Here is a 141,718-nt window from a genome sequence, read left to right on the forward strand (position 1 = left end):
GCTGTGCAGACAGAGTCCTTCCTGCTGGCCCCCTTGCCTAAAGAATTACTGAGCAGATGTGGAGAGTTTGGGATGTTGGGAAGAGACCTTCAGAAACATGGCCTTAGGACAGTGATGGAGTTGTCAGGGCTTACCTGAAGCAGTGGGGATGGGAGGTGATCTCAGTGTCTTTAGCAGCCCAAATTTATATTTGAGACTGAACCCTGAAGAACTTCAGAAAAATAAATAAATTGAAGACCAAGAGCAGCCAGAAATCAACCAGTTTGGCTCCAAAAAAATCTTCCCCATCATGCAGTGATTAAAAAAGGCCACTGAACACTTGTGACTCCAGCATTGGGCACCTTTCACAGAAGACTTAATCTCATATAGTAAAAACAAGATGAGTAAGGGAAAGGGTTGCTCTGCTACCCAATAAATAGCAAAAGCTATTGATAAATACTTTCAATAAAGTCAAAGTCCTTAGTACTTTTTTATTATCAGCCTACAGTGAATATATTGCTGCTGAATAGGCAGCCAAGAAAGGGAATGAGATGCAATCCTGAAAGAAAACAGTGGTTAGGTGTCGGAACTCAAAATGTCCCTCAGACATTTTTGGATGTTCCAGGTCCATGTCATAAGCATTTGAGACACGAGCAGGCAGCTGGAAACAGCTGTGATTTTGGATTTGAACCATGGAATGATTTACCAACCTTGCAGGAAGAACAAGAAGTCACAAAAGTTTAGATATTATAGTAAAAGTAGTCACCAGGTAAAGGGAAGAATTTTTGAGTGCTGTACAGGGGGGTTTAAGTCTTGTACAGGGGGTGTTTTTGTTTTGTACATGGGGGTCAGAAGTCTTAAGATGGAGGGATTTGGGCCTATCCTGTCCTCCCTCTTCTTCCTTACCTCCATATTCTTGGTGATGTTGGCACTCACAGATTGGTTTCGAGTAGAAAGGCACCATTTAATATAGGTAATAGGCATTGGGGAAAAACTATAAACATTTAACACGTAATGTACCATAGAAAAGATAGCACCAGCCCTGGGCAGGAGGAGAGAAGAAGACGATGGGAGTCAGAAAGGATGCCAGGGTGTGTGTGTGCCTTTACCTGAGCTGCTGAGCAAACTGCAGCAGCTCAAGAAGAAAATCTTTTTGATATCTTGCAATAATGCAATAAACTACCTTGAGACTGAACAACAGAAGACTTCTGAGCCTTTCTTTGAAAGCACGGGTTGGAGGAGAGATTTTTCTGCCACACGGAGCCATCCCCGACCTAAGGTGAGCTCTGGCAGTTAGGGAGCACACAGATGAGGTAAACATTTTTTATTTCATTGTGCAGGAGCAATTTCACCCAGCACTAACTGACAGTAGGGGTTAATTTGGGGAGTTAGTGATGGATATGCCAAGATCCCCCAAGTTTAAAGAGGCCAAAGGAGCTCCTATGAAAAGTCAAGACAAGAGAAGCCAAGGGAATCATAGACCAGTCAGCCTAGCTGTAACACTTTAGAACAAATAATTAATTTATTTGTAAACATCCATGAGATGACAAAGAGATGAGAAGGAGCCAACTTGTATTAGTCAAGACCAAGCCATACCACACCAAGCACCTTTCCTCTCAAAGCAGACTAACAGCAAAAGCTCCAGAGGTAAAGCATCTCAGCTTGGGACAGGCTGTGGCCCAGTCTCATGCAATGTCCTACTAAAACAGGCAGAAAAACACACTTGATAAAATTAGTGGAGGGCTAGTGGCAAAGCCCTGTGCTATTCTGGACTTTAAAGGTGATTTATTTTCCAAATGAAAGGGTGGACCAAGTGAGAGTGAGACAGGATCTGTCCTGGTCACAGCCCTGTACATGGTTTTCATGTAAATTACTTGCCTGAAAGATCAGGTTGATTAAACCTGAAGATGACCCAAAGCTGTGTTATGTTGCAAGTAACAAAGATAACTCTCCCTAAAAATAATATAAAAGAGGTGTTATAAAACAAAATAAGATATTAAAATTTCAGCTATGCTTACTAATAGCATCTTGGAAAGACTGAATATACATATAGATGAGATCAGTCAAAATCCTTAGCTACATATCACCCTAATTCAGGAAATTACTTTCTACCAGAGCACTATGCAGAGCTCACCCCCTTATTTGTGCTGTCTCTGCAAAAGGAGAACCAGAGCATCTTTTATTTTACATTTTAATTTTTTATTTTTTAGGCCCACAAATTGCCTCAGGCATGCTATAACTCACATTGGTGACAAAGAAATGTGAAAAGTCTTCCACCACATTACCAGCAAGCCTGGAGCCTCCATGAACTAGGAATTTAAATAGATTTTGACTCTTGTTTGGACTGGACATTGTGATATGAGAATATACTCAAAGTAGAGTCAATACTGAGAAAACTTTAATTGTCAAATTGTAATTAACGTAAGAGTGTTTTGTAGGTTTAGATAGAAGCCATGAGAGTAAGGGAAAAAAATTCCCCAAGTTAGCATCCCAATTCTTTTCCCTTAAGCAATTCACAATATTTTAACTGTAGGAGGAACTAGCATGAGGAAACTGCACCAAAGAGAAAGATGTGCTAAGAAGGACACCAGGTATTTTTCTGAGAGTTGGGAGATTTCCACTGGCAGCATGTGACAATCCCTCTACCTCTGTTGCAAGACAAACTTCCATTTTACTGGCGAGGCTTCCTCCTACACACCTGCATTTTGCATGACAGATATATGATCAAAACTGATCAGGCAAAATTAAAGGTCACTTGCTGGTGGGACTTCCTGGCACAGGTTATGAGGGTCCTGGATGACAGATACCGTCCAAAGCACCAGGGCTCACAAGTGGCCTAACAGCCCTACACTGTGAAGCCAAGGCTGATTTAAGTAGAAGTTATACCTGTAGAAATGATAATGATAAGAGAAACATGATTTTTTTTTTTTTTTTTTTTTTTTAAATCATCCACTGCCCAAAATAAAGACATGAACATGCTGCCTTGGTCTGGATAACGCACACAGAGGAAGATGAGCTAGACTTGAGGGAAGGCTTTCAGGGGGTTGGGCAGGCTCCAGGCTGTGTGCCCAGAGGAAGCCTTCAGTGCTGTGCTTGGAGTAATGAAGAAATATGGATGTGAATTAAATCCTCCAAGGAATGATGAAATGGAATAGTTTGGTTTTACCTTTCTTTTAATTAATCAATTCCATCTCTTCTTGGTTTTCTGTTGGTATGAATGGGTGACCAGGTGTGCTTGTGTGAAAAATACCCTTGGAGGAATATTAAAATGAAGTAGTAAATTAGTTAAGATGGCAGGGTTTAGAGCTGAAAACAAGATTATTCAGAAGTAGCCAGGCTCACTTAACCACCCCTTCTGCTTTGGCAGTGGAGAAAAACTGGGCCACTTGTGAAACAGGGTATATATAGACAATAAACATTAATACATTTTAAAGTAAAATTAATATTTAAGAAAGATGTGTTAAAGGAAAGTTACCATGGTGATGCCTGTTACATTACATCCCCAAACACAGAGAAAAGAAGATTACCATATGACCTGGGTCATACAGCTTGGCAAAAAAATCCAAAGAAGACTGGATATCCCCCTTCGAAGCAGGAGAGATAGCTCCTTCAATATCCTTATATCTTTCAAAGGCCTATGTTCTTCACTGCTGGAAAACTGACTGGTGTTTTAGCTGGAAAGACTCTGTCTCCTCCTTGAAATCTTCCTAGACAAGATTAATATCTAAGTATTTCCTTCAGTGGAATTCACAAGTCACTTTGATAGATACACAACCTGTTGACCAACCATTTGAATCTACTGATTTATTGATTTGATCTTAGTAATGATCTTGATGTGATCACTTAATTAATCTGCCTTAATACTTAATTAGTTTAGCAGAAATAATGAATTAATCTAGTGATATCCTTGCTCAGGTGTTCCTTCATGTGATCATCCTTTTTAATCACCTCTGCAGGGAATATATAAGGCAGGTTTACACTATTAAATAGTCACTGAGGTCACAGCCTGAGGGCAGGAGTAAATTTGGGTAGGGCATATGCTAGCAGCTCAGCTCTGCATCTCTTCAGCCAGCACCTCATACATCCTGTGAATAAATTCATCTCCAGGCACATTTGGTCTCCCAAAGATCTTGCTGCATTGCTGAATGAAGAGTAAGAAGGGCTTTGTCTCAGAAGCAGTCAAACATTTCAAGGATGTCTTTCTCCATGGTTCACAACCAAAGAGGAGCGGATGGGGCATCCTGGGGCCCACAGTGGATGATTTATCCTCCCTTAGTCTTTACTCAGGAGCACAGAAAGCTCTGACTCTTAAGGTCTTTAGGGAAAAAATTGTGACTGAATTAAACTGAAAGAGAAAATAAGATTCTGAACTGTAAGATTTTGAACAATGCAGAACTGAGGTGAAAAGCATCACATACTGTTCTTTATTTTTTGCATTGTCACAGTTCTTGGATACCAGGAGAGATGACACACTCCTGTGGGATAGGTAACACACAAAAAACAAGTCTCAATGGACTTTTATGTGAGGTGGATGGGTGGTAGAAGGAAATGAACAGCTGAAATCACACAAAATCACCTGGTATTTACACCTAGATGGTTAAAATTTGAGCAGAAGAGCTGAGACTTCATGTTTGTCACACAATGTGAGTGAAAAGAGAAAAAACTGGTGCCCATGGAGTAACCCACCATCAGAGCATGAGTTCCCTCTGCTCCCAGTCCCAGACAACTCTTTTCAGGCTTGACGCTTTCAAATTCAGGTCAAATGCATAGCCACAATTGAATGAGCAGAAGAAGAAGAAAAAATAAAAGCTCAAAAAGCTCATATTACCAACTCTGAGTGGGTAAGGGATGCAGCTTTGCTTACCATTCGGTTAGCTAATTTTGTTCTTTATGAATATTGCTGTTAGCTTTATGATAAAGTCAGGAGACATTATCTGAACTGGCTTAGAAATTATAAAGAAGAATTTAAATTTTTATTTAAACTGGAGAAGCTGCTAGAGGCCTGTTTTGAAGCCAGTTTAAGCCCATGGAAGGATTTAATCAGGCTTTGTTTGCAGGCGTGGCGGCAGCCTCTTTTAAAGTCATTGTTCTACTTATAATCAAGCCTTGCCCCCATCAGATTTTAACCACTTCTTCCTAGGTTAGGCACGGGGATGGGCTGGGGACGGTCCCTGCTGCAGTCGCATACCACTTGTGTGGTGCTGGCATTCGAAGCCAGGCTGCTTCACTGTTTCCACTGCCGACTGTTTGCAAACGCAGGAGAGGAGCTGGGAATGAACAGAGCAATGCGGAGTCGGAGAGGGAGGGGTTTGGTGGCTGGGCTGGAGTTAGTCACCGCAGACTTCCATTTCCAGATCGTGAGGAAGGACTCAAACCATTTTAGGCATTTTCTTGGACTTCCTTCTCAGCTTTTAATTGAAATACCCAGGAGGGATGGAGGAATCTACAGGCCTATTTTGCACTGATGTGGGATACTTCTGTGCAAGCACAGACGCGCTCCCCCTTCATATTGTAGAGTCAGACCACTGTTGTTAGTCCTTGGCTCAGTTCCTTTGCATGGCAACAGGGAATCTTCCACACGTCTCACCTTCTGGAAGTTGATGCACTCCACTTTGGAAGATGCTCACTGTGGTGAAAATAATTTTAAAATAATTTTTTGCAGGAGCTAACTATGCTGGAATTCCTTGAATATTCAAAACAAAACACTTTTAATTCTGATACCTCTGAGGTATATAAATATACATATACATTTATCCATATGTATCTGTAAGTGGCACAGATAGGAAGATATATGAACCAGCAAATTGCAAAATCACAAGAGGCTTTGAACACCCCTGTTCCTTCTCAGCAGGAACTCAGATGCCTACATCTAGCAGAGTAAACAAGAAAAAGCCCTGCATAGTTGCCAAGAAAACTCACACATCCAGCTGCCAGACTTTCCACTATACTTCTCACTCTGGTGTTGTAAGTTTTGCATCTCCTCTTGTCCAGCAGCACTGTCCTTTTTGCCAGAGCAGCTCCCTGGGACATCCCAGGATGTCCCAGGGGAGGCAGGCAGCAGGCATGCTAGGAGCACATCCAGAGTGGCCAGGCAAAGTCTCCTCTGTCCATTCTCAAACATGGAGCCCATGCTCACTGTGCAGGGCAGCAGCAGCAGCAGCAGCAGCAACAGCAGCAGCAAATGGGATTTTGTGTGTGGTTGATGTTACAATGCTTTTTTCTCCTGCTAAGACAAAAGAATTTTTCTCCATCCAGGGGAGCTCAGTGTCCTGGTCACCCAGAGAATCTTCTCCTGGACTTGGTGCTTGGCCTAGCAGCACCGTGCAGCAAGCCCATGGCCAAGCCCCTTCACACGGGGACCAAACATCTGCACAAAATACTTATTTATCCCATGATGAAAGAATCAATGTTTCTGGCCTTCTGTGATGCTGATTGTGCACCTCCAGCTTGGTGTTTTGCTTTATTGAAGCTGATTCTTAATTAGCAACAAAGTTGCAGTCACAGAAACACTGAGGACAGAGGAGTAACATCAACCTTGAAATTGTTACTTTCTGACCACTACAAAAGCTCTCTACCTTCCCCTGAAAGCTACTTAAATGTTTCTTCACTTCTAAAGAATGATAAACAAGTCCTTGCTGACAGAATATCACGACTACCTTGACCTTCCTTTCCCATTGGGACCTGTTGGTGTATGAAATGATGACCAGCCCAGCCATCTCAAAAGGTTTTAGTTTTAATCTCAGGTGGTTGCACCTTTATTATGGTGCCTGTGCTGCATTGGGTGACTGGCCTTTCCCTGACACCCCACTGGTATGGTTTGTGACCACCTCCGTGCACTGAATCTGGAGCATCCTGTGGTACCCTTCTCCCATGTATATACTGCAGTCAATGGGAAGGCATCTGAGATGGCAAAAGAGGTTGGAGCAAGTATCACAAATCAGCCCATAAACCTCTGCTCTGCTAAAATGATCTTTCCAGAGCTTGAGACAATGTAGGAGCACAAGGAGAAAAAGTGTGCTGCTGGGGTGCTGCCACACCTTCTGCATTCTGGTTGCTATCTTGGTGCCTTTTCACTGCAGTGCACCATCAGGGGTGATCCTCCCTTCTCTGAGGCTTCCAGGCCTCACATGAGGGACAGGCAGGGAATGAGAACTGAATGTCTGGTGTCGCCTGATGTCAGCATCCCTTGCTACAAGGGACCAAAATAAAAAAAACCTCATAGGTAATGAAATGTGAGGGTTCACAAGGAAACTTTTGGGAAGAGAAGTGATAAGTCTATATAAATTAGGAAGGTAAGGAACTGAGGATTACCCATATTGTTTTACACACAGTGGTTGCATTAGAATCAATTGTATTCTGGTGTTTGTAGTTAATAATTGACTTCTAGTTGCATGTAGAAGGAAAGAATTCATGTAAAAAAGCCAAGAATGTACAAGAGCTTTTTAGAGAAAAGCAGAAAAAGAAAAAAATAAGAAACAAACCCTCAACCAGACCTATATTTTCTGTGAATTTTTTTTCTTCCATGGCAGCTGCAAAACCAGCTCAGTTTGTGTTAAGTGTATTATCCTGTGAACAACAGGGTCCCATTAGCTCTGTCAGAAGGCAAATACTCTCTATACTAAAAATCTCTTGATTCAGTACATTTACCTGTCACAGAGTAAATTTCTGCTTGACTCCATTAAAGAAATAATTTTAAATCTTGAAACATAGAAACTACTACAGCAGGAAAAAAAAGTTACTTTTCCCCTCTCTTTGCATTAATTGCAGACATCAAACACTACATTGCAGTTCAGCATATAGAAGAATGTTGTATCAAATTAAAAAAAAAATACTCAGGGGAAAAAAAAAGAAAGGAAGGGATTATATGGCAGTAATAATTGTATTATTTTCTTTATAAACACATGTGTGGTGTAGATTTGAGTCTGTGGGACAATTCAGGAAACAAATGAAAAGATAAGTTTTGGGTTAAAACTCAGCAGATTTCAAAGTGCATTGTTTATACCCTCTGCAGTGCAATAAAGCTTATCAAGAACTTTTCTATTGGATACAAGAGTCAAAAGAAATAAGAGGAATGTGAACAGTATGCTTCCTTTGGGTTGCTACAATATCTGTAATTCTTTCAGCACAGATTTCCCATGTTAGTTTAAGCTCTGCCTCACAACAATCATTTTTTAGCAGATAATCGTAAATACTTTTCTGAGCTGAGTTGTTCACAAATTTGCCATCATTTCACTCTCCACAAGCTCAAAGCATGTGGCAAGTTCAAGGGCCCTTAATTAAAAATATAATACTTTCATTCTAGAAGCTCTTGCTTGCATCCTGGTAATACTCTGGGATAAATCAACTGCTGATGTAAATGCAATTAATTTCTGTGTAATTTCATTTAGAAGCTACAAGAGTACTACATTTTTATTTAATTATTTGAATGTGCTTTCTGTAAGGAGGAGTAGGATCACCTCCCCCTTACAGAGGGGAGAGCTGAGCCTGGGTAGTGAGAGGCAGAGATTTGACCAGCCCTTGGTAAAAGCTGGGAGAGCATGCAAGCCTCTCACTCTGATCCACATTTGTGCTTTCAGCATGAACCAGGACCTGGAAACGACACACAAAGTACCATACATTTCAAGCACAAGATTTGGCTCTAGATCACTAGACATTCAAGCTGCAATATTTCCTAGGCAGAATGTACTTCTGCCCCTCTCATAAATTGAGAGGTCAATTTTTGTCTTCTTTTCCTATTTTGCTCTTGTAAGGGAAGACAGCATGGCATGTTTGTTAGAACTATAATGTTGCATTTGCTAATTAAATAAAGTGGGGTTTTTGGGAGAACTTCTTTTAAGTAAAACCATGTGTTCCAGGGAGGAAACATTCTTCTGGTAAACAGCTGAGCCCTTAACATTTAGCAACATAACTGTGTTTTCAGCTATTGAAAACTGTGTGACCGAGGAAGCCTGTGTTTCTGAGACTGAGGACTGAAAGCATTTTGCTTGCTGTCAGAACGCCAACCCTTTCTTTTATGTATACGCTAAAAGCAAGAAAGAACCAACTATTGGATGGTTGCTTCTTATGGTTTTAATAAAATTTGTCTCATATCAAAATGCTGCTGGGTTTTAATGTTGACGCCGCACTGAGCAATGTTCTCTGCTTAGGCACAGCTAGCTCTTGCTTTCCAGAAATGTAGCTGCAGCCTGGCATTACTTGCAAAAATTGGAGCCTTAAATAATTTCCTCATTCCTCTCACCTGTGCCAGGAAGGACCCTCCATGCCTAGACCTCCTCGCTGGTAGAAAGAAGGGGGTCATTCCTCCTCCCTCCCCATCTGGTCTGTGAGCAGTGCTGCAGTGACATGAGGTAGCTAGGGAACAGAAGTTACCTGCCAGACATGAACAGCAGCCCTGGAAATCTCAGGGGAAAAAAAGATAATAGAGCTGGAAACTGCAAGCAAAAACAGGACTGAGAGAATAGGAGTGCCCTGTACCTGGCTCCTGCTTTCCATTCCAAGAGTCCACATCTTTCAGAGACACTCGAAGGGCCACAGGGTTGTGGGACAAATCCTGCTGAGGGGAAGCAGGGAAGTTTCATTTGTATAAATTATTTCCTGAGCAGTATTAGGGAGCAGGGGAGGCTGGCTGGGTGAGTTTGAGATGTTACACTGCTTCTCTATCCAGCAGCTGGAAGGGGAAGGCCACAGTCCCAGCTCCCTCTGGGCCGAAGGAGATTATTATTCCTCTGCCTGCTCATCCCACTGAAGCTGGACTGCTGAGCTCTGGGCATCACATTGACCTTTGCAGTACAAAGGGATCTTATCTTGTTCTTTGTAGCCCTCAAAGCAGCTGGGCATGCTTACAAATTTCAGTAACTACCAGCTAAGGCCAAACAAGATCCCACGATAAAACTTCAAGGCTCTGCATTCCTCTCTTATTGCTTTCCTGAGCAGATTCTCATTTTAACTGGACTTATGGTCCTTTCATCCAGTTATCTTAAAGTACATAATGACTACTGTAATTACTGACATTAATGAGCTAATCAATTCTTCTAGGCATTATTTTCAAGGGATAAATATTACTATCCTTGCTGTAAGAATGGGGAAACTGAAGCAAAGAGAAGTTTTTTGATGAATAGGTGTGTTTTACTTTTAATATTATAATATCCTCCTGGTTTTATTTTTATAGGTTTATGCATTTTCTTCTTAGTATGCTTTATGTTGTTATTGCTTTCCAGTAATGTTATCTGTCATGGGTTGTGTGCATGTACCAAGGTTCATTTAAGAAAACTGCAGTGATTTGAGAAAACTTAACAGATATTGAATAGTTTTTTGTCATTGTTTATATATATATATTTGATTTATCATAACCCTACTTTCCTGGCTTTTCCTTTACTTCCTCCTTCTTTTATTTTTGGTGCCTTTTTAAGGAAAATACCACAAATAACATTCTTTTCTATTTATTTTCCATATACTTCAGCTTGCATTTAAATCTCTAATCTGGAAAGCCATCTGAATATGACCTTTTAATGCCTAAAGAACTAAGATATTCTACTGGGTAGGAAGCTTGCAAAGCAGAACTATAGCTTTACTGAAGTATCAGTTAATCACTTATATATATATAATTAATATTCAGAAAACATATGTTGGTTTGGTAGCATTTATGTAAGAGTTTAAGTTTTCCACAGTTCAGGTATGCATCCCTGAACCCTTTTCAAGGATAGACAGACAGGTAGCCAGACCAGAGGGTAAACTGCAACAAAAACAAACAACCAAACAAACACCCAACAAACAAACAACTTTATTTTGTTTGCCAGCACAATTTCAGGTGAACTGAATGGTAGGATCTAGTCTCTAGATAGGAACAAGTGTCTCAAAACTCTTATTTGAAACATTTTATTTGCTCCCAACTTGTTGTTTAGTAAGGGCCTGACTTCTAAAAGCATTTAGGTGTTTATGTGCACTTCAGCATCTTTAAAAAGCCAGCACTAATTCCTTATTGAACTGTAGACTAAGGGTCTCCAGTCTGACAATTTTATATTGACTTATTTCAGTCAACTTCTAATTCTAATGAGACCAAAAAGTTAGTCTCAGCTGTGTTAAAAAATTGCTTCACAAACAAGAGAAACTGTCAATCTGAAAAAAAAGCAACAACAAAAAACCAACCAACCAAACAAAAACCCAAAAAACAAACCTGAGGTAACATAAAATCTCTATAACTGGCATATTTTGGGAAATTTAGAAACAATAAAAGGCAAAAAACCTGTGAAAACCACTAACATAGTTTCTAAGGTGTCACTGTTAAGTTTTAGGCTGTTAGTCCTGACAGCTTTAGTTTTGAGACTTTGAGACTTTTTGCACTACACATTATTTTCCCGAGGCTTATTTGTAGCGGCAAGGCTCTCTCCACCTCTCTTAACGTAGTGCCTATGCATTCAAGAATTTTCAGGAAGCCTAAATCCAATCTTTGGGCATTTTTGGAGTGGTTTGTGTTTTCCTTTTTGCGCTGGGGAAGACAAGAACAATCTTGTTTAAAATAAAACCCAAACAAGGGAAGCTGAAGAGTGGGAGTATGTGAGGGAGCTGGTGAATAACTTACAGGGCTGTGAATCTCCTCCTGCCTGTAGGCTCCTCTTGTAGGCTGCAGTATTGATTCTGTGTTTAGTCTAGGCTCTTCCCAAATACCTGCTGTGGCTCTTACGTGGATTGCAGAGAGCTCGTCCCTGAGGGTGAGCGGCAAGGGAAGTCCTCCTCGCAAATGTCCGGTTTTGGATCAACACCCCCTGATTCTCCATCCAAAACATGCACGTGCCTGCATTTCCCTTCCACTCCTATCTCGTAATGGTGTGCGGCCCGACGGAGTCCAAACGCACCGAAGGGAAATGCCGGGATCGGGCATTTCCTCACGGATGAGCCCTCAGAGATTTGAGGAAAACTCGTGGCCCGTAACCTGTGGGACGGCTCGGGGGCTGAGAGGGCTGGCGGAGGACCGCGCCAGTGTCACCTATGCCTGCGACAGCCCCTCTGATGGGCGGGAGCGCTGTCAGGACTCCGCGGTCCCTCGTACCGTGCCCTGCGCCATCCCCGCCACACGCTGGGGTCCGGCGGAGAGCGCGGGGCTTGTGGGCTTATTTATCCTTTGGCGTTTGGGGATTTTTGTCTGTCTTGTAACGCCGACGGGAGCCTGAGGCAGCTCTGGGCACCCCCGGGATGGGCAGTACAGAGCGCCGCCGGATTAGGAGGAATTTATTCACAGAAAGGGCAGTTAAACATTGGGAGCTGCCCGGGGAGGTGGTGGGGTTTCCGTCTCTAAGGGTGTTTAACGAAAGACTGGATGTGGCACTCAGTGCCATGGTCTGGCTAACATGGTGGTGTTCGGTCACGAGTTGGACTCGATGATTTCAGAGATTTTTTAATCTAATTGATTCTGCGATTGTGTGATTCGCACATCCACTCGCCACTTCGGGGGCCTCGGGGTGCGGCCCCGCTGCCCAGGCCCTTTGCTGGCTGGCCGGGTGCTGCCATGTCTGTGGCGCAGCACGGCCCGGGACCGGCGGCAGGAGGGCCCCGCCCGCCGGCGCCGCGGGGAACCGGCCGGGAGCCGGCGGGCGGGAGGGAAGGAAGGAGGGCAGCGAAAGAACCGCGCTCTTCCCGCCGGCGCCTCAGCCCACCGGGCCGGGCAGCAGGCACCGGGTGGTGCAGCAGCAGACCGGAGCGCCCACAAGGTCCGGCCAGGCTCCCCTGGGCCTACGCCGCGCACTTTTGGGCCGACAGATAAGGCCGTATGGGGCGGGGCAGGAAGAAGGAGCCTTTTTTTTTTTTTTTTTTTAAGGGAAAAACCCTTCGCCTTTAAGGGGCGAGGCCAGCGGAGTTTGCGGAAGAGCCCGGAGAGAGACGAGCGCTGAGTGGGTAAGCGCGGTCTCGTGACGGCGGCTGGGGCGGTGCCACGCCCCCCACCCCGCCGGCGCCCCGCGTTCCATTGTGTGCGCTAACGCCGCCGGGCCCCGCCCCGCCGTGTCCCCGCCCACGGGGCTGACCACGCCCCGGTGGCGGCCCCGCCCCCCGTGTTCTCTTGGCTCATTTCCGGCCGCCGCCGCCACCGCCGCTTCCCTCCGAGGGCTCGGGAGAGCGAAGGAACAACAGCCGCCATTTTGTTTGTGTGTGAGCGACGGAGGGAGGAGAAGGGAGCGAGAGGCCGAGCCGGACGGGGCGAGCCAGGGGGAGGGCAGCGCACAGAGACCCAGGGGCACGGACAGGGGACGGGGAGAGAAGCGAGGAATCCAGACTCCCCTCCCCCCCCCAACCCCAGCCTGCCCGTCCCCTCGCTATTCCTTCTCTTTCTGTTTCCTTTTCTCTCTTCTCCTTTTCCCGGAATTCTCTCTTCCCGCACTGCCCTCCGCCCCCGCTTTGCCCGCTCCGCACACACGCCCCCGGAGCGCCAGGCAGGGGCAGTAGGGAGCCTGCGCTCGGCCCCCGCGCTGCCGCCGTCCCGCCCCGGCCCCCCCCGCGGGGCAGCGCCGGGGACCCCCTCCCCCGCCCGGCCATTCCGGGGCGAATCCCCCGGCCTTCCCCGCCGTGATTTTTCTCCTGTTTTATTATTTTAATTTTACCTCTCGATCCTCTTCTCCGAGGGGTAGCTTGCGCGGCCTCCCCTCCCACCCCGACTTCCAACCTCTTCGCTCCCTTCCCCACCCTCGCAGAGGCGAAGGGGGAGTCCCCACCGCGCCCGAACAACAGCCGAGGGTCTCCTCCCTCGCTCATCGCGCCCTGCATCGCCCGTGGGTCCGGGGGAGCTGGGACGGGCAGCCCCCTCCCTGCCACCATCCTCGGCCGCCCGGGAAGGGGGAAGGTAGGCAGAGAGGGCGGGAGGGGCCGGCTTCTTCTTCCTCCTCCTCCTGCCGCTGCTGTGGGATCGGCCCCTCTGCCTGCGCCGGAGCGGGGGGGCAGCCTGCTACTGCGAACGAGAGAAAGAGGAAGGGGGAAGAAGAGAAAAAGAGGGGGCAGAAGGGGTGTTGAAACCCGCCCCCCACCTTCCCATCCCGCGATCGGTGCTGCCTCCATCAGGACAACAACCCCTCCTCTTTGCCTGCACAACAAGATGTGAAGCGGAGACTCCTGGGACTTATCCTCACCCTCCTCATCCTTACAGCTCCCCTTTCTGCAGCCATTAGCGACGGGCGAGGAAGAAGCGAGTGGAGCTGGGGACCCCGCGCACGCTGTGCCACTCCCCCCCGCCGCCTCCCCCCCAGCCCTGTCGCTGGCGGTGGGTATTTTTTCGCAGGGTGGTGTTGGAGGGGGAAGGAGCCGCTGCTAGAGGACGGTGATCTTTTTTTCTTTTTTCCTCCTCCTCTCCTCTCCTTCGCCCGCCTCCTTGTGGCGATGAGGAGGAGGAGGACGGCGCCGAGGAGGAAGAGGCTGATGGCGGCGGTGAGGAGGCAGCAGGAGGAGGAGACCCCCCGAAGGATGAAGATGATGATGGTGGCGGCGGCGAGGAAGCACCAGCACAACAGCCGGGATTAATTTTACTAAAAAAAAATTAAATATTCACCAGCCTCCATTTTTAATTTTTTTTTCCTTTTTTTTTTTTGGCGGGGGCTTTACCTGCTCTTCCCATCTTCGTTCAGCCCTTTCGCCTGGGGGAAGAGGCCTCACCCCCGCCCGCCCCAGCTCCCACCTCTCCCAGATTCTCTGCTGCCGCCCTCCCAGAGCCCGAGAAGCAGAAAAAGGGGAACTTGGCCCCCCTTCTCCGCCAGATCCTCCTCCTCGCTCTCGGCCTTATTGTTGTTCTTCAGCTGACTCCGGGCCCCAGAAGACCGTGAAGGTTTTGGGGTTCACCCCCCACCTTCTTTCTGCTCTGAGCGATTGTCTAAAAAATTAAAAATGGCCGAGAATGTGGTGGAGCCGGGCCCGCCTTCAGCCAAGCGGCCTAAACTCTCCTCACCGGCGCTCTCCGTGTCCGCCAGCGACGGCACAGGTCAGTCTCGGGGCCCCAGAGCCTCCCCGCTTCTTGGTGCCGCAATTACTGCCCCTTTCTCCCCTGTTTTGCTTAAATCTCCTCCTCCCTTTTGCTGCTGTTAGCTCGAGCCTGCTTTTCTCCTTCCCGTCTGTTTCGCCTGTTCTCGCTCCGTTTGAAGCTATTTGCGTTAATGGCATAGGGAGGGTGTTCGGATGTTTTTGCCCTTCTGGTTTTTTGGAAGTGATTGAGAGCAAAGCTATTCAGTTTATTGTGCTTTTGATCAGCTGCAGATAGGACTTAACAGTTCGTCATTTTCGTGTCTTTCACAATAATAGCTTAGCTCCTTGCTAAGCATAATGCCAGTTGCAGAAATACGAAGTGCTAAAGACGATGCTTTTGTACACTTTATTGTTGGATTACGTGTGTGCGCACAAGTTTCTTGGTTTTGTATTTTATTTTGCATATACGGGGTTCTTCTAGATCTTGTTTAAAAACGAGATTTATTTCTCTTGCTGTTTTTCTTTTTTCTTATATGCAGTCTGCATATATGATTTACTTCTTACAATCCTCCGTTCTTCCTGTAGAAGTGTATCAAAATACTGCTTTTCTGATTCAAATAGACCATCGGCTTTAGGAAAAACAGCTAAAACCAAAATTCAGATGCCATGCTTGTGGCATAAGGTTTATTGAGACTTATCTTCTTAGAGATGAAATTTTATTTCACCTTATTTGCCTTAAGAATCAATATGGAGTGTAGTTAATCTTGCATCTCCTGTTTCTTTGCTGCAAGACCAAAATGTCTGAAATTCCCCTGTAGACTTAAAAGCTGTGAAGAGAAAAGGGGCTTCTCTGCAGTCCTGCCAAGGTCTTTGGTGATGCTGGGAAGGCAAGCTAGGACATGGAAATTTTAGGTGACCCAGTCCCCAGCAAATATTAACTGGTTGTACTGGGAATGGGGAGGAAGTAACAAAGGGCTGTTTTTTAATATTTCTTGCGAAGCAGATGAGTATTTGGTGTCATTTTGCTATGAGAATACTCTGTTACCTGGAGTTTCTTTGAACTCTCATTAGTTCCCATTAGATCACATTAGAAACTATTAACCTATGGGATATGGAGGAGGCCTCCTCCTCCTGCCAGTCTGGTGAGTGGTGGCATTTCTGAAGGCACCCGTGCTCTTGTTCAATGCAGTTAACAACTGGCAAGAAAAGGGAAGAGTTGTTTTCTTGTTGTTGGTTTTTGGGGTCTTTGTTTTGTTTTTTCTGAAAAGAGATTTTAATAGCAGGTCTTTGAGCAGTGGATGTGGTTCTGCTTGGGATCATCTCCAAAATTTTGATTTTGCCTATTCTATTCTCGGTGAATGATGTATTAGTTTTGAAAAGTTTGTGTGTGACTTTTAGTGCATATTAAATACAGCCAATATTATGTTGTAATTGGAGGACATGACTATTCCTAACATTAACAGGTCTCTAGTAAGAGAGTAGAAGAGGGTTGGAGAAGCTACTCTTAAGCGAGAACTAGTTGTTGGCTGTTTTTTTGCTAGATTTGGAAAACAGTGATTAATTCAATAGTAACCGTTTTAAATTTGTCTTGATAGTGGTTATTTTGCTCTGTTTAGAGAGGTGAAATAAAAATATTTTGTGAGAAAAGTTCTGATAGTTTAAAAATATGCAAGCTAAAGGCATATTTTGATTCAAATGAACACACATCTAAGTTCAGACATTTGTGAGCAAATAAAGGTTGGATAATTCGTGTATGTATTGCAGTTTAACAGGTGTAGACTCTCACAGAATACTTAGTCTTCAGTTGTTAATTTACTGGACAGCTTTTTATAGTATATAAATGAACTTTTAATCTTTTTTGTGAAACACTAGTGATTGGACAGTTTCAGTATGTTTCAGACTAAATTTTTCCCAAAGTTTTTGGGACTGTTATCACCTGATAGCTATGCTAAGGTTTATAGTGGTGCAAACACTTCAGTGTGCTATATAAAATCTATTAAAGATTTCTTAATCCTGTGGCTTTTTTTTTTTTTTTAATTGCCAAGCAATTATGGGAAGTTTTACTTTCTGTGGTTTTTTTGACATGACATATAATATCTATTTCTGTGAATAAAATCCAACCTATGAACCAGTGAATGTATTTTGAGGGTTATATGGTTGTATTTTTCTCATTTGCTGCTTGAGACTGCAGTTTTTGTCCTGCTTCTGTTGTGGGAAACTACTTTGAAATTTACAATTTTTTAACCTCTCTGCTGGTTAAATTTGCTTTGAAATAGTGTAAGCAGCTGTCATGAAGTAAATTCCACTTATAGAATCTTGTATTGTCCCCACTCCTCGGTTAATTATAGGAAATAAGTAACATGGTAGTTATGTACTTACTCAAGCACTCTTTTTAAAACTGTTCAATTCTTAGCACTATCAGAAGGAAGGAGAAAGGCAAGACACTTGCACTGTTGATGAAACTTACTGCAGCAGCTGTGCATAGTGCTGTTTTTGCAGTTAAATTTTTGATTAGTTTCTTTCTAAAATGTTCTAAACAGTTTTAGTTTGTTAGATATGTAAAAATGATGACTGACTCCTATTACATTATTCCCAAAGTTGCAGATGTTACGTATATTTATATTGAAGACCAAGAGGAATCTCTAACTCATGTTTTCACTGTAGACCTGGATGATACTCATATTCTGAGCCTGGACTGTACTAAACTCTAATGTTGGTGGCTTTCTTCTAAAAAGAAATAAGCAGAGATTGTCCTAGTATGTTTGATTTATTGGCAGCAGCCAAATACAGCTGCTTTTCTCACTTTTGTTGCAGTGCTGCATCATCTTCTGTCTTAAAAGTTACAGATGGTTCATGTGTTCCCTGCTCAGAATTTGCCGTGGAACATAGTGTGTTAGTGTGCTTTTAAGTTGCTTTATTAATTCCAGTTCAACCTTAAGGAGGCAAATTGAAATGTTTGTAGCACATCTTGTAATAAACATTCTGAAGTAGTTTAGACAGTCTTGGTACTTTCAGCGTCTTCTAATATATTAGAATTTTTGAATGGTCTCACTTTTTCTTTAATGTTGTGTAGCTCCAGAATAATTTCAGAGGCATGAGTGTGTGGGATTCCCTTGAACTACACAGGTTTTTCTACAATGTTTTTTCTCCCCTTTCTCTATTTAATTGTTAAATTTGTTGCAAAGAAGAATGGTAATGATCTCTGTATCTTGTAAGGCCTTAAGTTTTCCGAGGGCCATGACAACTCTACAGTGTGGTAATCTTTTAGTGACAGCAGTGACTTTGTTACACTTCAGTTCCAGCACGGTTACATTGACAGAAGAGGATACTGAATACATTGCCAATGTAGCACATTTGCTTGCCTTTCTTAACTGGTAGCAACATTTTTTATATGTTGCACCTACTCTAGCAAGACTTCCTTAAACACTATGTTAGCAAACTGGTTGATATTAGTTCCCTCCACTATAACAGAATAACTGGAGGAATTACCTCTTGGAGTAAAATGAATGAAAGTTGTTCATAAAGATAGATTTATGCTTTAAACCACTTGTTTTGGAATTTGGGGGTGTGGTCAGGGGGATTGAGAGGTATCTTTTTATTTGTGGATCCCTCAACTTTACCTGCAGTAATGCAGGTGTGCTGAAGTTGTACAGATTTCTATGTGATTCACTCGGGGCAGGAGAGTTTTATCATATTTTACACCCCTCCCCATCCCCCCCACACATGCACTCCTCCTCCTGTTTAGAAATAAGCTGTTTTCTGTGAACTGGGAAAATTTTGGGCTCTGGGTTCAAAACCACTGTGTTTCTTCATGGAATAAAAATGGAGTACACCTCCTGCTGCAGAGTGTGTTTGTATGGTATCATGTATTTAGGCTGCTAGATCTGAAAATAAGATTTTAAGTACTTAGTGTTTCAGGTTTGCTGGGACACTGGAAGTCAGTTTTCTACAATTAGTTGGCATGTGTGTTATATCAGAGATCAGGGAATGTATTTTGTAGTATGTGCCTTAACATCCTTCAGTTTACTATATCCAAAAGTCATGTTTTTCTGTGCGACAGCACATCTTCAATCTCCCTTGAAGTACCCATCTTTTGTAAAGTCTGGATGTTCCTTTTTGTCAGGAACTGTTTCTGACCTTTTAAATTTTACTCTCCCTCGCATCAAAGGTCTAAGACCTGTAATGAAACTTCTCTTCTGGACTACTGCAGTTTTGACTGATACTCGTCTTTCATTTGTTCTGAATGGATCAAGATGTTTCTTTTCTTGAAATTAGTTGTATTAATCTTACCACACTGCTCTTTTCAATTTCCTGAGAGCTGTGTGGCTTTTGCTAGTGTTTGTATATACTACATTTAAAATCAACAACTTTTCATCACTCTGTTTGCTAGCTAATGTTAAAGACCAAATGATTAGCTACATTTTAACTTACAGCCAAATGTTTTCATTCTTTCTTGTTAAGAGCCATATTTCATACTGGTTTTGCCTTATAATGTAATTTGATGGATGGAATATACTGTAAGTCAAGTATTCCAGTGGTGGATGCTTGTGTGGCAAAAATGAGTGTCATTGCTGTGTAGCCAAATGGGCTCTCAAAGTAACTGTATTAGGAATACATATTAAGAAAATATAAGTCTGTGAGACTTCTTTAAAAAGTAAACTAATCATTCATATAGTGCTTAGTGATTTTTTTAAAGAAAATCATGCAGACTTTTGAACCTTGTAGGTTCCCAAATTGCTGTATCTATTCTTTGTGTCTTTTACCATGTAGACGCTATCTCTGACATAGGTACTTTTTCTGAGCAGTGTTAGAAAACTACCTAATTAAAAAAAAAATAGTCCAACAGGAGTACCATACATACCACAGTGTAAAACTGAGGGTTGGTTGAGCACTTACAGACTGGAAAACCGGTTTACAATTGCAACTTAAAACTAAATTCACAAGTTTAATAATATTGCAGGGAAAAACCTTTGTTTGGGAAAAGATTTGGGAATTTAAATCCTAGATTAAAAAAAAATACTAATTTTTCCATCTTGTTCCTCACAGTCCTAGAGCAGGGCTTGCCTTAAGTTCAGATTATTGGTCACTTGGGCATTTGTAGAAGACCAATTATCTGGGAGGGGTCTATCAGACTCTAGGTTTCAGTATATGTTTTTTGGGGGTGTGGTTCTAATAAGGTAGTGGGGCTAAATGCTGAACTTCTGCTGTAGGAGTTCTGTATTTTTGTATATTTATAACTTGGAGCAAACCACTTTATTATTAAATTTCAATTTTGTGTGACTTAGTGTATATTTCTTGCATCTTCTCTGTAGGCTATTTGATCATCTCCAGTGTGTCACTTCAGTGTCTTGCTTAGCTGCTTAGCAGGAGCAGCCTTTTAGTGATTGTTCCAACTGTGTAATGTTACTACTTCACCCTTTCTCATCACTTGATTTTGTGGTCCTTTGGAGAGTGTTTGTCCAAAAATCACTTAGATTTATTATTTGTCAAATGGAGTAATTTTCCTGTGTAGATTTCACTGACAACTAAACAATGCACACCTGTCTCCACAGATTTTGGTTTTTTTTTGTCTACTTAAACTGTAGCAGCAGGTTGAAGTAAAATACATCTGTCTCTGCATATGGTGGTGTGCCTGATAAAAAAACTTTTGTGGCTGCCTTGAATTTGTAGAACTTTAATTAGAACTCCAACTAGGGAAAAGATCCTCCCTGTGAACAGTATCTGACAACCTATCATTCTCTTCCTAAATAGCAAAAAGTTTTCTTTAAATGGGCTAGCATATGAATGCATTTAAAGTTCTCTTAAAATTTTGATGTTCAATGTTCTCCTTCAAGCATTTATTTTTTCCAAATCTTTTTGAAGAAAATTAGAAGGAGGAGTGTTGAATTCTTAGGGGCTCAAACCGCAGTAACTTCTTTGCTTGATGCTGTTCCTGTCAACACACCTGACATCAAGCATGTCAAATTGGAGACCAGTCTAAGATTTTCATTAAGAAGTGCAAGTTAGGTTCAGAACCTTGAAAAACAGGTAATTTTCTATTAGTGGTCATTGTGAGATGGGGTAGATAAAGATTTAATTCTTTCCCATTTGATGGTGTGAAACACCTCTGTACTGCATCTTTAGTTGTATTCCTGCAAGAGATCTAAGGATAGGTGTTTCGAATGTTCTCTGCTTGCAGAATCAGGATTTGCTATTTCCTTTTTTGTAGGACTTCCAAATACCACTGAACAGACAATTTCTCTTGTTTTGAGTGAGACTGTAACATACTCCTACTGTTTTTAATGGATGAAAAGATGTGAATGTTCAGGGTTTTTTCATTTTTGGAATCCTAATAAAAAGTCCAGAAAAATGCTGATATATGGCTTGCTCAGTTCAAATTTTGCTGAAACTAAACTGCTTTTTACATGGTATTGATTGTAATTCCAGGAAATCTGGAGTATTACTGGTTTAAGATAATGAAGTCTGGTCTGCTGACTTATGTTATTTTGTTCACTTGTATATCTTTTGTGCATAAATTCAGCATTGCTTTTTACTTTTACTCTGGAGTAATGCTGAACTCAAAGTGCCTTGACTTTTTGGTAATTGTATATGCAGATTGCATCATTTCATAGTCGTTGTTAACTTGACAATGAAATGAACTTTAATCTTTTCTTGAAACTGATTTGTAATTGCTTCTAAAATGAATCAGTGTGTTCTGTGCACATAAAGGTGTTCCCATCCTATCTGCATGTACCCAGTTTTTGTCTACCAGCTTCTCTAACTTTCTAGACCTGTGTGCATACACAGATGCCATTTGGAATAGTAATACTAATTTAGAGACTTTTGACTCAAGTTAAAGGTAGCCCAGTGAACTTATGCAAATAGCAGCATGTATACAAGGAAATTAATAATGGTGTGACTTAAGCATTTTGGGATTAAAATGTCAAAGCTTCATCTTATGTGGGTTAACAGTGATGGCAAGACTAGTGCCTTTGTATAAAAGCATAAATAAACAGGTATATAAATAAAAATGTCTCTGAAATTCCTCCTTAAATAATATTAAATCTTTAAACATACCCTATTCCTGATTTTTGACCTCAGTCTTTTCCATATGATTACTCAACTTCTGTTTCCCTACAACATTTACAGTTCTATATTCCAGACTCATAACCATTGCATTTTCACTATGGTTTTCTGTGGTTAACTCCTACTATCATCTGTATCTCTAAATACTATTTTTTGGAAGAACTTTCAATATGAAACTGGAAAGTTTGTTATAAATACAATTTTTTTCTGAAGCTGCAAAAACCGTGCATCAATTAGAGTCTACTAAAATAGACATTTTGGTTGATATTAGTTTGGGAAAAGTATGACTTAAATTTGCAGATTATTGAGACTTCACAAAACTGAGACTATTTTCTGTAAGCCAAAGTTGATGTGTTTGACACCAGTGTTTGAATAGGGATTAGGATAGCTTAAAAAATGGAGAGAGTGAGGTCCTAATTTTAGGACTTCAGTAGATGTTGAATGATAGGCTGTTGCTGATTTAGAACAATTTTTTTTTGTTGTTGTTCATACTTGTAAAATATTTACACTTAGCCTGGTTGTTACAACTAATAGCTCAATCATGTGCATTCTACATAGTGAATTGGACTTTGATCAATAAGTGTTTCATTTTTAAAAAAAATATCTGTGCCAGAAATTGTGTGCTACCATAGTGTGCTAAGATGTTTTGAACCTTTGTGTTTGTTGTCTTCCAGTTGTTTTGAATAAAGTTTTAAAATATGTTTTCTGTTTGTATTATTTACAGTCTTACCTCAAATTACAGAGTTTCTTGATGTAGTGAAGTAATTCAAGACTTTTCTGGATTGGCAGGGAAGGAAAGTGGCAGTGCTTTCCCAGTTTCTTACTGGGAACAGAACTAATATCAAGGTCTAACACTGAAGACAGTTACTCAAATAGCATAATATAGAACACAAGTTCTCAGTTGCTGCTGAGCAAGCAATCACCCTCCATTAGGATTATACTGGGAGTGCTGTCCAAGGATTTTGGAAGCAGTAGCTGCAATGATTACTCTAGACCTTAGTATTTTAGGCTGATGTGGATGTTTTGCCCCTTCATTTCAAATCAATTTAGTAGATGAATTTAAATTAATTCTACTGTTTAAGTTAGAACATTTTGGCAGAACTTGAGTTACCATTGGGCAATTGTGGCTTCATAGAGTATCTACATGAAAAGCCCCCTCTTTTAATGGACTTGATGGTTTGATATCCAAAGTGCAGTACAGCAAAATTCCTACCAGGTTGGTGTGTGCCTTTGTCCTTAGGCATGTGGGTTTTTGTTTGGGTTTTTTCTTTCTTCCCTGATAAAACTGCCTGGACTTATGTAATTTAATTTTCTGTCACTGTAGAGGCCTTGGGAATTGATAAGTATTAGCACTTTGTTTCAAGACTGTGCTTCACCTTTGCTTCTGCATTTTCATGGATAGTTGAGAATTATCCTATGAGATTGTTTCTCCTTTTCTTGTCCTGCCTTTTTTGGTTTTATATTTTGATTTCTGCTTGTTTTGGTAATTTTTTTTTTTTTTTTAATGTAATTTCAGACAGTGTGTTTTAGGGTCTGTAATGCTGGTGGCTTGACTGCAAGCCTCTGGCTTTTTTCTCTGGAATACTGGTGGGATCTTCTGGGTACTTGGTCTGTTACATGTAGGCCCTCTTCAGTTGTAGGTAGCTTTTGTATCCCCATGCAGGGAAGATACTGACCTCATCACCTTATTATTATTCTTTGTCTGAAAGCACAACAAAGGTGTTGTGTTTTCCATATGGTCCAACATGATCTGTGGTTCCTGTCAACCCTGTCACATGCATGCTTTGTATTCAGTGTCCTGTATTAAGCATTGTCTGTTTCGTTTTGAACCCAATGACTGTGATATAAGTTGACCCACTAAGAGGTTGCTGGGCTTCAGAAACATTTGTGTAAAAAGGTGACTGTTCAGCAGGTTTTGAAGTTGGTGTGTCTGTGTTCAGAATATAGTAAATGGGAAACAGGGACAGGAACTGTTGAGTTTCTTACCTCTTTGCTGCTCTGACAGAGATGGGTCAGACATCTACTGACTCCTGAGCCTATCTGCCATTCAGGGTTCTTGAGGCACTGTTGATCACATGTGCTTTTTCTTCAGCGTGTACCAATTCTTCTCAATACTGAATGCTCCTATGTCTTGATGCTGAGGGTTAGTACCTGGGAGAATAAAGTATTGCTATTTTGTAGCACATGGGCATGTTCCTAAAAAACAGTATTGTTCACTGTAGCGTATTTGCTAGGACCAGATAGTTTCCGTATAAACAGAAATTCCTATTTTATTCTGAAAGGTGAATAAATGTCAGAACTAATCCCCATATGGGCCACCAATTGTTGGTGTCAGTGCTTGGCACCAACCGAGGTGGATGGGAGCTGACTGTCATCGTTAGTTTATCTTACTGATCTTGTTGTAGGAATGTCATACCTTCTCTCTGTGAGTTCTCGTGAGCAGCTCCTCCCAACACTGACTCATTTTCTCTTTCTTCCACAAAGCCATCTGACTTCTTCCTGTCCCTAACATGAACATCTGACCCTTCCTGTCCTTAGCAGCACATGCTAACCCTTACTGTCCCTAGCACGACTGCCTGACCATCACTCTCACAGCAGCATGCAGACTGACTCCAACTCTCTCTCAACTACCTAACCCACTCTTTTATAACACCCATCCTTATTGGACACAGCTGTGACCTATTAAAAGCTAGGCTGTTCCTACTCTTTGGTAATTAGTACAGCTGCAACTCCTCAGGGGTAAGATTGCCTTCAGCACTATCTCTATTCTCCTACAATCCATCCTCCCATAAGTAAAGGTTTGTTGTCTTAATCAAGAAATGAGAAAATAATGGGATCCTGACTGTTGGCTAGAAAGCATGTAAAAGAAGCTCGTATGTCCCACCAGAACACATGCTGATTTCCTTGCTAAGTAGTTAGTATTGATATATTTTCCCTGTTTTATAAACACTGTCATAAATTGGTGCTTTGCCTGCTTTGAGAGCTGATGTGTCACTTGTGCTACCAAGTGCTCTTGCAGTAAAACTAGCTTGAAATAAATACTTTGTAGCTAATTTGAAAATTGATCCCTTGATAAGACGTTGAAGTCTATTGATTTAAGGATTTTGATTGCACACTCTGCATGTGTATTAGTTTAAAGTCCATTTTGGTGCCAGGTGGTTTTTCACCCCAGGCTGGCAGTTTCCTTGCATCTTGCAGATTAGACATTGTCAAAGGCAGACTTTTAGAAGTAGAATACAAAATCAAGAAGACAGTCCATAGTATGCAATGCAGGCTAGTACACTGATTTTTGAAGTTACCTTCTCTTAGTTTAGGGCACAGTTCATACTACTAAATCCAGTCTAACTGAACTGCTACTGATCAAAATGGACCTGCTCCTACTATCTGTTCTGATTTTCTCACTACAGATTTAATGTAGCCAGGTTAAGTTGTTGGGATTTTGTTTTCTTCCTCTAAAGACTTTCTAAGTTTTCAGTAGTGGTACAGTTCCTAAAAGGAATTTATGATATGCCTTTGCATGTTAAGATGATCACAGATTAAGACTAAGGCTAAGATCGACTACTTAGATGTTGTTTTGAGATTTTTTTTTTTCTTTGCATCTTGTGTGGCAGCAGCAATCTATTCTATATGTTCTTGTTGCCTGTAGAAAGAAATCCACTAATAATACCGTAAATAGCATGATGGGGATTCACTGTGCTGCTGTACTGAGATCAGGATGAGGTCAGGATTCAGGTCCACCACTGCCACTTCCTACCAGTGTATTACTGGAAGGTTTTGGGCTTTAGGCTAGATACTGTCAGTTCTGTTACATCTCAGTTTTTCTGTGTTGGGATCTCTAGAGATGATGAATCAGGTGGACAAACCTTTGCAGGACTAATTTTCCTTCTCTGCCTTCCCACCAGCTTGATTTTGTTAGTGAGAAATCTTTGTGCATATCCTTAATGAAACAGATTGCAAGAGTAGCAGTGAGCTCAGTGTACTGGAAAGGCAATCAGCTCTCTGGATGCTTCTCATCATTGTCTTAAGCTATGCCTTTGTCTCTTGTGTGAGTATATATGATCTTGTTTTCACATGGTTTGTGAGCTGCCTGGCCCAGCTTTGACAGTTTTTGGCTTGGTCATAGATAGAACTCTCTACAGTGGCCTTTAGGGCACCAGTTCTATGTAGAAGACTGAAATGGATTGCAACTGTTATATATACACAAGGTCCTATTCATCTTTATAGTAATTTGAGATTCTGTTTCAGTCCTGTATTAGAAAAGTTTTGCCTCCCAGCAGTTGACTAAAAATGTAATTTTCATAGCTGACCAGACCAGACCAGTTTTTATATATTATGTACCTGCTAAAGAAGACTTCTAAAAAGAGCAAGCTCATACCAGAATATTGCATTCTTAGTAGTTACTACTTACAATTCTGGCTAATAGTTGACAATATTATTTTACAATTAATTGTCATTAGTATATTCTCTAGGATTAAAAATCCTAGCAAATTAGTTTTATACGGAAGTTTTATATTGAATATTTTAGATGTTTTGATATAAAGAATGAATCTAACTAGGATTATTTCACAGCCATTCAGGTTGGGGATGGGTTTTGTTAATGTAGCTAGTGCTGTGTTGTGTTTTAAGGTATTAATAAAAACAATTAATTCCACTTACAGTTTTTATGACATTTTCTTCTTGTTCACTGATGTCACAGAACAATCAGGCCAAGGAGCTCAGATAGCTTGTACCTGGATGCTCCAGTTAGTAATGGGTAGTAAACCTTAAAGCTGGAATTATCTCCTCATTTATGAGGAGGGAGAATTTAAGCAAGTGAGGTCTTCGGAGAAGCAGATTAATATTTTCTTGTGAGTCAAGATGATCAAATCTTTGTCTCTCAAAACAAGAATTGCACTGCCCCTTTGGGGTGTTACATCTGAAATCATCTGTATGGGTCTTCCTGAGAAAATACTATGTGGTGGTTTGAAAAACAAATCAGTTTTTCATAGTCAAATATTTACTGGTCACTTTCCAATTGGTTTTGTGAAGGGCTTTATATACAATGGTCTGAACACAAGAAAGGTGAAACGAGGATTTTTGGTGTGCGACTTGCTCTGTACTGGGAGTTATGTTTGTTGAAGAGCAGAAATTCTTTGCCCAACTAGAAACAGTCAAAAACATGTCCTTTGGACTGTGTGGATGCTGATGGGAGATGTCTGGGCTGCCATGACGGTTATGTTGTAGGTACAGGCTTTGTGCTGGGTCATGTTTTATCAAGTCACTTAATTTTGTTTTCACTTTTTTTTTATTTCATTGTTGAGGACAACAGCTGAACTTGTGACTTCCTGATTGTATCTTTTACTCCTTCCTCACTTGTGGGTTCTTTGTCAGGTTATTAGTAGGGTGTTTTCAGGATGTAATGTTTCAACAGTTAACTGTTAAACATGTCCTAGCAGGCTTCTGAATGTGCCAATGGAAGCTGATTGAAGCTATCATCATTTTTTTAAATGGCCTTTTCCATTTCCTTGATCTCTAATTTTAGGGTCTCTTCCACTAGCTCTTCCCATGTTCATTGAAATGTAATTCTTAAGCTAAATGCTGAGCATTGTAAGTTGGTTTTTGTTTCAGTTTTTTGTTTTGGGTTTTTTGTGGGGATGGGGGTGTGTGTGGTGTCTTTTTAGATGAATCTACTGACACACAACATTAAGTTCATAATTTTAGATGAAAGAGAAGTTGGACAAAGATTTATTCTTCTGATTGTTCCTTTACTTTTGAATCTTCAAAAATACCAGTCATGCAAATGGATGATCAGTCATTAATGTGTCTTGCAAAGCATAACTTCTAGCACAAGATATATGATAATGAAGAATGGGCTACCTTATTTTAATAGTTTTAAAGTTCCTTAATGGGAATTTTCTGTCTCTGGTGGTTTGTACCAATGTAGAGTTTATAAAAGGAGTGTTAAAATCCCTGTTGTGATGTACCTGTATTCTTGCCAATCTCATACGATATTTTCAGAATTCTAAAGTCATAATCTTATTTGTGATATCACTTGTGAAGTTGTAGAAACTCTGTAATTCCAGGTGTTTGGCAATTTGGGTATAGTATCATGTGAAACATTTAAAAAAGATTGATAATACTGATGAACTTCTCTGACTTACTTGCTGTTTGACTGTCGTCTTTTCCCACTAATTTTTGGACTATTTGCATCTTGAGCGCCACCTTTTTTGATCACTGCAGCCAAGGTTGCATTTGAGCTTTGCATTCCTCACCAGACACTCATGGTTGGTGAGAACAACACACCAGCTCCTCTCTCACTTGGAGAGAGAAGTTGTCATTAATGCATGTCAGAAACCATAAACTTAACAAGTTATTTTTGGTTTAACTACCACGGGTTATATAGACCAAGGTATGCATACTAATGCAGGCGTAAGAACTTGTTCTCTTGATCAAATTGGTTTTGGGTACTATGTAATATTCTTGTATCTGTATCTTCCGAGTAGCAATCTTTTGCCACTTAGTTACCTTGGGGATTGCTTTGCATGGACTCTTGAGATGGGAATTTGTTTTTTCATCCTAGTGTTTTTCACAGCTTAGTGGCAAGCACCCTGCAGGGTTACTTTGTTTTCTCACAGTATTTGTTGTGGGAAGATACTGTCTGTCCAATGAAGTTCAATGAAACTTGGCAATTCAATGTTAATAATGACTGCATGTGGAAGAATAAAAAAACCAAACAGCTGCCCAAAAAAGAAACCAAAACAACCAACCAAACCAAATGCCAGAAAACCCAATTCAATGTAAAACCCTATAACTAAACCTCTTTTCATTATTTAATAAGTAATAAACATTTCTCATTTGTATTGCTGTATTAATTATGTTCCAAAAGCAATAGTTTAGCAAAAGTTTTAAAGACAGTGTTTTCCCATCAACCTGCTAATTCTTTTTTGCAATTGCTCTTTAATTCCATTGGCTAACTCTGAGAGATTTCAGTATGTATTTTTCACTTCTCCTTTGTCAAAATTCTCAAGTTGAGAGATCATAGGCTGAGATACCCAATGATCTTTCAACACAAATTGTAGAAAGCTAAAGTAGAATGGTTTTCTCTAGTTTAGACCCCATAGAGTTTAGAAATACTTTTATCCTGACAAATTAGATAGCTTTCAATAACAACTGATAAAAGAAATTTGCTTGAATGCAAAAAGTCAAGTTTTGCTGGAAATTAAGAATTAGAAACTTCAAGATGTTATTAATTGCTCTGAGCTCATACACAATCTGTTTTGTTTTTCAGATTTTGGATCACTCTTTGATCTGGAACATGACTTGCCAGATGAACTGATCAGCTCCACAGAACTTGGACTCACTAATGGTGGTGATATTAATCAGCTGCAGACCAGCCTTGGCCTGGCACAAGATGCTGCCTCTAAACACAAGCAGCTGTCTGAACTTCTGCGGGCTGGTAGCTCCCCAAATCTCAATATGGGGGTTGGTGGCCCTGGCCAAGGCATGACCAGTCAAACCCAACAAAATAGTCCTGGAATGGGAATGTTAAATAGCATGGTGAAAAGCCCCATGACACAGGCTGGGTTGACTTCTCCCAGTATGGCGATGGGTGCAAGTGGACCAAACCAGGGTCCTTCTGCTCAATCCACAGCAGCAATGATGCCAACAGTGAACAGCCCAGTTAACCAGCCTGGCATGGGAATGAACACAGGGATGAATGCTGGCATGAATCCTGGGATGTTGGCAGCAGGCAATGGACAGGGGATGATGCAGGGGCAAGTCATGAACGGTTCAATTGGAGCAGGCAGAGGGCGACCCAATATGCCGTACCCAAACCCAGGAATGGGCACTGGGAACTTGTTGGCTGAGACACTGCAACAAGGCACTCCACAGATGGGAGGGCAGGCTGGACTAAGAGGGCCACAGCCTGGAGCCATGAACAAGGTAAGACAAGCTAAACTTCATTACTTTTCCTCATTGTTGACTTTGTTTTACAAAATTAATCCTCTGCACTGTGGATTCTATAGGATTTTTTCTTTAAGAATCCTGTATGATGGAATAAATAGTTTATATGCTGCTAAAGTTGAATTTGTGATGGTCGTAGGAAGCAAAAATTGAATCTTGCACAACAGGCAAGACTATGACTAGATTAAAAAGCCTATTTTAGAAATCTTTTGACAGTACAGATTATCCATTACAGTGAAAAGTAACTTGATTGTATTTTATTCTGTTTTATGCTTTCTCTGCAACTGTATTTTTCTGTCTAATGTGATGCTGGTATTGTGAGTGTGATGGGAATACATCAGGACTTTTTAGGTGCTTTGGTGATTTTTTCTGTATTACATTTAAGGCAAGTATTTGGTATCTGAGATCAGCCGAGTGTTTGTGCTGTAGCAGATACTGAGAGCTACACCCAGGTTTGAATTGACTGCTCTACTCACTGTGTGTGCTGGGTATTGGAGTTAATGGTGGTGAATGAGGTCTTGTGTAGATGCCTGAAGACAATGTTGGATTCTTAAGACTGTTAGTGTGATTCAGTTCTAGTTTTAAAATTTGTAGTGGCTTTGTCTATTGGAGAGTAAACCAGAAAGCTAAAAAAAATATATTTTGAATACTGAGTGGGAAATAGATGTGCTTTTGTAATCCAGGAGGTTGGAAGAAAGTTGTCATAAGACACTGAAAAGATGAGAGAAGACCTACTGGTTTTACTAAGGACAAAAGGATGTCTTCAATTTAATTTTTGTCATGCACAATTAGCCAGCTTAGAGTAGGAGCCACTTGAGTATTCTCCATTTTTTTAATGTTTTGATCAAAAACCTAGAAAATACTTCAGTGTTTTAGTTCACTTTAAGTGGGTATTTTTTGTTTGGCTACTGAGGGGAGAGGCTTCTTTAAGGTGCGTTGCAATACCTAAATCTATCTCTGAATGCCTAAAATCAATCCACTTGGAGGACTTGGAATGATAAATAACAGTCTATAAATGTATTTGAAGCATACATAAAAGTTATGCTGTGTATTAATGTTTTTATCATGCTTTAATATATTAACTGAAATTACTTTTGTGTGTTGTGAACATTAATTATGAAATTCTTTGGTCTTAGTTGTTTGCTTAAGCTCAGTGTGCTAACTTGCTAACTTTTGGGAAGGTGTGTGTGGGTGTATGTGTAGATACATATATATATATATATATATATATATATATATATATATATATATGTAGTATATATATATATTTGTTAAGTAATGGGTTGATTCTGTGGTCTGGTCATTTCAGATATTTTTGCCTGATAGGAAAATTGATGCCGAGTTTGATTACTACAGTAGAAAACTTACATGCAGCTTACAGTGGTAAGAAATATGTAGCTGCTTGAAGTGTTCTTGCATTGGAATTATATAACCCGTCATTCATTATTCCTTGGCTGTAAAAAAAAAAAAAAAACAAAAACCAAATAAAACCCGATCTTCAGAAAGCTGTTTTCAGAGGTCAAAAATTGATGGTATTGAGTGTTTGGATGAAATGCAACTTCATCCTTACTTATCAGAGCTAGAGTTATGCACTATAATAAACTAATTTATCTACAAGTAGAGAAAGGACATAAAATCAAGCTTTTGACCAATTTAGTCTAAAATTAAATTGCCTCCTTTCCTTACTTAAATTCCAAAAGTTCCATACATGTAAATTAAGAACACTTTATGCTTTTGAGACTATTCAGACCAAATACGCAATAACTTCTGTTTCTTATTTAATAGTCCCAGGATGGTTAAAAATACTTAGGGTTCTTTAATTGCTGATAAAACAATCTTGAGACATTTTGTGTTAAGTATAGTGGTTATATTCCTCATAAAGGAGTTGAAACTGTTGGATGAGAGAGAACAGTCTGAAATGGAGGCTGAAATTCCGGAATGTCTTCAATTGGTTTGGTTGTTGGCAGGGAGCCTGTGTTTCACTTCATACAGTAGAGTTAGCAAAGTCTGACAACAGTAGTGTCTGACCGTTTTATCTCCCCACCCATCTGCTTTTGGGTTTTCCCACCTACAAATCTTCAAAAAGTAGATGAAACAGAAGACCTTAAGCAGTTGTTTTTAAAAGCCATTTTTAAAGTGGATAAATTTAGTAGCATGTTGCTGTTAAAGTGGGAGTTGGTGTACTAACTTCTGTAGGTTTCCTTCATTGCTGCAAAAAATGCACATTATCCAAAACCTCTCCTTCAGTAGGAGGAAAAAATCAGACAAGATGCGTTGGTTATGATTGGTCAGCTTCATCATGTCAGCTTGCCAAAGGCAGGCCCTTTAGGTGTTGGGAGAGTTGCTTCAGAGAGTTCTCAGTGAGATGGACCTGTTTTGTGCAATGGTTTGTAGATTACCTATGATGTTAAGTAATTGGGAGGGAGGATTTTATGCTCTTCTAACAGGAAAGACGAGCTCCAAGGAGCTAGTCAATTTGGAAAGTGAAATGGGTTATGTTTTCGCTTTGTTCTGTTATCCTGTCGAGTTACTGAAGTTTTCTTCCTCTCTTCCCAAAATATTGACTAGCAATAGAGCAGAACACTTGCTCTGCTCGTTATCTACGTACTTCTGACCTTCTCTAGTTGTTCATGTTACTTTTAGGACTTGAAATCCCAAATGTCTCTGTAAATTATTTCTGTTCATAAAATCATTCTGTCACAATCTCATACTTCCATCCTGTAGTTTTCTGTCCTGATGTTAGCAGTCACCAAGTTGTGAAGAAGCAGTTCTGTCTGGATGCTGTCTCTGTGCCAGTTGCATGATAGGCTGTGTGGAGAAACTAAACCTGACTGAAACTGAAACTCAGGTGGTCATTAAAAAAATAATTAATTTGAATTGTTTTTCAGGTCCAGTTTATACTCATCATTTGGAAAGCTAGTATCCCCATATTAGGGAGAGGATTTTTTTTTTTAAAGGAGTTGATCTTGCCTGTCAAAGGAGGGTGTGAATCCTACTTTTACAGTACAGATGTAAAAATGCCTGTGAAAGTCTATCCTGAAAGGAAGTGTTAGTCTGGAGGGGAAGGAATTGTAAGGAGTTTTGTGTTCTTGAATAGTTTTTTGTTTTCTGTGTGCTTGGTTTTGTGCAAGTTAAGAGGATAACAGACATGCCTTTTACTCTTGAAATAGTGTTTTGGAAATTGTTTGTAATGCTTGGGTTCTGTCATCATTGAAGTATTTTTCATGCATTTTGTTTCACTAGGTAATTTTACACCTTTGATTTAAATGTGAACAAGTAACTTATTACAAAGATGGAATTGCTAAAAGCTGATTCATATTTCTGATTTTGAGCTGTTCTTCATTTGAAATTGTATCTAGTTAAAACCTCTGTTTTGTTCTTCTACTGAGTTCTGTTGAGAGTGCCCCGTTAGGGTCTTACCTGTCCAGCCTCATTTGAGGGGAAGAGGGTATTTTGTGACTGAGTTGCCCTATGCATTTCTGTCATAGCGGTGCTCTACCACAGAGTGATAGACCTGACCTTCAGGTCACTTACGTTTCCTGTCTGATTCAAGAAATGTTCCCTTACTCCACTAATGAAGTGGATGTGTAGGCAGTTCAGATTAGTAAGGGCATTACTACTACCTCTGCTATGTGAATATTTCACTTGAAACATTTAGTTCCAGTAGTAATTCTTTGTGACTTGGTTTACTCTTTCAGAAAGTACGAAGCTCTGTTACTATTGGCTTTATCACTTTAACCTCTGTTAAGAAAATTCAATGGCAATATTTTATGAAGACAAACATAATTTGTCAGAATCTCTTTAACTTCCTGAGTAGAACAATAAGAAATTTCCTAATAATAAATTTCTGTTCAAAATTGAAGAGTTTGAAATTGTCACCCTCAAATTGTGAAATTAGAATAAGAAAATAAAAGCATAATGTATTGCTTAGTGTTAACATATTCAGTCTCTCATTTTAGATAGGTGGTCAGTGTTCTTGGTTGCCTTTCTGTTTTTCAGTAGCTATTTGATTGAACAGGTAAATGTATCCATACTGTTCAGTCTGTGACTAAGCATACCATATGATCAAGTACATGAATCCATTCAAAGGGTAGTGTGAGTTCCAGTTCTTGCCTTTGTCTTCTTTGGTAAACTAAAGTGGACAAAAAAAGAATAATTGTTCACTTCATACTAGAGTAAGAGAGGAATGTTTGTTTATGAGGGAAAAATGAAGCAGTGAGTCTAAGTTTCTGGAGTGGCATGGGGAGTTTACTGCAGAGATAGCAGCAACATAATGCTGGTGTCTTGAAATAGGCTTCTTAAAACACTATGCAGTTAGTGCAAACTAAAATAATCAATAACAGTCCTTGGAAAGAAAGCAGCAGACACCACTGGCAAAATGTAGTTTGGGTATTCTTTAGATCAGTAGTGCTCTACCAGTCCTTAGAGTGGCACTAGGAAGTGTTGTACAGAAAATTCTTGTTTTTAAAGACCCATCTGGCATTTACTTAAACTCAATTTCCTGTGGGGAAAGTTAATTAACTTTCACTTGTGAACTTGTGGATATGGAAAGATACTAGATATCATCAGTGTAGTCTTAAACTAGACCATGCATTGCAGTTTCCCTGGTAGAAATATACATAGTTGATACTGTGAATTCTGGATTAACATTCTTTGAAAGAATGTTTTTAAAGCTTAATTCTGTTTGTTTACTTCTCCATGCTTATAGTTATCTTTGCAAACCTAAAAGCTGATCACAGTTCAATACTAATGCTGATATTTAGTTGTCTTTCAAATATTAGAATGTTAATGATGCAGTTGTTCTTACAGAGAAATGGTAGAATATTTGCAATCTCTGTGTCCATACTTGTGGCAGGTATTCCTTTCAATTTGTGCTCTATGGTATTAACAGTAAAACTAGAAGCAGAGTTAGTCACTTGACCTTCTGAACTGAAGATGCATGTGTTTCATGGCATTAGAATAAAACCTTGGGGAATTTCCTCTGCTTTTTGTAGTTGCTCCTCTTAGATGGGGGAGAGTACCCTGTCTGATGCTACTTGTAAACTAGGATGTTTCCTGAACTCATGTCATCCATGGTGAGAGATACACACCTTTCACCAGGTATTGACAGCCCCTGCTTCCCCTTGATGCAGGAAAGTCAAGTTGTTTTCTCTTGTGTATGTAAATTGAAGAATAATTTGAGATTACCTTTGCTTTCTATTATAATAATTTTATGATCTTCCTTGTTTTCTTCTTCTTTACTGTGAATGGGTCACGTCTGTCTTTGCTTGTGTGCAAGTTCTTGCATATGTGATGAAATTAAATGGAAGCTGTGAGGTGAGGAGAGGAAGAAAAGCTTTGGATGAATATGAAGAGAAGTAGGAAAAGCAGTGAAAGATGTGGTAGTCAGGAAGAGTAAGTAGAGGTTGTACTTGCTGACTTGTAGCTATGATGAAGCCATGTATGTTTTTGCATTGTATTGCAGATGAAGCCGTGTACTTCTCTTATACAGTGGTACTTACACCACCTTTCCTTTGGCTGGTTCTTCTGCACTTGTTTATCCCTTCCCAAAGAACGTTAATGTGCTGATGAACTGTGTGTCAGTCTTTCTGGTTGTTGCTTACTGATACAATTATATGGGATTTTGATCCTCCTTCTGTAGTCATGAGGCCCTACATTTCTTCCTGTTACGTGTTTCCTTTTATTCGTGTTTCTCAACATGTCATAGCAAATAGCATGAGCATGCTGCTGCTTCTTGTGCAGGATCACAAGGCCAACTTGTGCCAGGTGGAGAATCTCCCAAATGATGTTTCTCTTGACTCAGTCTAGAGTTGCATGCAGGTGGTTGGTGTCGGGTTCGTCTGTGATGGCAGAACTGGGGACCTGTGCTGTGAGGTTCAGCCAAGGATCTGGCAGGTATCAGTCTCATCAGAATCAAGTTTTGGCTGCTGATTTGTTCAGGGAGACCTTGAGGAATTTGGTTTTTAATGTCTTAGGTGTCGCTCAAGTGTCTGGCTTTGAGTCAATTTGGTGGGCTTGCCTGCCAACCTGGCCTGAGCTTCTCTAGTCTTTGCCTCTCCTGTGACCTGCAATGTGAAAGTATTACCCTCCAAGGAGCAGCTTGGCTGAGCTGGGCGTGTGGCGTTCTGCTGCAAGTCCCTTGGCAGAGCAGGGTGGAGGGGGAGGGGATCCCTGTGTTTCGTGGAGAGAGCCTTGTTAGAGGGAGCTTGTCCTGCACCCCAAACAGTGCCAGTGGCTGATGCTTGAGAAAGCATCAGAAGTCCTTGTCCTGAGCCAGCTTGATGAGTAATTTGAAAAAGTCAGATGCTTCACATAAAACTTGTGTTCAGCTTTGTTGCAAATATAAATGGTGAAACTCATCTGTTTCATGAGTTTCATTAGAAAGTTGTTTTGGGTGATGTAGCAAAAGTATCCTTTTTAAGTTTAGGTTTGAGTTTCTTACCCTGTAGTCAAGACAGAGCTGGCTCACAAGGCCACAGTTATTCTGAACCCTTTGATATCAGTGTGTAAAGTCTCCAATTGTCTGAGTTGGGTGTCTTGATTTCTCCCTGTGACACCAAGTTGTGAAAATGTGCTTTCAGCCTTTAATTCTGAATGTTTGGTTTGGTTTCTGTTTTCTAAGGCTGATAGCAGCATAAGTTACAGAAGTCAAATGGGACTGGTGATAGTAATAGCCAGCTTGTCTGTGCTTTGGTGTACTCTCAGATGTCAACTGACTATGAGCTGTGATTGTTAATGAACTTGAAAGCTTTGCTCAGAAATCTATGGTTTTAGGGATGTCCTTGCTTTCAAAACTCTCTCTGGAGTTTTGAGATTGCCTCAAAGGGATAAGGCTGTCTTACAGGAAAACATATCTTGTTTTCTTAAGGGACTAATTCTCAATGTCAGGCCTTCACTGAGCCTTGAAAACGTGCTCATCAATTTGAGGTGGCAGTGACAGTCGGGAATATTTCTGAAAGTGTATTTGCTGTCTCCTTATGCTTTTCTTCTCTTTTTGCCTTTGGCTTAACTTGCATATAAGATCTTACTAGTGTTCTGAGGGAGAGGAAGGAAGGCTTTGGGTCTTAACCTGTCCTGGTTTTGGCAGCAACAGCTTCATTGATCACCATAGGTGTATTCATTGTGTTTGAGACATGGCAATGGGAAGGAAGGTTTTTATTTCTGCTTGATCATTACATAGTTTGTTTTTCTGCCATGCGTAGAGATTCTTTTCATTGCTCTCTAATGAATTACTGCTGTGTGATTATGGTTATTTCTTATGTGTGGAGGAGGAGGGCTGTCCTCAAGTGAATTCACTTGTGCATATCAGATGTCTGAAGTAGCAGGTTCTTTGGTGAATTTTGTATTCCTTTTCCTGTAGCTTGAGTTTGATCCTGCCTTATTTTGTAAATGCAAACTGACGGCTATTATAATGGATTGAAGGTTGTTATAGCCTGAAAAAGAGAAATGTGACTAATTGCAGGTAATCTCAGAGCATGTTGGTTACTTCTAGTGCAGGTTGAAGAAGCTTGGTGAGCAGAAACAAGGTGCTTCTGCTAGGGGAGGATGTTTTGAGAATAAATGTAGACATGATTAGAAACAGGCCTATCATGGAGTTATGTTCTTCTTTGAGTGCAGGAAAATGCTTTGAACCAAAGAGCATCAAGGAGACTGGACATTGTCTAGTCAAATGCTAATGTGAGTTGAAGCAACACAGCTCATTTTTAAGTATTTTTGTGCCATTGTTGTTGAGTTATGGCTCCTTGAAGATCCTGCCTGAGTAGTGGTGAGAACTTGGTAATCTTAAGAAAAATCTCTAGTTTTTCTGGTCCTCTCTGTCTAGTTCTTTTGGTCCTAGAAGGCCAAATTTCCCATGGAAAATAAATGGGAATGCAAGGAATGGAAAAAAAAAATCAGAGGACAATCAACTTTATTGGCAAGATTGCTTCTTATTCTTGAGGTTCTGGGTGTTGCAAGACAACAAATGGTATATTCTGATGTGCTAGAACTGTTGAATATGTGTATGGCTTGTATGAAACATGAATCTATTTCCTCTGTGGGTGGATGATTCAATAGATTTGTTTTGTTTGCAGACTTTCTACCTGTCCTCTCCTTTGACCTCTAGTACTGCAAATGAATTGGTGTGACTGTGAGGTGTTACCTATGACTATGGTGTATTCTTAAATTGGAAATGTTTGTGTACTGATAATGCAGACATGCATTGTTATGCCTGTCTGGAGACAAGCTGTGTGAGTGATAGCAGTTGAGTAGGATGTTTTTGAGATAAACTGTGCTGATATGAACGAAGATGATATTTGTCTTCATTTGGAGTCTGCATAAGTGCAGGGAGGAGAACTCAAGTCTGGAAGAATTATGTAGTCCATGTTACAAATTTGCAAGATTTGTAGAATTCATGAATGTGAAATGAGAAATTTGTTGAAAATATTTTGTAAATAAATAATCAGGCCACTTCTATCCAGTCAGATCTCAAAGATTGCAAAGTTGGCTTTGTTGTGTTTACAGGAACTATCTAGTTGAGAAGGTAATGTTGTGTGATGAGTAAATCTGTGAACATGAAGGAGCGGGGGAAGCATGTGGGTCAGTATTCCATTGCAGCCAGCCAGTGGCTGTGATCTCTCTTGCTTCTATGAAGTATAAATTTTTCTTACACATTGAGAACTTTAACTATCTTACTTGAACATCTTACAATTTTAATTCCTAGATGGGAATGATGAGCAATCCCAGCCCTTATGGTCAGCCCTATAGTCAAAATACTGGGCAGCAGATTGGAGCCAGTGGACTTGGCCCTCAGATGCAGAATAAAGCTGGACTGCAGAATAGTTTACCACAGTTTCCAATGGACAAGAAGCCAGTTCCTGGGGCAGGAATGCCTAACATGGTAAGTAGAATGAAAGATGTATTCATAAAATGTTGTGGTAAAGAGGAACAATATGCTCTGGTCTTGCCACATTTTAAGTTTTTTGCAGCTGTATTACCAAGGTGAATATGTGCTTGGAATCCACACAATGTACTTGTTTAAACCCCTAGGACTGATATGTGGGAGAGGGCTGAGTTGTGCTTTCTATGTTGATAAATTGCATCTCCACTCTTTGGCCTTCAAACCCTGTTAACAAGGAAAATGGAATGGAGCTCCTTAGCTGAAATGACCTACGTAACCTGTTTGGACACCTCTGCTCTCCTGTCCCATCCTTTATTTCGCTGTTCTGTATTGGCCCCCTTCTCCTGAGATTATCTGTCTGGAGAATTATTTTCCTGTTTGTACTTACCTCTTCTTTTGGTAAAGAGAGGTGTGCCTTTCCAAACAGGTATTGTCTGTGATAGGGCTTAGAAACCCCAGCTGTGCGTTCATCTTGTGAATCACATGAACATGCACAACAATCCTGATGCTGGAGGTGTTTCTCTGGCAACTGTAGTAGCCTTGGTACCTTTCCCTTTTCCCTCCACTTTTATTGCCGCAGGACTTAAGGAAAGGGGCAGGAAGAATAGCGGGAAAAGTGGATGACCTGAGCTTTTAAATGCCAGTGCCTCACCACATGCCTTAACAGTAGATTCCCTGGCTTGAGCTTAAAGCTGATGCTCCATTTTCAAAGTTTAAATTGGTTAGGGGTATGACATGCAACATGCCCTACCAGGCTTTTTTCCCCCCCATATATATTATTTTCTTTAATTTAGGAAACAAATTCATTTTTCTGAATATAGCATGTGTTCTCCCTGCTTCAAATTTCACTCCCACACACACCCTGGGAGGGTCTGTCTATTGATCTTACTTAACTGTTGCTGAAAACCATTTCCAGTTAACTTTAGTACCTTTAAATTTAAAAAGAGCTTCATCCTGTGAGTTTTATTTAATGTTTTTTTTTTTTTTTAAGATGAGCATGAAACATTGAAAGACAAACAAACCAGTTGGTTGTATGAATCAATAAAAAAGCAGCCAAAACTTGTTCAGAACCCCAGCTGTTAAGTTTGTGTTCAGTGCAGAGCATATAACTCTTTTGAAACTGGTGAAAACGTAGGAATTTAAAGTTGTTGCTGTCTCAGCTGTCATTTACAACACCAGACTGCAAACAAGACAGTTATGATGATATTGGAACATGCACAGACCTGAGAGATTGACTAATTGGTGAAGTCACCTTGTAAAATGAAAGGTTAACACTAGAAGTCAAGAGCTATAGGAGAACTGGGGTTTAGAAATACAAGTACCTGGGGTCTAAAGAGCTGGAGATCTCCAGAAACATCCTGTTGAACTTGAAGAGTCAATTAGAAACTGAAGTCTGTAAAACTGAAGTGATACAAGCAACATAGAGTACCTGAACCTCTCTTATTTGAGTATTCCTCAAATGTCACCTGAAAGGAATACAAAGAGTTCTGCATAAATAAACAGAAGCAGAGAAGACAAACTAGATTCTGCCATACGTGACATAAGTTCTTTGGTGTTTATTATCTTGAAACTATGCTTCATCTCTAACAGAGACTATGTTTTGAATGCATATGTGCAAGTTTGCTGGTAGAAAAGGTTAAAAGTTTCCCAGAACTTGCCTTTCATTCTCCTTTTCCAGGAGCAGTCAACTTGAGATACCTTATACTGAGAGGAAAACCCCTATTCATTCTAAAATAGGCTTTCTTTCATTAATGCGAGATTTGAGATCTAAATGCTTTTAATATTTTCTGGTTAGTCTAGCACTGCAGATTAACGTGTAAGCATGTGCAAAGGTCTGCTGGCTATTGATAATGCAAGAGCTAGGACTAATAGAGTGATATGAGGAGGAAATTGTGGCTGGCAAGAGAATAAAGGGCATTTTCAATGAGTCCACAAGAACTACATAGAGGTGGGCTCTTTCCTCAATCAGATATTTTAGTAGCAATTGTTTCTCTTACTGGACTTTCTCATATATTGCTGTTTACTTGCTAAATTAATTATTTTCAAAAGTAGATTTATTTCCATGAATTTCTTTTTCACCTTCTTCAGGGCCAGCAGCAGGCTCCCCAGGTGCAGCAAGCTGGGATGGGGCCAGCAGCTTCTCAAGGAATGGGGTCTGGAGCACCGACAGCAGATCCAGAAAAGCGCAAACTGATTCAGCAGCAACTTGTTCTCCTCTTACATGCTCACAAGTGTCAGCGTCGAGAACAGGCCAACGGGGAGGTGCGGCAGTGCAACCTCCCGCATTGCCGAACCATGAAGAATGTCTTGAACCACATGACACATTGTCAGGCTGGCAAATCTTGCCAAGGTAAGTGGGGGAGTGGCTATGTAGATTTGGTCAATGTTTCTTAGAAAGAGATGGACTAGTGAGTGTCTTGGGAAAAAAGTTAAAGAAATTCTGTCTTATTTGCTTAAGGCAGGGAATTGTAAGCAACTTCTTAGCCTCTAAAATTTAGGCAAGTTAGAGGGAACAAGATACAACAAAGACATGAGTAAAACTATTTTGCCTAACTTTGTAACTCATCCAAAATCTTTTTGGATTCTGACTTTTTTTAAAAGGTAGACATAAACCAGGAATCTGCAAATAGGAGTCTACCAGTCTTCTTTAAACTGAAAAGATGAATCTCGAGCAATAGCAAGCCATGAATTTGACTGCTACTGGCACTTGCAACCTCTCTGTCCTACTAAAATGTAATCTCCCTTTTGATAGCCTTGGCTAATCTGGATTGTGCCAGTTGTTGACATCTCATTTGCTTGGCACAGTCTGCCTGACACCTGAGCTAGATGGAGTTATCCTTCAAGCCATGGAGACATAGGTTTGGGTATATCACATGGAGTTTTTGAGTAGGCTTTGGTTGAGCCAATAGTACTAGAAGAAATCTGGCTACATTTGCAAGGCTAGTTAGTGGTGAACTATTTCAAATAATACTTTGACTTCTGTTGATATAGGTGTGTGCCCTGAGAGAAAATGCTGCTCTCTACCCAGTTTGTGATGAACATGTGGAGATACTGGGAGGAGTTTGTAAATGCTTTTCATTTCTTTTCTTTGTCAGTGGCACATTGTGCATCTTCCCGACAAATCATCTCGCACTGGAAGAATTGTACGAGACATGATTGTCCTGTATGTTTGCCTCTCAAAAATGCTGGGGACAAAAGAAATCAGCAATGTAAGTCTATTGGGGAATTCTGTATATTGAACAAACCATAAAATGCATGTTGGGAATTAAACTTTCTTGCACCCAGATAATAGTGGTGATGCTCTCAAGCCTAGGAACCTGTTAATGTGATTTTTTCTCTTGTTTTAATCTCTGAATATTTTTCTGGCTCTGATTACTAGCGTTTATGAAAGCTTTCTAACTTTATTGTATTTTTCTATCAAGAAGAAAGGTAAGGATAAGGGTGAACAAATCATAGCTCTCTCAACCAAATGGTTGTTTTTTCATTGCTGCTTCTTCCAGCTGGACGCTTTCTGGAGACAGATGTGTGCACACACACACATTGTGTCATTTCCTGATACTTGGTTCTGTCTTCATTCTTTGTTTCCATCAGATGTCACTTCCCCTTTCTCTTTATCCCCTTGATCTCCCTGACAAAATGTTTGGCAAAATTTTTGTCATTGTGTTACCTGTATGGGTTTTTTTCCTCCCTACTTTAATGTTACTGTAGGCTCTTCTCGTGACTATTGTGAGCTGTTTCTTTGTTTAAGAAAACAAAAAAAAACCCCAAAAACCTAAAAGGGCAAAAAAGGTATTGCAAAGGCTGGTGGGAAGTTGTATGTACACTTCTGCCTTTAACCTCTGTGACATGGTGTGCCTCTGTTTTCAGTTTGAAGCAAGCAGATGTGTCCTAAATACTTAAGAGTGGGATTTCCTCTAAGCAGCCCAAAGGGAAAACAGCATGTTGGATTGGCTGGTTGGGTCAAAACTTGTCTCTATGTTTCATGACAGGTTTTTCAGATCTGTTCCCTGCATGCTTCCTGAAGATGTTTTAGTTCTGAGCAGCCTGTGCACTCTTTGTCTGTCCCTTATTGGCAGGCCCCTCTGGCCGCCTTCTCTCCTCTAACTCCGTGTGTCTCTCGCAGCGCTGCTGGGCGGAGCTGCAGTAGGACTTGCCAATACCGGCTCTGTGGGCGTGGGGCAGCAGACAACGCCCAGCATTAACACTACCAGTCAGATAGACCCCAGCTCCATCGAAAGAGCCTACGCAGCCCTCGGACTGACCTATCAAGGGAACCAGATGCAGACACAGCCCCAGGCTCAAGTGAAGAATCAGCAACAGGGACAGTCACCCCAGAGCCTGCGCCCTATGAATCCTATGAGTAAGTTTATCTGTTAGTGTTAAAATGCAAACTACAGGCAACTTCCCCATGCTACATCTAATGCAAATTTTCTCAATCTACTAGCTTAATCCTGCTAGTTAATTTGCAAAAGGTAGGGCTTTGCGATATTTTAAACTTGAAATAGCAACTTGCTTAGTGGAACAGGAACTTTAGAGGGCCCAAGTGCCCCTCTCCTGGGAAACAAGTTGTCTGGAAAAACTAGTTTCTTTGTAAAAATGTTAATTTTTCAAGGATTTTTTTTTTCCTGTCTTTATAATTGTACTGTAATGCAAGTTTCAGGCTATTGGGAAGTTTTTAATTGGATATGCAGGGATTGGAATGCCAGCATTCAGGAGTACTTCTTTGTCACTCAGAGTGCAGTATTTTACATTTGTATCTCAGATATGTAAGGTTTGTTCAAAAAATGAAAAATAGTAAATAACTGACATCCTCCCCGAATCCTGTCATGTGATCTCACATAGCTCTAAATTGCCTAAGTGGCTTATAGCAACATGTAGGACTAGATGACATTTTCAATTCAAAGTGCAGTTAATCGGAACCTGTCTATCAATGCCATCAAATGAAGTCACCTTTAACCACCAAATCTAAGTTTGATAGTTTGAGATTACATCACAGGAATTTTTCTCTCTCTTAGCTGTTTGCTCAAGTTGCATAAGTAGATGTGGCTTTTTTAGCGGAAAAGAGGAAAGAAGAGCTAGTAATGATTTATCACAAGCTTTTGTGGGATTGTTGTGATGATGCCTATGTGTCCCATGAGAAGCTTGCATACAGAATGAGAGTGGTGCAGAAACACACAAACTCCAACCTGAAACCAACTGCTGCTTTGCTCTGCAAAGAGAACATTGCTCCCGAGCTACTCAGGAAACGGCTGCAGGGTAGAGTAGACTTGTTAATGAGATGAGTGGCCCTCACAGATTGCATGTGACTTGCTAAAACTTTACATTCAAGTGTGTGAAAACAGAGAAAAGGGCAAGGGTCTTAAAAGAAATTAGATTAAAATAATATGATTTTCTATTGTTCCTTGGAGTCTTTTCTGAAGCAAAATTATTCTTATTTTTTTATGTATGTAATTACTTATAAACAGTATTTTGCCTGTGCATTCCTTGCAAAACAGCGGGCATTCTTTGTACAATTGCTAAGAAAATCTAATGAAAATGGGATTCAAAAAGCTCTTGGAATGTGAAGAACAGCAGCTTAATGTAGAAAGGATAAGCATGGAGAGTGTAGGCATTTGACTGTTGCTTCCTTATTAGGTGTGGGTAGCTAAGGAGGGAGTTACAATAGGTGAGAGAGAAATTACTAGGTCATGGCCTACAGGACAACAGGGCTAGTTTTGGAGAAATAGTAGGATTTGATGAGGACTGCTGTGTGAAAAACTGCAGTCCTAAGTAGCTCAAACAAACAGTTGAAAAAGGAAGAGTTAAGGTAAAGGTTGACTGTTGTCTTGCATGCCAGTGTGCTTTCAGATGGCAGAATGGATTTGGGAAGAAGAAAAGGACTAAAGGAAAGGACATTTGGAACAGATTTATGAAAAATTGGTTAAGTACTTTGTTGTGATATTAGGGGTATGTGTTAGGCTCAATATACTTAATTTCAGTGGGCTTCTCCTGTATGCAGTGTATAATTCTGCTTGAAATACAGATTCTGTTGGATTCAAATGTCCTAAATACATGGAAAGCTTGGTAATGGTTTTCATGCTGCTTGCAGCTTCATAAAATGATCTCTTTGGAAGTTCCAGACAGAAATATACTGCATTTTTCTTTACTAATTGAGAGGTAACTGTAGTATGTGACAAAAAGAGGCAGTTTTTATGGTGATTGGGTATGATTCAGAAAACCAGATTTTGTTATGCAACAAATTAGTGGTGTTTTCTGCAAAGGATTGCCAGATTTTCTTTGTTACAAGCATTGGAGGTAGTTGTAGGATCAGCAAGTATGTAGTGGCTGAGAAAGGACCTTGTCAGATGTAGGTGCTAACTGATGATTTAAGTTTTTGAAGCCTTTGTGAATATATATCCTAAGATTCTGAATGAAAAAATACCCAACTGCTTCTAAACGAAAAAGCAGAAGTGGTTGGACTCTTTCATTAGACAGTCACAGGAGAGGATGCTCTGGAACATAATACTTGGAGCAAATTGAAATCACTTGTTTGTAGATAAGTTCAGGAAGATGTGCAGAGGAGTAATGGGGTTGATGCTTCACTTAGAGGTCACCAGTGTTGGGCCTTGGGCTTTTTCTTGGGCTTGTCAAAGAAAGAGGGGTGAAGAGAGCAATGGGTAATTAAATTCACTTCACAAAAGTCCAAGTACTTGAAAAGCTAAACCCTTGTTATTGCTGAACAGTTACTGATTTTGTGCGATAAATGGGCTCTTAAATTTTTCTGTATTCTTCTGTTTTCTAGGTGCAAATCCAATGGGAGTGAATGGAGGAGTAGGGGTTCAACCTCCTAATCTGCTGCCTGACTCAATGCTACATTCAACTATGAATTCTCAAAAGTAAGTTGAATTCTTTTTACCCCATTGGTTTTATCTCATGGCACTTCTTGCATAAACAGTGAAGTAAATGCCGTTGATGACTATCTCTCCCATTGGATTTTGTAGTTTTTGTTGCAGTTTTCCAAGTCCTTGGGTAGAACAGCATGTACTCTTTCACTGTGTTGTTTGGTGTGAATGCGTGCAACTATTTCTGCAGTTTGTCTATTGATTAGGGAATGGCTGAACTAGCACTTTGTCCTAACATTATTCTAAAAGAGGCTATGACTGTAAGATGATTAAGCTGGGTCCAGACTTTTGCACTCAATTCTTGCTCTGTTTTTGAAGCCCCATGATGAGTGAAAGCACCAATGTTGCCAGTTTGGGAGCCATGCCGACAGCTCAACCATCCAATACCGGAATTCGAAAGCAGTGGCATGAAGACATTACTCAGGATCTCCGAAACCACCTTGTTCATAAGTTGTGAGTAGCAAATATCAAAACAATCTCCTGTTAAGTGAGCTGCTGCCCCAGGGGTGTATTGGAGGCAGAGGGTTTGCAGAAGGAAGCCTGACTTGCAGAACTAGAGGGCTGAGGAGTGAATTTTGTCAGGATACATGGAGAAGGGAAAGCAGAAGCCAAAAGATGGAGCTGCATCTGCTGGTTTGGGGCTGTTTTCTTGGAAGTTTCACACTCCATACTCAAACCATCTACAAGGGCTCAAGCCATCTACAAACATCTACTGCCCCTGGAAGAAGCAGCAGTATCTGCAGTCTGTCAGAGGATTTGCTTGCTACTTTGTGTTCAGACCACTGGGGGGTCTTGGAACATTCTAATCACTTACATGCATTTCTTAAATATTGTTTTCTTCCTGCTCAGAGTCCAAGCCATATTTCCTACTCCTGACCCTGCAGCGCTGAAGGATCGACGTATGGAGAATCTGGTGGCATATGCTCGGAAAGTGGAAGGGGATATGTATGAATCAGCAAACAGCAGGGTGAGATGCCATCCCCTGTTGTCTAGTTCTGTGTATTTCTACCTTGATCCTGTGCTGACTGGGGAGGAAGAGAAATGAAAGCACAAATGGCACTTCCAAGCTGAGGAAGCAAGTGTTTAGGGGGTGCCTGATGGGGTCTAGGAGCCAACCAGTTGAAGGCTGCTGCCTGGATGTGCCAGGAGTTGAGATGTGCTGTGCCTGAGACTTTTCACTGTCCTCCAAAAGCAGTGTTGAAGCTCTTCACTGTGATTGTCCCAATGTTGGAGACAAGAAGATAAATACTTGGTGTTGGTCTAATAATGGAGAGCAGTGCCCTTAGCAGTGCCCTTTTCCCCCTCTATCTGACAGTCTCTGCAAAGGGGAACACTGTTTCCCACCCCAAACAAAAATGTGTCTGTAAGGCCGCTTTGCAAGTCTGAATCACTGGGACCAGTTTCCTTTTCTTAATGTGTGTCTCATCTCCTTTCTTGGTTTTTATTCCTGTCCAACAGGCAGAGTACTATCACTTGCTAGCAGAGAAGATCTACAAGATTCAGAAGGAGTTGGAGGAGAAACGACGAACCAGGCTACAGAAGCAAAATATGATCCCAAATGCTCCAGGCATGCCACAAACTCCCATGAATCAAGGCCCTAATATGGGACAGCCACAGCCAGGAATGTCTGCAAGTAAGAACATTTGGGTTACTGATCACTTGGTGCAGGAAATCCTATACTGTCATTTCAGTGGTCTAGTGACTGTTTAGCTGTTCATGGGTACCTGACTCAGTTGTGAGCAACTGTTCATTGTTGTAGCTTGATAACATGCTTTACATTTTCCCCCAGTTTCTGAAATCTGATGAAGATATTTCTGTCACTGGAATGTACTTCTATTTTCAAGGAAGTTATTGAGTTTGCCTTACACTTTGAGGACTCTTAAATAATGTTTAGTTACTGTATACACTTACTTTCTTTATACATGAGTTTTAATGTGTAATTCTCACTAAAATGTTTGATGGATAAATCCTGGTGGTCTTCTGAATAACATTATTTTATTTCAATATCTTTTTTTGCAGATGGTCCTCTTTCTGACCCAACCCTGATACGTGCCAATGTGCCAAACCAGATGATGAATCGCATGCAGGCACAGCCAGGTAAATATTTGAAGAAAATTTGCTACTGTGATTTTTAAAGGAATCTTGGATTTGAACAGCTCTTATTGAAGCATCAGAGACCTTGTATCATGTGCAGTTTTTACGTTTGGTTAAGAAAATAGCTATCTATATTGCATAAGTCTTAAATAACTATATAATAAATACAAAACACTATCTCTAGTACCATTTTGTCTTGTGATTTTAAGCTGCACGTTAGCTGCTTGCTTTGTTAAATAAACAGCTTGATGCTTTTGGAATTTCTGATGATGTGTGCAAAGGAAGGTGGGATCAGACAAACATGGTGAGCCTAGCCAGCTCAGGTGAGGACATGTTCATGGCAGAGGGAATGTGGTGAGACTTATTGCTCAGAAAAAAAGGGCAGAACCTTTTTTATACATTCAAGATGTGTTATAGCTATCATGCAAAGTGCTTGAAGATAAAATACAGTTTGAGATTCAATAAGTGAATTTCTAATATGTAATTAAGATAATAAAACTTTCTGTGGAAAGTTGATCTTCAGCAGCAGGTGTGACAATCAGTATTTGTCACGTGTTACAGTAGTTTTCAAACTTAATGAGTTTTAATAACAGTGGAAACGGATGTCTTGAGAGGGGAAAAGCTGGTCTGTATTCTGAAAGAGTAGGTAGCTCGATAACTATATTTAAAATTATTCCACGTAACTAGTTAAAAGAAGGCAATATTTGATTGAAAGCTGGTTGCTAGAAAGCAAAATTAAAGGAACAGTATTTCTCCTCCAAATGTGGAATGGTGCCTAAAAATTTCAGGTCTTTGTTTACACATTTTTTTTTGGCACAAATTCACAGGAATGAATCAGTTTGGTCAGATGAACATGCAGCTGTCACCGATGGGACCCCGGCAAACCCCTCCTCTTCAGCACCCTGGACAGCTAAGTCAGGCTGGGGCCATGAACCAGGTCAGTGTGCCTTCCCACCAGGGTCAAGTTCATGGCTTTGCTTCTCTTGTCTGTGGTTTCCGTAAAATCAATCAATAAAAGATATTTTAAAATAAAGCAATAATCACTTAGTAAAAATAAAGCAATCATCACTTCGTCTTTCTCTTGGCCCTTTGGTTTCTGTCCTTTTCTTCTTCTCTAATATCTGCCTGATATATGGTAAGAATTGCCTAAAAAATAAGCTGAAGTGGCTTGTTGTTACATTTTTAAAACAAGGAACCAAAATAAATCTTAAGTTACAGTCCCAATCTGAAATCAATATCCTTTTACTTAGCTTTTAAGAGAAATAGTCATAAATTCTGTCTTTTGAAAAGAGCTATGAGCAGGTTTTTTACATTGTATACTACAGATAAGTGGCAAGCATCAACTTCTGCAAAAAGATGAATGTTTTTTGTTTTGTGTTTTTTTGTGGGTTTTTTTTTTGGTTTTTTGTGGGTTTTTTGGGTTTTTTTTTATTTGTTTGTTTGGGTTTTTTTGGTAAAATATTATGAAGGTGTATGCACATTGTGTGAAATGAGTTGCTTTCTTTTCCACCAGATGGGATTTCCTTCACGTATGCAGCAACCAGGTGTTGGCCAGCCTTCTGGTCAGAATCAATTTCTACAACAGACTCAGTTCCCTGCTTCTTCCCCGGGAATGAACACAGCGAGCATGCCTATGACTCAGCCTGGCAATCAGACGCCAGTATCTCAAGTAAGTTTCTGATTTGTTGACGTGGTGTCAGTGGCCTTTGTCATAAACTGGTTATGATTGTTCAGTTTGTAGTAATGGAGAGCAACTTGTTTCCTTGAGAGACTTGTGGAATTATAAAAACCAAATTAGTTTATCGAGACTTTTCATTTTCCTGGTGTAGCACTGGGAATGGCAAGGTTGAAATATTGTTGACTTGTTCTCAGGCTTAAATTTAGGTGTTATAGACAAATTGTTTTAGGTTTTTTTTTTATGGAGCAAAGAAGAAATTGTGACTTAGCATGCAAAGTTAAGATTCTCTTGCTGAACAGCGAAGCAGCAGAGCCTGAGAAATTAAGAGGTGGCAGGATAAGTCATAAAAAGGCATGTCTATCCAGGCTCATGTGTTGCTGGCTTTGGGGGATTAAGAGGGTTATCACTACTGAAGATCTGAACGTACAGTCTAGCAGTTTCCTTTCTGTCCTCTCCCTCTCCCTTTTCAGCAAGAACCTTTCAGGCCAGGAAGAAGTAGGGAACGTCAGTTTGCTTCTCATTGATGCTTCTTCCTAGTTTGCAGGCAAGATTATTGTGGAGTTACAGTTTTTTATCTTGACCAATACAATTTTTTTGTAATTTTATAATGGTAGAGTTAAAGCTGTACTTATTTGTGATGATAAATTCAGTTTCTAATCTTGGGGGTGGAGGCATGGGCACACTAAGTGTATTTGAATCAGTTTTTCACTGTGGTGCATTGTCCCATATTCAGGATGTACAAATCTGCAGTTTTAGAAAGAAATGTTTTGCAAACTGGGAGTGTAGGTGTGCCATTCTTTAAGTGTATCAACAAGTACAAGTTATTCTATTGAAACTTCTGTAAGAGAGATGAATAAATTACAAAACAGCCTTATGTTTGTGTAGAACAAAATAAATCAAGTAGACCATTTCTGCTTTTGAAAGAGTTTTTAAAAGTGAAGCAGATGGTTTGTCACATTTCTAAAGTACACTGTGGGAAAGCAGACATTTGACAGTAATTTCTCTTGCTTTTCTATACCAAATCACTGCAAATGTGTACCTGTTTTCCCACAGGCACAAATGACCAGTGCTTCCTGTCCTGTGAACTCTCCTGCAATGGCTCCAGGTTCTCAAGGGAGCCATATTCACTGCCCACCTCTTCCACAGCCTCCCATGCACCAAAATTCTCCTTCTCCAGTACCTAGCCGAACCCCAACACCTCACCACACGCCCCCAGGCTTGGGATCACAGCAACAGCAGGCAGCAGCAGCTGCTGCCACCACTGCCCCCACACCTGCTCCTCAGGCAATGCCACCTGGACCGCAGTCCCAAACTATGCACCCCCCTCAAAGGCAGACTCCAACGCCTCCACAGGCACAGCTGCCTCCACAAGTCCAGCCTCCAGTTCCAGTTACCCCTTCTGCAGAGCAACAGCAGCAGCCTTTGTCACAGCAGAGCACGACTGCATCTGTTCCCACACCATCAGCACCGCTGCAACCTCAGCACCCCACAACACCTGTAAGGAAATACTTTAATTGTGCTTTCCCTGCAAATGTTTGTGTGTAAGGTTTAATTTTCAGTTGTCTGCTCCTGGCATGTTTAATATTAAAACAGGGGGGTTTTTTTATTTGGGGAGTAAACCTTTTCCATCAAGACAAGTTTGTAGATCATCTGCTGTTTCCAGAGAGGAAGTATTTTACAGAATTCTTGTACATGTTTTGAAATTCTCTTTGAAATGTGGCTGAGGCTTTTGGTTACGTATACATATGCACAGTACTTATACAATAGGGGAAACAATGCCATTTTCTGTAGACAAGGCCTTCTAGTGCATGCCTCTGATATATGTTTTCCAGTAGTTGAGGTTGTGGGACCACTGTATCCTTCAGGGAAAGCAAATAGAAGAGTATTAGAGTGCTTTTAAATTTGGTGGAAATGTAGCATAGGTAAAACATAGATTAGAAAAGGAGAACAGGTTCATTGAAGCCCATTTGTAATGTGTTTTGTTCCCAGCTTTCACAACCAGCTGTGAGCATTGATGGGCAGGTATCCAACCCCCCATCCACCAGCAGCACAGAGGTGAACTCACAGCAGACTGTTCCAGAACAGCAGCAGCCACCCTTGCAGGAAGTGAAAATGGAAATTAAAACAGATGAAGGGGAACCAGAACAAACAGAGATGCAATTGGAGGAGAAATCTGAGGTGAGATTGTTGATCAGATATTGGAGTAGAATAGCTTCATCTAGTACTGCTGGATGCTTTCTGTCATTCCTTTCAGAATTCAGTGAGAGCTGTAGGTGCTACCTACTGCTGTTGCAGTTTTGACTGTTGTATTTTGTCTTATTCTGAAAGAAGGGTCTGTGTTTTCTGGTGAAATTGGGGTAGTAGAAGTCAGTGGCCACAGAAAGGACCATTATATTGTAGTTGCTATGAGGCTTTGCTTTGGTAAATGCCATTGTGAGGGTGCACTCGGGTCAGTCCTACAGCTGTTAAAATAGCAGATACTAGGATGAGGGGAAATGGCTTCAGGTTGTGCCAGGGGAGGTTCAGGTTGTATATTAGGAGAAGTTTCCTCACTGAAAGTGTTATCAAGCATTAGAACAAGCTGCCCAGGAAATGGTTGAGTCACCATTCATGGAGGTATTTAGATGATGTGTAGATGTGGTACTTTAGGATGTGGCATAGCAGTGGACTGGGCAGTGCCACATTGAAGGTATTTTCCAACCTAAATGATTCTATATGTACATGATGGGCTGATTTACTGGGCTTTGACAACTTGTCACTGAGGAGAGCCAGGAGTGTGGCTGCCAGTTGTATCATCCTGGTAGCTCAGCTGTACGAGAGGCTGTTAGAACTGCCTGAAGAGGTACCCATACTGCTATGCAGTGTTTAAAGATGCATTCTAACACATTTGCTCAAGTTTTAGGTGTTTGACTACAAAAGACATAGAAGAGTGAGTGGGCAGCATGACAGATAGGTTTAAAGGACAGAAATGTGGATGGGTGGCCAGGAGATTTAAGTGAAAGGCTCCAAACTGCTTTCCAGGCTAAAATAGAACCAGTTGCAGAGGAATGTAAACCAGACCCAATGGAGCAAGAAGAGAAGAAACCTGAAATTAAGACTGAAGTACCAGAGGGGGAAGAAAGACCTACTACTCCAGCAACTCAGTCTTCTCCAGCGGCTGGGCAGTCTAAGAAAAAAAGTAAGCAGAAACACTGTTTTTACTTAAATTGACTGCATCTCCCTAGAGAAATCTCTGAAGAGGAAAAAAAAAATGGGGCTTTCCTTTTTGGTACTTAGTGGATTATGTGGTACTTATATGGATTGTTCCTTGTGGCTTTTGGACAAAAATATCTAATAATACATGTGCTTATAATTGGCTTTGGGCAAGTTCTTTAAGCCTTTAGAATTAGACACTAAGCCGTAGTAAAATTGTCAATACAATGGAGATTTGAAATACTCAGTTACAAATTCTCTAGACAATATTTTGTCTTGTGGCCTCCAAGAAGGGATGTATCTGGTATGTGAACCATCTCTACTTATCAATGTTGTCTTATGATCACCTTTTCTTCAGGTGATCATTTTAATATCCTCCTCTGGACTCAGTGTTGCAGAGGATAAACAAGCCATGCTTAAGTACCTCAAACCCATTGTCTGTCTGTCTTTTTCCACAGACATCACATTTTCTAGCAGGCTTCTTCCTTCCAGCTGTTTCTGTTATCTTTCTAATGTTGATTATTTTCCAAAGTTTTCAAGCCAGAAGAGTTGCGGCAGGCACTTATGCCAACACTGGAGGCACTTTACCGTCAGGATCCAGAGTCTCTTCCATTTCGACAGCCTGTGGATCCCCAACTATTAGGAATTCCTGTGAGTGTCTTAGCAAGATAATCTCCTGGTTTAATTCAAAACTACTGTATTCTGACATACCTGTTTGAGAACAGCTTACATCTGTCTTCTTAACATCTTCATATTGATGTTTGGGGAGGTTTAACTTAGGCAGTGGAACATACAAGGTCTGACTTAGGGAAGTTTGTTTGGTTCTGTATTTCTTTTACTAAATAAGCAGATATAGCATGCACTGGAATGATTTGCCAACAGAACCCCAGTGCTGTATGGCCTTTTTATGGTTGTTGCTTCATGTTGTGATGCTCTTATTGCTGAATTTCATAGTTTTCTCATAATGTATAAATATTTTCTGAAGATGTGGGAAATTAGGCAGATAAAACCCACTAAATGTCCATTAATGATTGTTATTTATTATAGGAAAGGAATAAACAATTTAAGTTAGATGTTTGTTTACATTAAACTTTCTGCTTGTTTTAGAATTGTCTTGAAGACAACTATCATTCAAGGATCTGTGTTTTTAAACTCTCTGAATTGACCACACAAGTTTACAAAATATAAACAAATACATAGACATAGAAGTCTTCTTTAAATACTTCAGGTGATTTTTTTGCCTGAAAAAATTTTTATTTGTTATTGGTGTGGGGTTTTTTTTAAGGCAGATGCAAAATTTCAAGGCCTGCTGTATTACAAGCATTTATGCACTTGCTAATATTTTTACCAAACTTTCAATTGACTGTCATTCTGCAGACTTTTGTAGATGTTGCTCCGTAATAAATGATGGATTGGAAAAGGGCATTCTTTAGAGGACACATAAGTTTTAGCATAGGGTAAAGTTATTTATTTTTGTTAGATTTTCTGGGCTACCGAAAACAGTTGCTTTATATTAATGTTCTTATGTAAGTCTTTGGATTGCAATGGCTGCAAAAACATTGGCATTTTCTATTTGTAATACTTGTTTTGCTGATTAAAATTAGAGTGACTTGTTTTCATTAGTTGTGAATGAGCAGCAGCACCTGAGAAATAAAGGAACAATGAAAAGAAAGCACTGGGGAATTATATGGTATTACTTAGAGATTGCATTCTGTGTGTCACAACCAGTTTGACAATCAAGTCAGGGAGGAACCTGTTTTTCTTGATGAGAATTTATACGTTGAGAATGCACATGCTGTCATGTTACAACATAGTTCTCTAGCAGGGTTTTGATGTACTGTGTTTACTTGCAGGATTATTTTGACATAGTGAAGAACCCCATGGATCTTTCTACTATCAAGAGAAAGCTGGACACAGGACAGTATCAGGAACCGTGGCAGTATGTAGATGACATCTGGCTCATGTTCAATAATGCCTGGCTGTATAACCGCAAAACATCCCGGGTATACAAGTACTGTTCCAAACTGGCAGAGGTGTTTGAGCAAGAAATTGACCCAGTTATGCAGAGCCTTGGTTATTGCTGCGGAAGAAAGGTAAGAAAGTAAATATCTTTAGTCTGTTTCTTGCTTCCTTGAATTGAAGGGGTAAAATATAGCAGTTGCGGTTGTTATTAGTTATGCTGTGTCAAAAATTTCTGAAGTTTACCAGGATTTAACAATCCCAAGTAATCTGAATTTGAGCATTTTGTGGCTCTTCTAATTCTATCTAGTCCTTAAGCAATCTATTTGTATGTAAGCCCTTGGGGGAAAAAAGTTGGCTACAGAAGGCTTATTTTGATTGGGACAATCTTTTGCTGTTGCAAATAAAACAGGTGTGTTTTTATTACTTCAGAAGTTCTATATTTCGCTGTATATTGAAATTCCGTTTCCCTTGTTTTGATGTGCTTTCTGTCTTTGGAGAGGAGTTAAATTGAGAATAAAAGCCCACTCAATGTCTTTCGTGACTAGCACTTCACGCACTTTACTGTACAGAGATCTGTGCACAGAGTAAGGTGGAAGTGTTCACTGTCTGGGTCACACTTGCTTCCCATGGAGAGCAAGTGAAAATATGTGAGTACTAAGGTGACCTATTCCTCTTTGCAGTTGGAGTTCTCGCCACAGACTTTGTGTTGCTATGGCAAACAGCTATGCACGATCCCTCGAGATGCCACTTACTACAGTTACCAGAACAGGTAAGGAAAACTCAGCTGGTGCAGTTTTCTGCATGCTGCAATCAGTCTGTTATAGGCATGCATGTATTTACATAGACACCCTCTTTATATGTGTTTACACTTTTATGTTTTAAAATAAAATTTTTTGCTAGAAGTGCTTTTGAATAGTTTGCCTTTTGTGCTAATAAGGATTTCTTTGAGCAAAAGTTCACTGCAGCCTTTGCTCTTCCCTCCTTTGTTTGCAGAAATGTGATGTCTTACTACAGTTTGATCCTGCAGTTAATTAAATCTTCAATTACCTACAAATCATATGTACAAGTCTGTTGCCTTTACTTCCTACTGTGCAGCAGAATTTTTCATGCAGAACACTGAGCAGACTATGCAGAAAGTGTATTAATGCTCATAATACATATTGGTTTTGGCAAGTCTGGTTTTTCTTGTGATTTTAACGCCAAAGAGCAAACTTACCTATGTATTGCACATCTTAACTGGAAGATCTGTGTATTCAGATCTTCAGCAGATTGATGCTTGCTTTTTCTCACAAAGTTTCTTAAAGGGAATTGTCTTGGCAGTAGCTATCGGTAGCTCTGTAAAATGCTGTCCCTTCTACAGCTCTTTTGAGTATCCTTTTTTACTTGGGGCTTATTAAAGAATTTAAATTTACTTGACTTCTGAAGGGATGTTTCTTGGTAGTCATCTCTGAAGGTCATCTCTGGGGAAGTGAGGCAGGAAGAAACAGGCAAACACATGCTTTAACATTGCAATATTCCATTGCCTGTCATCAGAATCTACCTATTAGAGCAGAGAACTGCTTAACTCCAAGATCGATCAATTTATTTCGTTTCTGCACTCCATTCATTCCAAAACCTCAAACAAACCAGAATGACAAAAACATGAAGGATTTTACCTGAAAGCCAAAATTTTCCAAGAATTGTGGTTCCCTTAAGCACCTGGATGAAAGCAATCAAAGATTACACAAGTTACATCTTAACCTTTTAAAACTTCATAAAGGTTTATAGCAGCAAATGATGGTTTTTAAGCTTCTCCTACTTCTTTAGTCCTATAATACCCCACAATAGCTATAGACATGTATGCAGTGTAGAGCTTGTCATGTCAGTATCTTCTGCTTAAGTTTGTCCATAAGCAGGTAGTAGATGAACCAAAATACTATTGCTCAGAAATCTGACAGTTGACATGTTTTCAAATGTTAGAAGGGAATGTTTGCATTGTAACAGGTGCCTACATGTGACTTGTAGATTACATCATATATACAGATGCATATATCTATAGATTGAAATGTATAATTCCAGAAGTACTGTTCTCCGCATCATCTCAGTTGAAAACTGGGAAAGGAGGTTGAGATGTGTCTTTTTAGCCTAACAGTTGCTAATATCATAGTGTGGCTTTATAATGAACTTGTTTGCATTTTATATTTATATTTTAGCTGTTTTGTGCACTCAATTAGCATGCCTTATAATGGAGAAGCCATAGCTTTAGAACATTTTTGAAGGCTAGGGTAGAATCTTGAATTAATCTCTACTTTATTGAAGTACAAATGAAATCTTTCTCTGTAATGCTTGCTGTAGTGATGGCTGAACTGTTCTATGTGCAGACTGGTCTATGGCAGAGTCATATCCATGTAGAGCATTATGTGTCTAGTTAATGTTAGTTAACATGGAGTTTGACAGTTCTATTAGTCTGTAAGAATTTTAAGGACAGATTTTATTGTTCCTAAAGTTTCTGATATTTAGCTTTTCCTTTCAACTGGGAGGGAATTCTGTGGCCTTTTAGCATTTGTACATTTGAGATGGAAGACTCTGCAGATCCTCCTCCCAACAGAACTGCTGTGCTGATATACAAGTCAGAGTAGCAGTTCCTTCCTTCTGCTCTTTCCCCTGTCTCATTTTAATTCTTTGCTGTACGTGGCATGGATTATTAAAATGAAGAGGGTATGGGTATGCTAAAATAGAATACTCTTGTTTAATTTGTTTTTATCGTTTGCTGCTTGTGAACCCATTTGAGAGATTTAATGCTAATCTGTGCTTTGCCTTGGCTTTCTGCTTTGTGTTGTCTTGTCTTGCTTCTATGTTTTTGTCCTGCAAACCCCCATTTCTTTGTTTGTGTGTGTGTTGTTTTTTTAATTTCTCCTTCATGCTTGTCATTGTCTGCACTTGGCTTTGATTGCGCAAAAAAAAATTCCAAATCAAAAAACCAAACCAACCAAACACAATGTGGGGCCCATAAATCTGCATCATTGAATATCCTTGTCGCCGTTGATGACCTGCTCTCTGCTCCTGTCCCTTCCTTGGCCTGCTGTGATTGGTGGCTCCGTTGCTTGACTTGGGCTGTGTTGTGTGGACGGAGCAGTTCACCCAAATATGGCCTTCTTGCTGACAGGTATCATTTCTGTGAGAAGTGCTTCAACGAAATCCAAGGGGAGAGCGTTTCTCTGGGAGATGACCCATCACAACCTCAAACGTGAGTTATTTGTATTTGCTTGGGCTGTGCTTTCATCAGTGGTATCATGGCCTGCAGTGCCTTCTCTAGGGTAGGGGGGTTCAGCTCTAGGTTTTTAGGCTAGTTGAAGGTGGAAGGTACATCCTTCATAAAAGCCTGGACTTAGCCTTGTCTTTCAAGCCTGGACTAACTGAACTAGTAAAAAATAAGCACTTAGTGCTTAAAATTGCAACTGTACAAATAGAAGGGAAAGAAGAAGATGGCTTTTACCCTGAAGAAAGTGCGAGTATTCTACTGCAGAGAAATAACCATGCCTGCAGGCAAGTGACAGACATAGCTTGAAACATCAGACATACCATTTTCTTTATACCCTAGCTATGCCATTAAACTTGTATTCAACATCAGGTTGTTTTTCATCCAAACCATAAGCAGGCAACCTCCTTTTGCAACACAAATATTTCACTATAGGAATGCTATCAGTCTATGAGAAATGCTGTGCAGTAGTTGACACAAAAAAAAGGCCGTGCATGGATTTTACCATGTTGGTGGCAAACTCTTGGGGCAGTCTCTGATTTTGCTGTGTCCTCCTCATATCTCCCCTCAAAAAGATCTTAAAACAGAATTTTTGGAGGAAGCCCTTGAGGGACAAATGGGTGCCAAGCAGTTACTCTTTGAGCTATACAAGAAATCCCTTTGGAGGAAGGCAATGCAACAACCCTGCAGGTTGAGCAAAATAAGAAGTTCAAGAAAAGTCTGAAGCCAGAGGGAGAGTTGTTGAAGTTGGTAATTGAACAAACTGAGTTAACTTTTATTTGGAACCAGATCCTGGATGCACTAATGGATGCATACAGAACAGTACTGGAAGTATCTGTTTGGGCTTGGGATGATGTACTGAAGTGTACTGAAAGAGGGTAGATGGAGATTAGATACAACAAAGAAGTGCTTCACTATGAGGGTGGTGAGACACTGGAACAGATGGCACAAACAAGTTCTGGATGCTCCATCACTGGAAGTGTTAAAGGACAGGTTGAATGTAACTCTGAGCTACTTCGTCTAGTGGAAGGTGTTCCTGATAATGGCAGGGGGTGATGATCAATTAAGGTCCCTGCCAGACCAAACTATCCTAGGATTCAGTGACTTGCCTTTCTGGAAGGAAAAAGGAAGAAATAATGTTATGTGCTGGTCAGTACAGTGGGCCATTTAATGTTCCTGTGGATAGATGGATTGCTATTCTAGTAGAAGAAAAGATCCAAAATTCAATCAATATAATGTCAGAGAATACATAATAGGAACATATATGGTGGGTCCTGTTTAAGTTCCATGGACCATATTATAAGAATAATTTGAATTTAGCTATTTAACGTCATCATTTATTTTATAAGGACCTTCAAGTATTCTGCAGGTGGCATGATTCAGAATAAATACTGAAATAAGAGGAGATAGGAAGGTTAATCTCATGCAAGTTGGAGTGCGTCTGTGTCATTGTTTCTCAGAGAGGGACATACTGATCTTCTCATGTTATGCATAACACTCCTTGGGGTAAATTCTCACAGATTTGAGTATTGTATGTTCTGAACCAGGTCGTTTAAAACTTCTGTCAAAAAGATGAAATTTTAGGCCTTGAAACTGATGTAGAGACAGTAGAGATAATGTACGGTAATGGCTGGGATTGCAGGGTTTGGAAGCTGATATTTATCCTTTGAAGTTGATGGAGGACAGCTAGGGGAATCTGAAAAAAGATAATCTACCTTTCTCAGTAATCAAAGATAATTGGAATTCTCTGCCTGCAGAATATGGGAGGCATATCAAGTAGTCTTTTCACCATTAAATACTGATCAGACCTATCCAAAACCTGAATTGTCAGCAAGCTTTAATATTTATCCTGTAGTAAAACTGAATAAGGGAACAATGTTGTTCTCTACAAGAGAAAAATAATGTTTTCCACAGACAAAGTGGGGTGGCATACACTTCAGTTGTCTGTCACTGTGTAAAATATAATTACTTTCCTTGTAGTGCTAGAGAGTATATAAAAACGTTGCTTGTACTTTTGTTTTGGTTTGTGGATAGATGTGATATTGCATGAATGTTTGTTGTCTTAAAACTGAGTTTTATTGCCTGTTTCTCCATAGCACAATAAACAAAGAACAGTTTTCAAAAAGGAAAAATGATACACTGGATCCTGAGCTGTAAGTATTGCTGTCACTCTGAGTGATCCCCATTTTATTATAAATACCTGTTAAGATACATGTTATTCATTCACCATCAGCTTTGCCTTTGAACGTTTTTGATTTCATGTAGTTAGTTGGTAGAGGCTGCTCAGTAATCAGCAGATCTGGCATTCAGTGCTGAGAACACAAACCACTATGGCTGTGCTTGAGAAATATGTAACACTGGATGTATGGGCTGAAATGACTCCATTTTGTTGTCTTGCATGTAGATTCAACAAAAGGATGAATGCAGATAGCTCTGCTTTGAAACTTTGTTGTGGCAAATGGTCAAGTCTCAGAACTGGTTTGAGTCATTTGGCAGTAGCTCTTAGTGCTGTTGGTGTTTCTAGTTGCTGCATTTTACAGGCAGCTGTAGTAAAAGGAAAAGTTGCTATATTTTGAATAAGCCAGTTATTCTGTACTACTTCGAAAGCAGAGCTGTAGTCATTCAGTAGCATTAAGATGATGGTGACTCAGCTGCTTTTCTTGGTATTCCTGAAGTTTTTTGAAGCTGTTTTACATGGTCCTGCATCATACACACCTATTGCTGCTGTTTTGCAAACATTATCTCAGTTCTCAAATGAATGAGGAATTTATTGTTCCCACACCATCCTTCTAAAGGCACAAGGGTCAGCCAGTTCTTCTGTTTTACGAGGGCTGTGGGAAGGAGAATAGTAGCTTGATTCATAACTTTTCTTTCCTTTTGTTAAAGTGAAGGTAGAATATAAGCCTAACATACAGTGTGATAGCACATGCTCTACACAGATTACAAGTCTTCATTCAAAGTCTGAAACTTTTAGACAGGCATGTTCAAAAGGAGTCAGATTGTCCCAAAACCTGAAGCAACCTTAGGTATTTTGGATAATTCTATTCACCAACATCTGGGAACTAAACCATGCAATGTGTCTCAGTTGTCCTTAAATCTCTGCTAATTTTCTGAAGGTGACTTTGGTATTTGATTCTTGTTCTTTCTTCCCACCTTTCTGCAGTATATTTGCAATATACCTCAGGGTTCAAGCATAGTGGGGCAACTAACAGCCAAGTAGTTCACATGGTTCTTCCTTTCTGACATGTGCAAATCCATTTTTCTCTGCCCTTTATAGCGACAAGCAGTTTACAGATCTATATCCTTAAAAGGGCTTCACTTGGAAAAAAAAAAGAGTGGATGGTGGTAAGACAAGCAAATGGTAATAAAATATCCCTGCATAGTCTGTCTGACTTGAGCTGGCAGGTTCTTAATTTGTTCTGAAGGCTGTTCTCAGCATAGATGTTTCCTCTGTGTTAGACTCAAAAGCCTGAATGCTAGAAGTGCTCTAATAAAGTACTACAAAATACACAAGCAAGAAATTATTCTATTAACCTTTGCTTCCTTTTGCCTTTTTTGCTTTGTACAGATTTGTTGAATGTATAGAGTGTGGAAGAAAAATGCACCAGATATGTGTTCTTCATAATGAGATAATCTGGCCTTCTGGGTGAGGAATTTCTCCTTATTAAGTAGATAGCATGTTTACTATTTGGTAGAGCTTATGTATAAACTTCCTTATATTGGTTATATTTAAAAAACTGTTTAATGGAAGAAGTTACAGTCCCTGAAAATTTTATACAATCTATAGGGTAATATTAAATTTATATGGTATGTTTTACAGTGTAGTGTGTCAAGTTTTCTGATCTTCAATGTTTCCAATGCTCCTTTGTGTAGAAAAGAGAATTTCAGCGTTTTATGTTTAGTGATGCTAGCCTTTCATGAAAAGATGTTTTTAGTTCTGGTAACAATTTCAGATTGATCTGTTTTCTGTACAAATCATGTTCTTCATCATCTTCAAAAATTTTTGTAACAAGGATTTAAGAGGCGAGTCAACTTTTTTGACCTCAGTGATCAGATTAAATTTAAATTTAAAAGATATAGTTTTCTTTAAATGCTCCATGGTTCTTGATCCACACGTGTTTTCTTCTGATCAATTTAAAAACTTCTAAAATAATGATGAATTATATGTTGAAAAAGTTTTACAACAGCTTAAATGTCCCATTTCTTGTCCAAAAAGTGTGAGTTTAGCATTCTGTTATCACATCCACATTGCAGCAGAAGAGGGTGGATGTCCTGTAAGTGAGGAAGAATCACAGAATTATTTCAGTCTACAGTGTATTTGGCATTTAGAAAAAAAGATCAGCCTTATGCTTGGTGTTGCAATGTCTTACCATGATCAGAGACAGCAGTTTGAGCCTATTTGCACAAAGAATACTTTGAGCTGATATTATCAGACCTACCAGTGGAGACTTCCCTGGGCTTTCCAGTGGTGATGCGAGCAACTGGCAGGGCATGCAGCACCTGGAGCTTAGATCCTCCTCTGCAGCTCTGAACCAGCTGGGCTGTTCTTTGTGTTTTTATTTCAAATTTCAGTTAAGCTATTTTCCAGATCAGATAAAATCTGGTGAAAGATTTTGCTTCTAATTGTAGGATGCTAGAGAACTTGGTGGTCTGACTTGGGGTGACTTCATGTTCTCTGTTTTTTTGCTTCAGCTTTGTTTGTGATGGCTGCCTAAAGAAAACAGGACGAACCAGGAAAGAGAACAAATTTTCTGCTAAAAGTAAGTTTCTGGCACTTTCCCAAAAAAAATTAAATATGTTAAGAATGGGGAAGAGGTGGCTTTTATGCTTGTGTTTTATTTAAGTTTTTTAAGAGCTCAAGGAGGATACTTTTGGTCAGTTTTAACCATCACTTCTGTAGTGTTCAGAGTGTTTGCATTCACAGGCAGAAGTGTTAGTTAACATTCTGTTTTAGAGGGCTAACAAACTGTTTTAGAGCACTTCCATTATTGAAATATATTCTTTTGGTAAGTGGAGATACTAACTTGGCTAGTATGGCTTTATAGACAGAATATACTTCCAAATGCAATGTCTGCTTGTGAAGATGTGTCTGAAAGCAGTGTTTTGTAATCCAGTTTAAGTAATTAATAACACCTGTTCAGGAAAAACCTTAATTGTGATTGACTTCTAAGACAAGATAGAAACTGGGTTGAAATACAGATTCTTTATTGTTTTAAATAATGTATAAGCCATAAATGTGCCTGCAAGGGAAATGCAGCTCACCCCATCTAGAAGTGGTAGGGTTTAAAGATAAAGCTTTAATTTATGCTAGCATACTGCATGTGTTAAAAGTTATATTTCATCTAACGTCTGAGTAGAGAAATCACATAGGAACAGTTCAGTTTTGTATATGTTTAGAGCTGTATTTTCCTCCTGCAGGATTACCAGCTACAAGACTTGGTACCTTTCTGGAGAACAGAGTCAATGATTTCCTAAGACGACAGAATCACCCTGAAGCAGGAGAGGTCACAGTTAGGGTGGTACATGCATCTGACAAAACTGTCGAAGTAAAACCAGGAATGAAAGCAAGGTCTGTTTGTTTCTAATTTTGCTTTTTTTGCAAAAGCGGGAGCTGTTTGTACTTACATTAGACACTTAATTAAATAAAGTAATTTAGATTGGAAAATAGTTCTAAGTTTGAGTACAACTGTTACCCTAGCACTGCCAAGGCCACTGCTAAACCATGTCTTCAAATGCCACATCTACACATCTTCTAAATATCTCCAGGGCTGGTGACTCAAATGCTTCCCTGGGCAGCCTGCTTCAATACTTAACATTAAGAATTTTTTTCATTAAGAATTTTTTTCTAATATCCAGTCAAAAAAGACTGTTCTATTCCAAACCTCATCACCAGCCAAGCAGTGACAAACAGGTGTTCCAGCAGCATAATAATTTTTTGTGATAAGTGTTTTTTTCACACTAAAAAGTGGGTGCCTCATATTTGAGTAGTCTGTAAACATTTAACTTTCAAATTGCACTAAAATTACACTTAAAGTAGCCCTCATCTTTGTTGCCTTCACCTAGTAACATGCAGTCTTTTATATGTGAATATATTTGATATTCCTTTCTACCCTCTGGTCTGCAGGTTTGTAGATAGTGGAGAGATGGCAGAGTCTTTCCCGTACCGAACAAAAGCACTTTTTGCCTTTGAGGAGATTGATGGTGTAGACTTGTGCTTCTTTGGAATGCATGTGCAGGAGTATGGCTCAGACTGCCCTCCACCCAATCAAAGGTGAGGAACCCCACAAAAGTGTACTTTACCTTGGTACTCTCTTGTTTGGATGAACCTCCTGTAGTTCTGTACAGAGTTTCTCTGTTGCATATGTGAGACCCTTAGTGCTGTTAGGTTCTAGAAACAAAGTAGCTTCTGTAATCTTAGAGTTGTTTCTTACTGAGGATGTGCTAGTTGGAAGACAGAGTTGCCTTAAGGATCATTAATCTGTGGTTTCAAGGAAGGGTTTGAATAGTTTTAAGGAGATGAGGCTAGGATATCAAAAGAAGGGCAAGTTTCTTAAGGTACATTAGGATCAGAGGCTTTGTAGATTGCTGTTGTAATGGATGCTTCAGATGTATAAAATAACATTTAAAAAACTTGTAGAATCACTTTAAAATCTCTTGTCTTTCTCATGGTGTTATTGTTTTGTTTTGTTTTGGTTTTTTTTTAGGCGAGTGTATATATCTTACCTTGACAGTGTTCATTTCTTCCGCCCTAAATGCTTGAGGACTGCTGTCTATCATGAAATACTAATTGGATATCTAGAATATGTTAAGAAACTAGGGTAAGTATCTTACAACATTTTCTTCTGTAGAGCATTTGTGCTGAGTAGTCTTGCTGCAAATCATATTACTACATCCTATATTAAAGAATATGGTGCCTAAGTATTAACCCATGATAGAATAACTTGAGAACAATGGTGTACAGTTGAAAAGGAGAAGAAGGGATTACAGGCTTTTCAGGGGAGGCCTCTGCTTCAGCTATTTTTATGTTTCCAAATCTATGGAAAACTTTCTTAAGTCTAAGTAGAAACAGCGAGCCCCTTCTCCAGTCCATAAAATGTTGTTATCATTGTGTAATGCCATGGCTTTAATTAGGTCATTCTTTTGGGCTAGCAAATAAGTTCTTACCCTTGTTTATAAGGAGAAAGTTTTGTGTTTTTTCTGTACTGGTTAGCTCTGTAATAGTTGTGTAAGGCCACTAAGAAATCTTGAGTAGTTGAAAATGTGAGAAACTGAAGAGTTAGGAAGGAAATAAGCAAATACACTGGGACAGCACAAAAGAACACAGAACAACTGCAGTAACAAGAAAGGTGGAAATTAAATTACCATAATGACTGAAATAGAAAGGCCAATTAAGTAACCATCACTCTATTGTCAAGGTACCTAGTGTAGGCTGGTGAAGTTGTTTGTGGAGAAATTGTTAGGGACTGTATTTAAAGCAGCTGATGAGAAAAGTTAGGGGAGTTGAAGTGGAGTTCTGAAGATAGTATCTTCAGTACGTCAGTGAGGTGGTGTGTTCTTTATTACTTCAAAAGCATACATTAGGTTTCTTTCTGCTTTTTTTTATTGTCTATTTTCTAATCTGTGAGTCTACATTTGCTGCATAGAGCTCAAGCCTAAGCTTTACTTAATGTTATTTTCTGTGCTAATGGGTAACATCAGGTTCTCATTTTGGGAGAACAATCTTGGTCTTGCAGTATCATCTCTCCATTCTCAGGCAGAAGGAATGACAACTGGCTGCAGCTCCCAGGGCTTAGGGAGGGTTCTGAAGAGCTGTTTCTCAACAGGGCAAGGATGGTTATTTTTCTCTAACTGATTATTCCTCCTATTAGAGTTCTCTTCAAAAACTGATAGAGAAGAACTGAGGATAAAGAAGTGATCTTAGGTGTTACATTTCCTGCAGCTGCTACTAATTGGTTGTCATCTCTTAATAGTACTCTAGATTGTGCACCCAATACCACAAGTTGGCAGTACCTGTTCATTCCCAGATATAATTCTAAAACTTTTTCAAACTGATTCTCAAAACCCAGAGGATTTACAATAGAAAAGTGAATTCTGTCTTTAAGTAAATCTGGTTTTAAAATGTTGCTAGATAAAATATTACTGCTCTGTCTTCACGATTTCATTACTGAAATACCTAGACTCCATCTTTTTCCCATGAGTTAATTGGGAGATAGCAGTTGCAGATTTGTGTCAAGCTTTGTTTTTTATGTAGGCTGTAAAATGTGCACCCGTTACATATCAGTGCTCCATATATAGCGCTGGATTTTAGGAAATTAGTGAAAAGATGGAAATGATAGGTCCGGGAGCAGCTGCCAACCTCGGTGGTGGCGCCACCTGGTGTCAGAGAGGAGTGCACTGTCAGCGCCCACAGTCGCGGTTTTGTCTGACCTCGCCAGGTATACTACTGGACACATCTGGGCGTGCCCGCCCAGTGAAGGAGATGACTACATCTTCCACTGCCATCCTCCTGACCAAAAGATACCCAAACCCAAGCGACTGCAAGAGTGGTACAAAAAGATGCTGGACAAGTCTGTGTCGGAGCGCATCGTCCATGATTACAAGGTGTGTTAAGTGTGTGTTTGGGGGAGATTGGTCAATCTTGTCTTGATTTCTTCCTTGGATTAAGCATTGTACCTGATTCTCGGTGTTTACTGCATTAGTTTTAAGTGAACTGAGCACCAAAAGTTTAGAGTTAAAACATATTCTCTTTAAAACATGCAGCTTCTGGAATCGTTCTATTAAAAGACTTGAAATTGTTCCTTAGAACAAGCTAAATTCTTGAGGAATACTGTAAAAGAGCAAAAGAACATATATGGAATCTTAAATCTTCCTATGTTAGATCAAATTGCAGGGTTAGGTTAGTTAGAAGTATGTAAAATCTTTGGAATAAGGATTTAAATGAACGTTGAGATTATGGTGATCACATTGTCCCAGTTGGTAAGAATGCATATTGAAGTCTAGCGCACAGTAATGATTTCTTTCTTTTGAGTGGGAATATTTGAAATGTATTTGACAAACTGTAACAGATACAGTGTTAAATTTGCCCTTAGAATGCGTTCTCGTAAAATGAATTAGAATATTAAGCTTTCATTTGTTTAGTCTGCTGATGACTTTCCTTGTCACTCATTGAGAATGTTGCCTTTCCTTATGTGACTTGTAATTGTGATAACCAAAAGTGGGCTTGCTCTCTTTTAGGATATATTTAAGCAGGCAACAGAGGACCGTCTAACAAGTGCAAAGGAACTCCCTTACTTTGAAGGGGACTTCTGGCCTAATGTTCTGGAGGAGAGCATTAAGGAACTAGAGCAAGAGGAAGAAGAACGGAAGAGAGAAGAAAACACTAGTAATGAAAGCACAGATGTAAGGATGCTTTTGCTTTTCATGATCTAATGTAAAAGTTCTGATTAGATAAGGCTAATTATAAAAAAAAAAGGATGCAAGGCACTTTGGTTAACTGGGGTTTTCACTTTTCACTCTAAAATAAATTTCAGTTTTACAGGTTATAAATTAGAGCTGGTAAAATACCAGTAAGGTACATCTGGATGAACAGTGGGTGTTCATATGGCTATAAACTATCTAATTATCAAATGTAATTTTGTTGAAGCAACTGCTAGTTGAGCATTTTTTTGCTGAAATCCAGTTATCAGTGATCCTGTTGACACCTCAGCCTGATTTTGAAGTTTTTTCTTTAAGCATTAGCTTTTAAATAGTGGCTCACTCTTTTCTTTCTAACTTAGATGATATAACACCAATCTTAGCAGAAAGTTCTGAGAAAATAATGGAATGCTGTGAATTAGTACTTGACTCTCAATATGTTTGTTTAGTAGCTTTAAGGCATTGAGGATCTGAAGCACAAATTACTGCTGAACTGTTGGGCTACCTTAAAGTAGAGAAATTTGTTACTGATATCTTGTGCATTTTTTTTGAGAATGTACAACTGTGTTATCAAGGTCAACAAAAAACCCCTCAAAAATAAAAGAGATGCCTCTTAATTCAAAAGTAAGTTTGAAAGTGAACAGATGCAGGATTTATGCATCTGCCCATCCTTGGATGTTCTGAACTTTTATGGAAGAAATGGTGAATCTAGTATAAGGTTAGTAGTTTTGCTCATGCAGTAGTACTTGTTACTTAACTCTTTAAACACTTCTGCGTTGTCACCTCATCAGATACCTAGATTTTTTGGGAGGGGGGGATTACAATTTTTTTGCTGGAAGATCTTTGGATCGAAAAAATTTAGGTTTAGTGTTAATTTAGAAATTGTGATTCTGCTGTGCTGCTCTTTGCAATACATTCTTTCAAGGACTTTGATTAAACAAAGTGCAGGAAATCAGGCAACATGATGTCAAATTTGCATTAAGTAACATCTTTCTTAGGAAGGTATTGTTTGTTTTCCACAAGGTATAGCTTCAAGTCCTCATCTCTAATATACCCAGAAACCACTTGTGAAGGACCATTTAGCTCTCTGTGTGAGGTTGGTCAATATTTAGTTGGGCCTTCACAGCAGTTTGATTCCAAAATCCTGACATAGGGCCAACTTCCAGTACGTTACAATTTAACTTTACTATTATTATTACAAATACTTTTAACTCTATTGATCCTATGTTTCATATTTGAAGAAGAGGCAATAATAAACTGTACTGTCAAGTGATGTGATAGTCATCTATGTTCATTGGGAATTTCCATTCTGACAATGTTATTTTAAGCTTAGGAAAGATGCTTGTTTGGCTAGCAATTACTTTGATCCTTAATCATCTTATGCTGTGGGGTTTTGAGGGGCTCTCTAAGCATCGCAGCAGGCAATAAACTGTTAATGGCTAACAGAATATAGTTGAAATTAAGTTTTGGTTGAGTGTTGCAGGCTATGACAGGTGCATGCTAGAAGTTGCACTACTAATGCATTTTAGACTTAGAACAACAGCTTCATACCAAAATCAGTTTAATGCAGTCTGTTAAAAGTAAATCTGTCTGAACTGTAGCAAACTAAATCTAAGTGGTTTAAGTCTTTCTTATCTTGGTTTAGTGCAATATCAATTACACTTTGCAGTTATTTTTACTTTTGAATTATATTGAGAATTCATCTACTGAACCCCTTGATGTGTAGCTGTAACGGATAAACAAGTTTCATTATATAATGTTTTGCTTGAATGTCCTGAGCATCTATGCTTTTAATATTTTTGGATGTATGTACTGCTGATCTTGGTATCTTTTGGAGTAATTCTAATGGAGTTAATGTTTCTGGGGACCCTAGTATGTGTCTTCAGAGTAAATGATTGTAAAGTGTGGTTTGTCCTGCAGTTATTGAATATGTAAAAATAGTAAATTTGTGATGTGGTATTGCTTAGATACCTGACATTAATTGTCTTTAAAATTGCTAGGTGAGCAAGGGAGACAGCAAAAATGCCAAAAAGAAGAACAATAAAAAGACAAGTAAAAACAAGAGCAGCTTGAGTCGTGGCAATAAGAAGAAGCCTGGCATGCCCAATGTGTCCAATGACCTCTCCCAAAAGCTGTATGCCACTATGGAGAAGCACAAGGAGGTAAGAGCTGATTGAATGAGGAATGCTTTTTACTTCAGTAAAGAGATGTACAAAGCTTTGATACTTCAAACAGAGTTATGCCCTGTAAATTATACCAGTTTGGCTGGAGAATTGAGTGGCTTACCTGAACAGACCAGTACTAGTAAGTCTGAGTGCTCTTTGCTGCAAGGAAAGTGGGAATAAATGCAGCTGTGTTCATGCAGAACTTCCCAACAGTCTAGATTGCCACGACAGTTCTACTGTTACTGTTCAGTCCAGTATCCCTTTCCTAATTCTTCAGAGGAAAGTGAACCTGCAGGGCACCCAGAGGTCCAAGATTTCTCAGGCCTCACAAGTACCCCACCTGGTGGCAGGTCATTCAAATATTAGCTGATCCTGGAACTGTACACTCTGTAATGAGGTTTGGTGACCAAATATCTTGATAAGCGCTAGCATATTAAGTCTTTTTATTTTTTAGGTCTTCTTTGTCATCCGTCTCATTGCTGGCCCTGCAGCCAACTCCCTGCCTCCTATCATTGAGCCTGACCCGCTCATTCCATGTGACCTGATGGATGGGCGTGATGCTTTCCTAACCCTTGCTAGAGACAAGCACCTGGAGTTCTCCTCACTAAGAAGGGCTCAGTGGTCAACCATGTGCATGCTGGTGGAACTGCATACCCAGAGCCAAGACCGCTTTGTTTACACCTGCAACGAGTGCAAGCATCATGTGGAGACCAGATGGCATTGCACTGTCTGTGAGGTATGTTTGGTGAAGTTTTTGCTGCTTCTGCCCCTGTATCTTTGTGCCCAGAGTGCTCTTTACCTGAGCTGATTTCTCATTATTAACTAATGGAAAAAGATCTGTGCAGCTCATCTGGGAGTTCAGAAAGGAGGGAAAATACTTTCCTTAAGAAGTGGTTCTGCTAATGTGCTGCTTGGTTTGATTTCTGCCTTGTGGAGAGCTGAAATAGAGTTGTTTTCTGTAGTTTATTTAAGGTGCTGCTGCCTAAGAAATTGGCATTTGTAGCCATGGCTTGAGCTGCAATGGTAGGATCAGCTGATCCTACCATTGCAGCAATGTGTACATTTTCCTTCCAGAGTCAGAAGTGTGGGGCAGCAGTATTTGTTGGTTTTCTGGCACAGTGGTTTTGCTGTGCTGCAAGTCAGATCCCAATACCCCTGTGACTCTGTCACTACTCTGTTGTGTCTTTGTAGAATGCTGCAAGACAGCATTTGTGTCTTCAGAAGTGTTTGCAAAAGCAGTGTGTTTGAAGATCAAGTCCAGAGGTTTGGTTCAATGCCCACTGGAAGCTGGATTATCATTGTATCTGGCTTCTAACTTAGTTTTCTAGCCTGCTGGAAGTGAATGAGTGACTCAGATTTGATCCTAATTACAATTTGATACTTCCATTTCCTTACACACGTATATATGTATACAAGCACACACATGTGCTTTGACCTTCTTGGTATATAGCAGAAAGTAAATTCTGAATTTCCTATGGTTTAGTCAATCCTAAGAACTTAGGTCTTTTTCTTAAAGATCAATGATTGAACTTAAACTCATGTGCTGTTGCTTTCACAGAATGCATTCTGTTCTCTCAGCACTCTCTGTTGTTTAACTCTCAACTGCAAACTGAAAATGCAGCTTTTGTTCTTTTTTGAAAGCTGGTACCTCTTGTGCCACTCCTGCTTGCTTCTTTGGAAGCAGCAGCAGATGAGCAGTGATTTGTTCCATGCCTATTTATTTTCCTTTCCTGTTGGGATTTTTCTGGCCTGGCTAATAATGTGTGACTTACTAGCTCAGAGACAACTTGTTTTTCAAGGTTTATATATTTGTGTAGCTTTCAGACACCCTTACACCCACACACGTTCCCTGGCTATAATTTGGATTTATTCCTTCTGTAGTACCTCAACATGGCATGAATTTTTCCCTAGAGCAACAATTTGCCTGGAACAGACAAATACTCCACTGGGAGTAATTTGTTGAGGTGGCAGGACATCATTTATTCATTTGTTGTACGTAGTTTCAGGAACACTGATAATTCATCCTTTGTAATCTTTTCAGGATTATGATCTGTGCATCACCTGCTATAACACTAAAAACCATGACCACAAGATGGAAAAATTAGGCCTCGGTCTAGATGATGAGAGCAACAACCAGCAGACGGCCACGACGCAGAGCCCTGGTGACTCCCGCCGCCTGAGCATCCAGCGCTGTATCCAGTCTCTGGTCCACGCCTGCCAGTGTCGCAATGCCAACTGCTCGCTGCCATCCTGTCAGAAGATGAAACGGGTTGTCCAACACACCAAAGGCTGCAAACGCAAGACCAATGGAGGGTGCCCCATCTGCAAGCAACTCATTGCTCTCTGCTGCTACCACGCAAAGCACTGCCAGGAGAACAAGTGTCCTGTGCCCTTCTGCCTCAACATCAAACACAAGCTCCGTCAGCAACAGCTCCAGCACCGCCTGCAGCAGGCGCAGATGCTTCGAAGGAGGATGGCGAGCATGCAGCGCACGGGTGTGGCGGGCCAGCAGCAAGGATTGCCCTCGCCCACGCCGGCCACGCCGACAACTCCAACGGGCCAGCAGCCCCCGACACCACAAACCCCACAACCCCAGCCTCCGCCCCAGCCTGTGTCACAGCCTCAGCCTGCACCTCCCAACAGCATGCCACCATACACCATGCCAAGAACTCAGCCCCCCAGCGCTGTGTCCCAGGGCAAGGCAGGTGGCCAGGTGACACCTCCAACTCCACCTCAGCCACCACAGCCACCAGTTCAGGGTCCTCCTCCAGCAGCAGTGGAAATGGCCATGCAGATCCAGCGGGCAGCAGAGACCCAGCGCCAGATGGCGCAGGTTCAGATCTTCCAAAGGCCAATTCAGCACCAGATGCCCCAGATGCCACCAATGGGAATGAACCCTCCACAGATAGGCAGAGGTCCCAGTGGCCATATAGATCAAGGAATGGGGCCAGCAGGAATTCAGCAGCAGCCACCGTGGGTGCAGGGGGCCTTACCCCAAGCTCAGCTGCAGCCAGGAATGCAGAGGCCATCCATGATGTCAGTAGCTCAGCCGGGTCAGCCGATGAATATGGCCCCTCAGCCAGGGATGGGTCAGGTACCTGGCGCTGCTCAGCCCAAACAACCTCTGCCCCAGGCGGCCTTACAAAACCTACTGCGGACTCTCAGGTCTCCCAGCTCACCCATGCAGCAGCAGCAGGTGCTTAACATCCTTCACTCCAACCCTCAGCTGCTGGCTGCTTTCATCAAGCAGCGGGCAGCCAAGTACGCGGGGTCTCAGAACCCGCAGGGCATGGCGGGGCAGCCTGGCATCCCGCAGGGGCAGCCAGGGCTTCAGCCGCAGCAGGCCATGCAAGGGCAGCAAGGAGGGGTGCACCCCAACCCGGCCATGCAGAACATGAACCCCATGCAAGCAGGAGTGCAGAGACCCAGCATGCCCCAGCAGCAGCCGCAGCAGCAGCCGCAGCAGGCCATGGCAGGGATGAATCCTCAGGCACAGCAGATGAATATGAATCACTCGGGGATGGCTCCCCAGTTCAGAGATCTCCTGATGAGACGGCACCAGATGATGGAGCAGCAGCGCCACCAGCAGCAGCAGCAGCAGGGAGCAGGACCGGCACTGGGGCCAGGGATGGCCAACCACAACCAGTTTCAGCAGCCCCAGGGTGTTGGATATCCCCAGCAGCAGCAGCAGCGAATGCAGCATCACATGCAGCAGATGCAGCAAGGAAACATGGGACAAATAAGCCAGCTTCCACAGGCCATGAGTGCAGAGACAGGAGCCAGTTTGCAACAGGCTTTCCAGCAAAGGTTGCTTCAGCAGCAGATGGGATCCCCAGCTCAGCCCAATCCTATGAGCCCCCAACAGCACATGCTCCCCAATCAGGCACAGTCCCCACACCTCCAGGGCCAGCAGCTCCCTTCATCGCTCACCAATCAAGTGCGTTCTCCACAGCCTGTACCCTCACCGCGGCCCCAGTCCCAGCCCCCTCATTCCAGCCCATCCCCTCGGATGCAGCCTCAGCCTTCTCCACACCACGTCTCCCCGCAGACCAGCTCCCCACATCCAGGACTGGTAGCTGCCCAGGCTAACCCCATGGATCAAGGGCACTTTGCCAGCCCAGACCAGAGTGCAATGCTTTCCCAGCTTGCTAGCAATGCCGGCATGGCAGGCCTCCATGGTACAAGCGCCACGGAACTGGGGCTGAGCTCCGAGAACTCAGACTTGAATTCAAACCTTTCACAGAGTACACTAGACATACACTAGACACGTTGTAGCATTTTGGGAGCAAAAAAAAAAAATTTAAAAACAAAGAAAATAAAAAAACACTTATTTTCGCAAGACTTTTTGTACTGAAGACAAATTTTTTTGAATCTTTCTTAGCTAAAACGACATTTTTCCCTGGAACACATCTGAACTCTGCAGCAGTAGTTTGTGGTTTTAAAAACAAATCGACAATGAACCTGAGGGACAGTAGAGTACAAAGAATATATTTTTGTTATGGCTGGAATTATAACCAGCCCTTTTTCTTGGCTTTTTTTTTCCTTGTGTGCGTTGGGGAGGTTGGGGGAGTAAGGTGGTCTTTTGGTTGTTCACCAAAAGGATGCCCTGCTCATGCCTCCAATAGGTTTTATTTTTTTTTTAAATTAATGAAAATATGTAATATTGATAGTTATTATTTACTGAGGCAGATGGTAAACATTTTCCCTATTCTGGTTTTTCGTCATGTCACTGCGAAAAAAACCACCACAAAAACAGAACAACAGAAAAACACAGGAGAACCTTTCCTAAAACCGGAGGACAAAAGGGGTTAATGTTGCTTTAAAACTACATTACATATATAAATATATATATATAAAAATAAATACCAATCTTTTCCTCTTTGGTTGGAAATATGTCAATTCTTTGAAAAATGTAAAAATATTAAATAACTCAGTCCCCTCCTGAAGTCTACTTTTGTCCTCCAAGAATTTTCTATACAAGAGTGTGAGCTTAAAAAAAACTTCAAGTATTAAAGTAATTTGTACATGTAGAGAGAAGACAACATTTTTGGAAATACACGGGGGCAGCTGCCAAATGGATGTAGTATATATATTGTGGTTTCTGTTTTCTTGAAAGAATTTTTTTGTTATTTTTACATCTAACAAAGGAAAAAAAAAAACATAAAAAAGAGGGTAAGAAACATTTCCAGTGGGATTATTTCAACCTGAGAAAAAGTCCCTGGGGTTTCTTCTTTATGCTTGCTTTCTCTCTCCCATGCCCCTTTCCCACCCTCTTCCATTTTCTGTAAAACTTGAAAATAGAAAGCAAAAAACCCTCAAATGTTGTATATCATGCAATTAAAGTTGGTTACTTATAAATAAGAACTTTCGATCACTGTATAGACTGTTAAAATTGATTTCTTATTACCTATTGTTAAATAAACTGTGTGAGACAGACAGCCTGTTTTTAATGTTTCCCTTCTCTCCCACATGTGTTGCTTGTTCTTAAAATGGTGGGGGTAGCAGAATACGTGCTACTTCAAATGTTTGCTATCTAGGCGTCAGAGAGCTATTTAATGTATACGACTGTTTTAAAATGCAAATCTCTAATAAGGGGTGTGGAGTAATAATTAGTCTTCTAAATGGACTCTTTTGGTACAACTCTACATTTGCGTTGTTCCCAGCATGTATTTTACCAAAGAAACGAGGTCTGACCTCAACAGTTGTGCCAGTCAGCAGTACCCCGCCCTGCTCACACAGCCTGGGAGCAGCCGATCTTCAAAGGACCTGTTTTGCATTTTGAAATGAGAACTATTTGTTTGGATATGTGATATTAAAAATCCTATTTCACTTGGAGTACATTGTGCGCCTTTTGGCACTGATGTGTGAGCATGAGGTAAGCTTGTGTGGATGTCCTGCAGGCAGGTGCTGCACCGGGATGGTGTATGGGTACCCAGTCACCCTGGGTCACATCTGGTGACCTGCTGGGCGCAGAGGCATTCCCAAACAGAAGTGCTGTCGCCATGGAGCGCACGGGCAGTGAGTCCAGCTGTGTGCTGCCCACAGCTCTGCTCACACGGAGTTAATTCGGTCATGTCGTGTGTTGTGCTCAAACTGGTTGTGGTGGATGTGGCTGGTTCGTTGAGGGCTTTCCAAAATCCAGCCTTATGGTGTGCGTGTGTATACAGTACTAGCTGCCTAGGGAATGACTCTCCACCAGGGTATTATGCACCTGGAAGACCCAGATGGGACCACGGATGTGACCAGAGCACAACTGTGTAATGCCAGCTGTGTTGGGAAGATCAGTGTATCTGCAGATCCCAGACAGGTAACACATGCAAGCTGACCCAGGAAACTGCTCGTGGAAGACAATGGAGGAGGTAAGTGCCAAATAAAAGTAGTGGTGTATTGCAATGTGAATGGATGTGGGAGTAAAATGCTTGGGTTTTGGATATAAACATAATTAGGACAATGAATCTTGTATTTAAAAAGGGGTTGGTGGCAAGCCTTCAGCAAGATGGTGGAAAGTTTGTGGTAGGCTTAAGGAAAGCAGCCCTGGGCTTTGGTGTTTGCCCTTGGCTAAACCTCATACTGCTCACCCCAGCATGGTGCAAACCAGCTCTGCACCAAGCCCACAATTACCCTGGTGCATTGGGAGGGACTGCTCTTGGCCTAAAGGAGAGCAGTAAGCAAAAAAAGCCCCATTTATTGAAAGCCAGGACAGCAGCCTGGGATTGTTTAGATTTGTGCTCTAGAAGCTTTCCTCTTCCTTCCCTGCCACTAAGCAAAGCCTAGTTTTGCTTTCAGCCTTGGGGGGGACTTCTCAGGATGGAGCATAAGTAAAATTCCTTCTGACCACATAGAGGCTAGTAAAGTGAAAAGTTGCCCAGCCTTCTGACATACATGGTTTTAGTGCAAACAGTTTTCATTTGTGCCACTGAGTTAGCACACAAACCATGGTTAGAATTTGTCCTGACCTGCAGGACAAATCAAAACATCTGAAGTGGGGAAGTCCTGGAACCTTGCAGAGCACAGTACACATCTTCCAACTTCAAATGCCAACATAGAGACTTGCTTGAAAGATGCCATGATGCATTCTATGTGACAGCACAGCTACTCTGTCCCTCTTTGAAGGTGCTGACTGAGCCAAGTTCAGTTTTTGAGGTGATGTGGATGATCAAGAGTCTAAAATTTGCATAGGGTTTTTTTTCCTGACATCCCTCTACTTCTGCTTTCTCTGGTTCTTCTAGAGAACCAGATCCCACCATTTGGAGCACTACTATGGCTGTTTCTAGTAGTGGGAGGATTTCAGGGAGAGAACAAAATTAGGGTGTCATCTGTATCTCTTGCCATTCAGTTGTGTCCAAGTTAGGTTGTTTCACTCCTATTTATTAGACTCTTGGACTACCAAAAAGAATTCACACCCAAAGTTCTAGCAATCTAGTCAGATGTTGATTGTCCAGTTACAACGATGCTAATGGTTGTACTCAAATAATGTGTAGTTCAGTGATGTAAACTTTCTAATGTTTGACCTTCCAATATCCCAGCTCCCTCAGCCTCTCTCCATCTGACGGAGGCTCTAATCTCATCACTGTGCTGCCCATTTGCTGGATTCACTATACCCATGTCTCTCTTGTACTGGGTAGCCCAAACTATTTGGCACAAAACCGAAGATGATTTTGGTAGCAGTCACCTGGTCATTAGACAACTGTTGTAACAGCAAAACGAGCTATGGCAGCTCCTGGCAGGCCAAGACAAGCCCAGGCAAAGCCTGACAAAGTCTCACATAAAGCAGAGCTGGTGGCCTCTTACCAGTAGTGGCAGCACCATGACAAGGCTGAGGTGGATGATGTGACAGTGACAGCCATTCCAGCTTTTGTTTCATTTTTCCAGTATATGATACACAATTTCCCTGCAAGAAACTCCACCTCCTGTTTCCAAGATGGTCTTTTTGCTGCTTCCAGTTTCAGCCAAACTCAATGACTCCAGCCTATCCTCTCTGGACAATCTGGAACAGATCCTGTAGTGAAAGACAGCACCAATCAGAAGAGTCTGCTCCTAATGACCAATTCTGCCTAAGTATGTGATGAGGCTTACTACCCTAAAAATGAGCTTTTATTTGAAGACAGCCAGAGGGTGCTCTGTCTGGGGAATATTTATTTTTACTGCCTTCCTACAATACTGGGGTATCTGCCAGTTTGCCCAAGGAGCCATTTTTTCCCTCAGCTTGTCAAAGCAGATTTTGTGCCATAGATCCCAGCCTGAGACACAGCATAACCTGGCCCCTGAAAGTGTAAAAGCACAACACGTTCCATCCTCAGGTGTTGCAGCAGCATCTGTGTTTGCATCATGGCTGGAGAGCTACTCAGCTGCTGTCAGCCTTGCAGGTGAAGTTGGCACAGCTCAGACTGTGGTTTTTTCCCCAGGTGTGCTGGCTGGTGGCAGGCTCTAGTGTATCTTGGGAGCACAGAGTTATATGGGAGGCAACCACAAACACATGTTTTTTCTTCTCCTCATGTCCCTGCAGTCCCCAGGGCAATAGCAGGAACTGAAAGGTCATTACCAGAAGAAAGCTCTTTGCCAATCCTGATCCTCTGGCTGAAAGTGCAGAGCTTCTGCTGCCCTGAAAAGCAAAAAGTCTTTCATTTTATTTTCCTCTTCACTTCTGCTTTTCATTGTCTGTACTGTCCCACACCAGTGTGGCACTGAAATGAGCTCCCAGTACAATGTCGCCCCATGTCTTCCTTAAAAAGCTTGTAGAGGGATCAAGAGGCAGCACAGCTCAGCTCTCAAAAGCCAGATTTCTTGGGGGTCTGGGATGGGATAAGCGCTTCAAACCAAGATAGATCTCCTAGGCAGTTAACTCTTCCCTCTCCTTGTCAGGATAGCCTTGGAACTGGCTGTAGTTGCTTTCTGGGATTTTGTTTTGGTTTTTTGTTTCCTTATTTTTTTGTTTGAGTTTTTTTAATTTGGACAAAAATTATTTACTGTTTCATTAGTATTTGTATGTAGAGTTGTGTTGACATATATTGACAGATTTAATGTGATAGTAAAATAGCAAGGAAGGACAGGCTAGTTTAGTATTTGTGCCCTTAACTGGGTTGCCTGTTGGGTCTGGGGTTGGATTATTTGGTCACTATACAAATTACTATGTCAATCCTATAGTGTAACCTTGTGACAAGTGGCTGCAAATGCAGAAGAACATTACTGTAGCATTTTGATCTGACGAGGGTTTTCTGCAAGCTCCTCGGCCCACAAGAGAGATCTAGAAAACAGCAACTGCTCAAATCTCCCACCCGCAAGTAGGCTGTTGTCATACATAGTGCAGGACATGCCTCTCCATTTCAGTTACCATGGTAAAATTAGTCTGCCAAAGGTTAAGCAGAATACGTTTCCTTATATTATTCCTTCTGTTTGCTTTTTGGTTTTCCCAGCTCACTACCCTATTTTCCTTTTTCAAAGACAGTACTATGAATGTATGGCCAAAGCTTACGTGTCTATGAATACTTTTTCTTCAAAATGGTTCCCTTCCCAGTGCTCATGACAAAAATTAAACCCTTCAAAGTATTTTGGTTTTTCACAGTGTCAGCTAGGAGGAGCCTACACACAAGAATTTGGAAGGCCTGTAGTGGAATGGCTGGCACTTAGTGTTGGAAGTGAAAAAAAGCCCCTGGAGCACAGGATTCTCATGAGCTCTTTGCAATAACAGAGGAGAAAACTGAAAAAGGAGGCTCTGGAGAAGTAGCAGATGAATTTATGAAGACTGGGGGTCTGAAACATGAGCTCTGCATCCCAGAGCATGGGTGAGAGGACAGTCGCAGTAGACAAGCACAAAGAGCCAGTGAGACAAGGCTCCTGAAAGAAGTTGTGGTAATGAGGGGCAGAGTATATGCTGAAGTACAAAAGCTGCACACCTTGGATCTGAGCGCCTGAGGAAGCAGCCTGGCTCCCTGTCCATTGCAGCCAGGGCTCCTTCTGTCATTGCACCTGACAGCAGCCCTTTGATACTGATCTTTCTAAAATTTTTATTGCAGATTATGTTAAAACACAGACCAAGCCCGGAACAGCAGTAGGGAAGGAGATGGGAAAAGTGAAGTGTAATCTAAGAGTTGGGTTTTAGTTACCTGATATTGCCAGTGCTGTTCTCTCTCTAAAGAAAGGAGTTAGTTTTGATTGTTGTTACATAACAGAGTTTTTATTATTGAAAAGAATATAAGTATTCCTCAATCAAATTGAACTTGATTCACATTAAAATGAATTTATTTAAATACTGTTATTTATTCAAAAGGATTGTTTAGAACTGCAATGAAAAATGAAGAGCTGTGGTGTGGGGTTTCCCTTTTAAAGCTTGTTCTGTGTGAACACAGGACTCATTTCTACTGAAGCCTTCAAGAAGCCTTGAGCCAGCCTGAGTGTGACCTAAGGGTGTGACCTGCTTGTTCCACTCTGGGAAGGGCGCAGGTGGTGCACACCAGTTATAGCTCACAACGTGTTCCATGAAAGATTATTGCAGTAGAAAGACTTAATGAGCCTTTAATTTTGTACTGTGTCTTTTCTGGAAACAGCTTTGCTGTCTGCAATGCCATGCAATGTCTAGCAGTATTTACAAGTGAATAACCGTCATTATGATTTATTTCATTATTAACTATACTATTTTACAGCAATTTTCTATTTTTAACATTGGTGGAGGACTGCTTGGAAAACCTGAATGTGGAGGATCCCTGGTGCTAAGGAAATTTGCTGATTGATTTGCAGAGTGGCTTTGCCAGCTCCCTGACATTTCCCTCTGTAAATTAGGCTGTGACCACTATCCCAGATTCTCAGCGTGTTTCATATGGATAGTGACATCTCTTTGTGTTTATATCTACAGGCTGTAGCCCCATGTTAGAGCTTTTGGATTGTCTGGAAGAGCCTTTGGAATGAACCTTTTCCATGCTGCTTTACTCCCACCTGCAGCTAAGACTGTGCAGTTGTGCTTCATACATTATTTGTTCAGCCACTCACTACAAAGTCCATACACACTAGGAATGCTCAATACAGCCCTTTTTTTTTTTTTTTTTTTTTTTTTTTTTTTTTTTTTTTCCTCCTACAACGTCAACACAGTGACAATGATAACAAAATAAGAGGGTGGAAAATGGAAACTGCCTCCAGGGGCTTACCTTTACATAAGTTTCTTGACAGGCTGATAGAGCTGGGGTTGTTCAGCCTGGAGAAGAAAAGGCTCTGGAGAGACCTCGCTGCAGCCTTAAAGTACCTAGAGGGGGGTAATAAAAAAGAGGAAGATGGACTTTTTATATGAGCAGATAATGACAGAACAAGGACTAGTGGCTTTAAACTGAAGGAGGGCAGATTGAGATTAGATACAGGAAGAAATTCTTTACTGTGAGGGTGGTGAGACACTGGCACAGGCTGCACAGAGAAACTATGGATGTCCCATCCCTGGGAGTGCTCAAGGCCAGGTTGGATTGGGCTCTGGGTAACCTGTTCTAGTGAAAAATGACCCTGCCCTCCGCAGGGGGGTCGAATTGGATGATCTCTAGGGTACGGTCCTATCCAAGCCATTCTGGGACTGAGTGGGCTAATACCGAACCACAAGCAAGAACGGAGCCGGGGAGACGGCAGCAGAGCCCAGCCCGTTCCTGGGTGGGACCGCCGCGAGGCGCCATAGCTGCGGGAAAAGAACTACAGCTCCCGTCATGACCCGCGGGCAGAGCGGCGGGAACAAACTCCCCGCTGATTTGCTGTGCTTTCCGCTGTTCTCGCCAATCGGACGCGCAGCTCAGGGGGGACGCTCTCCAGGCGCGTGAGGCGGGCTGGCGTGGCGGGGCCATGGAGCGGGACCGGAGGGAGGTGAGCGGGACGCGGCGGGGGCTCCTCTGGGGCCCCGGCTGGGTTGCTCCTGGGGACGGCGGCGGGTCCTTCTGATCCCGACGCGATGGGCCCCCGCGTCCCCCTCAGCTTGCCGAGGAGGCTCCGGGTGATGCTGCCTTTGCTTGGCAGCCCTGGGGACTTGTAACAATATCCGCAAGTTTCACTCGCCTGTTGTGGAAGAGTAACGATGCAATGGTGCTCACGTCCTACGAGCTGGTGTAAAATGCACCCACACAGGGACTAGAAGGCGATGAAAATATTTGTTTTTTTAGAGTTCAGGCCTTTCAAGACATCAGGAATGCTATCTGAGGGCCTGGATCCGTAGGACAGGAACTCTTTGTTCAGGGAATAACCTGGGAACCTTGGATCTGTGTTGTGTGAAAGCCAGGGAGGATGCGGGGAGACAGCAGTGAGTGAAGTCTGATTTTCCTGACCACGTGTCTATAATGACAGCTAGAGCCAGGGGTCAGAGGGAATTTAGCACTGGAAGGTGATAGGCTTTCTGCTGATCTTTTGTTGTTGCCCACTTGGAGGAACAATGGTATCCTCCTGCCTCATGTAGCTGTTTGAATCTGCCTTTCTGATCCATCACTTCCTGTGCTGATGCTGTTTTTGCTGCTCTTTCATGAGTTGCTAACATATTTTCCTAGTTTCTTTTATGCTTATTTGGAGCCTGGTTCAAGATTCTTCTAGTCTGAGACACACTGTTTTTCTGTGCTCTTTCTTCAGTCTTTGCCTTGCAGCTCTCCTGCTGTAACAGCAACTGCGAAGAGCCAGTGAAGATGTTTAGCTGTGGAGGCATCTGGGTTTAGACAAAAACCTATACAAACGTTCTGCTATCCTGCTGGTGTAGTTTCTGAACCGAGGTCAGCTGTGGACTCTGTAGTTTTCAGAGGACATAAACTGTCTCCAGGACTGAGTTGGTCCTGCTGACTTCCAGGCTGTGCTGGTCTTGTGAGCTGTGGTGGCAGGAACGTGCAGCCTGTGCTCCATTGTGGAAGTCTGTGCTGGCTTTATTGTGATGGTCTCTGTGCTGCTATGCTGTGCAACTATGTTGGGAGGAACATTGCCGGGAAGGACGCAGTCTCATCTGTCTTCATCAGCAAGGCAGTGCTTTGCCCTGTATTTTCTATGTTCCTCAAGATTCTTTTTATCTAGCAACAGCACTTTTCTCTTGGGAAGCAGAATGCAGCATGTTGAATACCAGTAAAGGGATCTGTTTGGGGGAAGGCAGTTCAGAGTCCCGCCTTTGGGGTTGTTATGTGGATTCCTTGCCTGCCTTGAGGCCACTCCCTGGCCCAAGAGGGCCTCCTCCAGCAGCAAAGGCAGGTTTATTGTGCAGTGGGGTGTAAAATGTTGATTTTAAAGTAAATTGGCTCTTTTTCTAGATGGTGTCTGCCTTTGGCCACAAAACTTCATCTTTGGAGCGGGTGGAGGAGGAAGGTGATGCTGATGAGGAGGATGATGAATTGGACATCTTTGGGGGTTATGACAGCCTCACGTGCTACAACAGCAGCATGGGCAGTGACAGCAGCTCCTGTCTGGAGGAATCTAGCGATGATGAGGTGGCAGACCGGGAAGCTGGAGAGCTTTCAACATCTCCGATGCACCAGCCATCCACAGGCCGGCTCACAGAAGACAATGGCTCCGAGCCAGGTACTGCCTGTGCTGCCTGAAGTATGTTCAGGGGCAGTGAAAGGTGTGTGGGGATGCTTTGGGAGCAACTTTGGATTCAGACTGCATTTATTGGGCTATGTGGGGGATCTGCACTGTATAATCATGGTTAGCTGGTCTCAGCTCTGTCACCGTGGTGCATTGACTCTGCAAAATCCTCACGTTTTTGGCCTTCCTTCTTGCAGCTGTGTGCGAAATGTGTGGGATTGTGGGCACCAGGGAGGCTTTCTTCTCCAAGACTAAACGTTTCTGCAGCGTCTCCTGCTCCAGAAGCTACTCCTCAAATTCCAAAAAGGCCAGCATCCTGGCCAGACTGCAGGTACGTTAAAACTGTTCCAGCTGGCTCTCTGGCTCCATCATGGTTGTAGGCTTATGTCATGCTGGGGAACTTCAACCACTCCTATACCTACAGAAAGTAGCATGGCAGGCTGTAGGTAATCCAGGAGACTCCTGAAACGTATGTGGGATAATTTCTTAAGCCAAGGAATAGACAGCTGTAGCAGAGAGAATGCAACAGTAGACCTGCTGGTCAAGACTAGAGGCAGTGGCTCTAGTTGCAGTGGTCATGCATTGGTGGAATTTCTAATCTTGAGGAATATAGGTCAGCTAAGGAGTAAAGTCATGCTCTTGAACTTTAGGAAGGCATACTTCCAGCTCTTCAGAGAGAATCTATAATTCTGTGAGATTTCCTGGGGATGGAGCAGGATCTGCCTTTATGTAGGGTTGCTCTTTAATTGAATATCAGACTGACAGTCCCAGTGGCTTATTCTTCCTTCCTGAAGTCTCCAGAGAAGGCATGACAGCTTAAAGGTGGTGTTCCCTAAGAGCTGAGAAAGGACACACATGTATTTTACCTGCTGTTTCTTGTTCCTGTGAGTGTTAATAAATACTGTAGTAGACTGAAAATTGTCCCAAGGAAGAGATGTATGCCCAGTTCCAGAGAGTGGCTTAGTCTCCTGTGCCATTAATGTTTCTAATCATTCTTCTTTTATAGGGGAAGCCACCAACGAAGAAAGCTAAAGTTCTGCACAAGGCATCCTGGTCAGCTAAGATCGGGGCCTTCCTCCATTCACAGGGCACAGGACAGCTGGCAGATGGGACACTGACAGGTCAGGATGGTGAGTGTAAATGAGGTGTGAGGAGGTGCAGCTTCTGAAGTCAAAGAATGGGGAGACTTTGAGGGATATAAACTTTGAAGTCCTCCTTCTCCTCTCTGGTACACTTCTTTGTGCGATGTGTGTGGATTGCTCTGACACAAGCTGGCAGAACACAGGGCATGTCTTTTTTCCTCTTCCTGCCCATCCACTATTGTAGCCTCATCCTCACTCCTCGTATGACTTAACCTGGAGTGTTAGCTCTGTGGTCCCAGTTCCATGAGGTACTGACTTCTGCTGGCAAAGCTGACTTAAAGGTGTCCTGTTTCTCCCAGCCATTTGCTGCCCCACTCCTCATGGTTGCCCCGAGTCACCCACTGATCGCTTTGAGCAAAAACCAGTCACTGCAGCTGAAGGAGTAGTAACTTACTGTGTTAGGGAAAACGGGACATGGCAGCAGCAGGGAGTGATCCCTGAGCAGTCTGCTGCTGGAGCGGAGCTGTAGCCTGCAGCCAGGATGACTGCGGGATTAATCTCTCAATTTAGTATCTGATTTTCCCAGCAACCTCTGGGAAAGCAAGTGCTGCTGATAGGACCCTGCAGTGTTGCAGCTGAGATGCAAAATGTGAAGTGGTTTAACCCTAAAAGAATGCACTCTCCTTGGAGTGCTTTAGCCCTGGGCTGGACTTGACCGCTTTTATTGCCCTTTCTGCTCCTCCAAAAGCAAGTGACAGTAAATATTCATTAGTAAAATATTTTGCCTCATGTGGTGGTTAGTGACCTTGCACTCACATAGGGTCTAGTTTCCCACCAGAGAAAATGCAGTGGAATGCATAATCCCTGTGTGTTGTGTCCTAGTGCCTGAAGGCTGCAGGCTGCAGTCCAGAGGTAACTGATCTCTGTGGCTGTTGTCATCTTATCTGATTTTCTGTTCTCATGTCTGCTTGTAGCACTCGTCCTGGGCTTTGACTGGGGAAAGTACCTGCAGGAGCACGGCTACAAGGCAGCTCCTGTCAGTTGTTTCAAACACGTGAGTTCTACTTTGCTGTGTATGCCAGGGCACATAGGGCACATATGCATGGGGCCCCCCTGTGCTCCTGCGACAGGTGGTGAATAGAGGCCCAACAGGGCATTATTGAGATCAGGTGATGCAAGAAAAGAAGTTGGGGTTTGTTGCAGATGAGAATGGGAGTCTCACAAAGGGTCCAGGAGTTTTGGGGGAAGGAAGCAGAGGGGGACGTGGTAGAAACCCTGGTGCTAGTGATGCGTATGATTTTTAGCTTTTTATGTTTTTCATGTATTTGTAGCTTTGTAGATTGCTAAAGCATGGCTGTAGCTTCTAGTATTTTTCCCGGTTTTCTTCCCTACATGTAGGAACAATAAGCTAATCTTATAAACACATTCAGAAATATTATAGTCTTATTCCAAGAACACAACCAACTACAAGGACATTGTTTTCCAACCAGAATCTGAACCAGGCATAACAAAAATGGGGCAAAAGAAACCTCTGGACTGTTTCCAGTGGGTCAGAACCCCAGGAATTATTACCTAACCAACTAACATTTTAACTTGACAGTAAATGCTAAGTATACTAATTGACTAATCTTATAAAAACTGTAGAATTACTGTACCACGTGTAATTTTTGCCGTATTGTGTATCTGAAAGCTTTTAAGTAAAGGTTTGCTTTTATATTGACTCTAACATTGTTGGGAAGAGCTATTATATTTTCCAGGCATCAGTAGTAATAGCTCAGTGCTAACTGGAAACAGAATTAGTTCTGACTGGGGTTGATAGTGGGAAGCTAATTTTGTATGGCTGAATACAGCCCAGGATGATGTGCAGACAGGAATTCAGTTTATGTGAGCCTGACAGTAGCTGTACCTCCAACATGTCCAATTTTTACAAGACTTGTTATATTCCTTTTGAATTGTAGTCTGATAATACTGAAAACATTTCCTTTTTCTTGAGGATAGTTCAGGCACACATGTTAGGTATCCTCATTGTTAGGTTTGCCATAGAGGAATGACAGTAGATACTTTGGAATAATAGGACATCTGGCAGTGAAACAGTTAGGTGTTACTATATGGTATTCTGCCTTTTGGGATCCTCAGCGAACATCCCAGTGAGATGTTTGGGACAGTTTAACTGTATTTCAAGATGTTGGCAAATCTAGGAGGGGTAAGGCATGCAAGTCTGTGTCTAAGGTGAAAGTGTAGCTGCCTAAGACATGTCTCTGAAAGCTAGAAGGGCCTAAACCCTGCTCTGATCTCCACATCCCTCTCCCAACATGGCTGCCTCAATCTTTCAGGTGCCACTCTTCGATCAGTGGGATGATGTGCTGAAAGGTATGAAAGTGGAAGTGCTGAACAGTGATGCTGTGCTCCCCAGTCGTGTGTATTGGATTGCATCTGTCATCCAGATTGTAGGTAAGTCTCCAAAGTAATCTTTGACAGCTGGGCACAGCTAAGCTCTGAGGGAAACTTTAGAGAGCTGAGGGTAGCTGGTCAAGCAAAAGAACAGCTCTTTGGAGCACTACAACTGCTGAGAGATTTTGCAACAGGAAATACCATGGTGCAGGAGTCAGAGGAAACCAGCACTGTTCTTCTTCTGGTTGCTTGTCAGTTTGCAGGAATAGTTGCTCGAGATGCTCCAATAACCTGTGCAGAGAGCTGAAGGCCATGCTATGGGTACTAAGCCTGTGGTGCCAAATTCTTGGCCTCTAATGCCTTTGTTTGTCTGCTCTGTCCTGGCAGGCTACAGGGCCCTTCTGCGATATGAGGGCTTTGAGAATGATGCTGGTCATGACTTCTGGTGTAATTTGGGCACAGTGGATATTCACCCCATTGGCTGGTGTGCCATCAACAGCAAAATCCTGGTACCACCACAAAGTGAGTATGGGGCAAAAGGGCTCAGCATATACCTGGGCATGGAGAAGGTTTGGTTTATGCCTAGCACAGAGGGACAGGTGTTCCCACTGCATGTAGGACTACAGCTCCATTTGTGCTTTGAGTTACAAGCAGCAGTTTGAGTTTGGGAAGCTGGAGACTGTTTGGATTGCTCCCTCTGCATCTTCCTATTATTGACCTGAGATGCTGCATGCAGAGCTGATGTCAGACCTGTGGGAGCTAATGCAGGTGGCTTTTCCTCCTTCTAATCCACATGGTGGCTGGACTTGAACTTTGAGGGAACGTTTTGGTCCTATATCCTGGGCAACCTCTCTGGTAAGTGCAGTGACTCCAGTCCCTGCACAGCTAGCAGTTCAGAGAGGCATGCTACTTTAGTGGAATTCTGGCAAGCTGAGATTTGCTTGGTATAGCTCAAGTATTTTGCTCTACCACTTCCTCATCTAGATCAGTGGAATTTAGTGTCTGCTTGGCCCAGTTCATTCTGTAATGGTGATCCCTTCAGCCAGATCTGGGGGCAAGCTGGCAAAACAGAGTATAGAATCTGAGTGTGAAGAAGGCCTTTTAGTGCTTATGGGCTGTCAGAGAGAAGAAAGGTGTGGTGCTGTAATTATTTTGGTCATAAAGATGGACTTTTTCCCTGCTCAAATGTAGCTATCCATGCCAAGTACACTGACTGGAGAAGTTACCTCATGAAAAAACTGGTGGGAGCTAGGACCATCCCAGTGGATTTCCACATAAAGGTAACCATGGGAGGCTGGTTTGCATGGGGGAAATGAAGCTGAAGTCAAGACATGTGCTCAACATGTCTCTTCTGGTTCTGATCTGTGCATCTTTTGTGTGCTTTGAAACCTGGGCAGGGGCAGTGAGTGCTTCCACATGCTCCTAAGAAACCTGTCATGATGGTGTGGGTAATAGATAGCACAGCCTCTGTGCCCTCTCTGCACAACAGTTTCTGCTTTGGGTCATAGGCAGGGTTTAAAAGCTGTTGTCACGTAGTCTGCTGGGAAATACTGGGGATGAGATTTGGCATTTTACTGAAGGGTGAGGCTAGTGCAGCTCCAGCCTGGCATTTCCCTGCCCTGTTTCAGTTCCAGGAAATAGCTCTGAGGGTCAAAAAACTTTGCCTTCAGTGTTGGTAGCAAAGCAGCCTGCAAAGAGTGAGAAGGGCACAGGCTTCCTTTAAGTACCATGGCCTTGGCATCTCTGTAGCTCTCAGGATTGTTTTTGTGTAGCCTGCACTGAGATTACACCTTGTTAGAGGGAGGAGAATCTCCTGTGGCTAGGAGCTCTGGAAATGACAGATAAGGAAGACAGTCCCAGAGACAGCAGACAGGAAGGCAGGTGATAGGTTTTTTTGTGTGCAAGGTAAGTGATGACACTGAGCTGGAGATCTAGATGTAGTTAGTGCTTCCCATCTTACTTATCAGAAAGTTAAGAGGGTGGTTGTAGCTGCTTGTTCCTGGGCCTCAGCTTGTAGCTGAAAGGAAAATGGTGGAAGGAAACACACATTGCTTTTCTTTCTCCCCTTAGCATCTCCACTCCCACCTAATAAACAGGAAGTAGAAGGGGAAGAGAGTTTAGCTTAAAAGTTATTTTGGATTCAATTGTAGGCTGGTTTGGGTATCTATTTTGTGTTTCCTAGTTGCTGGTTAGCATCTTGGGATCACAGTTTAAAAATGTCAGGGGTTCTATAAACACCATGGGCATTTGTGGATGAGTAGGACAAGGCAACATGAGCGAACTAAAGGTCTCCAAAAAAGTCAGAAAGCAGCCAGTGACTCCATTGTGCCTTTGGGTCAGTCTGCAGAGTAACTGGCTTTGGATGTGGATTTGGGAGATAGATCATCATGTAGCTCAACCTCTGATCATAATAAAAAGGTGAAAATAAGAACCTGACCTCTTTTGAAGTCAACTGAAAATCCTGTTGCACTTTGGGAAGCTACACCTCTAACTAATTGCAGCCTCAAAACCCTTGTGATCTCTTTCATGACTGAAAAGGCACACACAAATTCCTTACTCAGTTCCCCATGAACAGAATTCCCACTGAGAGCATTCACACAAGGTGGTGGCTGGGCGTTTCTGCTGGGCAGCTCTTATGAGGCCACATGACAAAACAGTGACCCAGTGTGTGTGTGCCCAGCCACACTGTCATGTCTGGAGCTGCCAACTACCTGTCCCCCCCAAAGAACCCACTCCTATTAATTCCTTCCTAGTCAGCTTTGGGCAGTGCATATCTGTGGGGAAAGCTGTTCTCTGAAGTGTTTGAAGAACTGTGGTTGATCTCACCTCTGTTGGTTGTTGCCAGATGGCAGAGAGCATGAAGTACCCGTTCCGGCAGGGCATGCGGGTCGAGGTGGTGGATAAGAACCATGTGTCTCAGACACGTATGGCAGTGGTGGACACAGTGATTGGGGGCAGACTGAGACTCCTCTATGAGGACGGCGACAGTGATGATGACTTCTGGTGCCACATGTGGAGTCCCCTCATCCATCCTGTGGGCTGGTCACGAAGAGTCGGCCATGACATAAAGAAGACAGGTATGTATCAGGCCACTGCAGCCATCTTCTCATTTGCTGGGAACTGCCTGCACCTTTCTGTTGACACCAGTCTTGACATGGTGGGAGTGAGACAGTTGCCCCAAGACGTAACAGGTGAAGTCTGCTTAGTTTTGTGTCTGCTGGCTTTTTATTTGGATAGATAAAAGCCCTGTGATCACAAGTCAGAATGAGGGACTGTAGGGTTTCTTACCTGAAGCACACAGGCTGTCCCCTTAGCATGAGAATGCAGACTTTGCAATGTGAGAGATGTTTACAGTCTTTTTGAGGAAATTCATGCTGGCTTCTGTAACACTGGATGCCATCAGGTTGTGTTTTTCTAGACTTTTACCAAGGATTGTTGATTGGCTTACACTGGCAAAGTAAAAAACAAAGTAAAAAGCAAGACTTGAACTCTGCTGATCCTTTTGGTTGTCTCTCCATTCCTTGCTGCCTCTCCCTGGTGACTTCAGCTGCATGTGTTACCAGTAGTGCTCAGGAAGCTGAGCCATCTGTTTTTGAGCAAGCCTTTCATCACAGCCCATTTTATAAGTGTAGAGGGACTGACCTATTCTTTTTAGTAAATGGTCTGATATTGAGGGGGTTTGTAGCAGCTAAGCTCTCACAGACTGGGTATTAATTTTCCTGTTTTTTTACTGCAGTTGCTGCAGATTTTTTACCTGTCTGTGTTTCTTCCATTCCTCACAGAAGAAAAACGTAATGACATGGCAAACCATCCCACCTTCCGGAAGATTTACTGTGATGCTGTGCCCTATCTGTTTAAGAAGGTAGGACAAGTCTGCCTTTCTGTGGGGGTCACAAAGAATGAAGCAGTGATAGCACTTCCTTGCTTGGGCATACATGTGGCCATGTGCATTGTTGAGGGTGGTCTTTCTTATACCTAAGGGCAGTCAGGTCTTTGGGGTGTCAAGGCTGTTGTTAAAAAGGAGCAGGTCAAACTAGAAAGCTGAAAGAATTAAAGGACAGTGACAGATTGAGGCACTCATTCAAAGGGCAAGCAAGGGAGCTTTGAGTTGGAGAGGGAAGAGGATTACATAGGAGAGACCAGATTGCTGGTAAGGATGGAGATTAGAAGGAGGTTTGCTTTGTTGTGGAGAAGCAGTTGGGCTTGGCTCTCTGACTGACCAGAACCATGACAACAGGTTGCTGACACAAACATAGTGTTGGTTTGGCTGCCTCTTTGTATTTCTTGTAATACTTTTGCTTAACCCTCCCAAGCTGAGCCAAGTGAAGAAGTTCTAATCCTATTTGCACTTGCTGTGCTGGGTGTCAGTATGGGACTGTCCCATACTCCTGGCAGCACATGGTATACCAGAGTCTTCTTTAGGTACGAGCTGTCTATTCTGAAGGTGGATGGTTTGAGCGAGGTATGAAACTGGAAGCCATTGACCCCCTGAATCTGGGCAACATCTGTGTGGCCACTGTTTGCAAGGTAAGTTCAGTGAGCCTAAGGGGGTCTGCTATGTTTGCTTGGGATAATGCAGCTTCTTCTCAGGTCTTTTCAAATTAATAAGACCAGGTAAGATTTTGCATGAGGGACAAGAGAGGGCTGTCAAGAGAAGTGGATGGTGTTGTGTGGAGGGAATTAGGGAACTGGGGGGTTGCATCAGAGGTCTGACGAACTGTTATACATGTACTTAGACAGCATGAAGATGAGAGCATGCTTGGTCTGCCAAGCTAGTGCCCAGTGTGTGTGACTGGCAACCACCCTTTTTCCACCCTTGGGCATGCAGTGGGGAAGATTTGTTCTCCAGTTCTGAGAGTGCATAGAGAAAGGAAAAGAATGGGAAGAGTTGTGAGGTGACTTCCATGTGGGCAATGACATGAGGATAGAGGTGTCACCTTCAGTCTCTCTTGATGAGGTGGTTGTGAGCGCTACTCTTGTGCTAGTGTTGAGAAGTAAATTCCTTGCCCAGGTTTCCTCAGCAAAGTGTGTTGAACGTTGAAAATATAGCATACATCTGGGCTTTTCCTGTTTCCTCAAGAAGCTGCCCTCACAGAACCCAAGCTAAGGACTTTGACACTTGGAGTTTGGCAGTGGGATGCTGCAAGAGCTGTTTGTGTCTGTAGAATGTTCCCTTAAGCCATGGTTTGGAAATGGAAGAATTTGGGACAGGCATGCCTGTCACCTTTGGTAGGCACTAATTTATCAGTGAGTGACAGGATGGGACAAGTCTTGTTGCTGTATGAAGTGGCAAATCTGAGGGTGGAGCTCCTATCCTTCTAGCCAGTAACAAATTCATGATCTGGCTGGTGGAGATGGTTTCTGGGCTGCTAATGAGGTGTTTCTGTGGGAGAACAGAGCTCCTGACTGCTGTTTCCGGAGCCTGGGCTAGCTCTTAGAGCTCTGGCATTACACCGGGAGTGAGGAACTGCCTCAGTATGGGGATTTACCAGAGGCAGAACCTTTAGAGCCACTTGCTCTATGATGCCAGACACAAACCTCAACAGAGACCAGGAAGAGGAGAAAGAAGGAGGCTCTCAGTCTTCAGGATCCACAAAGGTTTATTCCAAGAAAAGGGATCAGAAACAAAGAGCCAGGGCACTCCTGTGCAAGGGGTTTTGTACAGATACAAATTGGGGGGTGGATACAAACAGCTAGCCAATAGGGAATCCTCAGGGGAGGAGTGAGGGAATTACATCAAGTGTCTAGGGCTAATTGGGGTAGGAGTGTGGAGAGGATAGGTCACATGGACCAATGGGGCTTCGAGGAGTAAGGGAATTCCAAAAGAGTGTTGCAGTCCGGAATTGGCCTGAGGTTAAAGTAGCAGAGAAGATTCGGGAACAAAAGGGGCTGGGTTGCCTTGACAGGCAGGGAAAGAGCTCGAACAAGGAGGGCAATGGCATGAGGGACAGCTTTGATGGCGGGTAAAACCCAGGGATAAACTAACTTGGGGAGAACATGGTACACCAGAATGAGCCACTTAACAAGGAATCAATAAAATAAATTCAAACCACAACACCTGACCATTTAAGGTTCACACAGTCCTTTCACAAGGTTCTTAGTGTTGGTCCCAGTCCTGCAGAACTTGCTGCTTTGGGGATTAGCTGGTGTTGACTAACATACTAGGAGAAGCCTCGGTCATATAACATTGGATTTTACTATCTAGTGGAAATTGTGATTGATATGTGGGGACTTTTGAGAGAATTTTCTGCAAGGAGGAGAGGCTTTAGAGCAAGTAGAGCTCTACACTCATGTGTTCACTCCCATCTCAGGTTCTCTTGGATGGGTACCTCATGATCAGCATTGATGGAGCAACATCTGATGATGGCTCTGACTGGTTCTGCTATCATGCCTCCTCACACGCCATCTTCCCTGCCAACTTCTGTAAGAGGAACAGCATTGAACTGACCCCACCAAAAGGTGAGATTTGGACTCTACCCTGTGGTACAAACCTGCATGCAGAATTTCAGGGGGGATGTGTTTCTGAGAGGGGTCAGGTTCAGATAAATCAAAACAAGGTCCCAATCAGCTTGTTTTTCAGGTAGACTGCCAGTTCAGAGAGCCAGGCTATTTGAGCTTTGCCCATATACCAAGTCTTGGTTAGCTCCTAGTAGATTAGTGGCAAAGATGTATGATCCCCAAACTGAACAGAATAAAAGCTTTTAAAGGACAAAGAGGGTAGGAAGGGATAAGTAGAGCCATTGCTGCAGGAATCAGTGCTTAATTGTCCACAGTCATCTCTATTCTATTTGAATAAATCTGATGTGAGTATTTCTTCAAAGTCCTAAGAGACAATCACCCTAGTAGTATTTTTGCTGCCTCATCTAGCCATAACCAAAAAGGCTTGCTCTGAATTTCTGTGTTGCAGCATTTTTGTGCAGTGCTGTTCCATCTTCATTTGGTGTTCCTGCCGCTGGGAGAAAGAAAGATAGATCTAAGTGGTGTGACACACTACCTCCTACTTGCTCCTGGTCCTCCCCTTTCTCTGTGGTCTGGGTCCATGGCTGACACAGATGTTCAGAGCTGCAACTTGCACTTTTCTGTATTTGCCTGCAGAGAGAGGTGCTGGACTCCCATGGAATCCATGCACTAGTTTAATATCCAAGATCAGCCTGTACATGCTGGTTCATTTACCTGCTCTGCAACCAGTTGCTATGCCCCCTTCATGCCTACTCTGCCTTTTGTATTACCTGGTCTACCCAGTGACTGCCTGTTTACCTCTTAGTGTTTCTTCCTTCTGCAGGGCATGAAGCAAAGACATTCAGCTGGGAGCGTTACCTAGAAGAGACCAAATCAAGACCTGCTCCATCACGGCTCTTCAACACAGTGAGTGCTGCCAGAAAGAAACAATGTGTAGGGATGCTTGGAGTAAGCAAGGAGGTGTGCAATAACTCTGGCTGTCAACAGATCACTGAGATGGAAGTGACTTCTTGTCCAACACCCCTGCTACAGCAGGGCCACCTGTAGCAGATTGCTCAGGACCATGTATAGATGGACGGAGACTCCACAACCATGTGGGCAACCTCATGTGCTGGCACTCATTGGCACTTATGACTCCATGTCTCCAGTCTGTGCCTCTTAACTCTGTTCCAGGCACTGGGAGACACTGAGAGGAATCTGGCTCCATCTTTGCACCCTCATTTTAGGCATTTATATACATAAATAAGGTATCCCCTGAGCCTTTTCAGATCCAGGATGAACAGTCACAACTGTCAGCCTTTCCTCATATAAAAGATGCTCCCGTTCCCTCATCATCTTCCTGGCCCTTTGCTGGATTCTCTACACTATGTCTTGTTTGTACCAGGGAACAATTCAGGTATGGCCTTCTCAGTGCCAAGCAGAGGGGAAGGGTCATTTCCACTGATCTGCTGAGAACAGCCCTGGCCCATGTTCAACTTCATGTCCACTGGGATTCCCAGGCCTTTTTCTGCCACACTGCTTTCCAGTCAGTCTGCCCCTAGCTTCTGCTGGTGCCTGGGGTTCTTCCTCCGCAGATAAGGGATTCCAGCTTGTCAAGGTGCCTCCGGAGGGCAGCACAACCATCTAGTATATTCTGTCTCTCCTCCCAGTTTTCTACCACAAGCAAGCTTGCTTGGTTTGACATGGTACTGACATGTCATCCGGATAATTAAGATGTTCGAGAGGAGTGGATCCAATATTGACCCCTGGGGTACGCTGCTATTTACTAGCCTCCAACTAGACTTCATGCCACTAATAACCATCCTCTTGGCCCAGTCGTTCAGCCAGTTTTCAGTCTATCTTGCTGCATCCACACCCAGCCTGTATAGTTCAGTCACCTTATGGCAGAAAGTGTCAAAAGTCTTCCTGAAGTCAGGACAGACAATACACACTATACACAATATATGCAGTCTCTAGTGGGCTGCAGTTTGCTGACAGACAGCACTTTAAGGAGATCTCAAAGGTTCAGGAGTATGTGCTCTCCAAGTTGGGACATCAGTATCCTGCCTTTTGTGGGTCATCTGTGATTCTCTAGTGTTTCTGTGAGCTCCATACTCCTGGTGGGCTCTGCATTGCTCATTGCCTGTGGATATGTGGTTGGCATGTTGGGTGGAGAGTGGGGAAGCTGCTTTACATCAACAAAACTGCTGCAGTATGTGGGCCTATGCTGCTTATTCTGATTCCCCAGGGGTATGTCAAGTAATTGTTTGACTATATGTTCCTGAACTGCTGCTCCCCCCACTAAAGGCTGGGCTGAAATTGATTGAGGAAACAGCTGGCCTTGGATCTGTTTTTGGATCTATGGGCTTGTTGTCTGCTTGCTTTAGGCTGGAGGCCAGCCTGTGTGAGAGTGGTGTTGGCCAGGTACAGATTTGGACTGAGTGCAATGGCCTTTCCTTTTCTTTTTTCATTTTTTAATTTTTATGCACCCAGGACTGTCCCAACCATGGCTTCAAGGCAGGCATGAAGGTGGAGGCAGTGGACCTGATGGAACCCCGGCTCATCTGTGTGGCCACGGTGAAGCGTGTAGTCCAACGTCTCCTTAGCATCCATTTTGATGGCTGGGACAATGAGTATGACCAGTGGGTGGACTGCGAGTCTCCAGACATTTATCCTGTGGGGTGGTGTGAGCTGACAGGCTACCAGCTTCAACCACCAGTGACTCCAGGTGAGTGTAGATTTTACTGTGAATTCTAATACTAGAGATAAAGATTTCCCTCCTCCTGCTCTGTGAGTGCCTCCTTTGAGTTTTGGACCTTGTAGGAAGAAGGAAATGGCCTCCTTGATTTGCATTGACTACCATAAATCTTCCTCTGTTGCCACATTCTAGCAGCTGGCAGTGGGAGGAGCCTGATGGGGAGAAAACAGCCTGAGTTTTGAGATTGGCTCAGTGTCCCCACACCAAGAGAGAATTAATTGCTCCTGAGGAAGTTGCGTAGAGTTCCAGGTGGTCCTATCCCTACACATCTCCCTTTTATTAAGCATAGCTATAACCTTAGCCAGATAGCAGCAGGAGCTTGACCCATGCTCCCTTTTCTCATCAACTCTTTGACTCTGTCTGTAAAAGGTAAGAGGATCCTCTCAAGAGTTCATTCCTTCCCTTGTCACTGGGAGGCCACTGCCTCACCTATGCGGATATTTTCCTTTTTGTCTCAAACTACCAATCTTGTTTCTTTACTGCCCCTACCAAGTCTATACTGGGCCTCTCTCCCCTGTGCTGCCCCAGCCTGCTGCTCTGGGCCCTCACCTGGAAGCACAGACAGAAACTGCACTAGAGCCTTGCTTTCCCCTCAGCTGGTTGTCTTGGGAAGAGGGCTTTGGCTTGGGGGGATGGGTATATCTGTTTCTCGCTTATGTCACTTCATCCCAGTTACCTACTGGTTATGGGACTTGGCTTTCGTTTCCCTCTCGTCTCCATGACAGAGCCCACAACTCCAGCGAAGGCCAAGGAGGTGCCCAAGAAGAGGAAGAAACCCTATGGAAAGAAGAGTGAGTGATGTTTGATTAGTGCCCTCCTGCTCGCTCACAGGCTGGGCCCAGTTACAGGAACCCTGTCCATGTCCCATCAGAGCAGGAGAGAGAGGCCTTGTCTTGCTGTGGATGCCCTCAGTCAGCTGTGGGTTTACCAACACAGCTTCACCCTTCTTACCTGCCCTATTTCCTAAAGTGCAGAGAGCTCTGTACGGGAAGGATCTGTTTTGCAGTCTGTTTTCTGTTGGTCAAGGTATATATGGCTTGCTTCCAGGTGTGAGGTTGTGCTGCTGTCACTACAGTGTCCATGGTTGGAGGGAGATGTTTGCTGCAGCTGGATGGTAGCTGGAGAGCAACCTTGCTTTGTACTAGGGAAAGAAAGCTTTAAGATGGCTAAAGAGGCCAGTAAAAATACTTTTATTGTTTCATTTTATCATTGTTGCTGTCATTGTTGTAGTAGATGTGGCAAATCATATAGACAGACAAGAAATTCCTTCCTGGAGGGTGGAGAGGAAAGGACATCTAAAGAATATCAAGATTTTCAACCTAAATAAAATGGCCAGCTAAAAACCAGAACAATTTTATGGTTACAGTGTCTGCACCTTGCAGCAAATATGCTCATTGCTTAGGACTAGACTCAGACAGGTAAGCAAAGCTGACTCCATACTGATTCCAAGAGGACCTGCTCCCTGGAAGTTAAACAGATGCCTTGCCTTTAATGAAGGAGAACACGAAGGAGCATATTCTGAGATGATGACTATAGAATTTTTCTCCAGTAGACCATTTCTGTTGCATAACCAGTTGGCAGCTAATGACCATGTAGGTTTCTGTTCAGTTGTGCTGGTCCCTGGCCTGTGGTTTCTCAGAGGAGCAGGGTTGCTGATTTTCCAGGGGAAAAGAAATACACTTTTGCTTATACTCTGTTATCTCTTTGTTAAGGAAAAAAGTTACCTGCCAAAGCCCGCAGTGTCAAGCAAACTGCCAAGAAGCCTTCTGCCATGAATTCAAAACGAGAAGCAAAAGCTGCCAGCCAGACTTTGCCAGAGCCAGCACCTGATGAGAGTAAGGGAATGAGTTATTCTACCTTGCAGCTACATCCATACATGTTCTTGGCCAATAAGTCTTGGGCATCTCCAGGCAGGAAAAGGCAGCAGCATGACAAAGGTCCTTCTGTACTCCGGAGAGTAGAAGAAAGTGTTTCCTTGCTTTCCCTGGAAAGGTTTGCCTCCCAAGAAGGTTTGGTGGGACCAGTACTACTCAAAATCTCAATGCTACTAATGCCTGTTGAGGGCCTGTCTGCCCTGCTGAATGGTCTGGTTGTGTGAGGTGAGGGAGGAGAGCAAAGTTGGTATGTCAGAGGTGGCTGTTACATCCCAATCCCCGTAAGGGCTGTTGCAGCATGTGAACACAGCCTCATACTGTGGCCCCAGCAGAAGAGCAGCTGGGTCACTTGCCAGCCCTAGTGTGTAGGGGGAAGGAGGGTGGGTGAGGTGCCTTTTGCACATGGGGATTGGAGAGTCATGAAGGTCCCTCCTGTTCATTTAAGTTCCCCTGTGTGAACCCAGGCAGATTGGAAATGGATGACTTCCACTTTTCCTTCCTTAGGAGTTGTTCTTGGGAGCCAGCAGCTGAATGATTCCAGGGTTTAGTCCCATCTTGATTGCTGCTGTGACCATGGATAGATTTGAAGTGGCATGAAAGGGCTGCGTGTGGTGAGGTGCCCTCAGGAAGTGGGTTGGCTCTAGGGCCTGGGGCATTTTGAGTACCTGCATGGACAGAGCTGGTTTGGAGGTGCTGCAGGTAATACTAGTCAACATTTTATTTACTTATTTTTCCCTCTCTGTTTTTGTCTCTTGCTAGTCATTGCTGTGCGGGTGAAAGAAGAAACCATTGACCCTTCAGATGCAGAATTTGGAGAGACGGAACTTCCTGTTCCCATCAGCAGCATAAAGCAGGAGGACACAGACTGATCTGGAGCATTCCACACCTTTCCTGTGGCCAGTAGCTTCACCCTGTAGCACTTTAGGGAAGGTCCTGGCAATGAGAAACAGAGGACCAAAAGGGCCTTCCTTTTTTAAAGCAGACCACCCTATGGAATCATAACTCTGTTCTCCTGGTGTGCAAAAAAACTTCCCCCAGACATGTAATATTAAGCCCTAGGAAACAGCAGAAAGACTGCAGGTGTGCTGCGGAGGATGACCAGGGTGGCTGTTAGGCTGCTAGTTGTGCATAGCCTGATTTTAAAGGCGCCTTTTGAATCAGGAGCTCGAAACAGGGAAAGAGGCTGCTAGAGCACAAAAGGTTAGTTTGGGTTCTTAGCTTTGGCTGGAGGAGACAAGCTGCTGTCCAACGTGATGATTGCAGGACATATTAGGAGAGGAGCTGCTCCTGTAGGACTTGGGTGCTGTGCTCTTTGGTCTAAGTGCTGCGAACCCAAAGAAAATCAGGACAGGAAGAATGGAAAGAGGTAAAGAAACAAAAAGAGATTATGATGCCTGCTGAAGAAGTGAGACTTTTTTTCATAAAATCATAGAATGGTTTGGGTTGGAAGAGGCCCATAAAGATCTCAAGATCCTCATCTAATTTCAAAACCCCTGCTACGGGCAGGGACACCTTCCACTAGACCATGTTACCCAGAGCCCCATCTGACCTGGCCTTGAACACTTCCAGGGATGAAGAATCCACAACTTTTCTGGTCAACCTGTTCCAGTGCCTCACCACCCTCACAGTAAAGATTTTTTTTCCAAATACATTATCTAAAACTACTGTCTTTCAGTTTAAACCCATTCCTCCTTGTGCTGTCACTACATGCTCTTCTAAATGATCTTGTCTGTATGGTCCCTTCAGGTATCAGAAGACTGCAGTTAGGTTACCTTGAAGCCTTCTCTTTTCTAGAGTGAACAATCCCAACTATATCAGCATTTCCTCATAGGAGAGGTGCTCCATCTCAGTCATTTTGGTGCCCTCCTCTAGAGGACCCCAGAGCTGGATGGAGAACTGCAGGTGTGGTCTCACCAGAGCTGAGGGGGAGAATCCCCTCCCTCATTCTGCTGGCCATGCTGCTTTTGATGCTTTCACTCATCTGTTGATGCTTGACTTTCTGTGCTGTGAGTGCACATTGCTGGGTCATGTCCAGCCTCTCATCCACCTGTATCCCCAAGTCCTTGGCAGGGGTGCTATTGATCCCTTCATCCCCCAGCTTGTGTTGATACTGGGGTTTGCCCCAACCCATGTGCAGCACCTTGCACTGAGTCTCATTAAACCTCTTGAGATTCCCGAGTCTGTTCCGATCCCTGTGTCTGGCATCCCATCCTTCAGGTGCATGAAGAGCACCTATCAACTTGGTGCTATCTGCAAACTTGCTAAGGGTGCACCTGATCCTTTTCTGTGTGTCTTTTAATGAAGACATTAAAAAACACTGGTCCCAATACAGACCCCTGAGGGACACCACTGGTAACTGATGCCCATTGGGAGTCTCAGCTGTTGACCACTACCCTCACCCTCTGCAGGCAACCATCAAAACAATTCCTAATCCACCAAACAGTCCACCCATGGAATCCATCACTCCAGTTGGAGTGAATAGTTCTGGGAGGCTGTGTCAAAAGCTTTACAGAAATCCACCTGTCTCAAGAAGCCATCTTCCATGCAGGAGTCTCCTAGATTGCCTGCAGTTTACCTTGGTACTTTCCCCGTAGATGTCAAGGTGGCTGAAGTCCCCCAACAGGACTGGAGCTTGTGAGCACAATGCCTCCTGTAATTGGGGCAAGAAGGCTGAGGATAGGCTCCCCTTGGTCAGGCAGCTGTAGCAGACCCTGGCCACAAGGTTCCTTTTGTTGCCTCAGAGTCTGATTTTAACCACAGTCTTTCAGGCTGCTCATGGCTGTTCTTCAGAGACAGCTCTTCACACTCAATGCACCTCTTGACATAGAGGGCAGCCCCTCCACCTCTCCCTCCTTTCTGTGTCTTCTGAACACCCCATAGCCATTGATAGTCACACTCCAGTCACACAATTTGTCCCACCAAGTTTCAGTAATGGCAGGAGGATCATAACTTTCCAGCAGCACGGTGGCATCAAGCCCCTCCTTTGGTTTGTTGCCCATCCTCTGTGCTTTGGTGTAAAGGCACCTTGGCCAGATTGTTGGCTGCATCACCTTCCCAGAGGAACAGCCCTTAATTCCTTTGAGATATTCCCTGCTGGTATCCCTGTTGGCATGGTATCCCTGTTACCTCAGGAGTCCCTGGCTCATCTCTGTAAGACTCTGAGTGTGCTCCCCTGTGTCTGCTACCTCTTTAAGTCACCTGCAGAAGGACACTACTATCCTGTCCTTCTAACCTTTTCATACCATCCCACACCTTTCCAGGGAAGAACCTGAAATTGTCCCCCTCACATCTGGTTTAATGAAGCAATTGCATAACCCAAGAAGGAGTTTAGGAGGATTCCTGCACAACCATAAAACACCTTTGGTGGTAGCTCTTTGATGCTTACTGTGAAGGACAATCAAGGAACACCTTTCACTGCACTAATTGGTGTGATGTACGTACCCAGAGGAAGCCATGGGATTTTGGACCTCACCTACACAGAGTTCTTTAGTTTAAGGCCCATCTCACCAAATCAGGCAGGCTGCTGCCAAAGATTCTCTTACCTTTTATAGACAGGTGGATCCCATCCATCGAATGTGTTAAAATCATTAAAACACACACCATTGTCACAAAAGCCAAAACCTTCGCCATGGCACCAGCCTCAAAAACAGATGATCATCTGCACTACGTGTCTACATCTGTAATTTCTTGCTTTTGAACCCAGAATTGCAGAAGACTTGGAGTATGGTTTGAGTTTTTATTTTTTTAAAGAGTTGTACTGTAAATTTGGTCTACAATCAGTACCTTAAAGCCCTGTGACCAACTTTAGGAAGAGGCCCAAGGTTTGCATATTGCTTTCCAGGCCACCAAAATCCAGAGTTAGTCAAAACATATCTTTATCTGTACATATATCTTTCAGAGCCTTTTCAATTTAAGCAAACTTCTGAGTTCTGGAATCCCAACCTATGCAGTCATGGGGAATAGGTTGAGCACGTAATTATCATGGGATCACTTACAGATCACTGATCGAATTCTACAGGAAATAAAAAGTCTTCCATGTTTATATGTTTTAATTTTGAGGAACTGCTGGGAATTAAGGCAACATTTTCACTAATAATTTTCAAGCTTTCTAGCATAAGATTTGTGCCGTTGCAGGACCTTACTGGGTGGTGCTGGTTCCAGTCCCACTCTGGGTTCTTCTATAATTTTGGCAGCTGTGAAAGTGCTCTTCAAAAACAAAATCAAATTTCTGGACAACAGCTTTTCCACATGGGTGGTGGAAGCCTTGGAAAGAAGAAGCAAATATCTGGCTTCATTATTTGCATCACCAAAGCATGCTGCAGACTCTATGGAATGTGCCTCTGTGTCCTGCAAAACCAAACCCTGCATCTTTCGCAAATCAACAATGTTTTGGTGGCACCAGGCTCTCCTGTGCACCTTGGGCAATATTCATGTCTACATGGTGGGGAAAAGTAGAAAAACTGCTCTAGCCAGACTGTAGGTATGGCCTTGTTGTGTCCAGCATATGTCCTACACACCTTAAGAAGCCCTAAGCTCTGTTCTTACTGAAGCCTCTGGCTGGAGATTTTGCCGACCTGTTTTACTTGTTGGTCTTGCTTGCAGCCTTAGTCTTGTTAGGATTGGTTTCTGCAGCCTCACCTTGTCCCCAGCCGAGACAAGATTGGAAAGTGGTGGAGAGCTTCACCTTCATCCCCTGGGCTTCTGGAGGGGAAGCACAGGTGGCCCCTACGCAGAGGTTGAGTTTGTTGATCCACCTGGAAATGTGGTAGAAGATCAGGTAAAGAAATGAGGAAAAGTGAAACAAAGGGAAAAAGTCTATGCCTATAAGTGGATGATCACTTCAAAGTAAGGCCAGGTAATCTGGGTGACCTCTGAATATCTCAATATTTGCTGCCCCAGCTTGTGGCTGCTTTCCCTATGCCCAGAAAACCCAGGCAACTTCCATCCTTGCACACAGGTGTGCGCTACATCTCGCCACCACGGGAAAAGACCAGAAATGGACAGTGTGCTGTGAATTTGTGCCTTCATCATAGGAGGTCCAGCTGTCCCCCAGGCAGATCCCTGAGGCTGCTCCCCCATTCTGGCACTCACCTGCTCAGCGGAAGGAGCTGGCAGTCACAGTGGAAAGGCACATCATGCAGGTTGAGGATCTCCAACCCCGTGAAGTTGCTCATGTCGGGTATGTTACTCATTTTGTTGCTTTCCAGGAAGAGGCTTCTGATCTTGGGACCGAGGCCAGTGAAGGCATGGGGAGAAATCTGCAATGGAAGAAGGGTATGTCAGGAGCATGCTAATCAAGGCAGGAGAGCAGAGCTCTGCCCCTGCACTTCTGATCATCCTGGGGGGTCTGACAACCTGTCCTGAAGCTGGTGGCCCCACAAAAGAGCTGCTTCAAACAGGAGGAACTGTTAATTAATTCAAGCAGTTTCAATCACATTTTGGAACTTGTTAGACTCCTGTTAGTCTTCTTAGAAAGAAGATCACATGCAGGAGGTCTCAGAGTGATCCCTGTGTGCTGTTAAGATAACAGTTATTATGAGGGTGTTGCTAACACCACTTCCTTGAGAAAATGGAAATATTCAAGATAATAGCAGTGGAGAGGCCTGCAGGACAGCCTGTAATAAGAGAAAGAGAGAAATCTGGCCAGTGGTGGGGGAAGGAGGTGATTTAGGGAATAGTCTGGACCCCACTGAAATTGGGTATTAAAGGATTGGAGGGAGTAAGCTTCTCCCAAGGGAGCCAGGAGCAAGGTTGAAGCAAGGGAATGCTACACCTGAGGCTGAAGAAATCTGGCTTCCCTGCCATGCTATGGAACATCTCCTGAAGGCTTGGGAATTCAAAGACATCTGTTTGGATGACCCTATAGGGGTCACCAGCCCTTGGCAGTGTAACCTGTAATATGCCCTGTGATGCCACTGCCCCTTGGGAGTCCCATAACACACTCACCCACTCCAGGCCCATGTTGTCCAGGTAGAGGTGCTGCAGGCTGGAGGCCACTGGCAGGAAGACACTGTCCCCCATGTGCTTGATGGGGTTTCGGGACAACTTCAACTCACTCAGGGTAGGCAGGCCCCCCAGGGCTGCTGTGGGCACTTCTGATAAGTGGTTTCCCTCCAGCTGCAGCTTTTCCAGCATCTTGGTGGGAGCCAGGGCAGCTGGGGCAATGTGCTTGATGGCATTCCCAGCTAGGTAAAGCCAGCGGAGCCCCCTGGCTCCAGCCAAGTCACCCTCTGACAGTTCCCCAATGGCGTTGTGCTGCAGGTGGAGGGAGATGAGGTTTGGCAAGAGCTGGAAGGTGCCTGCAGGCACATGGGTGAAGGCATTGTGGTCCAGGTCAAGGTAGGCCAGCTGTGGGGCCCCCTCAAAGGCAGCAGCCACCAAGGTGGAGAGGTGGTTGTCAGTGAGGTATAGGTAGATCAGGCTTGACAGGCCCCGGAGTGCCCCAGGGTGCAGCACCCTGATGCTGCACCTCTGTAGGTGGAGCGACACCAGCTCCTTCAGGCCAGGGAAGGCATCCGGTGGCACTGTCATGAAGGGGTTTTCACGCAAGTTGAGAAGGCGGGTGTCCTCAGGGAAGTCCCGAGGGATCTCCCGCAGGTCCCTATTCTCACAGGACCCATGATGGAAATCAGGGGAGCAGAGACATCCCCAGGGGCACTGCCTGCTGCTGACTGAATGTGGCTGCTCTGGTGGTGCAGTTGCGCTAGGGGCTGGCCAGTGTCGACTGCATCTCATCTCAGGGGACTTCAAGGAGTTGAGGGACCGGCCACGGAGGCCAGGGGGTGCAGTACAGGCACCCTCAGCGTGCACTCGTGCCCTTGTCAGCCACTTGTGGAAGGGGCGCAGGAGGCAGGAGCAGAGAAGAGGGTTCCCTTCCAGGCTGACCCTTACCAGCCCCTCTGCCCCAGCCAGGGGTGGCAGCTTCTGCAGCTGGTTTTCTCGGAGGTCCAGAATACGGAGTTGGGGACTGCGGGCAAAAGCATTGGGTGCCACATCCTGAAGGGAGGCATGGTCCAGGAAGAGGTGCCTCAGCGAGGCCATGGCCAGAGCTTCCTCACCCACATAGGTGATGGGGTTGTGGCCCAGGTCTAGCCGGGTAGCCCCATCCAACCTGGCCAGGGCCTCACCAGGCAGTGCCTGCAGCTCATTGTGGTCCAAGCTTAGCCTGCGTAGGGCAGGCAGAGCAGCAAAGGCCTCACTGCCCAGCACATGGAGGACATTGTGAGACAGCCGGAGCCATCTAAGAACCTGCAAACCCTGAAAGACCAAGTCTGGGAGGTAGACCAAGGCATTTGCCCTCAGGTCAAGGACAGTGAGGGACCTCAGATGGCCAAAAGCACCCGGCTGTATCTCCTCAATGCGATTCCCCTCCAGAATGAGCTGTTGGAGGGAGAAGAGCCCATCCAGGGACTCCTGGTAGAGGAGGGCTATACCATTGGAGGCCAGGTTGAGGTAGACAAGCCTCCCCAGACCCCGGAAAGCCCCTTCCTCCAGTCTCTCCACCTTGCAGCGCTGCAGGTCTAAGTGTGTCAGGTAGGGGGTAGCAAGGAAGGCTCCTGCTGGGATGACCATGAAACTGTTGCCCCGAAGGTCTAGTTTTCTGGTGAGCTGTCAGTCACACAAATAAAACACCAAATTACCCAAGGGCTGCCATACCTATCCTCTCTCCATCCCTTGACCTTTCTTCCCCTTCCCCACCTCTGGGATGGTGTCAGGAATGGCAGTCATGCTCCCATTGACACACAGGACATAGGCACGGAGGTTATCGCAGACACAGGGTGCAGGGCAGCGGGCGGCAGCTGTTACCCCCAAGGCCACTGCAAGCAGAAGGAGCCCCCAGGATGGCCCCATGGTGGAGGGCACCTGTGGCTGGGGAGAGACATATGTAAGGCCAGGAGAGAAGCGAGGCTCCCATACATCCCCAAACAGCATCACCTGCTTGGAACCCCATGTGCCAAGAGGGCTGTTGCTATCACCTAGTGGGTCAGGTCTCACTTTCTCTTCCTCTCACACTATTACTTCACAAGTTATAAAGGAGGAAGATTTAAAAAAAGAGAAGAGGAATTCTTGGAATGAAAAGTAAAGGTCACAGATACCAAATCACTCACAAGGAGCTACCTTGAAATAGACACCCATGCCACTCCTACATTTTCTTCAAATATCACTAACTTAAGATATTAAGCTATCATTATCTCTCCTGTAATTCTTTTTGTAAGGCAAGCAGGTGTAGCCAGACAGAGAATGTGATTACAGACTTGTGAGCTCCTACCTTTCTTTAAATGGCAAATGTCCCATGTCTCCACTATCCTGATCATCTACCTCCCACCCTGCAAGCTCCCTGCTTCCCTCCTAAGCTATTCATAGCAGTGTTTGGAATAAAACTCCACTGTTTAGCTGCAGGAAGGAGACGTTGGTTTTGGCTAGACAGGAGTGAGCCCCTGGAGTGAAAGTACCAGAGAGAGGCCAAGGCTGGGAGAAACACAGAGGAGGCAGCCGGCTGCAAATATGACCAATACATCCTCCTAAGCTCTGAGATAGCATCAGTAAGGTCTACAAGGCTTCAATTTGTGGAGACACTGTAGTGCACACACTGTAGTTCATCATCACCTGTGGTCCCATACACCAACACTGCTCTCCCACTGTCACCCCATCTAGAGTCCTGCTGCCACCCATACACAGACACACTGGGGCAGCCCTCTCCTGAACACCCACTGCCCAATGCCACAAATCTAATGTCCCTAAACTCAGTCCCCATGCTATGCCTGGAGCACTGCCACATACCAGACATCATGCCATCACTCCCACCCTCACACCCAGAGTTTGGAGTACCTGAACTTCAAGATGTGTTGAAGAGAGGAAAGTATCCTCTGCCCTGTTTAGCAGCTGCCGAGCTCCTACACCAGTGTTTGCTGTCCTTGCAGAAGTGAGAACTGAATGGGCCCCGTTGTGTTACTTTCCCAGCAGCTCTCACCAGGCAGAGCCACAAACGTGGGAGGAGGAAAAGGACGGGGGGAGGAAGGGTAAGCCACCCCTGGAGAGAAGGCAGCAAACCCAGATATTACTGCCTCCTTGATTCACGGGGTGCTGAGAGCACCCCGGAAAAGCCCATGTGGGGTTTGCATTCACTGTTCCCAGGGCTCTGCCTTCACTTTCCAGGCTGATATAGTCATAGAAGCTACAGAGCTGCAGGGCAGAAAAATGACATCTGGCCAAAATCAAAGACCAATTGCAGTGGCAGTGCTAAGCCTGAGCAAAAAAAGAGGCAGCTGACCAGTCCTGCCATATTTACAGCCCTCCACTCTTCTCATTTTGCTTTTTGCTTGTTTAAAAGAGGCTGCATTAGCATTGCCTGTATGACACATCCTCGGCTTAGAGAAGTACATGGAGGCATTCATTTCCCTCCCAGACTGTAGTTTTACTCTCCCAGGGAACAGAACAGACCTGCAGACTTACAAAAATATTGAAAGATGTGATACTGGTATCTCATTCCACTTGAAGCCCTTGTCCTGTGCAGCACCCAAAGTAGACAGTGAAGCACGTAAGGTCATTGCTCAGTAAAGGAGCAAAATGAGAGGCTGGGGTGAGACTACGGAAGGGCGAGATATGACATTTAGCATCTGGTAAAATACCTTACTCTCTTCGTGGATCTCCAGCAGAGCCAATGCCACCATTAGCGAGGTTTTCCTGTACAGTCTTTTGAAAACCCATAGAAGGGAGCTCCTAGCAACAGTAGATCATGGAAAGACCATGAAAATGAGAGCATGGTGGGCTTGATAGTGACCAAAGTAGAAGTAAGATTCTGCTTCTTTAACGTCCCATCCCCATCAGAAAAAGCAGAGTGGTCACCACCAGATAGTAATCTCAAGAGCCAGAAAGAGTACGTCCCAGTAGAGACAAGGTGTCTTCTCAGACCAACACATCATTTCTGCTCTTAAATAAGTGTTCACCCTGGAGTTTCAAGCCGCACCAGCCCATGCTCACACCTCTTGTTTTCCCATGGCCTCTGCTAATGTACAACGACACAATTGAACATGGAAAATCCAACATCCTTTGCCTGAGGGAACTGTTACCCAACAGCCTCACAACAAGATGCTCAAACAGCAAGCCACACCACACACAGCTACCACTACTTCAAATCCAAGCTGCTACTATTACCTTGTTCCACACTGGAGCGCCAATGGACCACGATACACTCAGGCCGGAGAAGCTCCGGCTCCTGTGCCTGAAGGGAACTGCCACCCAACAGCCCCGTGGCGAGATCCTCAAGCAGCCACCCACAGAGCCCCCTGGGCAGCCCCCAGTCCTCCAACTTCAGCTCCAAGCTGCTGCTCTTACCTTGCCCTTCCACTCGGGGGCTCAAAGCTGCCGGTCCTCTTGCAGGCTCTTGCCTCGCCGTTCCGCTCTTCTGCTCCGAGCTGCAGCCGCTCTTGCCTCGTCGTCCCACGGCCTCTGCCGGTGGACCACGACACAACTCAGGCCCGAGAAGCTCCAGCTCCCGAAGGGCACCGTGACCCAACAGCCCCACGGCCAGATCCTCAAGCCGCCACCCACAGAGCCCCCCGGCCTCAGCTGCGCCCAAAAGCCTCCAACGTCAGCTTGACTCACCATCGCGACGTCCAGCGCAGTCCCATGCGGTGCGGGGAGCCAGGCCCTCTGGGCAAATGAAGCTGGGCATACGCCAAGCAGCGGCCAAGAGGCTGCACCCCTGCTTACAGGGAGCTCAAGCCGCTGCCTGGACTGCAAAGTGCCCGGGAATCCAGAGCACAGGCCCCAACTTACAGGGCGGCCCCGGCCCCCAAGGCCTACGCAGGCTCCTTCTCTCCGCCGGCTGCCAGCTGAAGGGAGCACAAAGGCTCCCAGACCCGCAGCCTGCTTACAGGCCGGTCCACACCCAGGGAGCCACAGAGCTCGGCCTTTCCCCAGGGCAACAGGAACGAGACTCTACGGTCAGGCTCACGGCCTAAAGCCAAGGGGCCGGGACCCCAGCCCCGGGGCTGGGGGGCACACGCCCGGCCCCATGACTCCTGACCCCACGCCTCTGAAAGGCCGGGGCCAGGGACACCCACCTGGTAACAGGGGGTCCCTCCAACCGCCCGCCGAGGGCAGGGGACGCACACAACCCCACTTACGGGGCCGTCCCCCGCAGCCCGGCACCCCCCAGCAAGCACCACGGAGCACAGGCCCCGGCCTGCGCCCCGCTCTGGGGCCGGCCGGGGCCCAGCCGCGGCAGCGGCAGCACGGCCACACAGCCGTCTGCAGGAGCCCCTCGGGAGCCTCCTCAACGAGGCACCTGCCCGAAGCCGCGCCAAAGGCGGGACCGCGCCCTGCGGCGCGGCGCTCCTTACACCTGCGCCCTCTCGAGGGCCCGTGAGCGCTCGTTCCTGTCACCTGCCTAAAGCAGACTCCCCAGCCCTGCTTACAGGGACCTGGGGCTGCCGCTGGGGACAAAGGTCGTGACACGTGCCCCGAGTACAGGGCCGGCACCCTGGCAGGTCACCAGCAGGACCGCCAGCGTAGGCACACACCCAGGCCCAGGCTACAGGCGGGTCACGGTGCCCACGCTACCGCTAAGCTGCTCCGTGCCCTCCTCAGGCGGCAGGGGCAAGGCCGGACGCGTTCTCCACCCGTGCCTGTTTAGGGACCTCCCCTGTGACCGCACAGAGCTCCTCTTTCCCTCCTGGGAAGTCTAGGCTACCCTGCTCTATTGCTAAAGGGGGGCTAAAGGGGGACAAACGCACTTGCTCACTCACACCAGCTGAGGGGAAGGCCGGGGAGGGAGGGAAGGAGGGAGGGTAAGGCAGTCCCAGAAGAGGGAGCAAGTTCCGTGCGGGCAACCTGCTCTAGGGAGCCATCCCTACCGTCGAGCGGGAGAGGAAAGCATCCGACCTGCCCCTGCAGCCGCAGGCGGGCGGGGCACAGGGGCCTCGAGGCGCTGAGGCGCTCGGCGAGGGGCACGGGGACGAGGGCGGTGACGCACCCCGAGTACAGGGGGTCACGCTGGCCAGGGGCCAGCAGCTGGCAGAAAGCTGCCGGGGCCGGGCAAAAGGCCCGGCCCTGCTGACAGGGCAGGCGGCTGGGCTGGGGATCGGGAGAGCTCCGTTTCCCCCCTCAGGTGCAGAGACAGGGGCTCTCACCCTCCTTACAGGGTTGCCCCTCTCTCCGGGCAGCCAAAGGAGCGCAACGGCAAAAGGCCAACGTCAGCAAAGACCCAGCCCTGCTTCCAGGGAGGTCGCCCAACGCAAAGACCACCGCGGCACCCGGAAGGTGCCCTGGCCGTGCCAGGAAGGCCCTTTGCCCAGAGGGCCTCTCCTGTCCCCTTCTTCAGCTCCCAGCTCGCTCTTGCCTCGCCGTTCCACTCTTGAGCTCGAAGCTGCTGCCGCTCTTGCCTCGTCGTCCCGTGGCTTCTGCCAATGGACCACGAAACACTCAGGCCGGAGAAACTCCGGCTCCTGTGCCTGAAGGGAACTGCCACCCAACAGCCCCGTGGCGAGATCCTCAAGCAGCCACCCACAGAGCCCCCTGGGCAGCCCCCAGTCCTCCAACTTCAGCTCCAAGCTGCTGCTCTTACCTTGCCCTTCTACTCGGGGGCTCAAAGCTGCCGGTCCTCTTGCAGGCTCTTGCCTCGCCGTTCCGCTCTTCAGCTCCGAGCTGCAGCCGCTCTTGCCTCGTCGTCCCACGGCCTCTGCCGGTGGACCACGACACAACTCAGGCCCGAGGCGCTCCAGCTCCCGAAGGGCACCGTGACCCAACAGCCCCACGGCCAGATCCTCAAGCCGCCACCCACAGAGCCCCCCGGCCTCAGCTGCGCCCAAAAGCCTCCAACGTCAGCTTGACTCACCATCGCGACGTCCAGCGCAGTCCCATGCGGTGCGGGGAGCCAGGCCCTCTGGGCAAATGAAGCTGGGCATACGCCAAGCAGCGGCCAAGAGGCTGCACCCCTGCTTACAGGGAGCTCAAGCCGCTGCCTGGACTGCAAAGTGCCCGGGAATCCAGAGCACAGGCCCCGACTTACAGGGCGGCCCCGGCCCCCAAGGCCTACGCAGGCTCCTTCTCTCCGCCGGCTGCCAGCTGAAGGGAGCACAAAGGCTCCCAGACCCGCAGCCTGCTTACAGGCCGGTCCACACCCAGGGAGCCACAGAGCTCGGCCTTTCCCCAGGGCAACAGGAACGAGACTCTACGGTCAGGCTCACGGCCTAAAGCCGAGGGGCCGAGACCCCAGCCCCGGGGCTGGGGGGCACACGCCCGGCCCCATGACTCCTGACCCCACGCCTCTGAAAGGCCGGGGCCAGGGACACCCACCTGGTTACAGGGGGTCCCTCCAACCGCCCGCCGAGGGCAGGGGACGCACACAACCCCACTTACGGGGCCGTCCCCCGCAGCCCGGCACCCCCCAGCAAGCACCACGGAGCACAGGCCCCGGCCTGCGCCCCGCTCTGGGGCCGGCCGGGGCCCAGCCGCGGCAGCGGCAGCACGGCCACACAGCCGTCTGCAGGAGCCCCTCGGGAGCCTCCTCAACGAGGCACCTGCCCGAAGCCGCGCCAAAGGCGGGACCGCGCCCTGCGGCGCAGCGCTCCTTACACCTGCGCCCTCTCGAGGGCCCGTGAGCGCTCGTTCCTGTCACCTGCCTAAAGCAGACTCCCCAGCCCTGCTTACAGGGACCTGGGGCTGCCGCTGGGGACAAAGGTCGTGACACGTGCCCCGAGTACAGGGCCGGCACCCTGGCAGGTCACCAGCAGGACCGCCAGCGTAGGCACACACCCAGGCCCAGGCTACAGGCGGGTCACGGTGCCCACGCTACCGCTAAGCTGCTCCGTGCCCTCCTCAGGCGGCAGGGGCAAGGCCGGACGCGTTCTCCACCCGTGCCTGTTTAGGGACCTCCCCTGTGACCGCACAGAGCTCCTCTTTCCCTCCTGGGAAGTCTAGGCTACCCTGCTCTATTGCTAAAGGGGGGCTAAAGGGGGACAAACGCACTTGCTCACTCACACCAGCTGAGGGGAAGGCCGGGGAGGGAGGGAAGGAGGGAGGGTAAGGCAGTCCCAGAAGAGGGAGCAAGGTCTGTGCGGGCAACCTGCTCTAGGGAGCCATCCCTACCGTCGAGCGGGAGAGGAAAGCATCCGACCTGCCCCTGCAGCCGCAGGCGGGCGGGGCACAGGGGCCTCGAGGCGCTGAGGCGCTCGGCGAGGGGCACGGGGACGAGGGCGGTGACGCACCCCGAGTACAGGGGGTCACGCTGGCCAGGGGCCAGCAGCTGGCAGAAAGCTGCCGGGGCCGGGCAAAAGGCCCGGCCCTGCTGACAGGGCAGGCGGCTGGGCTGGGGATCGGGAGAGCTCCGTTTCCCCCCTCAGGTGCAGAGACAGGGGCTCTCACCCTCCTTACAGGGTTGCCCCTCTCTCCGGGCAGCCAAAGGAGCGCAACGGCAAAAGGCCAACGTCAGCAAAGACCCAGCCCTGCTTCCAGGGAGGTCGCCCAACGCAAAGACCACCGCGGCACCCGGAAGGTGCCCTGGCCGTGCCAGGAAGGCCCTTTGCCCAGAGGGCCTCTCCTGTCCCCTTCTTCAGCTCCCAGCTCGCTCTTGCCTCGCCGTTCCACTCTTGAGCTCGAAGCTGCTGCCGCTCTTGCCTCGTCGTCCCGTGGCTTCTGCCAATGGACCACGAAACACTCAGGCCGGAGAAACTCCGGCTCCTGTGCCTGAAGGGAACTGCCACCCAACAGCCCCGTGGCGAGATCCTCAAGCAGCCACCCACAGAGCCCCCTGGGCAGCCCCCAGTCCTCCAACTTCAGCTCCAAGCTGCTGCTCTTACCTTGCCCTTCTACTCGGGGGCTCAAAGCTGCCGGTCCTCTTGCAGGCTCTTGCCTCGCCGTTCCGCTCTTCAGCTCCGAGCTGCAGCCGCTCTTGCCTCGTCGTCCCACGGCCTCTGCCGGTGGACCACGACACAACTCAGGCCCGAGAAGCTCCAGCTCCCAAAGGGCACCGTGACCCAACAGCCCCACGGCCAGATCCTCAAGCCGCCACCCACAGAGCCCCCCGGCCTCAGCTGCGCCCAAAAGCCTCCAACGTCAGCTTGACTCACCATCGCGACATCCAGCGCAGTCCCATGCGGTGCGGGGAGCCAGGCCCTCTGGGCAAATGAAGCTGGGCATACGCCAAGCAGCGGCCAAGAGGCTGCACCCCTGCTTACAGGGAGCTCAAGCCGCTGCCTGGACTGCAAAGTGCCCGGGAATCCAGAGCACAGGCCCCGACTTACAGGGCGGCCCCGGCCCCCAAGGCCTACGCAGGCTCCTTCTCTCCGCCGGCTGCCAGCTGAAGGGAGCACAAAGGCTCCCAGACCCGCAGCCTGCTTACAGGCCGGTCCACACCCAGGGAGCCACAGAGCTCGGCCTTTCCCCAGGGCAACAGGAACGAGACTCTACGGTCAGGCTCACGGCCTAAAGCCGAGGGGCCGGGACCCCAGCCCCGGGGCTGGGGGGCACACGCCCGGCCCCATGACTCCTGACCCCACGCCTCTGAAAGGCCGGGGCCAGGGACACCCACCTGGTTACAGGGGGTCCCTCCAACCGCCCGCCGAGGGCAGGGGACGCACGCAACCCCACTTACGGGGCCGTCCCCCGCAGCCCGGCACCCCCCAGCAAGCACCACGGAGCACAGGCCCCGGCCTGCGCCCCGCTCTGGGGCCGGCCGGGGCCCAGCCGCGGCAGCGGCAGCACGGCCACACAGCCGTCTGCAGGAGCCCCTCGGGAGCCTCCTCAACGAGGCACCTGCCCGAAGCCGCGCCAAAGGCGGGACCGCGCCCTGCGGCGCAGCGCTCCTTACACCTGCGCCCTCTCGAGGGCCCGTGAGCGCTCGTTCCTGTCACCTGCCTAAAGCAGACTCCCCAGCCCTGCTTACAGGGACCTGGGGCTGCCGCTGGGGACAAAGGTCGTGACACGTGCCCCGAGTACAGGGCCGGCACCCTGGCAGGTCACCAGCAGGACCGCCAGCGTAGGCACACACCCAGGCCCAGGCTACAGGCGGGTCACGGTGCCCACGCTACCGCTAAGCTGCTCCGTGCCCTCCTCAGGCGGCAGGGGCAAGGCCGGACGCGTTCTCCACCCGTGCCTGTTTAGGGACCTCCCCTGTGACCGCACAGAGCTCCTCTTTCCCTCCTGGGAAGTCTAGGCTACCCTGCTCTATTGCTAAAGGGGGGCTAAAGGGGGACAAACGCACTTGCTCACTCACACCAGCTGAGGGGAAGGCCGGGGAGGGAGGGAAGGAGGGAGGGTAAGGCAGTCCCAGAAGAGGGAGCAAGTTCTGTGCGGGCAACCTGCTCTAGGGAGCCATCCCTACCGTCGAGCGGGAGAGGAAAGCATCCGACCTGCCCCTGCAGCCGCAGGCGGGCGGGGCACAGGGGCCTCGAGGCGCTGAGGCGCTCGGCGAGGGGCACGGGGACGAGGGCGGTGACGCACCCCGAGTACAGGGGGTCACGCTGGCCAGGGGCCAGCAGCTGGCAGAAAGCTGCCGGGGCCGGGCAAAAGGCCCGGCCCTGCTGACAGGGCAGGCGGCTGGGCTGGGGATCGGGAGAGCTCCGTTTCCCCCCTCAGGTGCAGAGACAGGGGCTCTCACCCTCCTTACAGGGTTGCCCCTCTCTCCGGGCAGCCAAAGGAGCGCAACGGCAAAAGGCCAACGTCAGCAAAGACCCAGCCCTGCTTCCAGGGAGGTCGCCCAACGCAAAGACCACCGCGGCACCCGGAAGGTGCCCTGGCCGTGCCAGGAAGGCCCTTTGCCCAGAGGGCCTCTCCTGTCCCCTTCTTCAGCTCCCAGCTCGCTCTTGCCTCGCCGTTCCACTCTTGAGCTCGAAGCTGCTGCCGCTCTTGCCTCGTCGTCCCGTGGCTTCTGCCAATGGACCACGAAACACTCAGGCCGGAGAAACTCCGGCTCCTGTGCCTGAAGGGAACTGCCACCCAACAGCCCCGTGGCGAGATCCTCAAGCAGCCACCCACAGAGCCCCCTGGGCAGCCCCCAGTCCTCCAACTTCAGCTCCAAGCTGCTGCTCTTACCTTGCCCTTCTACTCGGGGGCTCAAAGCTGCCGGTCCTCTTGCAGGCTCTTGCCTCGCCGTTCCGCTCTTCAGCTCCGAGCTGCAGCCGCTCTTGCCTCGTCGTCCCACGGCCTCTGCCGGTGGACCACGACACAACTCAGGCCCGAGAAGCTCCAGCTCCCAAAGGGCACCGTGACCCAACAGCCCCACGGCCAGATCCTCAAGCCGCCACCCACAGAGCCCCCCGGCCTCAGCTGCGCCCAAAAGCCTCCAACGTCAGCTTGACTCACCATCGCGACATCCAGCGCAGTCCCATGCGGTGCGGGGAGCCAGGCCCTCTGGGCAAATGAAGCTGGGCATACGCCAAGCAGCGGCCAAGAGGCTGCACCCCTGCTTACAGGGAGCTCAAGCCGCTGCCTGGACTGCAAAGTGCCCGGGAATCCAGAGCACAGGCCCCGACTTACAGGGCGGCCCCGGCCCCCAAGGCCTACGCAGGCTCCTTCTCTCCGCCGGCTGCCAGCTGAAGGGAGCACAAAGGCTCCCAGACCCGCAGCCTGCTTACAGGCCGGTCCACACCCAGGGAGCCACAGAGCTCGGCCTTTCCCCAGGGCAACAGGAACGAGACTCTACGGTCAGGCTCACGGCCTAAAGCCGAGGGGCCGGGACCCCAGCCCCGGGGCTGGGTGGCACACGCCCGGCCCCATGACTCCTGACCCCACGCCTCTGAAAGGCCGGGGCCAGGGACACCCACCTGGTTACAGGGGGTCCCTCCAACCGCCCGCCGAGGGCAGGGGACGCACACAACCCCACTTACGGGGCCGTCCCCCGCAGCCCGGCACCCCCCAGCAAGCACCACGGAGCACAGGCCCCGGCCTGCGCCCCGCTCTGGGGCCGGCCGGGGCCCAGCCGCGGCAGCGGCAGCACGGCCACACAGCCGTCTGCAGGAGCCCCTCGGGAGCCTCCTCAACGAGGCACCTGCCCGAAGCCGCGCCGAAGGCGGGACCGCGCCCTGCGGCGCGGCGCTCCTTACACCTGCGCCCTCTCGAGGGCCCGGGAGCGCTCGTTCCTGTCACCTGCCTAAAGCAGACTCCCCAGCCCTGCTTACAGGGACCTGGGGCTGCCGCTGGGGACAAAGGTCGTGACACGTGCCCCGAGTACAGGGCCGGCACCCTGGCAGGTCACCAGCAGGACCGCCAGCGTAGGCACACACCCAGGCCCAGGCTACAGGCGGGTCACGGTGCCCACGCTACCGCTAAGCTGCTCCGTGCCCTCCTCAGGCGGCAGGGGCAAGGCCGGACGCGTTCTCCACCCGTGCCTGTTTAGGGACCTCCCCTGTGACCGCACAGAGCTCCTCTTTCCCTCCTGGGAAGTCTAGGCTACCCTGCTCTATTGCTAAAGGGGGGCTAAAGGGGGACAAACGCACTTGCTCACTCACACCAGCTGAGGGGAAGGCCGGGGAGGGAGGGAGGGAAGGAGGGAGGGTAAGGCAGTCCCAGAAGAGGGAGCAAGTTCTGTGCGGGCAACCTGCTCTAGGGAGCCATCCCTACCGACGAGCGGGAGAGGAAAGCATCCGACCTGCCCCTGCAGCCGCAGGCGGGCGGGGCACAGGGGCCTCGAGGCGCTGAGGCGCTTGGCGAGGGGCACGGGGACGAGGGCGGTGACGCACCCCGAGTACAGGGGGTCACGCTGGCCAGGGGCCAGCAGCTGGCAGAAAGCTGCCGGGGCCGGGCAAAAGGCCCGGCCCTGCTGACAGGGCAGGCGGCTGGGCTGGGGATCGGGAGAGCTCCGTTTCCCCCCTCAGGTGCAGAGACAGGGGCTCTCACCCTCCTTACAGGGTTGCCCCTCTCTCCGGGCAGCCAAAGGAGCGCAACGGCAAAAGGCCAACGTCAGCAAAGACCCAGCCCTGCTTCCAGGGAGGTCGCCCAACGCAAAGACCACCGCGGCACCCGGAAGGTGCCCTGGCCGTGCCAGGAAGGCCCTTTGCCCAGAGGGCCTCTCCTGTCCCCTTCTTCAGCTCCCAGCTCGCTCTTGCCTCGCCGTTCCACTCTTGAGCTCGAAGCTGCTGCCGCTCTTGCCTCGTCGTCCCGTGGCTTCTGCCAATGGACCACGAAACACTCAGGCCGGAGAAACTCCGGCTCCTGTGCCTGAAGGGAACCGCCACCCAACAGCCCCGTGGCGAGATCCTCAAGCAGCCACCCACAGAGCCCCCTGGGCAGCCCCCAGTCCTCCAACTTCAGCTCCAAGCTGCTGCTCTTACCTTGCCCTTCCACTCGGGGGCTCAAAGCTGCCGGTCCTCTTGCAGGCTCTTGCCTCGCCGTTCCGCTCTTCTGCTCCGAGCTGCAGCCGCTCTTGCCTCGTCGTCCCACGGCCTCTGCCGGTGGACCACGACACAACTCAGGCCCGAGAAGCTCCAGCTCCCAAAGGGCACCGTGACCCAACAGCCCCACGGCCAGATCCTCAAGCCGCCACCCACAGAGCCCCCCGGCCTCAGCTGCGCCCAAAAGCCTCCAACGTCAGCTTGACTCACCATCGCGACGTCCAGCGCAGTCCCATGCGGTGCGGGGAGCCAGGCCCTCTGGGCAAATGAAGCTGGGCATACGCCAAGCAGCGGCCAAGAGGCTGCACCCCTGCTTACAGGGAGCTCAAGCCGCTGCCTGGACTGCAAAGTGCCCTGGAATCCAGAGCACAGGCCCCGACTTACAGGGCGGCCCCGGCCCCCAAGGCCTACGCAGGCTCCTTCTCTCCGCCGGCTGCCAGCTGAAGGGAGCACAAAGGCTCCCAGACCCGCAGCCTGCTTACAGGCCGGTCCACACCCAGGGAGCCACAGAGCTCGGCCTTTCCCCAGGGCAACAGGAACGAGACTCTACGGTCAGGCTCACGGCCTAAAGCCGAGGGGCCGGGACCCCAGCCCCGGGGCTGGGGGGCACACGCCCGGCCCCATGACTCCTGACCCCACGCCTCTGAAAGGCCGGGGCCAGGGACACCCACCTGGTTACAGGGGGTCCCTCCAACCGCCCGCCGAGGGCAGGGGACGCACGCAACCCCACTTACGGGGCCGTCCCCCGCAGCCCGGCACTCCCCAGCAAGCACCACGGAGCACAGGCCCCGGCCTGCGCCCCGCTCTGGGGCCGGCCGGGGCCCAGCCGCGGCAGCGGCAGCACGGCCACACAGCCGTCTGCAGGAGCCCCTCGGGAGCCTCCTCAACGAGGCACCTGCCCGAAGCCGCGCCAAAGGCGGGACCGCGCCCTGCGGCGCGGCGCTCCTTACACCTGCGCCCTCTCGAGGGCCCGGGAGCGCTCGTTCCTGTCACCTGCCTAAAGCAGACTCCCCAGCCCTGCTTACAGGGACCTGGGGCTGCCGCTGGGGACAAAGGTCGTGACACGTGCCCCGAGTACAGGGCCGGCACCCTGGCAGGTCACCAGCAGGACCGCCAGCGTAGGCACACACCCAGGCCCAGGCTACAGGCGGGTCACGGTGCCCACGCTACCGCTAAGCTGCTCCGTGCCCTCCTCAGGCGGCAGGGGCAAGGCCGGACGCGTTCTCCACCCGTGCCTGTTTAGGGACCTCCCCTGTGACCGCACAGAGCTCCTCTTTCCCTCCTGGGAAGTCTAGGCTACCCTGCTCTATTGCTAAAGGGGGGCTAAAGGGGGACAAACGCACTTGCTCACTCACACCAGCTGAGGGGAAGGCCGGGGAGGGAGGGAGGGAAGGAGGGAGGGTAAGGCAGTCCCAGAAGAGGGAGCAAGTTCTGTGCGGGCAACCTGCTCTAGGGAGCCATCCCTACCGACGAGCGGGAGAGGAAAGCATCCGACCTGCCCCTGCAGCCGCAGGCGGGCGGGGCACAGGGGCCTCGAGGCGCTGAGGCGCTCGGCGAGGGGCACGGGGACGAGGGCGGTGACGCACCCCGAGTACAGGGGGTCACGCTGGCCAGGGGCCAGCAGCTGGCAGAAAGCTGCCGGGGCCGGGCAAAAGGCCCGGCCCTGCTGACAGGGCAGGCGGCTGGGCTGGGGATCGGGAGAGCTCCGTTTCCCCCCTCAGGTGCAGAGACAGGGGCTCTCACCCTCCTTACAGGGTTGCCCCTCTCTCCGGGCAGCCAAAGGAGCGCAACGGCAAAAGGCCAACGTCAGCAAAGACCCAGCCCTGCTTCCAGGGAGGTCGCCCAACGCAAAGACCACCGCGGCACCCGGAAGGTGCCCTGGCCGTGCCAGGAAGGCCCTTTGCCCAGAGGGCCTCTCCTGTCCCCTTCTTCAGCTCCCAGCTCGCTCTTGCCTCGCCGTTCCACTCTTGAGCTCGAAGCTGCTGCCGCTCTTGCCTCGTCGTCCCGTGGCTTCTGCCAATGGACCACGAAACACTCAGGCCGGAGAAACTCCGGCTCCTGTGCCTGAAGGGAACCGCCACCCAACAGCCCCGTGGCGAGATCCTCAAGCAGCCACCCACAGAGCCCCCTGGGCAGCCCCCAGTCCTCCAACTTCAGCTCCAAGCTGCTGCTCTTACCTTGCCCTTCCACTCGGGGGCTCAAAGCTGCCGGTCCTCTTGCAGGCTCTTGCCTCGCCGTTCCGCTCTTCTGCTGCGAGCTGCAGCCGCTCTTGCCTCGTCGTCCCACGGCCTCTGCCGGTGGACCACGACACAACTCAGGCCCCAGAAGCTCCAGCTCCCGAAGGGCACCGTGACCCAACAGCCCCACGGCCAGATCCTCAAGCCGCCACCCACAGAGCCCCCCGGCCTCAGCTGCGCCCAAAAGCCTCCAACTTCAGCTTGACTCACCATCGCGACGTCCAGCGCAGTCCCATGCGGTGCGGGGAGCCAGGCCCTCTGGGCAAATGAAGCTGGGCATACGCCAAGCAGCGGCCAAGAGGCTGCACCCCTGCTTACAGGGAGCTCAAGCCGCTGCCTGGACTGCAAAGTGCCCGGGAATCCAGAGCACAGGCCCCGACTTACAGGGCGGCCCCGGCCCCCAAGGCCTACGCAGGCTCCTTCTCTCCGCCGGCTGCCAGCTGAAGGGAGCACAAAGGCTCCCAGACCCGCAGCCTGCTTACAGGCCGGTCCACACCCAGGGAGCCACAGAGCTCGGCCTTTCCCCAGGGCAACAGGAACGAGACTCTACGGTCAGGCTCACGGCCTAAAGCCGAGGGGCCGGGACCCCAGCCCCGGGGCTGGGGGGCACACGCCCGGCCCCATGACTCCTGACCCCACGCCTCTGAAAGGCCGGGGCCAGGGACACCCACCTGGTTACAGGGGGTCCCTCCAACCGCCCGCCGAGGGCAGGGGACGCACACAACCCCACTTACGGGGCCGTCCCCCGCAGCCCGGCACCCCCCAGCAAGCACCACGGAGCACAGGCCCCGGCCTGCGCCCCGCTCTGGGGCCGGCCGGGGCCCAGCCGCGGCAGCGGCAGCACGGCCACACAGCCGTCTGCAGGAGCCCCTCGGGAGCCTCCTCAACGAGGCACCTGCCCGAAGCCGCGCCAAAGGCGGGACCGCGCCCTGCGGCGCGGCGCTCCTTACACCTGCGCCCTCTCGAGGGCCCGGGAGCGCTCGTTCCTGTCACCTGCCTAAAGCAGACTCCCCAGCCCTGCTTACAGGGACCTGGGGCTGCCGCTGGGGACAAAGGTCGTGACACGTGCCCCGAGTACAGGGCCGGCACCCTGGCAGGTCACCAGCAGGACCGCCAGCGTAGGCACACACCCAGGCCCAGGCTACAGGCGGGTCACGGTGCCCACGCTACCGCTAAGCTGCTCCGTGCCCTCCTCAGGCGGCAGGGGCAAGGCCGGACGCGTTCTCCACCCGTGCCTGTGTAGGGACCTCCCCTGTGACCGCACAGAGCTCCTCTTTCCCTCCTGGGAAGTCTAGGCTACCCTGCTCTATTGCTAAAGGGGGGCTAAAGGGGGACAAACGCACTTGCTCACTCACACCAGCTGAGGGGAAGGCCGGGGAGGGAGGGAGGGAAGGAGGGAGGGTAAGGCAGTCCCAGAAGAGGGAGCAAGTTCTGTGCGGGCAACCTGCTCTAGGGAGCCATCCCTACCGACGAGCGGGAGAGGAAAGCATCCGACCTGCCCCTGCAGCCGCAGGCGGGCGGGGCACAGGGGCCTCGAGGCGCTGAGGCGCTCGGCGAGGGGCACGGGGACGAGGGCGGTGACGCACCCCGAGTACAGGGGGTCACGCTGGCCAGGGGCCAGCAGCTGGCAGAAAGCTGCCGGGGCCGGGCAAAAGGCCCGGCCCTGCTGACAGGGCAGGCGGCTGGGCTGGGGATCGGGAGAGCTCCGTTTCCCCCCTCAGGTGCAGAGACAGGGGCTCTCACCCTCCTTACAGGGTTGCCCCTCTCTCCGGGCAGCCAAAGGAGCGCAACGGCAAAAGGCCAACGTCAGCAAAGACCCAGCCCTGCTTCCAGGGAGGTCGCCCAACGCAAAGACCACCGCGGCACCCGGAAGGTGCCCTGGCCGTGCCAGGAAGGCCCTTTGCCCAGAGGGCCTCTCCTGTCCCCTTCTTCAGCTCCCAGCTCGCTCTTGCCTCGCCGTTCCACTCTTGAGCTCGAAGCTGCTGCCGCTCTTGCCTCGTCGTCCCGTGGCTTCTGCCAATGGACCACGAAACACTCAGGCCGGAGAAACTCCGGCTCCTGTGCCTGAAGGGAACCGCCACCCAACAGCCCCGTGGCGAGATCCTCAAGCAGCCACCCACAGAGCCCCCTGGGCAGCCCCCAGTCCTCCAACTTCAGCTCCAAGCTGCTGCTCTTACCTTGCCCTTCCACTCGGGGGCTCAAAGCTGCCGGTCCTCTTGCAGGCTCTTGCCTCGCCGTTCCGCTCTTCTGCTGCGAGCTGCAGCCGCTCTTGCCTCGTCGTCCCACGGCCTCTGCCGGTGGACCACGACACAACTCAGGCCCGAGAAGCTCCAGCTCCCGAAGGGCACCGTGACCCAACAGCCCCACGGCCAGATCCTCAAGCCGCCACCCACAGAGCCCCCCGGCCTCAGCTGCGCCCAAAAGCCTCCAACTTCAGCTTGACTCACCATCGCGACGTCCAGCGCAGTCCCATGCGGTGCGGGGAGCCAGGCCCTCTGGGCAAATGAAGCTGGGCATACGCCAATCAGCGGCCAAGAGGCTGCACCCCTGCTTACAGGGAGCTCAAGCCGCTGCCTGGACTGCAAAGTGCCCGGGAATCCAGAGCACAGGCCCCGACTTACAGGGCGGCCCCGGCCCCCAAGGCCTACGCAGGCTCCTTCTCTCCGCCGGCTGCCAGCTGAAGGGAGCACAAAGGCTCCCAGACCCGCAGCCTGCTTACAGGCCGGTCCACACCCAGGGAGCCACAGAGCTCGGCCTTTCCCCAGGGCAACAGGAACGAGACTCTACGGTCAGGCTCACGGCCTAAAGCCGAGGGGCCGGGACCCCAGCCCCGGGGCTGGGTGGCACACGCCCGGCCCCATGACTCCTGACCCCACGCCTCTGAAAGGCCGGGGCCAGGGACACCCACCTGGTTACAGGGGGTCCCTCCAACCGCCCGCCGAGGGCAGGGGACGCACACAACCCCACTTACGGGGCCGTCCCCCGCAGCCCGGCACCCCCCAGCAAGCACCACGGAGCACAGGCCCCGGCCTGCGCCCCGCTCTGGGGCCGGCCGGGGCCCAGCCGCGGCAGCGGCAGCACGGCCACACAGCCGTCTGCAGGAGCCCCTCGGGAGCCTCCTCAACGAGGCACCTGCCCGAAGCCGCGCCGAAGGCGGGACCGCGCCCTGCGGCGCGGCGCTCCTTACACCTGCGCCCTCTCGAGGGCCCGGGAGCGCTCGTTCCTGTCACCTGCCTAAAGCAGACTCCCCAGCCCTGCTTACAGGGACCTGGGGCTGCCGCTGGGGACAAAGGTCGTGACACGTGCCCCGAGTACAGGGCCGGCACCCTGGCAGGTCACCAGCAGGACCGCCAGCGTAGGCACACACCCAGGCCCAGGCTACAGGCGGGTCACGGTGCCCACGCTACCGCTAAGCTGCTCCGTGCCCTCCTCAGGCGGCAGGGGCAAGGCCGGACGCGTTCTCCACCCGTGCCTGTGTAGGGACCTCCCCTGTGACCGCACAGAGCTCCTCTTTCCCTCCTGGGAAGTCTAGGCTACCCTGCTCTATTGCTAAAGGGGGGCTAAAGGGGGACAAACGCACTTGCTCACTCACACCAGCTGAGGGGAAGGCCGGGGAGGGAGGGAGGGAAGGAGGGAGGGTAAGGCAGTCCCAGAAGAGGGAGCAAGTTCTGTGCGGGCAACCTGCTCTAGGGAGCCATCCCTACCGACGAGCGGGAGAGGAAAGCATCCGACCTGCCCCTGCAGCCGCAGGCGGGCGGGGCACAGGGGCCTCGAGGCGCTGAGGCGCTTGGCGAGGGGCACGGGGACGAGGGCGGTGACGCACCCCGAGTACAGGGGGTCACGCTGGCCAGGGGCCAGCAGCTGGCAGAAAGCTGCCGGGGCCGGGCAAAAGGCCCGGCCCTGCTGACAGGGCAGGCGGCTGGGCTGGGGATCGGGAGAGCTCCGTTTCCCCCCTCAGGTGCAGAGACAGGGGCTCTCACCCTCCTTACAGGGTTGCCCCTCTCTCCGGGCAGCCAAAGGAGCGCAACGGCAAAAGGCCAACGTCAGCAAAGACCCAGCCCTGCTTCCAGGGAGGTCGCCCAACGCAAAGACCACCGCGGCACCCGGAAGGTGCCCTGGCCGTGCCAGGAAGGCCCTTTGCCCAGAGGGCCTCTCCTGTCCCCTTCTTCAGCTCCCAGCTCGCTCTTGCCTCGCCGTTCCACTCTTGAGCTCGAAGCTGCTGCCGCTCTTGCCTCGTCGTCCCGTGGCTTCTGCCAATGGACCACGAAACACTCAGGCCGGAGAAACTCCGGCTCCTGTGCCTGAAGGGAACCGCCACCCAACAGCCCCGTGGCGAGATCCTCAAGCAGCCACCCACAGAGCCCCCTGGGCAGCCCCCAGTCCTCCAACTTCAGCTCCAAGCTGCTGCTCTTACCTTGCCCTTCCACTCGGGGGCTCAAAGCTGCCGGTCCTCTTGCAGGCTCTTGCCTCGCCGTTCCGCTCTTCTGCTGCGAGCTGCAGCCGCTCTTGCCTCGTCGTCCCACGGCCTCTGCCGGTGGACCACGACACAACTCAGGCCCCAGAAGCTCCAGCTCCCGAAGGGCACCGTGACCCAACAGCCCCACGGCCAGATCCTCAAGCCGCCACCCACAGAGCCCCCCGGCCTCAGCTGCGCCCAAAAGCCTCCAACGTCAGCTTGACTCACCATCGCGACGTCCAGCGCAGTCCCATGCGGTGCGGGGAGCCAGGCCCTCTGGGCAAATGAAGCTGGGCATACGCCAAGCAGCGGCCAAGAGGCTGCACCCCTGCTTACAGGGAGCTCAAGCCGCTGCCTGGACTGCAAAGTGCCCGGGAATCCAGAGCACAGGCCCCGACTTACAGGGCGGCCCCGGCCCCCAAGGCCTACGCAGGCTCCTTCTCTCCGCCGGCTGCCAGCTGAAGGGAGCACAAAGGCTCCCAGACCCGCAGCCTGCTTACAGGCCGGTCCACACCCAGGGAGCCACAGAGCTCGGCCTTTCCCCAGGGCAACAGGAACGAGACTCTACGGTCAGGCTCACGGCCTAAAGCCGAGGGGCCGGGACCCCAGCCCCGGGGCTGGGGGGCACACGCCCGGCCCCATGACTCCTGACCCCACGCCTCTGAAAGGCCGGGGCCAGGGACACCCACCTGGTTACAGGGGGTCCCTCCAACCGCCCGCCGAGGGCAGGGGACGCACACAACCCCACTTACGGGGCCGTCCCCCGCAGCCCGGCACCCCCCAGCAAGCACCACGGAGCACAGGCCCCGGCCTGCGCCCCGCTCTGGGGCCGGCCGGGGCCCAGCCGCGGCAGCGGCAGCACGGCCACACAGCCGTCTGCAGGAGCCCCTCGGGAGCCTCCTCAACGAGGCACCTGCCCGAAGCCGCGCCAAAGGCGGGACCGCGCCCTGCGGCGCGGCGCTCCTTACACCTGCGCCCTCTCGAGGGCCCGGGAGCGCTCGTTCCTGTCACCTGCCTAAAGCAGACTCCCCAGCCCTGCTTACAGGGACCTGGGGCTGCCGCTGGGGACAAAGGTCGTGACACGTGCCCCGAGTACAGGGCCGGCACCCTGGCAGGTCACCAGCAGGACCGCCAGCGTAGGCACACACCCAGGCCCAGGCTACAGGCGGGTCACGGTGCCCACGCTACCGCTAAGCTGCTCCGTGCCCTCCTCAGGCGGCAGGGGCAAGGCCGGACGCGTTCTCCACCCGTGCCTGTGTAGGGACCTCCCCTGTGACCGCACAGAGCTCCTCTTTCCCTCCTGGGAAGTCTAGGCTACCCTGCTCTATTGCTAAAGGGGGGCTAAAGGGGGACAAACGCACTTGCTCACTCACACCAGCTGAGGGGAAGGCCGGGGAGGGAGGGAGGGAAGGAGGGAGGGTAAGGCAGTCCCAGAAGAGGGAGCAAGTTCTGTGCGGGCAACCTGCTCTAGGGAGCCATCCCTACCGACGAGCGGGAGAGGAAAGCATCCGACCTGCCCCTGCAGCCGCAGGCGGGCGGGGCACAGGGGCCTCGAGGCGCTGAGGCGCTCGGCGAGGGGCACGGGGACGAGGGCGGTGACGCACCCCGAGTACAGGGGGTCACGCTGGCCAGGGGCCAGCAGCTGGCAGAAAGCTGCCGGGGCCGGGCAAAAGGCCCGGCCCTGCTGACAGGGCAGGCGGCTGGGCTGGGGATCGGGAGAGCTCCGTTTCCCCCCTCAGGTGCAGAGACAGGGGCTCTCACCCTCCTTACAGGGTTGCCCCTCTCTCCGGGCAGCCAAAGGAGCGCAACGGCAAAAGGCCAACGTCAGCAAAGACCCAGCCCTGCTTCCAGGGAGGTCGCCCAACGCAAAGACCACCGCGGCACCCGGAAGGTGCCCTGGCCGTGCCAGGAAGGCCCTTTGCCCAGAGGGCCTCTCCTGTCCCCTTCTTCAGCTCCCAGCTCGCTCTTGCCTCGCCGTTCCACTCTTGAGCTCGAAGCTGCTGCCGCTCTTGCCTCGTCGTCCCGTGGCTTCTGCCAATGGACCACGAAACACTCAGGCCGGAGAAACTCCGGCTCCTGTGCCTGAAGGGAACCGCCACCCAACAGCCCCGTGGCGAGATCCTCAAGCAGCCACCCACAGAGCCCCCTGGGCAGCCCCCAGTCCTCCAACTTCAGCTCCAAGCTGCTGCTCTTACCTTGCCCTTCCACTCGGGGGCTCAAAGCTGCCGGTCCTCTTGCAGGCTCTTGCCTAGCCGTTCCGCTCTTCTGCTACGAGCTGCAGCCGCTCTTGCCTCGTCGTCCCACGGCCTCTGCCGGTGGACCACGACACAACTCAGGCCCCAGAAGCTCCAGCTCCCGAAGGGCACCGTGACCCAACAGCCCCACGGCCAGATCCTCAAGCCGCCACCCACAGAGCCCCCCGGCCTCAGCTGCGCCCAAAAGCCTCCAACGTCAGCTTGACTCACCATCGCGACGTCCAGCGCAGTCCCATGCGGTGCGGGGAGCCAGGCCCTCTGGGCAAATGAAGCTGGGCATACGCCAAGCAGCGGCCAAGAGGCTGCACCCCTGCTTACAGGGAGCTCAAGCCGCTGCCTGGACTGCAAAGTGCCCGGGAATCCAGAGCACAGGCCCCGACTTACAGGGCGGCCCCGGCCCCCAAGGCCTACGCAGGCTCCTTCTCTCCGCCGGCTGCCAGCTGAAGGGAGCACAAAGGCTCCCAGACCCGCAGCCTGCTTACAGGCCGGTCCACACCCAGGGAGCCACAGAGCTCGGCCTTTCCCCAGGGCAACAGGAACGAGACTCTACGGTCAGGCTCACGGCCTAAAGCCGAGGGGCCGGGACCCCAGCCCCGGGGCTGGGGGGCACACGCCCGGCCCCATGACTCCTGACCCCACGCCTCTGAAAGGCCGGGGCCAGGGACACCCACCTGGTTACAGGGGGTCCCTCCAACCGCCCGCCGAGGGCAGGGGACGCACACAACCCCACTTACGGGGCCGTCCCCCGCAGCCCGGCACCCCCCAGCAAGCACCACGGAGCACAGGCCCCGGCCTGCGCCCCGCTCTGGGGCCGGCCGGGGCCCAGCCGCGGCAGCGGCAGCACGGCCACACAGCCGTCTGCAGGAGCCCCTCGGGAGCCTCCTCAACGAGGCACCTGCCCGAAGCCGCGCCAAAGGCGGGACCGCGCCCTGCGGCGCGGCGCTCCTTACACCTGCGCCCTCTCGAGGGCCCGGGAGCGCTCGTTCCTGTCACCTGCCTAAAGCAGACTCCCCAGCCCTGCTTACAGGGACCTGGGGCTGCCGCTGGGGACAAAGGTCGTGACACGTGCCCCGAGTACAGGGCCGGCACCCTGGCAGGTCACCAGCAGGACCGCCAGCGTAGGCACACACCCAGGCCCAGGCTACAGGCGGGTCACGGTGCCCACGCTACCGCTAAGCTGCTCCGTGCCCTCCTCAGGCGGCAGGGGCAAGGCCGGACGCGTTCTCCACCCGTGCCTGTGTAGGGACCTCCCCTGTGACCGCACAGAGCTCCTCTTTCCCTCCTGGGAAGTCTAGGCTACCCTGCTCTATTGCTAAAGGGGGGCTAAAGGGGGACAAACGCACTTGCTCACTCACACCAGCTGAGGGGAAGGCCGGGGAGGGAGGGAGGGAAGGAGGGAGGGTAAGGCAGTCCCAGAAGAGGGAGCAAGTTCTGTGCGGGCAACCTGCTCTAGGGAGCCATCCCTACCGACGAGCGGGAGAGGAAAGCATCCGACCTGCCCCTGCAGCCGCAGGCGGGCGGGGCACAGGGGCCTCGAGGCGCTGAGGCGCTCGGCGAGGGGCACGGGGACGAGGGCGGTGACGCACCCCGAGTACAGGGGGTCACGCTGGCCAGGGGCCAGCAGCTGGCAGAAAGCTGCCGGGGCCGGGCAAAAGGCCCGGCCCTGCTGACAGGGCAGGCGGCTGGGCTGGGGATCGGGAGAGCTCCGTTTCCCCCCTCAGGTGCAGAGACAGGGGCTCTCACCCTCCTTACAGGGTTGCCCCTCTCTCCGGGCAGCCAAAGGAGCGCAACGGCAAAAGGCCAACGTCAGCAAAGACCCAGCCCTGCTTCCAGGGAGGTCGCCCAACGCAAAGACCACCGCGGCACCCGGAAGGTGCCCTGGCCGTGCCAGGAAGGCCCTTTGCCCAGAGGGCCTCTCCTGTCCCCTTCTTCAGCTCCCAGCTCGCTCTTGCCTCGCCGTTCCACTCTTGAGCTCGAAGCTGCTGCCGCTCTTGCCTCGTCGTCCCGTGGCTTCTGCCAATGGACCACGAAACACTCAGGCCGGAGAAACTCCGGCTCCTGTGCCTGAAGGGAACTGCCACCCAACAGCCGCATAGGTGCAGCCTCCAGTCAACCCCTTCTACAATATATTTCCCTTCTTTTTTTTGCATGTGTTACTTACATTAACAGCAATGGAATTATTTTTTTGTTTCTTTTCATATAATCTTTGCTGTCTGTGATCCTAAAACTGGATTATACTACACTGCTTTTTATAGCACCTGTATTGTGTTTTCACCTGTTTTTATTAGCATACTTTTGTCTAATTATCATTATAATAAAATATATAAATTTACATAAATATGTACAGTTTGCCATCCTTTATTCTGAAGGAAAATTTTCACTTCTTTAAAATCTTTTACCTATAAGCCTTTAAGAAATCTGGGGCCGAGTCTGGATTACTCCACAACCAGGTTTCTTTTTGTTGAATTTCTAGGTCAAGAGGGTTGTTTTGGCAGCTCTATGACTGAGCAGGATGGCTTTTCTGACAGATTTTTTCTGCATCTCCTATTCTTCCCATGACAGTAAGCTGTTAAAGTATGAGAAGTTTCAGGTTTTCAGCTAAAAGTATCAACTCTTTGCCTTCTAAGGTATCTCATATTTTCTGTCAAAGATGCCACATCAGAATGCGGTGTTACAACAGGCTCCCTCAGAAATGCTCATTTTTCCTCCCTAAATTACTCTAAAAATCACCCTGCAAGAAATCACTATTTTTTTATGTGATTTATCTCAAGTTTTCTGAAAAGAATCTTACTTTGGACCCCCAAAAGATTACCTCTAATTTTTCCTCTGAAAGGACCCGTAGCCGTACCCTAAAGGATACTTAAGATTTTACCTCAAAACTATTTTCTCCCTTCCCATAGATTACCTGAAGCTTTACCTCAAATATATCCCCTAAAGATTGCCTCACATTCTGCACCCAAAATATCCGTTCTATCCCCCACAGATTTCTTCACCTTCATTCTTCATTGAGATTACTTTAGATTATGCTCCAAAAATGGTCATAAAAGAGAATAATTCATATTTTCCCATCAGTCATTCCTAAGATTTCCAACCAAATACATTCCTTCAGGCGCTTTAACATTACGTCACTTTAATCACAAAATATCCTCTGCCTGTTTGTCCCATATTAAGACCTCCGCGTCTCAGACCAGGGGGACTCCGAGGCCGCGTAAGGAGCCCTGCCCGGCGCCTCGCCGGGAGAGGCGGGCACAGCCGGTTCGAGTTCCCGCCGCCGCGGCCGAGGGAGCGGCGGGGCGGGGCCGCCGCCCCCGGGCCGCAAACGCGCCCCTGCGGCGGCCATCACGAGGCGGCGGCCGCGCGGCGCGACCCGCCCGTCCCTCCCGGGGCCCTCCCGGCGCACTCGCACCCCCTCAGCGACCCTCGAGTGCCCGTAGCGACACGAGGCGGATCCGCAGCTCCCTCAGCGATCCGAGCGCCGCCGCAGCGGCACGCAGGGCATCTGCCACCCCCGCAGTTACGTGCAGGGTGTCCCGTACGCCTCCCAGAGACCCTCACGGCCCCTCAGAGACTCTCGGGGCAGCGCCCCCTCAAATCGCCTCTGTGTCCCCTCAGCAACACACCGGGCTTTTGCCACCCCTTCAGTGACCCGCAAATGCCCCCTCAGAGGAACGCGGGGCTCCTGCCTCTCCTCAATTGTCCCGCAGAAGAACACAAGTGGCATCTCAATCCTAACTCTTAAGTAACAAAAGGTTAACCACCCGTAATACTGTAACAATTTTGCAGGTAATACAAACTAGCTCTCAAAAGGCAGGGAGAGACCAAGCATCAACCAAAGCAAGACAGCAAGTTCTAACTGAACTTCCAAAAGGCAAAATTAGCTCAAAACAAATTAAACGCACAAAAATAAGCACCAGACATGTACTGCAGAGGCAAAAGGTTCAAACGTGAGGAATGCTACAGAAGTTTTCATCAAAAGACCACCAGAAGACTGATGACCACCACAGAAGGAACTTATGACACAGCTTTACACAAATATGAGTTTGCTAACGATATCCTGCAAATGTGATGTTGCACGGAAGGCATTTTAAAATGTATCTGAAGGCTAAAGAAGACGGAGTGAGGTTTTGGCACAGAGATGCACCTCACTCCCAGCAATGAATAAACAAGCACTATTCTGCTCTCTACCTCTCTCACAACAGAGTTTTATTTTCTTGCCCAGTTTTGAGCTCCACATTTACCTCCCCTCGGTGACCCTCATGGGCCCTCAGCCTCCCCATGAGACCCTCAAGGGCCCTCAGCAACACACAATTCCAGAAAGGAATCGGCCCTTCCTTCAGGGACCTACTACGCCCTCAGGGATACGCAGGGCACCTGCCACTCCCTCAGGGACCCACGTCCCCTCATCGTCACTTCGGGCACCCAACTCTCCCTCAGGACTCATTCCACTCCTTGCATATTACCTCATACACTTCTTTCAAAATATTCCTTCAGTCCCCTGCAGATCCCCTTCGAAGTTTACCCACAAAAAATGCTCCTTCTTGCCCCTTAAAAATACCTCAGGCTTTATCAGAGAATTTTCTCCACCTATCCTCTCCAAATTACCTCACACTTTTCCCCAAAAACATTTTCTTCCCTTAGGAACCGCCTCAGATTTTCCCGCATATCCTCCACACATGACCGCAGCTTTCGTTCCCATACCGCTCAATTTTAACCAAAACGTTCATTCCTTGCCCCACAGACGACGCCAAGAAATTCCAGCATTCCTCCCCTCTAAAGACCTGGCCGTCCCCTTTATTTTACCTGAACATTTCCTCTCGCAAACTCAAACACCGCGCAGTGCTGTGACAGCCGCCGTCCGTTCCGCCTCCGTGTCTCAGCCCAGGGAGCGCCTCTGGGGGACTCCGAGGCCGCGTAAGGAGCCCTGCCCGGCGCCTCGCCGGGAGAGGCGGGCACAGCCGGTTCGAGTTCCCGCCGCCGCGGCCGAGGGAGCGGCGGGGCGGGGCCGCCGCCCCCGGGCCGCAAACGCGCCCCTGCGGCGGCCATCACGAGGCGGCGGCCGCGCGGCGCGACCCGCCCGTCCCTCCCGGGGCCCTCCCGGCGCACTCGCACCCCCTCAGCGACCCTCGAGTGCCCGTAGCGACACGAGGCGAACCCGCAGCTCCCTCAGCCATCCGCACGCAAACGCGCTCCTGCGGCGGCCATAGTAACACATGTGCACATCCCTCCCTTCAGGGGCTTTCCTGACCCCTCAGCAGCACACGGTTAATCGGCCATTCTTTCAGTGACTTGTTACACCCTCAGTGACACACGGGGCACCTGACACTCCCTCAGGGACACGTCTCTTCAGTGAGACTCATATTTCCTCACCGACCCCTAAGTCCTCTCAGCATCACAATGCCTCCCACCTCTCCCTCAGTGTTCACTGTGGTCCCTATAGATTGCCTCAGAGTTTCCCTTCATAATGTCCCCATCTGCACCTATGCATTACCTCTCAAGCCTCAAAATGCCACCTACTGATTACCTCTGATTTTACCTCCAAAATGTCTTTTTGTCCCCTACTGATTTCCCTCACATTTTCCCTCACAAAATTTCCCTATTTGTCCCATACGGATTACCTCAGATTTTGCCTCAAATATATTAATTCAGTCTCTTGCAGAATACTTGAGATTTTACCTCATAAATTTCTTTCTGGCCCTTAAAAATTACCTCAGGTTTTGTCACAAAATTTTCTCTGCCTGTCCTCCTCAAGTTTCCTCAGACTTTTCCAGCCTTTTCCCACAAACAATTTTTCCCTCTAGAAATTGCCTCAAATTTTCCTGCCAAAAATATCCTCCTGAGATTACTGCATCTTTTGTTGCCACAGTCCAGTGGGAGTAAATCTCCTGAACTTTACCCCCAAAATGTTCCTTCTGCACCATCCAGGTGATGCCAGAGAATTCCAGCATTCCTCCCGTCTGAATTTCTTGCTGTCACCTCTGAGTTACCTCAGCATTTCCCCTCACAAACTGAAACACCATGCAGTCATGTGATGGTGCAGGCCCATCCATTTTTTACCATAAAATCCCTGTTCTTGGTTTTTCAATTGTTCACAACCGTATCTCCCCAATATGACATTTCTTATAGTTCTTTCTTTCCCATTCCACAGATTTCCAATCCCTGTTTTACGTATCCATTTCAACTGTGTATCACAGTTTTACTTCTCTTCCTACCATCTGTCTTCCCCATTATCCTGTCCTGTTTTCTCCCCTTAGTATTCAAGTAATCTTCTTCCAGCTTGCTCTGTTGTTTCTTATGGACATCCCCAGTCACACCCAAAGCTTTACTTTCCTCTTTTTGAAAATAAAGCACTTAACCCTTCTGGATGCTCTATGGACAAACTCCGTTTGGGAACAGGCTGGTAGCACTTTGACTCTGTGCGACTGCCTGTAGCACTCACAGGTGACCCCAGAACCATAACCTTAGTGTTCTGCCATTACCAGGACTGGAGATCTCAGTCAATATATTCAGGACATTTAATGACTAAATTACAAATCCATTACAAATGCACAATTATTATTTTTTGTTTAAGGCTGTAAATGTAAACACTTTTGTACAGTATTGGTACACAAAGAGAGTGTCTGTCTGAAGCAAAGCCTACCACATTCTTCCCCCTGATAATTTTTAGCCCTCACTCCAGATTTTAGGAAATTTAGAGACACGTTTACCATAGGGCTTTGAAGACTTTTTTGTACCTCGAGAGCACTGTTTAACAGCCTCACCTCTAGGATGGCTCTCTGCCCAGAGAAACTGCCAGAGAGCCAAGCCCCTTGGAGACAAAGGCAAACCCTCACATAGCTCCAGAGCTGCTGCAAGAGGAGAATCTGATCCATTGACTTGCTTCCCAAATAGCATCTGCTGGAAGGTGCCTGTCTGGCCAATACCTGTAGTGTTTCCATCTCCAACTGAGATGAAGTCTGGTGCCAGGAGTCCTGGGGGGGGCTTCCTTGACAACTGAGATGCACAACTGAGATGCACATGACTTTTCAGGTGCTGTTTTAACTCCTTTGAAACAATGAGCTGCCCCACCAGAACTCAGATAAATAAAACTAAGGTGTACAGCCAAATGGTGAACAGCATTTATGTTCACAGGCAAATTTGAGCTGACCCTGAAATCTGCCATGAAGCAAACCCTCAAGAGAGCAAGTAGGCTGGAAGTATTTCTCCAATTCAATAGGGCAGAGATCTTGCAATATTATGTACTTTGTTATTTAATAGCCTTTAGATTAGAAATTTCAAGGGACATAAGGTATTTCCATGGGATATACAGATAAATCTAACATTGAATTAATTTTAATGTTCTTATTAAATCCAAAGGCTTCTAATTTCAAATTTTATTGCAGACAATGCATGGTTCATCAGAAGCACTAGGTGCATTTATTGAAATCAGAACACATCTTGGAATTATTTTAACAAGACAGTGTGAATTTTAAGCCAAATCTTACAACATCAATAGGAGCAGCAGTATATTATTACTCATTGTCACAAATTTTCTATGGACAGTAAATTCACTGAAAAATTCATATTTTCATCAATTCAAGTTACACTGAAAAGCTTTTTTAGCCCAAAGATGGCAAATACTTTTTTCAAGGAAGAATTCCATTATAAAATATTAAAATACATAAGAATTTCAAAAGGAAATGTTATTTTAGGTTTCATAGTTTTGGCATTTTGACAAATTAGCTACTCTTTAAGGGAAAACTAAAAAAAAAAAAAAACTTTAATTAAAAAAAAAGAGAGAGCAAGAGAGAGAGAGAGAGAGAGACCCCCAAGAAGTATCATGTACAATAGATTGACAAGTAGTGTTAAAACCAAAAATATGTTGGGTATTGTAAATGCAGGCGAGTCCAATGGAAAGAAATGATGATGTCTGACTCAGAAGGCTGAATGATTTCTTTATTATAACTATGCTATAATACATTAATATACTACATAAAGGAAGATACTAAAACTACATACTACTTTCTCTAACCACCAAATCTAACTAACAGCTCATGACCCTGTTCTCCAGAGTCCAGACACAGGTGGATCCGATTGGCCATCAGACTCAAACAATCTCACCAGAATCTAATCAAGCAATCACCCCAGGTAAACAATTCTCCAAGCACATTCCACATGAAAAAAACAAGAAGCAGAAATATAAATTGTTTTCTGTTTCTGTCTCTCTGCACCTCTATGAAAAATCCTGACAGTTGGGGATTTTTTTTGGCTTTTATTTTTAGCCCTTTTAGATGGAGGACCAAAATATTATTACTCCAGCTGAAGAGTTTTATTTTTCAGTTTAGTAAATAGCCAGAAACATCCATTTCCCTGCTTTGTGCTTGGGAGGAATAAGCACGTATGAGGAAGGCAAGGAGAAACTGAAGGGGGTGCTGTGGATCAAATAAGCAAAGGAGAGGGAATGAAGGAAGGATTTATCAAAGGTGACAAGCCAGATGACAAATGTAAATGTTTTTAAGTTTATCTGCTGACATCAGGATACCTCATAATCATTTCCTTTCAGATCTTTCTGATAACTCTACTCTTTCATTAATTCCTTTTCACTGGCTAGTAGGGAGTTGCTTTGTTTAATGATTCTCTAAAGATCCATGAAGGCTAAATATCCTAATAATGCAATTGTATTTCACAAACAATATTACATTCACCAATATAATTAAGTTGTAATGTTTTCTGCAGTAGGCCATGTCCCTAGCAATGGGGTATGCAACATCGTAATCCACAGGCAATTTTGGCAAAATGAACTTGTCCTTTCCCAGAGCTAAATATCACTCACTGGAAAATCATAAAATAGATGGCTTATTCTGAGAGAATATTTAATATCCCAGGAGAAAAAGAGAAGAACCCTGATCACTGACTTCCTCTGGAGTAAAATTCTCCATGCTTGGCGTTTTGCAAGCTTATATCATTGTTTGATTGTAGGTGCAGCCTCAGGAAAGGAAATAATTCTCAAATTGTCTTCCTCCCAGTCAAAAACGTCCCTTCTTCATGAAAAGAACATCATAGATGCAGACACTGAACCAAGGTGTCAAGGATGACTTCTGCTTAAAAGATAGAACTCACTGATGCAGCATCAGAAAAATCTTGCAAATAACTTAATCAGCTGTTCTTTTACCTACATTTCTTATCACTAATTAAATATTTAATGTAAAAGTCACCTTTAATTTGCTGGTATTCCAGAGATGTTTTAGGACAAATCAAATTGCTTGTTTAGTCCAGTTTACAGTGGGTTACTGCAGCAGGCAGTGACTCAAACTCTGACAAAGTGCACTGCCACACAACATCCTGAAACAAGCACTGAGAAGTCCCACAAAAACCCTTGCATTTCAATTTCTGTGGATCCCAGTGGTTTAGAGAGAAGTTAGTATGTGCTCTTCTCTCAGAGTTAGGGCCCTTTATTCATTTGCAGAATGAAAGGTTCTCTAAGCTTTTAATGTAGGTCAGACCCAACTCTTCACGGTGTATTCAGGCAAGATGCAGCTGTTAAGCTTCCCTTTAAAATATTCTCATTTCCCTAAACAAGACCCCTGGCTCAGCGCTGCAAGTTCCAAAATTAGTGAGTGGTAAAGTATCAAAGAAAACACACATAATTCATTTTTTATTGAGTGAGGTTCAACATTAGATGGGAAAACTAACAAGCACTTTGTGCTTTGAGCTGACTCAAGAAAATACATGGGAAGGGCAATTTTCATTGGATGCACAGCAAGCAGAACTCCCACTCCGAAGGCAAAGATGCTCCTCTTGCGTTATTGTGGCAACTCTGTGGCTTCAGCTGACAAGGGACCTCTGTCAGATCTCTGCAGGGAGAGACGCTGCAAGTGCAGGCATCAGGTGTTCAGACAACTCAAGTGTCTGGCACAGACCAAAGAACAATTTCACAGAAACAGTAAAACTTCTGTACATTGGAAACTGAAGCATTGTAGCATTTTTTCATTTAAGGCAGCAATTCTTTCATAGTAGAAGAGAAGAATTCAGGCAAAATCTAACAGGGAAAAGCTGGGAAAAGCTGCTGGATGCGATGGAGGCTGTTTCCTAATCCAGAAATGAGATTTCCTCATCTGAAGACCTTCCTTCTTTCACAGTAAACAGGCTTTGTTAAAACAACAAGGGAAACACATTATTTTCATGTTTTCCTTTCTTGCTGCTTGACTGCACTCCTTTGCTTTTATCATGAGCAGTAATTCCCCCGCACACACCCCCTGCTTCAGCCCTCAAGTTTCCACATTACTGTAGTAGGGCTTGAGTGCTGTTAGCATGGAAACGGCATCAGACTACCCATCTTAAAATAATATTTTGCCAGGGTTCAATAATTGTAGTCAAAGATGCTTTATTTGTGTATCAGATAGTAAAGTACTATGTTTTCCTCTTTATACTTGAGGGGAATTTTAAAATCCTGGGTTTAGAACAAGCTAAGCTTATGTGTTGCTCAGGAGATCTGAAGTGTGTTTAATAAAAAACGAACATGTAAAATCTTCAAGGGTCCAAGTCGTACCTGTAGTGTCAGAGCTGGGGCTCAGCACACAGAGCAGGAGGCAGCCCATAAAGGAGCCATTGTGTGGGGAGCAGCAGGACACAGTCCTGTATTTATGGAGGATTGACTGTTCTCACTGGTTTTTAAATCAAGCTTTGTCTTATAGCACCACAGTCAAATATCCCAGCCTACCTTTGCCTTTCAAGTGCATCCTTCACTTGACTTTCAACATAATTCATCCTTCTGTAAAGACACTCAGGCTTTGTTTTGATAATGAGATCACCTTCTCTCCAGTCACACCCTGCTGCCCTGAACTGGGTTACTTTTTCGAGATACCAGACTGATTTTAGTGCCATTTTAATTCTTAATTTTCTCTCTTAGGCTAAGAACAATGACTAAATAAAGCTACATTTTTAAAAAGTTTTGCTTTTGTGTCTTGCCAAATTACCCGTTTCTGGAGACTTGTTGGAACTTAAAAAGAAATAAAAGAAAAAAAGGGAGGTATAATTGTGTTTTTCTTCTCTCCAAGCATTCTTTTTTGTAAGCAAATTTGGGAGAAAAAAATGTGGTGAGAAAGATCTGCTTTCCACAGGTGCTGAGTGCCAAGGTGCTCATTACCAAATTTTTTTAAATTCGATTATTTGAAATTGATTTTCAATCCCTTTGCAAATATTCTGTGATTTATGGGCAAATTTTCTATATATTGCTTAATTCCACTGCCTACTTACTCCTTGTATGCTTTTGAAACCACCAATTTCTACAAAAAACAAATAGTCTCTGCTCAGGTAATGCAGTTCTGCTTCTTGTGTCTTTAACTACAGACAAAAAAAGCAAAATTTCAGTCATCACATTTGAGAGGGTTGTATCATGGTTTGGGAATGGTATTCTCCAATTTAGTGCTCCCAATAAAACCACTCCTTCCTCCCTAGGGTGGGATGGAGAGGAGAACTGGAGGCACAAAAACTCTCAGGTTTTTATCTTCAGCTTTAAAGTTAAATTACATTAAATATTATGCTTTTAGTTTCAGCATCAAGAAACCTTAATTAAAAGAATTCTTTAAATTATATTATGAAGATATACAATGATGGCTATGTGTCATTTCTTAACACTCATGGTTTTAATTTATATTATTCACAAAGTTTGCAATGGAAGCATGAAATATTTCCAAAGGGTTCCTCTGCAGTGTGTTTATCAAGGGCCAGCCTCCCTCTCTCATAAATAGACTGTGCCTGGAAACTGGAATTACTTACTTAACACAGCTTTGTTTAAAAGCCTTGCCTTGGCACCCCCATCCTCCCTGACCCTTCCAGCAGGGAGAACGAGGATGTTTTGGCCCTATTTCACTAAAGAATATGCCTAATCTCATCACAGTCAGCAAAATGCTTAGGCCTATGCTGTGCTTTATCTTTTATTTTCTTTTTAATGTGGCCTCTTTAACTTTAGCCCTTAACTCCTTTTTCAGAAAGTAGAGAGATTTACAAATTATTTTATATCCCTTAGAGTTCTGTTAAAACAGAAATGAGATTTTTACTTGTCCTGAAAGTGGAAACAACCCAAGCAAAACAAACAACATAAATACACTGTTTTTTCTGAGGAGAAAGATTTTCAGGAGATCACAACTTTTCCTAGAGCCACTGGCACAGCTGGAGAAAAAAACATGGCCAAGGTTTCCAGCCTGCAAACACTTCTTTAATTCCAATACAGAAGCTCTGTAGAGCACAAGGAGTTTTTCAGTTGAGTTTTACTGCACTAAGCATTGAGACAGATCCTGTAATACCTTGGGAGCCCCAGGGTGTTCCATGGACCTGGAGATATTGTGTGTGCAGGAGCTTCAGCCCTTCTCTCCCACATTACTGGAGCAAATCCTGCGGTTCCTTTTTTTCCTGAGTTTTGGACATTTTTTTTCCCTTTCCCCCCCTCCCTTTTACTAGAAAGACAGCTTTTATGGCTCAACTTGAATATTTTATAATAATTTTACAAATTTGTACTTGGGGCCAAACTCCTCCTTGCTCCCATTGAAAAAATGAGTCACACTTGGGACAAACAAGCACCTGGTCTCCTTGAGAGAACACAAATTTTAGGTAGCTGCTGCTAATTTCACATCATAAAATGTAACCCTTACCAGATTCAGCTGAAGTAAATCAAGGTGCAAACAGACACTAGGAAACAGTCTTGTTTTGACAGGAACAGGAATATCCTGGAGTGTGATTGTTCCTGAATAAAGCAAAGGTGACTATTGATTGAGTCCAGCTCACTGGGTTGATTCAAATTAAGCATCAGCTTCAGGTCTTGATGTTCAGATCTCAGTCACAGAAACTTCTGAGAGCTTACATGCAAAGCTGCTTGTATTTTTAGCATTCAGGAACACACATAATCATGAGATATAATTATATGTAGGAGTTTTTATTGAGAGCTCTAGGAATCAGGGGTACAGACCCAAATATGACTCTGACATGGCTTTCGAACTGAACATATTTTATATTCTATTGTTATATAACTTACATATTAATTATTAAACTTATATTGTTCTATTGTATACATTGACTTTATTCAAGCACGAGTTTCTTGTGATCTTTCTTAGGCCCCTGACCACAGTTTCTCATGATTATTCCTACGATTAAACAGTAATTATATTTAATTACTAAACAATCACCATATCTAACAATTATATATCATGTACTAGCTACACTGGTGCAATTCTAGCAAGGTGCAAGGCCTTCAGGTACCTAGGGTATTTTTGTATTCAGGGCCTACTAAGCTTAATTTTCCTTTTACCCTAAATCCCCATGATTTTAAAACCCTTTTACTATCAGTATCACTGCAAATAAGCATTTATGGAAGTTTTCTGTTTGTCATAAGAGATAAAGACCTCAGAAATGGCTCAAAGATACAAGTAAAAGCTGTCAAATTTGTGTTTGAAAACAAACATAGAAGCTGTCAATTGTTTGTTTGTTTATTTGTTTGCTTACAAGAGGGCAAACAAGGGACAATACAAGCCTGGAATAAGGGTCAGAGAGAAGAGGCTGGGAGAAAAAGGCAATGCAAGGAAACTGAAAAGGGGATTGTTCATAGGAAAAGGCATTTGTAACCCTCAAGGATATTCTTCAGAGCTGAAATAAATCCTGGACTCCTAAAACTCAGCAGACCATTACTATCTGCATGTATTTATTAAACCCAGTGAGAAAGGCACAGTTCATCTCCCTCTAAGGTCTGGGCTTACATCTGTGCTGAGCAGTAAAGACAAAAACCAGAGATTCCTACTTGAGATATGGAGCTGCTAAATAATTAGAACATCTTTATTAGCAAGCATGTCCTCAAGAAGCTTATCAAAAGCCTCAAAAAGAACCTAACTTATATTTCTGACTATAAAAATGTCTATTTAAAAAGATATTATTATTCAGGACTGGGTTTTTTTCAGTGTAGGTTAGATACATAACCAAGTACACTGTAAATGGTATCTTCTGTTGAGATATTCTTGCAGCTGTTCCATGATCTGCTGTTCAAAATGCTCCAGATTTCAAAAAGGCTACAGAATCTAAATTTGTAACACTAGCCTTTGTAAGAAAGTTTTGAAATATTGAGTATTTTCAGATATATAATCTGTTTTTTCCACTGTTTCTGTTTGAATTCATAGACTATAAATAACAAGGAACTCTTGCTACTTTTACCTGTTTCTCGCAAAACTTCGATGTGGGGATTTGACACTTAAAGTTAGATCATATGTGAAGAAAGGAAGATATTTTCATGGAGTTTCCCTTCTCAGGAATATAAGAACTATTTTCATTCTAGAAATGACTGACTTATCCCCTTAGAGTGGCAAGTACCAAGTGGAAACCATTATCTTTGGAAAGAGGTTTTCAACTTTAGGATGAATAGAGCATCATCTGTCATTTCATGTCTTTGAGCTGCCTTAACTAAAAAGTTCAATCAGTTAAAGCCAAGAAAAGGGAGGTGGTGGGGGAGGAACCAAACCAAGACCAAGAAAACCCCCAAATTTTATTTATTTCCAGCAAAATGAGTATTTTAGCTTTTTGCTTGCATACAGATATTATGCTTGTGGAACATTTCTATGTAATGCTCTTCTTTTTAGCATCTTCTGAGTTTGTTTGAAGTTTGTCAGTGCTCCAGCATTGTGAGGATGAAGTCCAGATGTCATCAATTTGAAGTCCAGGGTAGATGATGGATGAACCTCAACACTGTTTATAAACAGAGGGAAAACACAGAGCCAGCATAACAGCCTGGCTTGTCTTTCATTTCTGAAACATTAAAAAAATATAAGAGATATTGGTTCATTCAGAAGAGAGTTCCAGAAATTCCATACCTGTGGACTTACAGGCCGGTCCACACCCAGGGAGCCACAGAGCTCGGCCTTTTCCCAGGGCAACAGGAACGAGACTCTACGGTCAGGCTCACGGCCTAAAGCCGAGGGGCCGGGACCCCAGCCCCGGGGCTGGGGGGCACACGCCCGGCCCCATGACTCCTGACCCCACGCCTCTGAAAGGCCGGGGCCAGGGACACCCGCCTGGTTACAGGGGGTCCCTCCAACCGCCCGCCGAGGGCAGGGGACGCACACAACCCCACTTACGGGGCCGTCCCCCGCAGCCCGGCACCCCCCAGCAAGCACCACGGAGCACAGGCCCCGGCCTGCGCCCCGCTCTGGGGCCGGCCGGGGCCCAGCCGCGGCAGCGGCAGCACGGCCACACAGCCGTCTGCAGGAGCCCCTCGGGAGCCTCCTCAACGAGGCACCTGCCCGAAGCCGCGCCAAAGGCGGGACCGCGCCCTGCGGCGCAGCGCTCCTTACACCTGCGCCCTCTCGAGGGCCCGGGAGCGCTCGTTCCTGTCACCTGCCTTGCATCATGGGAGCTAAAAGGACTCAGGAAATATTCAGAGCAAAGGTGTTCAAGCACTTCCCACAGGTGAAATTTTCTGTTAGGTGGGGAGTATCTGGAAGAACATCGTACACTGTTTCTGTATGGCTTATTTCTGATTATAGCTCATTCTGCTTTGTATTTTTTAAATTAGTGTCCTTAACCTAATGTGATAACATCTCTGAGAGTATAACAGTGACTTTTCAAAAATACTGCATTGACTCAATGCAAGTCTGATGTGTCTGAACAATCTGGTTTTAAACAGGTAATTAAAAAAGAGAGAAAGAGATTATGATGGTGGCTGATGCAGGGCTGAGGAGCCATCTGGGTCCTGGGGCTGGGCTCCCGGTAAACACCTGGCTGGGATGAGCTCTGGGAAAAAAAGAGTCCAGGGTGTCCATAGAAGGAGCCAGATGTTAGAAAAAGAGAATAATGAAACCTGTCTTGGAGATAAAGTAATTGTGCAATAGTACATTAGTTTTGTTGTCATCAAACACACAAAGACAAGATGTCTCTGACACAGCATTTCTAGGATAACACAAACAAAAACTCAAAACCACTCATTTATTGATCAACTCTAGCATTAAA

At 46.3% G+C, this 141,718-nt stretch overlaps 3 protein-coding genes across 4 annotated transcripts; 2 read left to right on the top strand and 1 right to left on the bottom strand.

Moving 5' to 3' along the window:
* The first annotated feature begins 13,518 nt into the window (after positions 1 to 13,518).
* On the top strand, positions 13,519 to 74,862 carry EP300 (EP300 lysine acetyltransferase). The gene is made up of 31 exons (XM_021552832.2): positions 13,519 to 14,932; positions 29,246 to 29,901; positions 38,624 to 38,800; positions 40,889 to 41,150; positions 41,896 to 42,009; positions 42,924 to 43,160; positions 45,582 to 45,675; positions 46,000 to 46,134; positions 46,531 to 46,648; positions 47,140 to 47,314; positions 47,701 to 47,778; positions 48,603 to 48,712; positions 49,289 to 49,444; positions 50,507 to 50,950; positions 51,443 to 51,631; positions 52,475 to 52,631; positions 53,178 to 53,296; positions 54,499 to 54,738; positions 55,288 to 55,376; positions 57,753 to 57,833; positions 59,942 to 59,998; positions 61,414 to 61,491; positions 62,538 to 62,605; positions 63,264 to 63,414; positions 63,970 to 64,116; positions 64,550 to 64,663; positions 66,281 to 66,446; positions 67,080 to 67,244; positions 69,260 to 69,421; positions 69,879 to 70,160; positions 71,466 to 74,862. Exons 1-31 carry the CDS (start codon positions 14,839 to 14,841, stop codon positions 73,686 to 73,688), a joined length of 7,338 nt encoding a protein of 2,445 aa, XP_021408507.1. The 5' UTR covers positions 13,519 to 14,838; the 3' UTR covers positions 73,689 to 74,862.
* A 6,314-nt stretch (positions 74,863 to 81,176) lies between these two features.
* Positions 81,177 to 101,882, top strand: L3MBTL2 (L3MBTL histone methyl-lysine binding protein 2). Of its 2 annotated transcripts, XM_021552834.2 has the most exons (17): positions 81,177 to 81,253; positions 82,663 to 82,930; positions 83,134 to 83,267; positions 83,943 to 84,066; positions 84,993 to 85,072; positions 86,352 to 86,469; positions 86,797 to 86,931; positions 87,601 to 87,689; positions 89,255 to 89,486; positions 90,192 to 90,271; positions 90,832 to 90,936; positions 92,721 to 92,868; positions 93,692 to 93,774; positions 95,341 to 95,575; positions 96,331 to 96,396; positions 97,318 to 97,440; positions 98,239 to 101,882. In XM_021552834.2, exons 1-17 carry the CDS (start codon positions 81,233 to 81,235, stop codon positions 98,346 to 98,348), a joined length of 2,151 nt encoding a protein of 716 aa, XP_021408509.1. In that variant the 5' UTR covers positions 81,177 to 81,232; the 3' UTR covers positions 98,349 to 101,882. The 2 variants fall into 2 exon arrangements, with proteins under 2 accessions (XP_021408509.1, XP_021408512.1); XM_021552837.2 differs by lacking the exon at positions 96,331 to 96,396.
* A 76-nt stretch (positions 101,883 to 101,958) lies between these two features.
* CHADL (chondroadherin like) lies at positions 101,959 to 105,352 on the bottom strand. The gene is made up of 4 exons (XM_021552833.3): positions 105,178 to 105,352; positions 103,426 to 105,087; positions 102,571 to 102,737; positions 101,959 to 102,233 (listed from the first exon to the last, which is right to left on the bottom strand). The coding sequence occupies exons 1-4, from the start codon at positions 105,328 to 105,330 to the stop codon at positions 102,059 to 102,061; spliced, it is 2,157 nt and encodes a 718-aa protein (XP_021408508.3). The 5' UTR covers positions 105,331 to 105,352; the 3' UTR covers positions 101,959 to 102,058.
* Positions 105,353 to 141,718: the final 36,366 nt, after the last annotated feature.

The sequence above is a fragment of the Lonchura striata genome, chromosome 5, assembly GCF_046129695.1.
Source record: "Lonchura striata isolate bLonStr1 chromosome 5, bLonStr1.mat, whole genome shotgun sequence".
Lineage (NCBI taxonomy): Eukaryota > Metazoa > Chordata > Aves > Passeriformes > Estrildidae > Lonchura > Lonchura striata.

What these genes read in the sequence shown, in the direction of transcription:
- EP300 (XM_021552832.2), top strand. Translation starts at nt 14,839, where the DNA reads ATGGCCGAGAATGTGGTGGAGCCGGGCCCGCCTTCAGCCAAGCGGCCT. An exon ending in GAACAAATTTTCTGCTAAAA is followed by an intron (nt 62,606 to 63,263) that starts GTAAGTTTCTGG and finishes TTCCTCCTGCAG; the next exon opens with GATTACCAGCTACAAGACTT. An exon ending in GAATATGTTAAGAAACTAGG is followed by an intron (nt 64,664 to 66,280) that starts GTAAGTATCTTA and finishes TGACCTCGCCAG; the next exon opens with GTATACTACTGGACACATCT.
- L3MBTL2 (XM_021552834.2), top strand. Translation starts at nt 81,233, where the DNA reads ATGGAGCGGGACCGGAGGGAG. An exon ending in GTGTGGCCACTGTTTGCAAG is followed by an intron (nt 90,937 to 92,720) that starts GTAAGTTCAGTG and finishes CTCCCATCTCAG; the next exon opens with GTTCTCTTGGATGGGTACCT. An exon ending in CATCACGGCTCTTCAACACA is followed by an intron (nt 93,775 to 95,340) that starts GTGAGTGCTGCC and finishes TTATGCACCCAG; the next exon opens with GACTGTCCCAACCATGGCTT.
- CHADL (XM_021552833.3), bottom strand. Translation starts at nt 105,330, where the DNA reads ATGGGGCCATCCTGGGGGCTCCTTCTGCTTGCAGTGGCCTTGGGGGTA. An exon ending in ACAACATGGGCCTGGAGTGG is followed by an intron (nt 102,738 to 103,425) that starts GTGAGTGTGTTA and finishes CTTCCATTGCAG; the next exon opens with ATTTCTCCCCATGCCTTCAC. An exon ending in CAGCTCCTTCCGCTGAGCAG is followed by an intron (nt 102,234 to 102,570) that starts GTGAGTGCCAGA and finishes CCACATTTCCAG; the next exon opens with GTGGATCAACAAACTCAACC.